Consider the following 144,179-nt stretch of genomic DNA (forward strand, 5'->3'; position numbering starts at 1 on the left):
CAAGGACACCTCCCACTAGGTCAGGTTGCTCAAATCCTAATCCAACCTGGCCTTGAACACTTCCAGGGATGGGGCAGCCACAACTTCTCTGGGCAACCTGTTCCACTGCCTCACCACCCTCAGAGCAAATTTCTTCCTTAGATCTAATCTAATACTCCCCTCTTTTAGTTTAAAGCCATTGCCCCTTGTCCTATCACTACACGACCTTGTAGAAAGCTCCTCTCCAGCTTTCTTGTAGCCCCTTTAGGTACTGGAAGGTTGCTAGAAGGTCTCTCCAGAGCCTTCTCTTCTCCAGACTGAACAGCCTCAACTTTCTCAGCCTGTTTTCATAGAAGAGGTGCTCCAGCCCTCAGATCATCTTCATGGCCCTCCTCTGGACTCGATGCATCTTGAGATCCATTGTGTGTGTGTGGCTGTCAACACAAAAGCTGTCTGCTTATGCTCTCAGCTGTGGACAGCCCTAGCTGTGCATATGATGGTTCGTCAAAGCCATGAAGACCTTCGGTGTGACCCTGGCCAGTGCTCTAAGGATTACTCTGTCTTCCCTAGAGGACTCTTTGGCAATGTCCACCTTCACTTCTAAAGGGAAGACCTGATTCTTACCAAAACCTATTAATTCACATCAGTTTGCACAGAACTCACCAGTCCCCGTCCTGCAGTGAGAGGGGGGATGTGTCACAGGAGACACCAGCATGGTTTGCCAACCTTGGAGGCCATGTTTTAAACGATCACTGCTTTTAAAATGGAGGAGCAGAATAAATTATTAGAAGAAGCAGAAGTAACTTCTGAAAGTACCCTTCTTTGATAATGGTATACTTTGGAGAGGATGAGAGAGAGTCACATGAATAACGTGTATGTGCCCCTGATGAAGAGATGGGCTTTCTGATGTGGGGTTACCCAACTCCCCAGCAGCTGCTGAGCACCCCTGTGCTAGCTGACGTGAAGACGCTCCATCTGAAGTTTGTCACTTCACAAGCAAGATGATTGTTAAGATTTCGGGTGGGGATTTTTTCCTAGCAGATGTTTTTCTTCACTTACCATTTGTTTTAATTATTCCTGATGTTTTTGCCTATCAAATTGCAGACTTCTTCAAAGGAAAAGGAGTAAGCAGTTGTCATAACAACAAAGCTCTTCATTACCACAGGAACCTTTGACAGCTTTATTTAAAACATTAAAAAAAAAAAATTAAAAGAAAAATCCAACCAATTATTTTTATCAGTCTGATTCATGTTCCTCTTAAACAGATTACGGTGTGTTCTCTAGCAGTTACACTGTGAGGGGAGTATGGCATGAATATTTATTGTAACGTAAACTTTGGGAAAAAATTAAAAAGTGAGTTTGTTGTCTTTATGAGCTTCCTGTGGCAATAGCTGGCCTTGACTTTTAGTTAGAGTATACGATGTGAAGTTTAAAGGTGGAATTTTTCTTTTTTTCTCACCCGCGTGAAGCAAGACGACCGTAGTACGACATAAAAATATCGAGTCAGTCATTCATGTGCTCTAGACAATTATATCTTCCATTTTTCAAGCCAAAAAAAAAAAAGGATATTAGTGTCCTGAAGATAGCAGGGCTTTGTTTGCTGAGAGATTGAGGCCCTTTGCGAAGTTTGAAACTGACTCTTGATTTTAATTTTCAGTTCTCTGAAGCTGGAGGGAGGGAAGAGATGATCCACTATTGCTGTGCCACCCCTCGGAAGAGAAAGTTGCAGGGGGGTGTTGCTTTCTGCTCCCCCACTCCCAAGAAGTAACTGGTCAACTGGGAGGTACGACCTGCCAGGGTAGGAGGAGGAGGAGGAGGAGGCTGATGGGCAGGCAGAGCACTGCCTGGCCAAAGGAGAGTGGGAGACAAAGCTTCCTCATATTTTTTCCGCACAAGAGAGGTAAATAGCTCCCGCTGTCTCCTGTTTAACTCGCCCGCTCAAATCTGAACCCTGCTTTTCTTGATTTCACATTCTAATTTTTAGTATGAAATAAAGGCTAAATGCCTTTCATCTGTTCAAGGCATTTATAGTATCCTTAGCGAAAGGATTTTTTTTACAGCAAAGTGAAGGATAATACTGGAATTGCTAAACTCGTTTCCCTTAAAATAAGTTACATTTGTCCCCAGTTTGAACAGAGATGTTTCTTGCTGGGCGTAATCAACAACTTAATTCTCTCCCTAAGCCGAGGAAAGAATGAATATCTGCAGAGACCTATCATTCTGCCTTCCATCCATAAAGGAACATAAAAAGCAGCTGTTGCATTTATCTTAAGAAGACGATAGCTGTAAATTGCCTTGTCTCACAGGCACTTCTCCTGCAGATGTCCATAATTCCTCTGTCACGACGATGACCGTGAAAAAGCAGGGAAAATCCCAAATACATAAGGCCAGGCTCTATTCCCACAAGACTGGATTACTTAACCTCAGGGATGGGGATAGATTACGTAACCTCAGAGATGTGTTGGGACCCTACTATCTGACAGTTTTTGGAGCAGGATGTTTTAATTTACTTTTTTAAAAGGACGAGCCACATACAGAAGAACTGGTTTTATTCCAGAGAGGAGGTGATGGGGTGCTTTGTGTATTAGTTTCCTTATAGCCTACTTCATCTGCCCGCAAGCTGGGTTTGACGGCTTCACTCTGATGGGAAATATGGCTGTGGTTCTGCTGTTACATGAGATGGTGTAGGGAGTTATTATTTAATTATGACAACTACACACATACAAGACATTGCATTAGGAAACACACATACACCATCTGCTAGATACCATGATTTAGCTGTAGGCGTACAAGAGCAGAGTCTTATGAGCATTAACTTTATTCTAGGAGACTATAAATGTGGGTCTCCTTGCGCAGCACTGCCGAGGGAGGCATTCAGGGGAAGAACATTCCTCGATGATATAGTCATTACTGTTTCAGCAAGACGTTAATTTTTACAATAAATAAGCTTAATCCTTTTATGCAGATCGTTTTAGAAAATAAACAGGCCATTTTTATGAGCTACTTAGAACTGGGGCTGGGATGGGATTTGTGGTAAGATCCTGTATACGCTACAAATTGTAAGCAATTTTTAATTCCTGGGGAACTATTGCAGATCATTATTTGCTGTTGTTTTTTAAATAACTTATAAATGCAACATTTTTTGTGTGTTTGAAAGCATTTAGGAAGCAGAAACTTCGCCTGGTGGAACTAAATGGCTGATTACTAAAGAAGATGACTGTAATCCATGCACTGAGCTTGTAGTTTTAACGGACCACCTTTCTTCGATTGCTTCTGGAGAACTTGTATGGAACACAGGACATGTGGGAGCTGGCAAGGGTGAGCCTGACCACTGGCCTTGGAAACGTGAACCCCCCTGGGCTTCAGTCTGGTCTCCTTTGCTAGCCACCTTTGTAACTCCCACAGAGGTTAGCAAACAGCAGGCAATTCAATTCTGGTATCTTTAACCACTGACCTCACTTGTAGAAAGAAAGTAATAATGCAATTTTGGACTCCTGAGAATATGACTATCCTGCCTTACATGGGCTGTGAATAGTAATGTGCAATGAATGTATGATTGCGATGTGAACTGTCGATTAATGTTTGCTGGAGAAATAATGTGGCTGTTATCTTGAGGATAACAGAGATGATGTCTTTTTGATGAAGTATTAAAGAAAGAAACAATATTACTAGCCATAGTTATTTAAAGTCTCATAAGCGAATCTTGAGAGGGTACTGATTTTGCCTTCTGGCCAGCCCTGAGATGAATGCATTTACACGACTGTCTCTGTTTTGACACTGGATATGATATCACATCCTGGCTAGGCGGTTTCACAGGTTTGGTGAGATTCTGCGAGGGAGCTGAACCGTTCCAGGACAAACCAGTGTGGCTTTCAGAAGAGAAATATGGCCTGTGGTTTGGGCTGCTACTGTTGACCTTATGCGACATGGGCTTAGTTCACTGATTTGCCATGTGTGAGCCTGGACAAAGCTGTGTAGCCTGAGCCTTTGTTCCTCTCTCATAAACAACATTTCATCTTTAACTGCAAAAACGATGCTCAGGCACTGTGGAAAACGGGATCAGTTAGCTATGTTAGTTTTGGCTGGATACAGCCACGCAGTTGTGTCAATCCATCCCAGGAGCATCCTCATTTTCAACAGCTACAATTTTATGTAGAATACTTCCATTCCCCATGGCACAAAAGTTTCAGTGGGATCGTATTCCTCTTCTCGCTATCCACTGAGTCAAGCAGTTGTGTCTCACAATTACAAAAAAAAAAAAAAGTTATAATATGAAGTCTGGCTTTATTAGTGGCTTCTGACCCCCACCTCTCCCCTCCAGCTGCTGATACTCCTTCCACAGGATATGGGATCCCAGGTTACATCAGACAGCGGTCCTGGTTTGCCTGTGTAGCTCTAGATAACACCACCACCTAACACAAACGTCAGCTAAGGAGCTGTGTTAACAACCCGTCAGACCCTTGGGCAGAGTCAGCCTGGCTTCTTTAAACTGTGCAATTGTCCAAAATGCTTATTTTAAAACATTTGATTTCAAACAAATCAAATTCTAGGCAAAAGAACAAGCACATGAAAACATCGGTAGTTTTGTTTGGTAAAATAGGTAGAGGGGTTTTGTGTTTGTTTGGTTTTTTTTTAAAAAAAAAGCGTGTTTTATAATGTAAATATAACCTGGATGAGAAAGAGAAAAATGTTTTCATCTCAAGAGCGATTGTAATTCCCAATTAAACAATGCCTAATAAATGTTGGTATTGTTCAGTTGCCGTGGAGGCCACTGCTAACCTCGCACAGTGTGCAGGGCCCCAAAGCTCTTGTTTGTTTCTAAAGCGATCAGGTCACACCACTCAGCTCCCCCCAATTTATTTAAATCTGTTACTTTATTTCAAGTGCTAATTATCTCTCACAACAAACAGAGCCTTGTCAGCTGCAATTACTGGCATTACAATAGATTATCAACAGAAAAGTGTGTCTTGAAGCAAGAAGTGTTGCCTTGGTTACCAACCCAAAATGCTCCTGGATTGCATCTGTAACCACGATTTCCTGATTGTACCTGAAATATTTCATGAGCGAGGCCTCTCTTTTCCTCCTAAATTAGTACAGGGCATCATAAGCCAAATTTTACCCTATGGAATTGTGATTTAAACCAGCGGACAGTGCAAGTTTGGAGCTGGCGGTTGCTTATCCCAAAGGCGAAAGAAAGGGTTTACATTTTGCGTGACTAGAGAGGGATGGGTTTTGCTCTTGGAGTTGGCGTACGAAGGAATAACTCCTCTGTCTTCGCAAGTGTTGTGCCTGACTCGTAAATGGGAGTAGGCTCTTGTCCAGTAAACCGAAGCAGGTGTGTTTCATAAGGCCGTTCTCCTTCCTACCGAACACTCTGATGCGTGCGAAGAGCTGGCAACCTGCTGGGGAGCCTTGGAGTGGTTGTAAACGTATTTTTCAGGGTAGTTGTGAGACAGGGTTTTGATTTGCCTTGGCAGAAGGAGAAATGTCAGCCGTGAAGGAAGCGTGAGTTCGGGCGAGAAGTTGGGAGGTTGGGTACGTCTCTCTTCCCGTGTCACACAGCCAAAAGTTAAATGCCTCTGATTGCCTCGGAAGTGTGTGCCTGTCTTTCATTCCACTTACAGTTCCTTAAAATAGGAGGGAATCGAAGCCAGTGGAGATACAGTGCCGAAACTTTGTGACCTTGTCAGTTGAACAACGTTTTGGGACTGCTCAGGGAGGTGTATCAGCCTCTAAAAGTGAAGACAGAAAAAGAACCGAGATGCTGAAGTGGTACTGCCATTAAAAGTAGACACGTATGTCCTAAGCTGCTGTCCTGCAAAGCACCATTTATTTGGACCCCCCCAGCTTGTGATCTGTAATCTTTTACAGGCAGTTTTCTCCTTATAGGCTTTCCAAAAACCTCACAATCGACTTTAATGCACAGAGAGCAGCTTCCTAGTCTTGAAATGGCTGCACAGCTTGTTGCCTATCTTCATGTCTAAGTCTGATCAAGATCTTCAAACAGTTACAGTTGCTTCTTCCGGAGGAGCCTGAAATTTTTGGGAATGCCTACCAGATTGGGTGAAATGTGGTGGAAGCCTCTGCTTTCATTTCAGTCCTGTCTTAAACTGGAGCTTTTCTGATCCTGTGCAGTGGCTCGGTGTTAGGACATTTGACCAGAATGGAGGAGCCCTGAGTGGGTTATCTCCCCTGCCTGAACCCTTCCCTCTCAGCCCATATTGCCAGGATGGGGGCTGCATTTTTCAGCCTCCCTGCAGGAGATGGGCCCCGGCACTGGAAAGGCTCAGCAATGATTTGGGCCAGAGGGAGAGAGGGAGACCGTACCAACCTGGGCAGCTATGGTCTTTTGTTTAAAAGAGGAAGTCCCGAGTTCCAGTTCCAGCTCTTTCTGTATTTTATCTGTGTAAAATCCATGCAGTGTAAAATAGATCACTTTCTAGGAGTGTGCACTGGGGCCAAAGACTCTCGCTCTCAGAGGAAAGCTCACAATAAAAATCTGAAGGTCATCATCCCTCTTATCATAGAGTCGTAGAATGGTTTGGGTTGGAAGGGACCTTAAAGATCATCCAGTTCCAACTCCTCTGCCATGAGCAGGGACACCTGCCACTAGGTCAGGTTGCTCAAAGCCCCATCCAACCTGGCCTTGAACACTGCCAGGGATGGGGCAGCCACAACTTCTCTGGGCAACCTGTTCCAGTGCCTCACCACCCTCTGAGCGAAAAATTTCTTCCTTAGATCTAATCTAAATCTGCCCTCTTTCAGTTTAAATCCATTGCCCCTTGTCCTATCACTACACGCCCTTACAAAAAGCTCCTCTCCAGCTTTCCTGTAGCCCCTTCAGGCACTGGAGGCCTTCTCTTCTCCAGGCTGAACAGCTCCAACTCTCTTGCTTATGCACACTCTTTCTCCTCTCTCCCCGGCCCAATTAGCACTGAAGCTCTTTGGCTTTCCAGAAGAGGACTCAAGTGCAGGCACTTGCCTTTGCCCACAGCTGTGTTGTGGCACACAGGCGTGCACCCGCACATCCACGTAGGCACGGGGTCGCTACCAGGCTGTTACCCAGTGGGTAGGATAGGACGTGTGGATCTGAGTCTCCTTAAGGTGAGAAAAGACTCACGCCTGGATGTGCCGGATCTCAGTTAAGCACTGTAACACTGCAAAACCCTACGGAGGGTGGTGGCAAGCAAGGATGAGTGCAATTTGCCTCTTTGAGGCACGAAGCGGAGTTAGAAGAGCCCAGCTGTCTGCTGCACAGTGGGCAGTGCTCCCCTGTATTGCTGGACCTCTGTCACCTAGCTCTTGGTTGGCTGCTCATCCAGGGCGCTGCTGTTTTTTTGTGGATGGTGCTCTGGTGCCTGTCACCCCTCTGGTCATCTTACGGGGAGGATGGGCACATAAGTGCCAGGCTGGTGGGGATCTGAGCTACGCAGCCTGCGGGATGCTGCGTGCAACTTCTTGCTTCAGCGACGGCCACGCAAGCCGGAGAAATTAGTACTGTTTTGCTTAAATCCATTTTTGCTTATGAACCCTAAATTCTTAATGCTGGCACTGTCTTACGTAGCTGATTTATTCTGTTTGTAAGAAAGGTCTCACCTGCTGCAACGGGTGTTGAAAAATAACCCTCCGTGCCTGTACTCCACTTAGAACCGCAGCGCCAACGAGAGTGAGCGTCGTTCAGCTCCCCTCCGCGTGCCAGCGGCAGAAGGAATTCAGGATGCTCCAAGCGTTGTTGTTGCGCTCGGATGACAGGATTGCGCAGCTGTCACCAGGAGCCGGGGTGGCTGACGGGGATCTGGTGGTCACACAAGTACCTGAGACTGGGACTGGGAAGGTAAAGCTCAGCTGCAGGTCCAAGCCATCATTGGGAGGCTCTGGCTGATGTTACAGATTCATGCTATCTGGCAATTCCTTTGGTAATAACAGTAGAAATCAGAGGTAAGGGTATACAACTTCACAAGGGCATCTGAGTCTCTTTTCTCAAACCCCACAGGTTTGGGGGATGTCCTGGTTTCAGCTGGGACAGAGTTGGTTTCTCTGCTGGGTCAGACAAAGGGTGTGATTTCTCAGGAGGGGTGGATGAGTGGGACTGCTTAGAATAGTAAATCATCACTGGTGGAAACATCACCTTTGAACCAATCAAAACCTGCTTTGAGTAATATGTTTTTATTTCAGCTTTGGAATCTCTAGCTAGGAATAAATAACTGGCTTTGGGGGGGTTCTGCAGATCACTGGGGAACATACTCCAGAGTCCCCTCTGTTTTTCATCCCCTCGATTTTTACAGCATGAGCACTGATCTGTACTCATGGTGTGAGTAACTGGTTTCTGTTTATCCAAACCCAAACGTAAATATTTCCATAAAGATAAAATTTTAATGTAGGGCTTTATGACAAAGGCTGTTATTTCCAGGCTGCCATTAAGAAATCCATGCTGCTGCGGTTTAAATGGAAAATTTTAGAGCTGATTATAAAATGTAGAAATCAGACACAGCTATGAAGACTTAATAATACCTGAACTGGAGAGAGAAGGTCCTGGCAGGGATAAAAAAAGCAGAGTGAAGGACTGGAAGCCAAATACAAACATGCACAGCCAGCGTCCATCGTGGCAGCACCCTGAGAAGAACATCATTATTGGTAGTGTAATAAGGTTCTCCCCCACTGTACGTTTCTTTGGGTTGGCCCAGGACACGAATGGTGCTGTAACACAGCTCCTTCCCAGGTACGTTGTGGCTCCTTCGAAAATTAATTCATAAATTCTCAATAAACAGAAGTTTATCTAAAAATAGGCTGCTTTAAGAGGAAGTAATGAGGGTGGAGGAGGAGTGCTGGGGAGGAACACTAGCACAGAGAAAAATCTGGGTGTCCAGAGAGGGACAGGTTTAAGGTCAGTCCATTACGCTCTTGCTAAAACGAGATTCTTCCCATTTTTTCCTTACTTGGGCTTTTGAATTGTTTTTGATAACACTCCCTCTGATATCCCTCTGATATTCCCCATGAATACATGCTTGGGAAGTAATACAGATTAATTTCTACCAGCCCTTGATGTTTTCTGTGCCTGGCAGCGCTCCGCACCACGGAAAAGGAGGAGAGCTGACCTCTGCGTGTGGTTTACAGGGCTGCTCGCGGACGAAGTGAGCGTCAGCAGGTTTGTGTGATTGTTTAGATGCCGTATTTGAGTGGCCTCTAATGCATTTTGTCTGCATGGAGCCAGCCCTGGAATATGTCTAAAAGGCTCCCCTACTAGAGTGCAACAGGTTTTGACAACCACCAGTGCTCGAAGGAAGAGCAAATGTGTGATTTAGACCATTGTTAGGGACGTCTTTTTTCCCCAAAGAAAGTTGTCACACTGCAAAATGGTGAAGATGCACGTAATAGGATGCAGACTGCAAAATAGGTTACAGTCGTGCTCTCCTGTTATTTAACAGCGGAACCACGACTATTTACCAATCCTAGATTGCCAAACCACAGAGGAGCAAAACTACATGAAAAACTTGGCAAGTCTAAAACAAAAATTTGTTCTGTCTGAGGCTACGTTATTATACTTTAGAATTGTATTAAGAAATAAATTTACTGTGCGTTGTTTGCCTTAGAGGTGAGCGGTTCTGGAACTCTATTTCTTGTTTCCATGTAACCATGCTTCAGTGAATTTTGAAGTTTTAACAAGAGTGAGGGGTCAGCTTCCTTAGGCAAGTTGAATAAATGACTTCTGACTATTTAGTCAGCAGTGGCGGTGTGGTCTTCCTGTAGCAACGCACCGAGCACCTCGAATGAGCCGGGGAAATTAATCTGTGGCACCCTTTAAAATAAATGGGTAAATAAACCAAATGAAAAGAAAACCACAATTTTAGACTGCTTCTAGAACTGCTTTTGTTTTCTGACAACAACAGAGTTTTAAATAAAGAAGAGAGAGACACACACACACCCCAGAAAAGTAAAAATAACCGTTTTCTAATGGATGCTTTTCTTGTCATAGGACAAAATTAACAACATGGAACTGTTCAAGCATGGAACAAAGGGAGCTCCTCTGCCCAAAGCCTTTACAATAAGAAAAATGCAATTAAAAAATGCAGCCAGGTCCCTTAATTTTTTCATTTTACTGCCCTTCTCTGAATGTCCTTTATTAGCAATGCTTGCTTCTACGTTCCTCACAGACCCCACATTCCTCAGTTCCAGGACTCGGGGGCAGATGAGAGCTTTTGGATCAGGCCTTTGCTCTATTTCCTATGGAATATGCTCCCCTCTCAGATGGGGAGCGACTCTAGAATAGAAATAACTAATGATAGTGTGACTACTTGAAAGCCACATGGAGGGAGGGAGGAAAGAGATGCTATTCACTTCGGCAGTACAAATAAAGCGAGAGCTTGCTTTCTACAGGCGCGTGTGGGAAGGGCAACAACAGAGCAATTACATGGTGGGTGGGAAAGGGGATTTTGTCACTTTGGCAGCGCCGACAGACAGAAATAAACTGCTTCTAGGGGGATAGCAGGGTAAGAACTTGCACATCAAGAGCATAAGCAGAATTAAAATGGACCCTTAAGGGGATTTATTGAGAGCTGGTTTTTTGTTGTTGTTTTTTTTTTTTAAGTGCCTAAGGCCCCTACTATTTCATTGTGTGCAAGCCAAGAATCAGAAACGGGGTGCGGGGAGAGGGAGAGAGTTGCATCCAAACTAGTAAGAAACAGTTCTGACTGCAAGGAGATGATTGCAATCCTTATGCAGCTGTTACAGATGTGGGGGAATGGCACGTTCGGCATGTAAGGGCGGAGAGAGAAGGAGGTCAAGAAGGTAGCATAGAAGAAAGCCTCTCCCCTCTTCTCAGCTTAATAAAGAAAAAAGACACTGAAAACTTTTCAAACCAATAACGGAGCCCTTTTCCTCTTTTTTTTTTGTAGGTAAAACCAAGGCCGTGTATTGGCCATGGTGTCCAGAGAGGTAATAATACTGCCAGGATGAAGCAGTAAATGATTTGAAGTAGTCTGAATTTAGATGCATGGGCATTTGAATTCCCTCTGTCTGTGACCGACTTTTTCAGCGGGTGCAATTGTGCTACTCTTACTTTTTCTCAGTTTCCCTGGAATTCCAGATTACTCATATGAGGGCAGAAGGCAAAGTCTGCTCCAGTTCACCTGGAAGAGGGGAACGAAGCACAGCTGTTCTGCACCCACATCTGCAGGGTGCTGTTGGTCTCCTGAGGGGTATTACTAACATAGGGAACAGTAACACGTTGTTTTCATGGAGATGGTTTTGCTTCTTTTTCATGTTTTTTCTCTCAAAAAGAAAACAAGCAGTGATGTCCACGAACGTAGATTGACACGGACAGTTGCAATGCAATCACTCTGAATTGGAAACAGCAGGTTGCTCCAAAAGAAATGTAAGGAATATGATATATGGAATACACAGGGATATATCGATGCACCACAGGCTCATTCCACCCTTATGCCCATCTCTGGGGCAGTCCTCTGATACAGCAAATCCAGTAACTTCCCTCTCCTTTCCAGAAGAAGTGGTGGAGGGGATGTCAACCTTCTCTTCCAGTGCAGAGTGTGGCCAAGGGCTGAGTGGTGGAGTTTCCCTTCACACATAAAACGTGTGCTGCTATTTCACAGCCCTTAGGTTTCACCCGAGATGCCACCAACCAAATGTGAGTGCTCATGGTTTAGCGGTGCCCAGACTGGGCAACTCATTCCATCATTTGGTGCAATGTTGCTTGTGAGAGCAGGCTGTGCTACAGCTTAAAGAGAATAAACCTGCCTTCAGCGAGACAGCCTAGAGATTTTTTAGATGGCAGATGATTGGTGATGTCACATAAAATTGACAGCTCTTCAGACAAAAGGAAGAAGCTTGACTTAATGAGTGCTATGGGTGGGTGTATAAGCAAAGACTTTTCTAAGAATTATCATTACCTGGGAAAGGCAATTTTCAGCTGAATTGACATTCCAGTAATTAAGGGCCAATGTAGAAAATCTTGGTCATTATAACTATTTAAATTTCCAAATTGCTTAGTTTAGAATTGCTTATGGTTGAACTGCTACTGACAGCTCCATCACTTTCTATTCTCAGCCAGCTTGACTGGCAAATTGACGAGGTCTGTACCGCGCAGCCACGGTTCCATCTTGGTGCCAAAAATCACTACCTGGAGCAGAACGACAAGTAGCAGCTATGGTCAAATCAAATCACAACGAATCCAAGTTTTACGTTCACTTCTTGATAGCGTATACACATGTTAAAGGGGTCACTGGGTGGCAGATTTTGGAAAGCCACGGTGTAGGATGTCATTGTGTTTTAGTTACTTAAACTTACTTTGTCTGTATATGCCTTCTATCAACCTAGTTGGAATCCACATTGCTGGGCTGATACGAAACTTAATTTTTTTCTGGCTTTTTTCCTTTGCTTTGACATCCTTGGGTGGAAAATGCTTTTTAAATGAAAAATGCTATTTGTGGGTCGTAGGAACTTTTTTCAGAGAGATGGGTAAAAGAAATATCTGGACCTTCTGAGGATGTCGCGTTATGTCTTGAAGTAACTTTCCTAATTTTGAAAGTGAACTATTACATGTTCTATCTGCCAGTTGTTTTAATTCTCTTGTCATACCAAAGTTAAAGAGACTGGGAGAGAGAAAACGTATTTTTATTCTAACAATTTAGAAGACTTTGTGCATTATTCTGCAAGAATGAAGGCACTGGATCTCTTTTAGCTTTAGCGTGTTGGCCTCCTTTCCTGCCCTCTGTAAAAATGTATTAACTTATCATTACTTTGTTCTACTGACTTAGAGAGAGAATTTTTTTTTTTAGTCCCTCTTCCTCTATACTGTCACTTTTGATTCACAGTTGCTAAGCGTTGCAAGAGCTCACCAGAGGGACACTCTCATAGTGTGATTTGCAAACTTTGAAATAACACCCACCAGCAGAAGCACCATATGCTACGAAGTTGCACGGTAAACTGACAGCAGTATTTCATTTATAATTTGAATTTCCAAAAATGTCAGCATTTTTCACATCAACAAATGCCTCTCAGCTTGCAGTGCATGACTCTTTCCTCTGAGTGGACATTACATTATGCTAATTCTGCTTAAATTTCTGCAGACTTTATTAATGACAGCCACATTAAAATCAATTAATTTTGATTGTGGCAACTTGTGGTATTGAGACAAAATAAATCTGTGAATTTTCTGAATGTGAAGCTAAGTCATTGAGCTCATGTACTATACCAACGCGTGTGTAGTTTACAGCATGTGGACTTTGTGGCTCTCTGTAACATCGATAATCCAGTGCACCCTTTTTGATAATAAAATAAAGTACCAAGGAATATTTTTTTAATCAATCAAAGGCAAACTTCACATAAAACACAAGCTGTTCCCTTTGTGGTTAATTTTCATCCAGCTGCACTTAAGTACAACAGAGCCAGCAAACTACTTGGCAACACTTCCTAATTAGGGGACGTTAATTACAGCTAAATACTATACAATTTCTATGTTACAAGAGTTCATCTAAATCAATGTTATTATGGTACTAAAGGAATTAATAATGATTTCATACTTAGAAGCTGTTGCCAAACTACCCATTAGTTCAGAGTTTAAGACGGATTTACAATGAAATCTCTACATCGGCATTACATAAAACACTGGAGCGTTCACAGACAATCACACGTGGCACTTCCATTGTGCATTAATAACTGTGCCTGATGGCATCCTGTTTGCATGTTGGCGGGTTGACGGGGTGGGCGACAGAGAGAGGGAGGAAAAGGCCCCACGAGACAAGGCGCGCATCCTTACAAACTGCGAAAGATCTCTCTCTGAGAACGGAGATCGCTCTGCAGTGGGATTCGATGCGGATTTCTGGGGGTTGGGAGACGCAGGCAGACTCACTAACCAAACCACAGAGACAGGAGCAGTTCACATCCCAATGCCCAAACACCAAACTGGGGGTGTGTAGGGTTGTGTGGTGGCATCGCAGCCCCTTGGTTCGTTGAGGAACACGGCTGGCTCCCAGGCCAACGTTTTGGCCATGCCCCTCCGCTTAGGATGGAGGAGAACTCGTGATGGAGCTGATGATCTGTGCCAAAATAGCCTTCACTGCATCTACTTGTATTCTTGGTTTAAATACAATGCAATGATTAAATCACTTTTTGCTGCATCTTGCGTTTCTAGCGGCATCTGCCTTGTTAAAATTATGCCTTGGCGTTTCAATCCAAATTAGAAAAAAAAAAAGGGAGGAACGTTAACCTACTATGCAGATGGAGAATTTCTCTCAGGTTCTCTCTTGTTAAATAGAGAGCCACAGGTGCCTATCACTGTCATAGCAGCCTCGTCGGGAAAATCTGGAGAGAGATCAGGACCAGACGAGCAGCGCAGAGCAGACTAACACCTGGTCCATACAGAGGCGGGGAAGCTACTGAGCTATGAGTCTGCTGTGCCTCAGCACAGGCTTCCCAGGGAGACAGCCTAAAGCCCCCTTTGTTCTCACTTCATCTGAGACAACTCCAGTCCCTCCCATTTCCCTCGGCACGGTTTGTGAAACTTAGAGCACCCTCCCTGTGTTGCAAGAGCTCGTTGGTCTTCCACCCCCCATGCAGAATTATTGCTACCCTGGAAAACACTTAGCTGTACCCTTCATATCCAGTGCCACGAGGAACTTCTCCCGTAGCGTCCAGCTCCCTTTTATCTCATTCTGCTGCTTTTGTTCAGCGTGGTGCATGTGCAAAGAGATACCCCCCTTCACGGGGGGCTGCTTTACCACTTCATTCATTTATTTCTGAAAAACAGACAGAGAAAGATCAGTGTTGTTGCAGGAAAAAGCTGCTCAATTCATGTGAATTAAAGCAAATCAGAATCAAAGCAGATTATTGATTTATTAATGACATGTAATTAACTGGCAATTGGGGAATTATACCTCCAGGGTCAATATCAGCAGCACAACAGATAAACCACAGTGCAAGATGCTTACAAAATGTAAATAAACACCTGCAAATTCAAGAAAGGCCTTCCATAAGTAAACCCCAAAAGTTTTAACCCCACTCCCACCCCACACGAGGGTGAGGAGGGACCCCCACAAGGTCACATATGCCCACCTGCGGTGCAGGTCCCCACACGTTGTGCCCCGTACACTCACGCCGCTCACGGCATCCCCAGGGAGGAGGCACAGCCCAGCCTTGATGGAGGTGGGGATGTGAGCAGCTCTGAGTGTGGCTCCCCCAAAAAAATGAGGAAAGAACCTTGCAGGAGTTTAAAGCCCAGCAAAGGAAAAGTCAAGTTTGGCAAACACACGCGGAGTTTTGTAAGGCAGCTCCTGAGCTGCTGGCTTTGAAGAGCCGATCTCCAACCAAGTTATAAAAGTTATTTTGCTGCGCTGCCCCAGGACAGGAACATCAGAAGAATCAGTAGATTGATACAAAAATTAACCCTTTCTAAGAAGTCAGCTGCGGGAACACGTGGAGGAAATATTTTTGGATCAATACAGGTACCCATCATTACCTAAAGAAGACAGGCAACACTGGGAGATGTGTAAGCCTTTAACTGAAAGAATCACCCACGCTGACTATGTTTTTCAAAGTTTTGTTCCAGCTGTGGACAGAAGCAGGACTGCTCAGACAGGCTTCCTAACCCGAACGTATCCGAACCAGCCGGGTACATGCGCATGGCACTGTGAGGGACACCACAGTGCCATCCCAGAGGAACAAGAGGCACAAGGCCAAACGCTGAAGGCATGGCCAAAGGGGAAAGCAGGAAGGCCTTACTGGGGATCCCTGGCTTGCAGCAGGATGAACCATCCTGCCCATATCTTGGATATACAAGATATCCTGGCTTTCCCTCACAGCGTCACTGCTATTCTTTGGACAGGCAACAGAGGACTCTGCCTGCAAACCACAGTCTTTTGCCTTTCAGTTTACAGTGAAAGCACTTTTTCTTTAAGAAAACATATCTATATTAGTGCTAAAATTGTCTTTTAGTGAAACATGTAGTAATATTTACGCTAGAAGTACACTAACAGATAGTGCTGCATCTTTTACGTATGGAGCAAAGGGCTGACTTGCAACAGACTGCTATTTTGATAAGAATACCTTCTGCTTAGGAGCTATTCTTGAGTTTATTTTTCAACTGTTATTCCAAATCCATGTTATAAAATGTTTATACGTGCTCTTAGGAGCACGGTTATGGTATAGCTCTAAAAGAAAAAAAAACAATCACCCCACAACTGGTGTCTTTTTGCATACTTAAAATGTCAGAAGCGATTTGCAGTTCTCCCACACTCGGGCCCTGGAAAGCTGACCCTCACAGCAGTGGGGTGCTGCCCACATGCCCACCACCACCCAGCGCGTTCCCGGGGCCAGCCTTGTCACGGGGTAGCCCACAAAATCCAGAGGGAAGCAGAGTGGGTCTGTCACCTTAAGGATGTGAAAGGAGATGTTCCCGTGACAATAAAAGCACTCCTAAGTGCACCTCCAATCATAAATCATTTTCAAAATCGCTCCTGGCTTTTTAATTTCTTCCATTGGGAGAATTTATAGCGTGCTGACGTGCCAGAATGTTTATTCCATGGGCTGCCCATCACGTGGTGCCCCATTGGCAAGGTACCAGGCTCCGGTCCACGTTAATCTAAACCTCTGCAATGATCATCTGTGGTTTCTAATAAATGACTGATAACTCCGTGTGAGACTCTTGCAGTGATTAAAGTTAACATCAGTACAGAGTGCAGGCTGTTTCAGCCTTTCTTGACGGCTATTTGCCATTCTTCCTTTTTAGTATTGCCATCACCGAAACAAAAAGCTTCTTGTTTGAAAATAATTTATGGAGTGTTGCAGAGCTTTATAAGATTTTCATAGACCACTCTGTGAGCTGGTTTCCTTTTGGATTTGAGTGTGCTCTCGATTTCAGTCCATGCATGAGAACGACTTGATTTCTTTTCATAGTTTGCAGCTCCAGAAATGTCCATGAATATGTATTGTGTCTTTTGACACTCCTTTGTGTCAGCTTTTGGGGAAGGCCGTGCAGAATCAGAGAAGATAGAGACGGAGTGGACCCATTAGACCTCCCCACACGGGCTTGTGCTTTCTGAACGAAGCTGTCTCAGATTCGGTCAGGTCCCAGCTGAGGGGCTTCTGCTGCTTCCCTGGTGAGGTGCCAGTCTTGCCTAACTACTTACAGGAAGATTCGTTGGTACCCTAAATTTTCCACTTATTATTTTTGCCTGGTGCACCTGATATAATCCTGGTATTTTGCACTGGACCATTCTCCTCCATTGCAGCAATTCACACTTACCTCCACCAACACGCTATTGCCAGTTTGTGCCAGTGGCACGTAAGGGCACTAACCAGGAACCACAACACTTCACAGCAAACGCTGTGCAAAAACGCCACAAAAAAAAATCAACCTCTGCCTCAACGAGTTAATTGCTCAGATGAATTAAATTTACAACACGGATGACAAGAAACACGTAATAAACACCAAGGTCTGGAGGGCGAAGCATTTCCAAATTACAAAACACTTAGTACTAAGGTTGCCTGTGCCATCAGATCTCAACCTTTGGAAATCATAGAATCATAGAATGGGTTGGGTTGGAAGGGACTTCAAAGACCATCTAGTTCCAAATCCCCTGCCATGGGCAGGGAAACCCTCCACTACACCAGGCTGCCCAAAGCCTCATCCAACCTGGCCTTGAACACTTCCAGGGATGGGGCATCCACAGCTTCTCTGGGCAACCTGTTCCAGTGCTTCGCCACCTTCAGAGTGAAAAATTTCTTCCTTATATCCAATCTAAATCTCCTCTCTTTCAGTTTAAAGCCATTTAAAAAATTGGTGCCCAAACCCGGGACGGAAAAATTGGTGCTGAAACCCAAAATGCCTCTTTCAGTGACAATGCTGTTCCCTTGTCCACCTGTCTGTCTCCCAGCCATTCCCGAAATCAAATTCACGGATGGGAGATTAGATCTGTGAACCATTTTCTTTTGGTCTCAGCGTTCCTCCTCTCCTGACGAGGCACTGTATTTCTGGCAGGTTCACTCCCACTCTTCTCGCCCGCATCACCCTGCTCTTGCTGTTCAGCTGCCAGTTCTGGTTTCTCATCTTCTGAGGCATCTTCCCTCCAACGCTGTTCCTTCTGCTTTCCCAGCTCACGCTGGTGCTCCCTGTTTCCTTTATTTCTCTAACCCGTGCCAGTGTCTTTCTCTCCCTCTGATCTACTGACACGGCTTCCACACCACACCGCTCCTGCCGGCACCACGCGCCGTACCAACCCCATGAAAGGCGGATGCCGAGGATCGGGGCTGTCCTCCCCCTTCGCCCCAGGTTCATGCTCTGAAATGTGGGAATTTCACAGAGCTCAATTGCCAAAGTTTCCAAGTGTGGGCTGAAAACCCCCAGCCCACTCCATATTTTTATTCAGCTTTGTTTTCCAACTCTTTTAGAAGAAAGTTCAGCCGAGGAAGACGTCTACCTAGAAAATTTCAGTAAAAGCAATTAGCTCGCCAACGCCACAATTGGAGCACAATGGAGAATATAACGTTTATGACTCTTGTAAAAGTGTTAGAGACTCTAACTTCTGCCTAGAATAAGCGTAGTTTCTAAGAAAGCATTTAAAGCTCTGCTTGCGCTTTGCTCATGCACTTCACTCCTCTTCTCTGGAAACATACCCTATTGACCAATTACGTTGTGTTCAAACACACAAGCAGCAATTAACTTACTCATCTGCCTCACCTGTCACACACGTATTTAAAATTCTGTCTTAGCGGCTCGGCGTTCCTTAATCTCATCAGCGAAACCCAAAGCACTGATGTATTCCGAGGCGCTGCACATTTTTTTTTTTTTTTTTCCTCTCTCTGTGCTTTGCACCGGTTTTACACCCCATTGCGTTCAGGAGAGCGACACAGCAGGAAATTAGGCCCAAAGTACATATACAGGTTTAAATCCGTTTCTAAAAACACTATAACACACTACTCTGCAGCCCTCTAATGGAGAAAATGGCAGACGTGCTCAGCAAAACGAAACGGAATTAACGCTTAACAAAGAAATTTCCCCTAGAGGAGGCAGCTCTGAAAACACATACCCAGTTAAGAGAAGGTAGATCTTTTCCTGCATCTGAAATGACTTTCGAAGTGACTTTTGTTTATGTGTTTACCTGTTTATTTGGAGCAGAAGGTCATGAGTTTTCTCTGTAGTGAGAAGCAGGGGTGGGGGGTGAATGAGACCAGTGGGAAGAGTGCGGGTGAAACCTCCTGCGGACCTCAGCCTCCCCACCTTGGCTGGGGAAGACGCTGCTGCTGGGGACATCCCTGCTTCTCTGCCATGTCTCTGGGAGGCAGCCCGTGGGCAGAGGTAGGGTGCGTCCAGCAAGTGGCCGATACCTCGTGATTTTCTCCAAAAACGTTCTAGGTGGCTCCTACCATCTCGTTTGACTGTAGTCTGACACAGCACATACCTGTTTCACCCTGACCAGCAGCGCGGAGTTGCTTCAGGCTATGTCTGCTCCTTCCTCTCCAGCAAATCCTAAGCCAGCGTAACTTCACGAGGCTCCTGCTCGTCTGCAGTTCTCATTAGGAGGACTCTGCGTTGGGATCTTACCTGGCATCTTCAGGACAAACTTAAGGAAAGTATCAGAAATTGTGAACCAGCTTTGCCCTTGGTCTGCTGGAGATACATTTTGGGATGTCTTTTACTTCTGTCGCTGCTGACTCCTCCTTAGCTTAAGTGTCTGAAAGAAACAAGAGTTGTGGGAATTCGCTCAAAATAATGGTAGGGAAAAGTAATGATGTTTTTCTCAAACACTGTAGGAACATGCCAGCTTTGGACCCCATCGAGTTGTTTGAGTATGTTGGACGTTCATGTTGTAGCGCTAGCTAAAGGTACCTGTCATTTGTGACTCTTCCTGAGCCAGCTGAGACATTAGTCACAGATAGCCGTGCCTTTTTTTTTAAACCTCTATCCCATACTCAGGAATAAAGGAGGAAACCATATAAAGACTATTCTCATTCAACCAGCTAATCTGAACAAGCCAAACAACCCATGCTAGCTCTCCAAGAAAAGCAGTGGTTCCCAGTCCAGCCTCACTACGTCTTCAAGGTATTTATTTAAAGCTCCTTGTGCTTTAAATGGGTGCAGAGGAGGTCATTTTTCAGACCACGAATTTCAAGGAGCCATTCTGAAGCACGTCTAGCAGAAGAGACCCGCGATGACGCCATTTTACACAGCGGCACCGGTATTTTTGTGAGTACTTGCCATCTCCAAGGACAGGTGTGGTCTGGCTGCCACGTGGGGAAAAATACGTGTTTGCGTAGATGTTCCCCACTCTGCTGTCATCAAACACTGAAATAGCCTGTTTTACAGTGCTGAAGAAACTAGAACAGAGTCGCTGGTGCCTAGATCTATAGTTAGAGGGGCATTACCAGATGACGTGATCCTCCCAGATTGCAGGGTTGGGTTTTTTTTACAACATTAGAGGACTCGTCAACCCCAAAGGGACGAAGGGAGGGAGGACGGAGAGGATGAAACCACCTGGATGTGCAGCATTGCAGGTTTAAAGCTCCAAGTCCCAGAGCTTGGAGCACACAGTGCATCTGTTTAACATCCTTGCTGCTTCTGGGCTTCACCCTGAGAACTGCACCAGCACCACGTGCCGCAGAGCATCCCCCTGCGCTCGCATTAGGCTTCTCTTAACGTTCAGAGGGAAACAACAAAAGTTCCTCGTTTCCTTTACAGCTCTTTCCCTTTCTGCCTAATGAAGGTAGAATATAAAATGTTGAAGGAAAACGCAGTTTTTTCCCCTACAGTAGAATTTCCTTTTCAGTTATTTTTAATCTGACATCTGTTTTAACATGCACTCACACACTACATTTATTTTAATTTTTTTCCCTCCCTTGTGTTTTATTATTTACCTCCTGTTCCAAGGAGATCACAAAAGATTACGCTTCTGTGAAGCGATAACAGTGGTGGCGATGATCTCTCTTACTTCTCACAACTTCTCTTTTTACGCCTCTGTTTTTTCCTTTATCTACATCTTCCTATCACTGCCCTCCCAGAGGCCTCGTTACAGTCGCTATCAGATGGGGTGATGGCATTCATGGGTTTTTTTGGAATCGGACAGATGTGTGCTAACTAGAACACAAAGAACTTCTTGTTCAGAGCCAGGATAGTCGTTCTTTGCTCTGGTTCAATTCAGGCCTGTAAATAAGTTAGAGCAAGAAATCACGCTCTGGGTCAGCCGGTGCCTGTACTCTGAAGAAAGCCCAAGACTCTGCTGAAGGCAGCAGAAAGCAGCCAACGCTGAGACGTGCCAGCCTTCAGCCAGCCTTCTGACATGATGCCAGCTGAATGTTTCATTTCCCCTGGAAATGAAGATAACATCCTTAATCAACTTACATGTAATTAAATTAAATCACGGAGAATACGCGTTCTCCAGCCTCTCCTCAGAAGCTGGTTGCTCAGGTCTGAGCATTAGGGTGGAAAAAAGTAGTTCTCCATGGAACGGTAACCACTGCAGACAGTTTTAGCACCTTCCACCCCCAGGGCAAAACCTCTTGGGCAGCAAGAGCGCCAGTGGTTCATGCAGCCGTCAGGCATGCTGGCAAACCTTGGCAGGCTCCTCCAGCAGCCCACCTGATCTCCAGGTTGGGACAGTGGTGGGGACCCCTAACCCACGGCGTTACCAGTCCAGCCTTGTCACTGGCCTCAGAAGTAATCCAGTTGGCTGGTTTGCTTGTTCACTTGTTTGTTAGGACTAGTAAATAGGTGAGAACTCATGCAAGTCTTTGAATAAAAACAGAGCTCGTGCTGTTATTGAAATGGAAAAATCAGCTTACAAAGCTTTCCCTTGTTTTTCTGGGCAAACCATCATCTATTCTGGGGTCTGGTTTTACATGACACTGTATTGTACAGAGACTACTAATCTCCACCAGCTGAGCCTGCAAAGCTCCTTCCTCTACTCCTCCCGTAGAGAAGGCAAGACTTGAAAAACCAAGTGTAGTCAATTCCAGTTTGGCTTCCTCAGTTTGTTAACATTCTTGAAAAATGTTTTGTTTTCATCTCAGCTAAGGAAGCAATTCTAAATTGATACTTTTACAATTCAGTGTTTTCAAACATTCCCTGTGATCTCAGAGATCTGAAACTGTGATGCCTCAAGAAAGCTTTGCTTCCAGAAGACCAAGTTTTTTGCAATTTCCAAGAATTAGCAATCCACAAGATGTCCCCAGTGCTCAAAGCGGAGCCACCTGAAATCACTAGACTCATTAGGAATGGCTAGAGTGTCTTGTTGGCACTCCTTCATTGCATCAATGTTAAATTTCATTACGGGATATTAAAAGAACTTTGCCACTTGGTAAGTGGTACGTGGTTACTTGCTAAGTGGTTACTGCAGGTCCTCACAGGAGGGGCAGGATCTACAAATTGTCTAGAACAGAGGAAAGGTCTCTACAATATAGCTGGTTGGGACCCGACAGTCACCCATCTCTTGCCTGCTCTTGCTTTGAGGGAGTGCAAGGGCTGCAACCTTTCTTGATGCTGCTTTCTTTCTAAGTCTTACCACCTCTTAATTTAGCATAGTTGTCTTTCTGAGATTTTAATAAAAATGATCAATCAGTAATTTTACCTATGGTGTCTTTGCATATTAAGAATACTCTTATCCTTGGTTGCCCTATTAAATAAGGACTGACCAGATGGACAAATCTCTGTCTTTCTCTCCTGGGCAGGTCACATCTAATTAAAAGCAGTTCCCTCCTACTCCTGCTGCACACTATATGTATCACCCAGATGTCAGCACTGGTAATTTCAGCAAAAGCTCACCAAGATTTGGATAAAACTTGCTGTTGTTATTTTGTGGTTTTACCCCCCCAAGGAGAGGCAGGAAGCCAAAGTTCCAACTGAGCAAAATAAAAGCAGATCAGTTTTTTCTGTCTCAGTAGCATGTGGTATGGTATATAATGTATGTTCCGTGCTTCACAAAGGAAATGAAAGAAGGAACTTACACGACTGATGAAATAAAGATATCAAAGTATTACTTGCCCCAGCTGATATGTACACTTCACATATAATTACTATTTCATATCTTTGTTTTCTCCAAACCAGGAAAAAAGCTTACCTTCTCTCCCAATTCCCTCTTCTTGTAAATAAGCTGATACAGAATCTTCTAGATTTGCAGTTTCTACTTGACTTTCTTCTTGAATTTATTCTCTTCTTTGCAAAGTAATGTGGTCTACAAAATGAAGCTATTTAAAATCCTAAATGAATAAGTGTTATAAAAATAATAAATTAGTACACAAGACCAAAACATATGTTATACTCTGAAATACATTTAGACGGGAGCGCATAATTGCCTGTTCCTTTTCTAATGGCCTGAAGCACAGCGCTAAGTCTGAACTTCTCCCAAAGCCTATGCAGCGAGGGAGGGCCACCCCCTCCCTGCTTCCCGACCCGGTTCAGGTCCCCATCGCCTTTCTGCAGGAGTGACAACCAGCTGCAGCAGCCTCAACAAACCCCAACTGCCCCAACCACGGGAACTAAACAGCAGCAAACGGCCATCAGCGATGGAGAAGATGGAAGAGAGGGTAGTGGAAGTGGCCGTCAGGGCAACAAGCCTAGGAGAACACACCATGAGCACTTCCAGCTCCCCATGGGCAAGGGGGGAGGTCCTGCCACCCCAAACTCCGACCTGAGCTCAAAATGTCCCTGTATCCCCTGTGTTTGGCTCTCTCACAGGATCAGTACCGGAATAAGCTGGCCTTGCCCAGCCTCCAGGATGGACCTCGGACCTGTGCTGTTGGTGGTGTCTCCTGGATGGGTCCCTTGGACATGCCTTGTCATATGTCTCCAGACCGGCCCCCTGCTGCTCCTGGTGGGATCTCTGGCCCAGGATCATCCCTTGCATTGCCTAGGGCTGTCAACAGACCAATACCTGGCTGGTACCAGAAGCTTCTGCAGGAGAGGTGAGAGACAAGGCTTTGGGTCACACTGGTGGTCCACAATCACAGACAATATGAATGCAACTCACTCGCATCACAGAGAAGTTAACAAGGACAACCTGTCACCCTGTAACACCAAGCCTTCTGCTTATTCCTCGGAAAAAAAAAAACCCACACCCAAAACCAGAATCATCTTTATTTGAATGTGTTTACAGGTTACTGTTTTACAGTTTTTCTTTTTTTTACCCCAAAATTACAGGTTTCGAAAGAAAAAATGTTTAAATTACTTTCCAAAACAGCTTCTCCCAAAACACTGGTTGACTTGGAGTTGCAGGGTATCTCACGTCAGTGTGTTCGTAATGTTCATGGAAAAGGGAAACGGCTACCTTCGACTTTCCAGGGAGCTGAACCTCTCCCTCCACCAATGGAGCCTGTTCCCTCTGAAGTGGAGTAACCAGCAGTGGCCCATGTGAACAACAAAACGAAGCAGGGCCGTCGACGGAAATATAAACAATTCCTCCTGGGAAGTTCATGAATTGACATGTAGCTCCCGTGGAAACAGTGAGGGTGTTCTCTGAGGTACTCACATTAGGTGCCAAAGTTGGACCCTCATCAATTTCAAGGAGTCCTTCAGCTAGAAACCAAAGTATCTCCAAAAAAAAGCTTCTGTCTTCGCCCTAAACGGTCAAAAGACGATCAACGCCAACCAAGTGCACTTTGCAAGCGAGGTGGATCTTTCTGTTATGAAAGTATCGAAATACACTCCAACATTCATTCGGCGAGAGCTCAACAGCAGCAAAATCCAGTGTGAGGTTACTGGGAGGGCACGGCAGAGGGTCCACCTGGCAAGCACCTGCTGGGAGCTGACTTCACCTAACGGGCTCTGTATTTCTGAAAGCTCAGCAGCAGAGTTTTCCTCTAAATGTGTAAACAAGCACTGGATTTTTCCTTCAAGAAACTACCAAGTGAAATCAGAAGGAAAACCCGTAGCGAAAAAGGCCACTTTCCAGGAAAACAACCGTGTGAAAACGCAGTCACAGCTCGGCCTCATTTCCTGTGCCGAGACCTGAACCAGAAAAAGGCTGAGAGCCTTGGATGAGCTACTTCCTGGGAAATTAAGGCCTATTTTTAGTACTGAGCACTGCACATAGGATTTGGCTTTCTGTATATGTTGTTTCTCTGATTTTTTTTTTCCCCTATTCAGCTTTCCTATCTGTCCGAGGTGTTTTGTAGAGCACTAGTGACTCAGGTGGTACAACCAGATAAATAACTGAGTTGTTCTCTTTATGAAGCACAGATCTCTTTGTAATAAATGTACCTCGTAGCTTGATTTACAGCAAAATCCTCCTCCTCTTACTTCCCTGATGAGACCTACTTAAGTCAGTGAGACTAGTCATGATGATAAGATAATTAAGTTTTTAGTACAACTCTGGTTTGTGAGCAGAATGCAGTCCTGAAATAATGAATCTACGAGCTCCAGCCTGATACCCAAAAGGTGTTGATGATTTTGGGATTATTCTTAGTGTGCCCTGAGAAAAATAATTTCACATTAAAGCTGCAAACCCCATGTAGGACACAATTCAAATCACCTTTTAAATGGAAGAATTACTTTTAGAATGGCAAAGCCGAAGTTCAGCCAGCATAGCCGTGACACCGGCAAACTGACAGTCAACCCCCCCTACATTAAAATGGAAAGATTTGCATGAATGTGTTCTAAAATGACAGGAGACAGGAATGGGAGCTTCTAAGCAAGTTAGCCTAAAATTTTAAGAGTGAAATGCCTAAAAATAGGCCCCTGAATACATAGTTAGGCACCTATATAGAGGCTGCTTGATTTTCAGTTGTTCTGATCACGCAGAGCTCCCATTAACTTCAGGAACAACTGTGGATACTCAGCTGTTCTAGAAATCAAGCCACCTTTATTCAAGGGTCTAAATATGGATGTCTGTGCCCAAGTTTGGGGGGAAAAATAAAAAAAAAAAATGGTTTTTTGCTATAGAGACATTTTATAAAAGAAAGTAATAGCCAAGTTTCATTTTCTCGGGTTACAACGCTTGAAACTGAATCAACATAACAATTAATAGTGCAACACATCTATGGCAGAAGATTTTGTCTGAGGTAATGGAAAGCTATTCCAAGATCAGTAGCTCTTAATTAGCAATCTGAAACATTCCATACATATTTCATATTCTGTGACTGCAAAGTGTTACCAGGCCACCTAAATCTTTTTCATAGTATTTCAATGTTGCCATTAATAAGCTTCTCAGGCTGGTCTGAGGAAGACTTTGCAAGATTAACTTTGCAAATCTGTAAGTATTAACTATTTAACTATTTCAGAATTACCATTTTTTTTTCCACTTTTGGGTCAAGTACAAGCAGCAGACTTGAGCATATTTTTACATACTATAAAATATGAAAAGAGAGAATTAGGCTTTTAATTCTATCATATGCATTTGGTTGTCAGAAGATTTCTAAATGCTGTTTGCTTAAAGACCTTGTTTGTAAAAGTAATCCTGGGTTGATTTCGTGTCTAAGCCATTGCCAGGTCATGCTGAAGTGCATAAGAGCCAGTCACATGATAGAAAATCTGCAAGAAAAAAGAAAATTTACGATGGAATTATATATGACCATAAATCTGAAAGTGTCAAGGAAGTAACAAATTAAAGGCATGCCAGATGAAGATGATGGATATTTGTTTGTGTGTGTGTGTGTGTGTGCATGAAATATGATGTAATATACCTTTATATACTTGTTTATAGGATCTGAACTAAGGGCTCTTGCTGCTTTGCTTGGAAAAAAGAAAAAAGCAAAGACTCTTGTTGCTTTTAACTAAGCTTTCAAAAAGAGCCAGCTAGAAGACAATGCTCTACTTTCACTGTAACCTGATTTTGATGATTTCAGTATTATTTTGTGATATTCACAGTATCCAAAACTGCTTATGCTTTTATATGGCTCATTTCAAACTATTCTTTTAACTGCACTGCCTTGGCGGTGCAGGAGTGTTCTCCCCATTTTCTATATTTGTCTGTTTTTTTTAAATACCTGTTTGTTTAATTGAATAAGAAGATTGGGATGTTTTATCGTACACGTTTTTAGATGGCACAGTAAAGCAGAGCTTTGGTCATGACTGGGGCATTTGTGCAATCCCTGGCAGATAGAAGGAATAACCCTTAAGAAATCAGAACAAATCGTGCGACACAATCACTGACTGTTGCAAGCCTCAGCAGCGATGGCAGTGGCAACACGAAGCTTCATGCTGCTCTGCCATAACCAGGGACATGATTTTAGGTCAAGAGTGAGGCAGAGGCAGCCTGGCAATGAAGCAAGCCAATACTACTCTCATTGCAGGAATGAGCCAGGGGTTTTCAACAGTCATGAGCATTTACCTGACATCTCTCAGCTGTTCTGTATTTCTTAAGACATGCCAGTATTTCAGTTGCAAGGAAAGGTGGGGCTATCTTATTGCAGACTTCCAGTACTTAAAGGGGGCCTACAGGAAAGCTGGAGAGGGACTTTTTCCAAGGGTATGTAGTGATAAGACAAGGGGTAATGGCTTTAAACTGAAAGAGGGGAGATTTAGATTAGATATAAGGAAGAAATTCTTCAGTCTGAGGGTGGTGAGGCACTGGAACAGGTTGCCCTGAGAAGTTGTAGATGCCCCATCCCTGGAAGTGTTCAAGGCCAGGTTGGATGAGGCTTTGAGCAACCTGGTGTAGTGGAAGGTGTCCCTGCCCATGGCAGGGGGGTTGGAACTAGATGATCTTTAAGCTCCCTTCATGATTCTATGAAAGGGAACATACTGATGCTTTTTTTTCTCCCTCAAATTCCCCATATCTCATGTTCTCCCACCAGCAGCAAGGAGAGATTGCTCAAATTTTTTTCTTGGTTAAAGCTAATATCACCTCATCTCCTGGGCTTAATGAACACGAGAATAAAGTTCAGTAGCCCTAACAGTTTAGTGGTTCCTGTGACACTACGCTGTTCTCAACCATGCTGTACCCTTTGGGGTTGATACCCTGTGCCAGTGAGGTCAGTTGTGGGTAGATAGGTCAGAACCCTTCTTCCCACTGGGAACTACACATTGTCACTGCACCTCATACACTACTTGTTTGCTAGGAAACATAGCGACCAGCCTGCAATAAAAGCAATTAGAAAAATGAGGCTTTGTAGGAGGCAAATGCTTTTTTAACCCAGGAAATAATCAATATGTAAAAACTTCTCTATCAGCAGTACCAGAGGTAGGATGAGACGTGACTTTCTGCACAGCACGAAAATATATTGTCAACAGTTGCAGCACAGTGACACAAAGGGTCTGTGAGATATTTTGAGGGTCAGCTGAACCGGTGACAGCTAGGAGTGCAAGGCAGTGCACTACCATGCCTTTGCGAAAGACTTCATATATGTACAAACTGAGCCTCTTTGCTCACTGGATTGCAAACCTGGCCCAGACAATTGCCAGCTGCTGGAATATCAGAGTCCCAGATGTCTGCAATGACACGCCAAATTTAAAGAAATACTGGGCTGCAAGTGAAGCTGTCATTAATAATGAATTAGATGTATGTTCCATTATCTTTTAAACAGCACCAAAAAGCATATTCTGCTAAAACAGTAAGCCAGCACATTTAGAAAGACAACTTTTTCTCTCTGCCAAGCTGAAAACTGTTAACAACTAACCTGTTTCTCAATGTCTCCCAGCAAACTACTGGCACCCAGGCGAAAGAGCTCTGGCGTTAGCCATTCCACTCCCAGTTCCTCCTTCACCAGCATAAGCCAAGTAATAGCTTCTTTTGCCGTCCGGATGCCCCCGGCAGGTTTAAATCCCACCTTTACATGGAAAAAAAAGAAGTGCAATACACATTTTCACTCATCAGCAACCCTAGAAGAGCAATCAGCACTCGTACACCTGCAGTCTCAAAGTGCCTGCAGTGTACGTAGCGACTCGGCTCGGTACGCACCCGACTGCAAACAATTCAAGCTCTGGACTAGTGCTGAGAGCTCTCAAACCTCAGCCATCGCTGTGAAAGAGAATGTTTTCATCCTGAGGGACAGCAACGGAGGGAGTGATGCTTTTGACTTCAGTGCACTTTCTCAGGAGCTGCGTTCGAGGTCTAATGGGGGTTCTTTGCCCGTAGCACGTATTAGGCCAAGGGATTTAGGGAGGACCTGGGATTTCTGCATATCACCTCCTGCCCATCTCCCAATCTTATTCAAATATATACTTATACAAATATACATGCAGTAACATAACACTAAAGATGCTGAAATAAAGCAGGTGAAGCAGCTGACTCTCGTGGAGAGAGCATTGAGAGATGGCTGTACTTTATAAAAAGCCTGTGCACTGCAATTATACATGATCAGGCTGTACATTCTAACCTATCAAAGGTTTAATTTCCACTAAAATTTTCCAAATGGGAATTAAATTAGGTCTGTCTTTACCAAAAATTGAAAGTTTTGTGCTTTGCAAGAACTGCAAAACTTCTCTCCCAACACATGCTGGATATCCTCTCAGTTACTTGATGTGAGATACAGGTCATATTTGGTCAGGTGAACTGCTGTTTACGTAGAGGCACACACACCGAGAAAAACTTGTATTTGAGGTAAAGGATGTCCTGAATCCCATGATCAGCCTGCTGTGCAGAGCCAGCACTGAGGTGACCTGGCACGCACCCCAATGCCAGTTTTTTGGTTACGTGCCATTTAAACGCATCTCATTCTGAGACAGAGCCTGTGACACGCAGCTAGCGAACCCCTTGTCAAAAATCTTGTCACCTGCATTAACCAAAACGTTGGCCTGCAGCAGCTTACTAAACCTTGAAAAACAAGGAGATTTAGGAAAAACTGTTTCTGCATAAAAACAAACAAAAAAAGTATCTGAGCAATCTGTACAGCAGCACACAGTGATTCCTTCTACGTTTCCCTCTGCCATAAACCTTTATCTTGGGTACTCCTTCCCATCAGCCTCCTTCTCAAAGAATTATCATTCTGGTTTCTGTATATACGTTCCTGAAACTTCACTGCATTGAGGATTTCTTTGTACCTTATGGATATAATAGCAGAATCAAAAAGTATCTGATTCTGAATGTGTTTGGTAATTTTTTTTTTATAGTGATTTCAGGACAAACAAACACAGAATAAAGCCTTCTCTCACACTGAAGCATTGTGATAGCAGCGTATTTCCAATAAGATTATGAAGAACAATAACAGGAAAAGCTTGGTAAATCCAAAACACATAGACTGTGTTTTTGTGGATGGATGGATGGATGGATGGATGGATGGATGGATGGATGGATGGGTGTACGCATACATCTGTTAACATCAGCTTTCCTACAGGAATTTAAACCACAGCAACTGGAAAAGCATCTTCTAGACAATAAATTAAAATAGCAAGAGTGTGTTTTCCCTCAGGAAGAGAAATTCTAATGAAATACAAATTTAGATTTCTTCCTAGAAATATTACAGCTCTTTGAGATAATCTGTGGCAAAACCAAGTAAAATAGAGTCAATAAGAGAATTAAAAACAGCATGCAGAATTCCTTCCCCTTTTAGCAAATTCTGAAAGCTCTTTTCTTTGCAAAAAAGCTGACAAAGACAAGCTTGTCCTCTCCTCCATTTACCAGCTTTCCAAACGGCACATCTGACTGCCATAAAAAGGCAAAAAGGAAGGGGGGGTTGGAATTTAATTCAAGAGCAGTACAAAGTCCAGCTACCACTTTCCTGCTGTTTCACAGCATTTCATTATTTTGCTTAATAAGTTCATCTCTTCAAGAATTTTCTCTTCACCTTATATTATTAAAAGTAATAAGTTTTTCTGGATTGGGGGTTTTCCCAACAGAAAAACCAATTTATGTATGTCCTTCAATAATGACAGGAAAAGATTATTTCCCATTATATTGCACACTTTTCATATCACCACCACAGGTTATCATTCAATAAATGTTACTCTGCAACTTGTTCCTTTCCTCCAAGAAGTTTAATTTCTGCATTAACCTGTTTTTTCCAGCCAATGCCTTGCTAGAAAGCATCACTACAGCAGCAAAATTAGTTTGTTAAAGAAGCCATTTAGAAATCTCCTGTCACTGATAATATTGTCTTCAGTTAATAAAAGCACATACAGTCAGCCTACATCTAATTCACTGACACACACACACGCACACAGCACTCCTCCTTATGAACACGTTTTATACCATGAATGCATGTTTTTCAAGCAAAAGGTGAATTCCAACATTTATATCCAACTGGTGGTACGAAGCTGTGTAAATGCAGCAGAGCCCAACCTCACAGCTCGGGTCAGCAGCTCCGGTGCCAAGGCGAGTCACCCGGCCCCAGGGATCTGCCTCAGGTTGGCAGCACTGAGGATGCTCCCACAGAAGCAAGACTATGGGAGCTGCTCCAGTTGTTGTGTGGCAGAGAGAGATGCAGGCTGGGGAAGGGATGAGTGAGGACAACCCAAGGATCCACGCTGGCCTCATCTAGACGACTACAGAGAGCAGATGGACACACGTCTAACCTGCTGCCATGTGCTCCTCAAGCTCCAACAGCCACCTCAGCCCCTATCCCACCGCTCATCTCATGTCTTAACATCATACCTTGAAAGGCCACCTACAGAAGGGACACAAAGGTGAGCTGGAGAGGATGGAAGGGTGACTCAGAAATGGGGAGAGGGTCTTATCTAGAAATATGGTTTCCTTCCCTGAGGCTGCAGGTGAGGACAAAGCCCACTGCTGAACACCAGCACCAGATCTAACTGGCAGCCCCATCTTGCCTGTGGATAAAGGAGGTGAGAGGTGGTTTAAGCCTTCCTGGATAACCTCCTCCTTTCTCCCTGCCTCAGCACAACGATGGATGCACAGATAGCTCATCACTGGCTCTGCTGTATGCTCCCCCTGCTCCTTGCCTCCACTGTCCTTGCTTAACAGTGACCTGACGGATAAATGCTGTGTACCAGGACATAGTGTTCTTCCAGCCCCTGCCCCTCCCTCCCTCCATCCCAGCAACAGGATCCAACTGGATCTGCCTTCTTATCCCCTTGGAAAGACTCTCTGGCAAGGGAGGAAAGAGCAGAATTTATCCCTTGGGTTGCCAGAACAAAGTCAGAAAATACATTTGTGTACACTGGACTGACTCTTGATGGCTATAAATTTGTACAGCTCCTCGGAGGTTTATGGGAGTATGCCAATCGCTGTCAGCTTCAGACTGCCCTGTTATTAACAGAGATGACCATTTAAATACCTTAAATGGTGAAACAAAACTCAAACCTAAAGGCAGCAGGGGATGCATCTTCACTCTGAGAGTGGTGAAGCGCTGGACCAGATTGCCCAGAGAAGTTGTGGATGTCCCATCCCTGGAGGTGTTCGAGGCCAGGATGGATGAGGCTTTGAGCCACCTGATCTAGTCCAGGTGACCCTGCCCATGGCAGGGGGGTTGGAACTAGATGATCTTTAAGCTCCCTTCCAACCCTAACCATTCTATGATTCTATGATTCTATGATTTCATGCGATTTTAAGGAATGAAGTGACAGTTATTCAAAGGAGGAAAGCCAAACGTGCCTTTTTTTTTTAAAGTGCACAAATATTAGCAAATCAAATGAGGTATACAAGAGAGAAGTCCCATTATCTACTGCTCATATAGCCACAGAAACTAATGTATGTAGATTTATATGTTCTGCATTTTTAAACTATTACAGTCTTATTTCCTTCTGAGTCAGACTGGTTAATTTTTATAAAGGCAGTGAGAATTACCTTGTTGCCAGTTTGCCAGTAGAATTCTTGAATGGCTCGCATCATGACTACTCCAACTGGAAAGGTCGCGTTTTCCACCTCCTTTCCTGTAGATGTCTTTATAAAATCAGAACCTTAAAGGAAGTAAAAAAGCTTTATGGTAATTTTAGGACAAAAGCCACTCTGCACACACATAGTTCACACCCTCCAAAGATGTCCTCATGCTTCTCAACAGTAGGAAGCATTCCTTCACATGTACGTCCCTGTGGTGTCGATGCTGGCTTTGCTCTGGTCAAGGCCAGAGCAGCAGGAGGATGACACCCATCTGGTTTTGGAGCACGTCATACATCCCAGCAGTGAAGTGAACATCTCAGCACTTAATTCTTTGCTCTAGCTATCAGACCAACAACCTCTTCAGGTCAGTCCAATATAATATATATTCCTGTAGGGACACTCAATATATGTCTATATATACACTAACAGGAATGTGTTTGACTAACCAAAACAATGGAAATTATTTCCTCTGAACAGATTTTGCGTATAAATTAACATTTTCGTATTTCCACAAGGATCTTTCTGAACAGAAACAATTTTCACCATTTTTTTTAATTTAACCTTGCATCCATTTAGTCTCACATTTGACAGTCTAGTATTGTATCTCCCGCAGCTGTTTAAAGTGAAAGGAAAGAAATCCCTTGTGTATTTATGAAACCAGCTGTGCGATACTGTAAACAGGTGAAAAACTTTCTTCTTATGCATTTTGCAATTGTAACATTGCATATTACTATACTTAAAGCCACAGTCTCACATAATGCAGTAACAAGGTCAAACCATCTGTGTTATTTAAAGAAGGAGAGTTAGTCTTGGCTTATTTTTTCCTGGTTTTTCTCTTGTGAAAATATCCCCCACTGCCTGTCCTGAACACTTGTGTAGTGTTCTTGTGTGTTCTTGCTGTTCTGGGTTGGCTTAAAACGAATCCTGCAGCACAAATATGACAAAAAGCTAAGAAACTAACCGAAAAATTTGCCTTGCGCTGTATGATCCTGCATTGACACAATACAAGGACAAAACTTCTTTAATTGCATTAGGGCACACTTCATCCCTGGGAACCTACTTCTTAGAGAAGGTGTACTGCGGGATCATTAATTATCAAAAGTAATCGGGAGAAGAAGAGGGATAATTCAAACACCGTGTAGTAGTGCATCATCCACTTAAGTCAATTGGAACTGCATCTGCTTCCACTTCAGATTTGGCTTAGGGTCCATTTTGTCTCTTATTTGAATGATGATGCCTCTACAACATCCCCTAGAGTAAGCAAGGCAAGTTTCCCCACTGGCTCAAACTGAAGAGTTGCCTAGACTACGTTTCGACGGTGTGCTGCGGCACATGCCAGAGATCCGTCCTCCTGATGACGTGGTTGATGGGCACACAGCGAGGTCTCAGCCTGATGGGAAGTTAAGACAAAGCCAGGCATGTTTCTGCATCCTGTGATTTAAACGCAATCGAACGGCATCTTGTGTCTTGTAAGACCAATGTTTTCTCTGTAGGCTTCCTGTCTCGGCACCAACAGCCCATTGGTGATTAAATTGCACCCTCCCATGACAATCTCCATTCTAAAGAGAAACAGTCATTTGCAAAAAAAGTTCTAACTCCAGAGAAAGTGCAATGTGCAAAAGAGGCAATTAATATTTGATTGAGCTTTGCAAAGAACAGAGCACAAGGGAGAGACAACTGAGTTACACGTTTCAGAGCTACTCCCTTCCAGGGAGACACCACGGACGTCTGACAGTCACCTTAAAACAAGTAACAGTGCAAGTGAAACTTCAACAGTGCCAAATTGTATTTCTAATTTCCCTTTCAAAATGTAGCACTTAAAGTCCTTCAGTGCAATACTTTTCATTTTTTTCTAGTATAAGGTAAGTCAAAGCTTTTATAAGTCTTATAATTACAAGTCTCTACGGTACAGTTTCATTAAAAACTTTCATTAAACAACAGCTGCCCTTGTATATGGTCTTCTAATCAATTTGGTCAAACAGAATGACTTCTAATCAGCTGTTGATAAAAATAGAAGATGAAATTTTAATTCTAATAGATTAACCACAAACTCAAGATAGTCTTCAAAATCCATCTAGCTCTATTCTCCAGTGGATTTAACGACTATTCAGCAACTCATTACTAAATAGAACAAGATGAACATTTTCCAGTTCATTAAAGAAATGTACTATGTATTTTTGCATTGTCCTCATGATTCGTTACAGGGAGTCTTAATTACAAGATAATGGATAATGGTTATTAAATGCAGACTCCAGTAATGAAGCTCTATTCATTTGCGAGCCTCAGAGACCGCAAAGAGGGGAAAATAAAATTACTAGCTTCAAAAGATTAACGGATCAAATTATTATTCAATTTTGAAAATCTCATTCAGACTTCATAGAAACAAGAAGAGATTAAAAACTAGTATTAGTACAAAAGTAGTGCATTTATATATTTATTTTTAAATAATATCTTAAGGCTGTTACCAGAATAATCAGCTTTAGATGTGATTATTAGACAAACATACAGCCAATTTAGTAGCATCCTCTAACAATGAAAACAATACATTTTTATTTCCTGAACAAATTCTATTTGTGACACAAGAGCTTGCAAGCAGGATTGCATGCAGCCTCTTGCAGAAGACAGAAGATGCACGCTAGCAGAGCGCCACAATGGAAGGTGCTGTTAACGTTTAGATTTCAGGAATGAAAAGGAGGATTTAAAAATCAAACACTGCCCTGAAAGGCACCCCAATAAGTAGACTTTATGCCCATCTTGTTATAATAAGGGAGTTTCACCAAGCCTGTTTCTTATTCAAGTTTTCAAAACCAAGCATAAGGAATGAAGTTCAGCAGGAGTTTCATCTGGAAATTTAGGTGATGATTTAGAAACTGAGTTTTATCATCCACCTTCTCATCTTCCCATGAATGTATACACTCAAAAAATCAAGGCTAATGTCAAAATACATACTGGATGGCTTTCCCCTTCCCTAGAGTAGGCTCCACGATTCAGTGAAACATTAAATCAAGGACTTAAAAAAATGAGTTCATTCTCTGCCCAGCCAGCCTGGAAGAGGCCACACTTTCTACTCTTTTCCAGTGTGTAACCACAACAGTACATCGCCCTTCCAGGCAGCCAGTCCTGTAAGACTCATTGAATCAGTAAAGAGCGGAGACATCAAAGCCTTATTGAAACACAGCAGCATTAGACTCCTGCTTCAGGTGGGCTTGCTGCCAGCCTAGTGACCCACCTGCGTGTGATACACCACAGCCTGGCAAGCTCAAACTGCATCGTCTTACTTGAACCAGAGGTGGAAATCTGAATAAACCAAGCAACCAAGCTCTGAGCACTGCTGGGGGCCAGACCACTTGGCCTTCACTCACACATCTTGTGAAATTAGGCAGAGTATTTTAAGATACTAAATCACCTCTTCCCTTGCGTTCTCACCTCCCATACAAACACAACCCTCAGCCACTGCACTCCACCAAGGACCATTCAAAATAAGCCAGCTGGATGTGCACATGCTAAAAAGAAAAGCAGTGTCTTCAGAGCGTGTTGCATGAGTCCGTACCTATAGGTTAAGATGAAGTCCACTAAATTACTTCTATTCTAGATACTCACACTCCCTTATTTACTGGGGCACCTGAGCAGAGGCGTAGAGCTGAGGTACACAGAAGCTGAGTGACTTTTGTGGATGCCCCATCCCTGGAAGTGTTCAAGGCCAGGTTGGATGAGGCTTTGGGCAACATGGTGTAGTGGAGGGTTTCCCTGCCCATGGCAGGGGAGTTGGAACTAGATGATCTTTAAGGTCCCTTCCAACCCAAACCATTCTATGATTCTATGATTCTATGACTTGCCTAAGGGCTCTCTGTAAGCATTTGGCAGGGCAGGGATTGAACGCCTTGGTCTCCTGAAGGCCAGGAGAGTTGCCGTGACTGGCCCATCCTACTGATATTCCCTACATCGCCGCGATATGCTACAAAGCTTCTCAGTCCATGTAACACTGAAGCAGAGCACAAGAACTGGAGAATTTTATTTAGGTGACAGCATCCAGGAAACACATTCTGGTTCCATAATTAAGCAATAAGGAATAATAAGCAGCATAGTGATCGTGGAGTAATCACAACCTTTTGGTTGTGAAGTGCCTCAAATGCCCTTGGGGAATGATTATCTCCTGATAACTACAGACTCTGCGTTGTTGCCTTACTCTTAATAAAGAACAAAGATGCGTCTGGCAGTTTTAAACAATAGTTTAGAGAGAGATGCTTGCAGAGGGACAATTATGCCATGCTACTTTGTAAGTACTTGCAATGAGCACAAATATACATTGGTTGCTGCAGCTCAGATACAACAATATGTGGTGACTTCTTTCCTTCACTCTGAGGGTGGTGAGGCACTGGAACAGGTTGCCCAGAGAAATTATGGATGCCCCATCCCTGGAAGTGTTCAAGGCCAGGTTGGATGGGGCTTTGAGCAGCCTGGTGTAGTGGAGGGTGTCCCTGCCCATGGTGGGGGGAGGTAGAACTGGATGATCTTTAAGGTCCCTTCCAACTCAAACCACGCTATGATTCTATGACATAGGGTGAACACATTCCCTCACAAGACTTTCAGGACTGGTGGCAAAAAGAGGCATGCCGTTGAGGGGACCCATAAATGCCCCTGTTGTTTGTGTTGACAAGGTAGCAATGACAAAATAGTGTATTCAAACGTGCATAAAGTTCCATGAGCAAGTCATCTTTCTATTTTATGAGGACCTAAAATAAGGGTCTTAAGGTTCACACACAATTAGCCTGACTAGAGGCTACCAGGTTATCAACTCTCTGAAAATAAGAGGCAGGGCAAGATATAAAAGGCTAACATAGCCGCTTATTCTTGTCAGTTAGGTCTTTGTAATTGTTCACTTACATGTTCTTATCCTGCTCCAGTTGCAAGATAAAATACATTTCCTGCTAGCTTGACTTTGCCATTTAGGAGAAGGGAATACGCAGCTGCGACAACTCACTTGCAAAGTGAGCAGTAGCTCACTGAGTAGCTTTAACTCCATCCTACACGGCTGTGCTACCAGACCACTTCGTTAGGTGCCTGTGCACGTTTTCACACATCTGTGTCTAAGCTACTATTCTGAAAAACACTAGCTTGTAACTTTGTGTTTTGTGAACTGCCGATTTTTTGCAATTCTTTTCAGCAAAGTGCCTGCATGGAGGAAAAAAAATATTACATCGTAAGGCTCCACATTTGATGTCTATTTACAAATAAGACAACCTTTCTAATGACCCATCCTATCATCTCAGCTTGGTTTTCAAGACTCAAAAGGGGTGCTTCCTCTCTCATATGCTATCTCCAGTAAGAGGTGTTCTGCAGACCAAATGATGCCCTTAGGAACACTTATGCATGCACTTGAAGGGACAAATTATTAAGTCCATACTTAGGCAAACTTCCCCGCAGATGATGTTTGAAAGAATTCAGCATTGCTGGATTATGCTCGCTAATGCACTATTATAGTGTTTAACACAGGTCTCCACAGGATACTATTACTTAATTAGTATTAGTTTCTTGTGTGTTCATTTAAAACGTGTTTCTTTAGAAGGTTCAACAGAAAGATCCATACCACCTGCTGTTGCTCTGCTATATAGCTATTTTTAGATCATTCCTTCCAACCCCTATTTGGTATGATGGTGAAACAGAAGATAAATAATTTACATGTGCTCCAGGCTCAAAGGCCACAGCTGGAATCCCTGTCAATGGTGGCTCTTTGGGCTTCAAACCACACTAAAGCACAGGAGGAAATGCTCCCGGTCCCCTCCCGTATTGCCAGGCAGAAGCAGTGTTGGGACATGCACGGATGCAGGAGCAGTGGAGGCAACTATGTGCTGCTGGAAGAGCCATTCCTCTTCCTCTCTAACGAGGAAGCAGCAGGATACCTTCCAAGAACGACTAGAGGGATGACAAGGAAGCTTAAGGAATCCCTGTATTGTTATCTGCTTGTTAAATGTCATGTTTCTTTACCGAGATTTCATTTTTCTTCTTTAAAACTGTGTACCATGTATTACACTCGAGGGCTTTGCAGTGTGTGACCTATATTAACCTTATTTCATTTTGCAGATGGCATTACTGGAACTGGCTAAGCAGTTTGCCTAATGACACATGACGAGCCAAAGGGAGAAAGAAGAAATAAATCAATGCATCCCCAACACCGAATCCTAACCTCTCTACAATCACTGAGAAAAAAATACACCTTTCCTCTCCGCTTATCCACACTCACAATGCTGTTTTCTTCTAAAGATTATTCCGTGGGTTATTTCCTGCCACTCCCCTCCTGACTGAGCAAGACACAAAACACAAGAGCCACCAGTGCCAATGTCCCCTCTACTCTAGCGTGAGCTGAGCGCTGCCCAGTGCAGCCAGGGCAGGATGCCACGCTGATGGCACAGCTCTGGCCCCAGATGCCCGAACCCACGGCCTCCTCTGGCACGATACTCATGACAAAACAGAAGCAGGCAGCTGTGGTGCGTTTTATCCAGCGGAGTGAAGAGTGAACAGAGTAAAAGGAGCAGCAGAAGTGGTAAGTGGAGACAGAAGCATGTCGGTTACCATCAGCTTTAAGATGTGGCTGTTCTGTCAGCTACCAAAATACCTGAAGAGTAAGGGGGAAGGGGGTAGAAGAACCACAAACAACTGAAAAAATCATGGATAGTGTGCTAGAGGTGAAAGTAGCCACAGCACCTGCGTAAAATGGAGTGGACACGCTTGGCAGCGTGCACGGAGGCACAGCGCAGCAGACCGGTCCCCTCTCATTGCCACCACCACCATCATCGCCACAATTACACAGCACCTACCTAGAAAGAAAGGCAGTCATTTCTTTCAACACCTTGTTCCCACTCTTTGCTGCAAAAACAGTGATGGCTGAATTCTGCAGATTGCCCTAATGTCCAAAAGTCATCACTTGCATTTAAAAAGCTAAAGGTTGTAACATAACTCATTATCTCCGTACAGGGATATGGATGTGGCCAGGGGCTAAGAGGGGGATGGTGACTTTCCCTGCTTTGGCAGAGTGTTAGTGTCCCATGTGCAGCAGCTAAAGGCACGCTGGGTGTTTGTGAAGGAACCACAACATTCATTCTTATCGCTTTACCACTAACACACAGGTGGCTGCAAAAACCATCGAGGAGCAACATAAAGGTTGGCCTCTCCTTTCAGATTGGATGCAGGCACTCAGGCTCCCTGCACTGAGCCATGTGCTCCTGCTGCGCTGGGTGAAAAAGCAAAATGCTGTGGGAGAAACTAGACTTGATTTGAAAAGTTCACCCATGAAGCCTCCTTTACAAACGCTGAATTGCATTGCATCATTTACTTGTTCACACTTAAACTAATCTAAATAATGATATAATTAAAACAGCACTGATCTAGGTCAGGCTTTTTCCCTCTTGGCATTCCTGGGTTTGGATCAATACATCTCAGTCTCTCAAAATGTTGTCCAGTACATGATGTATTACAGACTGAGCTAAAACCCTTATATATCTACCAGTAATAGCACTGCAATTTGGAAGAAAATAATAAAGAGGCATGACTGCTTAGAATCACAGCACTACATGGCATGCTGCATACCATATTTTAGCAACCAAATTTTGCTTTGTGCTTTTTAATGTCGATAGCAACTTTGAAACAAATACGCTAACATTAAAACTCAGGTATGCTTACGTGTTGTCTATTAGCTTGCAACAAAATTACTCAAATTGAAGAAATTGCTGTTTAAAATCCATTTGGAAATACTCCACGTTGAACAAAGCAAGTAGAAAATCAGTCTACTTTATCAAGAAAGTGCTATGAATTTTAAAGATTTTAAAAAAACCCACATACATAATACAACCAAAATCATGACACTTCAATGTCATTTTGAGTGTTTTTTCAACACCTCATGATAAAAGCATTTTAAGATTCTGTTCTGACTCTAACCCAGAGAAAGGCAGCATTGATTTTTGAGATGTAAAAGTCATGTCTTAACACTACAGTCAGAGTCTGTCCGGCATCCAGCCTCTTTGCCATGCAGAGGACAAACAGCATCAGCCTCTCTTCCCTACACGTAAAAAGGCAGCTGGCACAGGTGGAGGGGGATTTCCAGTATCAAAAGCATTTCCCAAGACTTTGTGGCCTATGTCAAGCTTTTGGCTTTGCCTGAAAAAAAAAAAAAAAAAAGAAGTGCCAGATCTCACCAGACTCATCTGTGATGTGTTTGTTCCCTCCTGGCTTTTACAAATCAGGCAGAACAGGTTACTTAGAGGCTCACGTAGAGGGCTGAATATTCTATTTCTAGTAATCATATGATTACTAGCAAAATGTTAGCCACTTGGTTTAATTTTTATGATACTTAAAAGTCTTCAATACAATCAACTTACAAACATGTAAATTCTATCACAGACTTGCTGGGAGCAGGTGTTAAGGCATTCTCCTGACACAACAAATACCCAAACGGTAACATCCTGGAAGGACTCACCTACACGTAAGAAAGCATAATAAAATGGCAAGCTATGGTTGTTTTTAAAAGGTACTGATCTTACTCACAAGTCCTGCTTTCCAGAAGTTTTTGCCCCTTGGAGTGTTTCCTTGTTCTTTCCCTACCTTGATAATTTGACATCCGGCAGAACTGCAAAGCCCATGTGTATAGGCTGCGATGTGGGTGAGAACTTCCAGCTACTGACAGATGTTTTCACCACTGTCAGTTGGGTTTTTTCACAAGGTTTGTAGCTCTTCAGGTAGCCTGAATACCAAAAAGCCTGCCAGTCCCATTCAATAAAAAAAACAACGAAAACCCCTGACTGGCAGCCACACTCCAAGGAGGAGGCACCTCTCTGCTGGGCATCACAGAAAGACACATTTCTGGTTTTTTAAGAAATCTTTTTTTCCCTTCTCTGTATTATTAATGATGCTTACACAGCAAAACTAACAATTTTATTTCAAAGGGATGCTTTTTGAAGGCATGTTGCTGGTAAATTCAGTCAGACTTTTCTGGCACAATAATCTACTGATTACTACTTTAAAAAATTAAGGAAATCAAAGAGACCCTTAAGTGCCGTCAGAAATAGGCAGCAGCTCATAAAAAGGTATTTAATATGCTGGGGCATTGTTTCTCCACCTCCATTTGTCAACAGCCTGTGTGCTGAGCTGGTCACAGACTGCAATCACGGCGAGCATCTCAAACCAAAAGCACCAACCATCAGATTAAACAACTGCCTGCGTTTTGGTTAAAAATAACTGAAACTGATATAGAAATGCACATTTTGTTAGTCCACTGGCAAAATGAAGACGATATTTCAGTCTTCAAATCTACATTCTATATATAGGTTTTATATCTTTAAAAACCTACGCTGAATATACATTATCATTTTGTACTTTGGCATTTCACTCTTTTTACTGAAATACTGTGAATGAAAGAAATCGAGTACCAAACTCCCTTTGTGCAAGATGTATACATATCCTCATAGGTATTCAGTGGTGAGTTATTAAATGTCACTATTCATTGAGACAGCACATTTTATGTCTTTCTTACAGAATCCATCTAAAGCTTGTAGCTTGGCATGGCAATATTTCAGAGCCTCCCTTTGGTATCAATGGCTTCTTCATTCATGACCAAGGACAACCCGGGAAACTACAGACCAGTCAGCCTTACCTCTGTGCCAGGTAAAATCATGGAACAGATTCTCCTGGTAGCTGTACTAAAGCACATAAAAAATAACCAAGTGGGTGGTGACAGCCAACATGGCTTCACTAGGGGCAAGTCGTGCCTGACTAATTTAGTGGCCTTCTACGACAAAGCTACAGCGCTGGTTGACGTGGGTAAAGCAACAGATGTCATTTTCCTGGACTTGTGCAAGGCATTTGACACTGTCCCACATGACATCCTTGTCTCTAAAATGGAGACACATGGATTTGACAGATGGACCACTCGGTGGATAAAGAACTGGCTGGATGGTCGCACTCCAAGAGTTGTGGTCAATGGTGCGATGTCTACATGGAGACCAGTGTCAAGCGGTGTCCCTCAGGGGTCTGTTCTGGGTCCAGTGCTGTTCAACATCTTTGTCAGCAACATGGATGACAGCATTGAGTGCACCCTCAGTAAGTTTGCCGATGACACCAAGCTGTGTGGTGCCATGGACTCACTTGAGGGAAGAGATGCCATCCAGAGGGACCTTGATAGGCTTGAGAATTGGGCCAGTGCTAACTGCATGAGCTTCAACAAGTCCAAATGCAAGGTCCTTCACCTGGGTTGGGCCAATCCTAGGCACAAATACAAACTGGGGACAGAGTGGGTTGACAGTAGCCCTGAAGAGAAGGATTTGGGGGTGTTTATAGATGAGAAGCTCAACATGAGCCGGCAGTGCGCTCATGCGGCCCAGAAGGCCAACCGCATCCTGGGATCTATCAAGAGAAGTGTGGTCAGCAGGCCAAGAGAGGTGATTCTCCCCCTTTACTTTGCTCTTGTGAGACCCCACCTCAAATACTGTGTCCACTTCTGGTGTCCCCACCATAAGAGAGACATAGATTTGTTGGAGCGTGTTCAGAGGAGGGCCACAAAGATGATCCAGGGGCTGGAGCACCTCTGCTACGAGGACAGGTTGCGGGAGCTGGGATTGCTCAGCCTTGAAAAGAGAAGACTTCGGGGGGACCTAATAGCTGCCTTCCAATACCTGAAGAGACCCTACAGGAAGGCTGGGGAGGGACTTTTTACAAGAGTGTCCACTGATAGGACAAGGGGAAATGGGTTTAAGTTGAAGGAGAACAGATTTAGATTAGATCTTAGGAAGAAATTCTTCAGTACGAGGGTAGTAAGACTTTGGAATGAATTGCCCAGAGAAGTTGTGGATGCCCCCTCCCTGGAGGTGCTCAAGGCCAGGTTGGACGGAGCCTTGAGTAGCCTGATCTAGTTGAGAGGCGTCCCTGCCCATGACAGGGAGGTTGGATTAGATGATCTCTGAGGTCCCTTCCAGCCTATGCCATTCTATGATTCTATGATTCATCCACACTTGCACGTTCAGAAACAGAAGTGCTCAAGTAAAACATTGCCTGTTTTACCGAGCTGCCATTTACAAAACCACAGTGGTAGTGATGGTGTCACCATCACACCAGGAAGCATGATCACCTCTACACCTTTCTTTCTGTAATCCTAAGCTTCTGACATAAACAGCAAAAATTTGCAGTACTGTCTCTCCATTTGAGCTTGGTCCTAAGCGTGCTCTGTTTAGGTCATACAGAGCATCACACTGAACAAAGCTACCCAAGGCTGCACCTCAAAGAAAGAGATATTTGATGTGAGCAGACAGACCCTAACCTGATAAAAGTAAAGCCTTGCAAGATCCACACTTTTAACTATGACTTCTAACAATACCTAAACTGGTATTAGTATTTTCTGTAGTGACTCCAATTATTCAGTGGGATCATGAGACATAATCTGAAAGAAAACTGAAAGTTTAAACACGATCTGTGGGGTTTTTGTTTTTAATAGCAGTCGCTTTTAATTAAGTAGATCTTGATCATGCCACGAGACTAAAAATCAGGAAGTCTAAAAACCTGTCACTTGGCTCTTCTTCCCCCCATCCTGACAGAGATGCACATATTTCAGCGAAGCAGCTGTCTTCCACAAATACTGAATCACAGCTGAAGTCACGAGGAATTACGTGTTCAGCATTTTTCTACATCAAATTACATACATAGGTATCTAATAATTATTTACACTGGAAAACACAGGTCTGAAGGTGAGTACAGCAGTGTTGCATATCCCTTATCCATCGGCCAAGCACAGTATTCACTTTGCTAGCCATCTTCTGTAGAGTGTTTTAAGGTCGCCAGATGTCAGCCCAAAGCAAAATCTCATTGTCTCCATCTAATTACCTATTTCTTCAGACTTACAATGATCGAAATGACTGAGTTACACAAAATGGTTACTAGTAACAGAAGACTGTTGTTAACCAGCAAGATACGGTGGGTATATGTGTGTCATGTTCAGAAGAAAAAGACACTGCTGTATGCTGCTTGCTTTTCCCATGTGAATTTAGAAAGGGGAGTTAAAGCGTAACATCAAGTGAATTAGCAAGAATCACGAGGGCTGAAAACCCAGGAACCAATGAAGTCATAGGGAAATGGAAAATGGGTTCAGCCCTAAAAAGATAAAATTATTTAACAACTTATTAAAACAGTTCATCATCGTAATTAAAATCCGAGTGCCTAGAAAAAAGTGGCACAAGAAAGGTAATTATTCATGAAGAGACTTCAAAAAGCCATTTATTGTGAATTTGGGAGAGAATCAGCCTGAAAGAGTTGGTAGCAAAAATAAATTGTTTGTTTATTCATAAAACTTATTTTGGTCTAGCATACCACTAAGAATCCCCAACATCTGCTCAAGGCAGCTGTAAGTAACATTAGGAACACTCAGCCAATTTATATCTTTCCTTTTTATTAAAAAATAAACAGGTCTTTTTAAATTATTCACCAGTAAATTAACATAAAAATCAGTGCTGTAGCAACTCACATTTTGTGGAAAGGCATCTGAAAGCTTTGTATGATCATGATGATCTAAACCTTTCTACGTTCCACTGACTACTTTGCTCTTTATGTGATGTCCCATCTAATTTAACAAATGAAAACGTAGAAAACCTACAAGCCATACTGGAGTCATGGCTGTGAATAATACAGAATGCATCACTGATACCTCAAATGCCATTTTAGTTGTTTCCTTCCAACTTGAATGGATTCTGTTCTTGCCTTCCTTTTGCCTTCCGCCACTTAAAAATTCCACTCAAATAATCTGAGCTCCTCTCTTGCTTCTGTCTTTCATGAACCAGATACTGGACAATAACCTCAACCGGCAGAACCCTTCTCTGAGTTATTTCTGAGTAACGAAATGCAGTGGTGTTAGTAATTAATAATTATTTGTTCTCATCTGCAGTATTTTCATGGGTTGCAAAGTGCTCTGCATGTTCCTGTGTTACACTCAAAAACTGTGTTCTTAAGACAGTAAAAAAGGCACAGGAGCTCTTCAAACCTAAAGGCTCTATTAATCCGTCACTTACACTTTTATTTTACCTAATTCCTTGAACATTTCAGTAGAAAAATATATTACTTTCTTCCTAGGTTTCTCCCCTGCTTTCAGTTTGTATTTCCTAATTCAAGCACATCCCTGCAAAAGCACCTTGCCAAGAAGCTGTTCAAAAGCACAGAGTAGCTCTGGTTTTTTTTACTAGGATTTTTTTCAGTTTTACTTCTAAACAACAAACCAGCATTTCTGCAGTACACTCTGGAGACAGTTAGTTTAAAGCTAAGTGAGCTGTAATTCCAACCCAGGTGCTGGAAATTGCTGGAAATGGCATCGCTACAACAGCACAGGGTGCATCCAGCTGAAGTTCCTGGAAGAGCCTGCCTTGAAGCTACAACTGGCAACCAGGCAAACTGCTGTGAAGCTAAATTTGCTTACCTCCAGAGAAGATGCCAACGCCGTACCTGACTGCAACTTCAATGTAACCAGTTAGCTATCAACAGCATGTATACGCTATCTCGTTATCACAGCACCACCTGAAAACGCTACCCCTCCTCTTACTGGGGACCAGAAGTCGTGAGAAACGCGGCACCCCCTTCCATCACATCCCACCGAGTTGCTTTCTCATCCTGGCACTTGGATTCATTTCAGAACTCCATTTCTGTGTAAGGCTTTGTGTTTCCTTTGAGCTCTCTACACATCCATTTTCCAGGACCAGTGGGAAGAAGGCCTGTGAAGATATATGATTCATAATTTTGCATTGCATAATTAAAGTTTCATGTGCTGCACAGAATATGGAACACAGTCATCTCTTTCCTTTTTGGTCCATGAGAGATGAATCAACAAATCTTTGCAATAAACTTCAAGATTTCCCCTCTGCTATGTTTGGGATGAGCTGGTAAGTTGGACATTGGATCGGCAGCGTAACTGCAAAGGTGACCGAAGGAAGACTTTTTGTCTACAAAAAAGTCCTGGCATCATCAAGGAGGAAGTTTTTCTACATCTTAGATTCAGGGAAAACTCTACTTGAGAAATGAGCTGCAGTTGTACACTGCAGGGAAATCACTTCATAGCACAAATGCTAGAGGGGAAGAAACATCAGAAGTGCACATGACAATCAGATGTCAGATCCCTGTTGACTTGCCATGCAGAAGACTATGGACTTTGCTGTCATATTTGTCTTTGAAAAAAATCCTCTCAAAAGCAGGACTATTACAGGGAGCTCTGGGAAACCTATTGTCTCCGGTAACTATAAAGTAAGCATGGTCAGAAACTAGAAATTGTCGTATCTGAGAGATGTTGAAATTAATTTCAGAAAAGGAATTAAAAATTATATCCATCAGGATTATTTCCCACGGGTTGAAATTCCAAAGTATAGTATCAAAGAAGGGAATATCTTCTATTCTTTTCAACATCTTCCCAAGATGGTTTGCACTTTGGCAACACGAATCAAAGGAGCGCAGAAAGCCTGGGAGACGAGTTCCAAGTAACCCAGGTACCTACCAAGGAACTTCAAGTCCCTCGTGCAACTCACCAAGCAAGCAACCACAGAGGCAAGCTGGAAAAAGCCACGGAACTCTCCTTCCGAAAACCACTGAAACGAGCATGTTCCTGAAGAACATTGCTGTATCCTACGGTAATATTCGGACAGAAATATCTTCCTTTGAGAAAAGACTGAAGTCTATGAAGACGACCTTTTACGTTCCCGTTAAAAACTTACATTTATAAGGAAGGAAAAATGTTAGACACAAGCTTAAATGTTTGCATTTGAGGAGTCAGTCCGGTTTAGCTCCGTGAGGAATGTGTTTGTAGCATCAAGAACCCAAGTTAGCTTGGGTATCCAGCCTGCTTCTCTACAATTAATGACATAATACTTTGAAATACAGCGTCAGCACCATTAGGATATGAGCTGTTAAAAGCTAGTGGACATCTTTATATCGATCTCAGTGTGTTTTAAGATTCAGTTTATTGGTAAGAAAACTATCCATAACCTCCTTATGACTAACTTCTTGCTTCATACGACTGATTTTTGTCCCACTTTTACGTCTCAGTATGCATTTCACCTATGTTCCTGTCCATCTCTTGTTATGCTGCTTTGCTTTCCACTGCATTCCTTATTATTAAATGGGTTTATTTAAATAAGTGTCCATAGTGTTTTAAAATAACCTATTGATGTCCAAGATCACATATTCTAGTAGATTTTTCCATTCAATATCTTCCTCTTTCAAAGTCTAATTTCACATTTCTGCTGTCATGAGCATATACCTTCAAATCAGATAGGCATGATCACTAGGCTTTACCACCCTAAAAAAATCCCAGGATCTACAACCCTAAAATCATGCTTAGTTTATTTCCACATCTATATTAAGTTTCTGTTAAGGGATTGGATTTTCTAAGTAGTGTTCCTGCTTGCAATCTCTTAAAAGATACTTTAATATTTCATAAGGCAATTTTGTATAATTGATAGATACAGTAAATTAAATATTTATTTCTATTTTTCACTAGTTTAGTAGAATTTAACACCTGCTGCTAACACAATAAAAAACCAACCTAAAATATCAGAGAAATAAATACTACTCTGTACATCTATTGATTTTACATAATATTTCCATGTTTTAAAATTGCATTCTCTCAAACCATTACCTTCAATACCAGAGCCTCACAGCTGCAAAGTTTTTTGCTAGGAAGCCGTGTTATTTTGATGGCATGTTTGACTAGAACTATTCACTGTGCAACGATTTCCGAGTCTGAGGTGGTATGAAACTTCAGAAGTTTTAACTGAAATTCTAACAAATTATTTAACATAGAAACAAGGTTTCATCCATGGGGAAAATTAACGCAACAGGGGTGCTTTCTCACCTCTCTGCATCAGTTGTTATAAATTGAAAGTATACCATTTAGGCATTCCTTAATTAACATGCTTTGCAAAGATCTTGAATATCAGTGAAAGAAAAATGCTCTTCCGTATTTGGCAGTACCGGTCCATCACGCAGTGCACGATATCATCAGCCAAGAGCACCACAGCAAGCTGTGCCAGCTTCCACCCCCGCTGGTGCTCCCTGGATTGGCTGGACTAGTAAATCAGAGTCAGCAGCTCCCATCAGAAAATTTCCAAACGTTCTCTTGCTCCGTTTCCCAGTTTCAGTTGTGGCCGAGGGTATTCCATCTTCACGCACAGGCACGGAAAACTTCTGACTTCTAACAAAAAGAACACATTTCCGCTTACACCTTAATTTACTACACCTCACAGATGTCCTATAAAACGTGCAATGTTAATTTTACATACGGAAAAACAGAGAAGCTCACAGAGTTGTCAAAGGTGATGACAAGTTAGGAGCCGTTCTGCTACCTCAAACAATCCTACCCATCTTGTGGCTTCCTGACTCAACTTGGTTTTCTTCTGCTGAGAAGAGCTGTTTCTGTTAGTAAATGAGGATGATGGAGGGAGAAAGTCAAGTGGTGGTGTGGATAACACAAAATCAAACAAACAGGTGCAGAGCTGACAAATGTCATCTGGTTTACACCGGTATTTCTTCTTCCACTCAAGTAGCGGGTGTATATTGCTATTTTCTGATTACATTCATAGAACAGACCTTTTGCAAAATTAGCAAACCGAGTTGCCAGGAATCCTGGTATGACAAATATGAACGGCCCCAGATAACTATCTCCCCTCAGATACGGCTGCACAGGCAGTGCACAGTTCAGTAAGCACATAAATAAATGCATAACAAAACGTGGCATCACAGGCACGTCTGGGTTTCTTGCTTAACAAACTGCAAACAAATGAGGGTTTTTCTGTACACACACTAACTCTGTTCTCCCTTCACAGACTCCTCATCTTTCCCCCTCCTCGCAACATCTCTATTTCTCTTACGTATTAATTCTGTCCTCTACTTACCCATACAGGGTTCTGTTGCTCTTTTGACTCTACTGAAAAGATTTTTCATTAGACCCTGCCCTAGTGTTCCTCAACCACTTTCTGTTCCTTCACTTTTGATGCCCCATACATACATTACTGAGTTCCAGACAGATTTTTAAGTCTCATTTCGCATTCCTTCAAGGTCTGCTTTACTCAAGCCCAACATTTTTTTTGTGTTACTGTGCTTTGTATGGACTCTCATCAGTAATTCAAACCTGAGGACATTGAGATTGCATTGTTAGAACTTTTCAACTGCAAGCTTATCTATCACGCCTACATTATTTCTAGTGATTAGCTGCAGTATCACTGTTAAGCTTGTAGGCAATTACATCATTTAAGGGAGCAGCCTTGTACTGCCTTACTGAACATGCAGCTATCTGTATTTTTATATCACCGGCTTTTTTATTTCCCCTCACTCTGTACCAGAATAAATGAAGTCCCTTGTTCCTGTAGAGACCTCTTTTAGATCGATTGTATTTAAAGACCATCCATCTTTTGATCTAACTCCTAATTCAAAAACTTTTTTAGTTCATAATATCATTCAAAATTTTGAGACAGACTGTGTCACTCTGACCTGCTCTGTATCTTGGTTTTCCACAGCACGTTTTGTGCTCATTCCTTGCACTAAACTTTAAGTGATGTTAACCAGAGCTCTGAACATGGAGAACAACCGCAGACTATGCAGAATGCAGGACATCTGCTGCAGCAAACAGACAGGAAAGTTATCAACTGCTAATATAATTCCATAGAGTTAATTACTGTCCTGATGAGCCTCTTACAGCAGCCAACTGCAACCACTTCTACATATTCAATGCAGTAACCAAGGCTACATTCCTAAAATGACATACAACACTGCATCTGCATGATGCAAAGTGCTGAAGTAGTACAAACTCTGCAAGTTCAAATTTATCTAAAAATTCTGAGGGAATGGGCAGATCTTTGGACAAATGAGGTATTGTCTGCATGCACGCAGACAGAAGAGAGCTGACATAAACATCATTTTATGCGCTTTCAGTAAACTGACAGAAATTCAGAAACGCGCTCATGCCCACGCTGGATCTAATCTGTACTGCCAGAAGATCACAGCCAAAGAAAATTGGGATTATTCTCTACCATTTGACAACACAGGTGGGAGAACTCTCTCTCCGCACCGCCCTTTGTTCTCTCAAGACAAGCAGTCAGATGCAAGAATACGCCGTGTTTCAACATCTACCTTCCTCTGCCAGTGAGCGCAGCTCAGTCAAGCTGGAACAGCAAGCAACTCCCATCACACTTCCGACTCGCTTTGACTCCCGCAGGGTTGGAGGGAAAGAGGAAATGGCCACCAGACTGCGTGGCTGAGAAAGCCTTAGTCACCAGTCAGGCAGTAAGTCCTCCTCCTACACGTTCAGAAGAGTAAGGACTTAGTAGTTTGTCCCCAGCCTTACACTGGACCTACAGACCAGAGCTTAACATCATCTGTCACCCTGGAAAGCACTCACAGACAGCTCACATCTGTAGAAAGGAGCTGCCAGTTTTGATCCAGTCTGCTTTTATAAGATGACAGCCACACGTTGCCCCTGATTTCTGATGGATCTTCTAAAGGGTGAAGTGTACCCTTTACAGATAAACCGTAAACTCAATACAGTTGGGTTTATTTCAGATGCGTAAAACAAGACACAAATTGAAATCTTGTTTAGTATTTGTTACCAAGCCTCCTCCCTTGGTTTGCCTTTCCTCTGGAAATGCTCTAGGCTCTAATAACTGACTGACTTAGTATCAAATTACAGCTGAAGTTGCAGACACAGAGCTAAATCAAACTTTTCTTTAAACATAATACGACTCACGCTACTGAGGGGACTCTCAACTTTGGGGATATAAAGCCAGGAACTCACAAGTGATCTCAGCTTGACTTTTGACTTGTTTGTTATTATCTTTGTCACTTCACAGGGCGATTGTAAAATTTATTCTGCTAATGCTTCGAAGACATAAAGTGCTATCTAAGTGCCAAGTATTATTACTTATTCAGTAATCTTGTTTCTTACATTAATTGCAATTGCACAAAGCATGTCTGTCTTTTCAGTGAAATTTTGCTACTTTGGTTTCCTTTCTTCTTTTTCATTTTTCATGAAACATTTGCCTGGTAGAAGTTTTGGATCATGGTGGTCCACATCCAGCAGTAGGAAAGTCATCCCTTGCACCTAGACAGCTGCTAGCACGTTTGCAGCCATGCCACCTAACCCCGCTCAGGAAAAATCTTTGCAAGACAGTGCTCAAAACAACAACAGCTATTGGTACCTTAGAATTTGTCTTCTCATCATTCATACTAAAAAAGGATCTGCACCAATATTAATGACAGTATAAAAATCTTATTTAGAGCTGGGGTGAAAGCTTTGTGTAGCCTGCGATGCAGGGGGGTTTTGTGCTAGAGACTTTAGAAGTTAGTTTGTTTTAGCACTAACCCATTCCCTTTCTAAATTCAATTTTTACATTACTCAATATCTCAACTTAAAATTTATTTGACTAACTGCTTAATGACCTATGGAAAAAAATGGTTTAAATCTAGACATTTAGTAGAGCTGTAGAAGACCATCACTCCTTCCTCATCTTTCCACAGGTACTTGTTTAGAGAGAGAGAGAGAATGAAAACAAGTATCTTTCACATCACTGCTGTGTTTCCCTCAGCTTTCCAAAGAGTGATGTAAAAGGAGTTACACTATCAAAACCAGCTTTCACGGTCAAAATGACATAGATTAAGTTTTCACTTTTAAAGTGCATGTACTTAATCACTTTCTCCACCTCTCCCCCAGTCTGCATATCTTAATCCATATGAATTTTTACGCAGAACAATAAAGATTTTGTAACTAGGTAATATCGTGAAAATGTGATTTTCCAAAATAAAAACCTGACATATGACTGAAATATGCAATTAAGTCATTCACACCTTTACAAAGTGTTCCTTTCCCACCGCAAGTTCATCATCTTTCCCTCCCTTGTCTGGCTTCCTTAGCAGTTTCTGATGTTTGTGTCAAAAAATAAAAGTTAAAAAAAGCCTACCTCTCATAAGAGAACTGTGTACAAGATCTGGGTTTTTTTTGAAGATATCATGATGGAGAAACATAGAATAGTTTCCACTAGTATGAGGAAGTCAGGCACTCCATTTGTGTTCCTTAGGACTGTTTATTCCAAGAGGCTAGGAAGACACAGACTTGAGTGTCTCCTGTAGAAATGGATGTGACTCACACAAGTATACACTCACCAGTGGAAACCACTGATTAGTTTGCTCTACTCATTGTCTGGAAGCTGTCTGGTAGAGGCAAAGATGCAGTCAGTGTCCCTTGAGAAGCTCATGTACTCCATCCACCATCAAGACTTCAAGAAGCTCAAGAAATGGCAGTGGATGTAATAACCCACTGACCAAAATTTCCCTGAATGGATGCTGAGATTTTCTCTCAGCCAGCTTTCTGAAAACAATGTGCTCCTCGGGTAGTGACACAGAGCCACTGATGTGCAATCCCACCTACCATTACATCCTCCTTAGCACTGCAAGGATTATTCTTGCCAGGTGAGTCACTGTCCTTAGAGGGCTGTCAGCCTCTTTCACTCAGAAATAGGTTCTTAAATATTCCAGAAGAATTTATCGCATGTCAGTCAAGTCTGTAAAGGCACAGATAAAAGAATTGAAGAGAACTGAGTGCCTGCTCCCATTCTGATGCCTTTCTCCTTACGTACTGTGCTAGAGAAGACAGAAAAAGTAGTCATGGTACTTTGGAGATACGATTTTGGACACAGCAGGAGCCAAGAGCCACTGTTTCAAATAGAGGCAAATTATTCTCACACCTCACTGCGAGGCAACGCTTTTTTTTTGTGCAAAGCAGAACAACTTCATCAGGAGGGACTGAGATCCTTACCAGCAAATACACTGTAAAATTGACCTCTGCGTGGGAAAAGAATCTCAGTCAGAGAGACCAAGTCCCAGACATCCCAGGTAAGCTTTTTAACCACGAAGCTACGGATAAATCAGCATTGTGTTACTCTCTCAGCCTTCTGAGTCTCACAAATGAGACACATGGGAAATACATACGTTTTATAGACACCTTGCAACACATCTAGTGCCTTTGTGCTTCAGGACCTAGGTGAATTTGTGCATGCTCAGCAAGGGCAACACAAACATCTGCAAGTCTAGGATTTTGTGCTCCCTACATGACAGGCTTACATGATGCAAAGTGAAGTGGAAACAGCTTAAGGGCTGCACACCATGTCCTCAGTTGCACTGATGCAATCGTGTGCAAGCCAAGGCTGTTGAGCCTGTGACCATTAAAAAAACCCCAAATATTACCAACCAATCCCAAAGAACCACGCAGCAAACTAGTTAACCGGTTTCTGGAGTAATTTTCAGCTATATTACTTTGAAAACTCAGCTTGCAATGCAGCATGACAAGAACTTCCACAGCTGAAGGAGCAGCAAATTTTGGTGTAAAGGACAAGGGCAACTGGCCAGGAGCAGCGAAAATTTCTAAAGCCAGTTTTGCAGTTGAATCCACTATAGTGTCTAACTACTTTCCTCATATAAAACTAATTACTAGGGTCAAGTTTATCAGAGTTGTTGCGTTTTTATCTTCAGATAAAAGTTGCCAAGGCCTGCTGTATCCACAAGATCATCTGCTTTTTTTCTTTCTTTCTTTTAAATCATGGCACCAGTTGAAAAAAATATAGGAATACTAAAACTAAAATTTAAAACTACTGAGCCAAATTACTTTCTCCCCAAAATGCTACAAATATACAAATCAAACAAAATTCAACTGGAATTTGAGGTTCTCAGCAGTTCTGACCAGTCAGAGTCTGAAAATCTGGACCTCGATATATGTACATAAGGCACCAATAAATTCTTATTTTTACACCTACCCACAGAGAAGCAAGAGACTGAAATAAGGAAATTACTGCATATATTCAGATGGATAAGTATCTTGTAAAATGAATAACTATGCAAGGAAAATCATTAACAATAGAGCCATCTACTGTATTTCAAAAAAATTACACCAGCAAAAAATCTGAAAATATTAAAATGCTTTACCACCTAAATTTTTCACTACTCCATGTTACAAAAGTGATTATAATGATTAGTAAATGAGTTTAAATGACAGGAAATGTGTATTTCATACGCCTCTTCTAATTAGAAGCAATATTTACTGGTATAATACTGATCTGTATCTAATGATACTAATTGACATTGTAGCTGAGCATGTAAAAATCCTGAAATGCTTCCCATTCCATTTGAAGTAGATAAGCACAGTGTAGTGTAAGGAGACAATGAGGTCAGCAGCAAGTTGGGTGTTTATTTAAATACTGATAAGACCCTTGGATGATTTTTTCTTGCTCTAAAATAAGAAGAATTCCAGGTCTGAAGAGCTTACAGGTTGAAAAAAAAAAAAAAAAACCACACACAAAAATGAGGGAAAGTTTAGAAGACAGACTAATCCAAGTGGTTCTTAGTATATCTTTACACTTCTATCAATATACTTGAAGAGCCCTCTTTCAAGCAGGGTGAAAGAAGCAGGTGTCTAGAACAGAGTTGAAAGAACATAGCCTTATCAGCCAATTCCTGGTTCCGCATCTTAAAGATGACATTAAAATACAGTCCTAAAATCCTGCTTAAGCTAGGGAAAATTGTACCAGCACAGATCCAAAGCTGCAGAGTGAATACAGTGCTGCAAATGTGGGCTCAAACGGGTGCTTCGCTACGTTCAGTCTGCAATGGCTATAGCTATGCAGAAAAGTAATACCTACAAACTATATGTAGCCCCAAAAAACTCTATCCTGCTCATGGGAATGTGGTTCTTAGCTGAAAAGTTCAGAATAAAAGACAGACAGACTCTTAAACACCAGGTCAGATGTAGTCGAGTTTTCAAAGACAGTGAAGACCGAACACCTTTTGAAGTGCCACTTAATTGCCAGTAGTGAGCACCACTGCTTTTGAGTGTGCCAATTAAAACCAGTTACGCTCGAGCCCATCGTAGTGCCTGCTGGAGCGTGCAGCATTCTTCCCCTCGCTGCATTTCCAGTACAGTTGGGTTCCTCCATCGCACTCTCACAGAGCTGGTTAGAAGTGATCACAAACCAGAAACGAGAGCTGTCAGCATGAATCTTCACAGGGAAGTTCCTCCTGCGTTTAACATAAGCTTACGAGCCATCGTCCTACACCACATCTGCAGCTCACCACAACTGCCCGGATAATATGCCTATCTGCCCCAAATGTACGTGTCCTCATTAAACATACCAAGGATCAGAAGTCTGACAACAAGGCTATCAAGGACTTGAACCATCCCCTACCACGACCTCAGATGGCCACAGGAAGGGTGGAGGAAGCATGACAGCAGGAGGGTCAGTGGGACAACATCTGCCCAGCGTGCTGTGGAGTTACAGTTCCCAAACCTGAACTCAGGTTCCAAGTCTGCCAGCCTTTCAGATTGCTGCTCTTCCCCTGCTGCTTTATACCCTAGATTGGTCTTCTGATGGTGGACAACCAAGGACAGAGCTGGACCCTGCTTTTCATGCCCACACTCACCAAAGAAGCCAGCTGGAGTTCGGGAAGGACCTTCAACCTGCTGGCCACAGGCTACAGCTGGGGAGGAGCAGGGACAGGGAGGACAAGCCAGCATTTGGCTGCTCACAGATGTTGCTCAGAGCATTAAACATACCAAGGATCAGAAGTCTGACAACAAATATTTGTTCTGACAAATGTTGTCATTTAGCAGTTTTAAGTGTTACTTAACACTTCATGCAGTTTTTGTAGGTTACACAAAAAAAGAGACACTTCACTACTACACCTGCAACTTCAGTAATTGCTGCATAATATTTTTTGCCTACTATTGGCAAAACCAAACTTCAGCGACCTGAATTTTGTAAGCTTCATAAATAACACGGCAAAACCATTCTTAGCTTAAAGAGAAAACCACATATATTTACCTGCCATCATAGCTATCATGCTGGCTTTGTAGACGTTAGCAAGGGACCCCAGTTCACCCGTTGCCAAGATTGTTTTCATACGAGCTTCTCCACAGGCCTCACGGCACTGACGGATCTCCTCGTAGAGACCTGGGGATAAAAGCATGTGAAAATGATCAAAGTTGCCTGAGCGACGTTTTCAAGGATGGCTGTAATTTCCACTTCTGGATTAATTTCCAATCTTGTAATTAGTCATAGCACTCAAGAACTTAAGTTTTGTAAGTTCAATAAATTACATGACTGGAGGTAATTAACAATGCCACACAGTTTCAGACTTCACTTAATGGCTATTAATGTCGGTTCTCTCAAAACTAAGAATGTGCACAGTATGCCAAACACTCATGAATACATCAGGAGTAAAAAATGCTATGGTAGTCAAGATTGATTTTAAAACAGCTTTTTCAGCAATGAATATGGTAGTGAATTATTGAATCAGTACTTGGGGACAGTTATGTTTTCCTATACATGTCGTGTCACCACTCTCCCTGTCCCCTTCAGCCCTGTTTGCCAAAGGGTTCACCTTAAAAGACACCAAAGCTGTGAACAAGTTGTCAAACAAACCAGCTCAAGTGGCTGCATTGCCCATAAGGCTATCAAGGACTTGAACCATCCCCTACCACGACCTCAGATGGCCACAGGAAGGGTGGAGGAAGCATGACAGCAGGAGGGTCAGTGGGACAACATCTGCCCAGCGTGCTGTGGAGTTACAGTTCTCAAACCTGAACTCAGGTCCCAAGTCTGCCAGCCTTTCAGATTGCTGCTCTTCCCCTGCTGCTTTATACCCTAGATTGGTCTTCTGATGGTGGACAACCAAGGACCTAGATTGGTCTTCTGATGGTGGACAACCAAGGACAGAGCTGGACCCTGCTTTTCATGCCCACACTCACCAAAGAAGCCAGCTGGAGTTCGGGAAGGACCTTCAACCTGCTGGCCACAGGCTACAGCTGGGGAGGAGCAGGGACAGGGAGGACAAGCCAGCATTTGGCTGCTCACGGATGTTGCTCAGAGCACATAAGCCCCTCATAAGCTCCTGCAGTGTCGTGGCCGGAGGCACGCTTAACTTTCTAACAGTTTAATATTTTCACAGGCTCAGTAAGGACTGGAATAAATGTGGACTTAACCAACTTCATTTTTTAAAACAGACTACAACTTGCAGACCTGGTCAGGTAACTCAACACTGAGCACAGGGAAACCCCCCTACCCTTTTTTTTTTTTGTAAAATTCAGCAGTGCTCCCCTAAAACTTTAAACATAGGGAGAGATTAAAAGAGCTAGAAATTACCAAAGCATAGCTGTTAGAAACTGGCCACTTGGGGATGATTAGGACTCATCTAGTGTCAATGGTGGGGAGAAAAGCAGCTCTTTCAGCGTATTGTCACCATTTCTGGGATTTGAATTAAAAAAAAAAATAAAGACATAAAGTAAGCAAACAGGATCCTTTGCAAGACAGTCCTTTTCACAAATGGTATTTGATCTTTAAACACAGAATTGAAAAGTTTGTTTATAAACTAAATAAAACTAAAACACAGCTTTTAACAAATCTTTCTTGCTAAAAAAGTCCAGGATATGGCTATGAAGATTAATTTTTTCAGGAATACTAGCCTTCTTTTCTCCTCAGTCCTGAAGCAAGACCTGGAAACATACAGCAGGGTTTGCCAGCTGCTGTACAGCTGGACCTCCCTTCCACCTGCAACACTGCTGCATCCTATTGATGCCACCGGCACACCAGGCAGCTGGAGATGGGATCACTGGGGTGGTCCTCTGAGACATACTACACACATTAGTAGACCACTGGCTAATGCACTTAGCAAGTCCCTTTATAGACACCAGGCTTCACCTTGTTTCTTACTGTGTACCAAAGGTGTGAATTAATCAGGACTAGCATGCAGTCTAACATGTTTTATTGATCAATTGATGATACTCCAGAAACCTACATCAAATTGAGACTCAAAAAGGAAACACAAAGAACCTGTGCTATTTGCTTCTGCATTTGATAACACTGTTCATGTCAGATCATGGAGTGACTCTTTCCTGAAGCTTTTGGAAAGTCAGAGAAAGGAGCTTTCATGTTCTTCTAGTTTCAGTAACAAGAAGAAAAGACTCAAGTTTTCTCTACCTTTAAGATACACCGCCAAAAATGTCAAAATAAAGTCAACAAAACGTACATTTAGGTTGGATTCCATGAAAAGAAATTGTATCCTCATATCCTCATAGCTGTTGTTCACTGGAGTTAGTACAGCAGCTCCAGCATCCTCCCTCTTGTTGGAAGGTACTTTTATATGCAATTAGTGCCAAGATAATTTGAAGTGTCTCACTATCTGACAGCACGTATCAACCCACGGACAGGAACACCTGAGGATCTTCAGTCATCCGTGTCTATCAGGTTAGCTGAGGTGGTGGAAAAGTGGGCATACTTTAATGGGGCAGGTGTGTAGGTAATAAATACTGCTCTTTATTCAGAGTTCAATTATTGCAGACAATAGCTGGCATTCATAGGACATTCTCAACCCCACAGTAAAAGCACAAATAGAAATGCAACTACCTCTGGGAAAGAGAAAATTAACCAGAGCACCCCAATCCCAGCGCAAGCACGAACTGCTTTGATACAGAACAAGCGTGAAAACTCCTACTCCTTTCAAAAATAAAAAAGAAGTTTCAGTACTCAGTCAGATTCAAATCAAGGCACAAATAACTTTATTATCCTGAAACTTCTTGGCAAATGTCTAAAGTATGGGTGGAGGTAATCACACTTGAAAATGCACTCAGTGTTTCAAGGGGTCCTAGGTTGCTTTTGGAACAGTCTGTGCTGCCAAAAAGTCCATCACTTAACTACTTAGTTCCATCAAGTGGATCAGTAGTAGGAGCAGAACTGGACGCTGCAGTTCCAGGAATATCTGCAACCTGTGCAGAACATCAGGAACTGACACAGCGGACTGAGTTTCTCTGGTCAGCAGTAATGGCACAAAGATTTTGTGAAAAACCTGTATCACATAAAACCCTGCAGGCGTATTTTCAACTGTGAGCTAAGACCACCACAAAGAGGCTGAAAGAGATTCTCCTCCTGACTGCTAAAAGCAAGGTAAAGAAAATCAAGAGCTCTCAAAGCAAATGGTCAGTACAGAGTAGCATCTTGAACACAGCATCAACTAAGTCTTAAGCCAGGCGATAAAAATTAAAAAAAAAAAAAAGAACTCAAAAAAACATCCAAAGTAAGCCAATATATATAGAATACATCTGGAGCCAGATGCTCACTGATGTAGTAGCTCCACTGACTTAGCTGTCAAAATGGATGTCACATGAGAATTCTTCTACTTAGTACCCACTTACTTAAGATAACTTACTGCTTTCATGAACTTTAGATCTGCTTTTATTGGATGCATTTATAGAAGAAGAAAAAATCAGATTTTATACAGAAAAAAAAAATACTTTCGTAGCTGTGGTTTTAATTTCCCTGTTATAAAAGACAAGTGTTGGAAGGTACCTTTTTTGTTGCTTTCCTAAAATTCTAACTATTCAGTACCTTATATTGATTTTCAGCAGCTATTAAATACACCAAAGAAAACGTTCCTCCCCTTACACATTTCTCAAGCAAACGCCCCTGACAATTACTGCTGGCTATAATCTGCCTTAGATTGTCTAGATGGTCTTTTACTTTGGTCTAATACATTTCTCCTAAAAATCACAAAATAAAGGGGATAATCCGTATCTCCTACACAGGACATGAAAACATAAAGAGGAAAAAATTACAGCTTAAATTTTTATGAAACAGCTCTTCTCCAAAAATGTGGTGATAAAATGACTTTTTTTTTTCTTTTTTTTTTCTTCTTATCTATTCAGTCACATTGACTGATGTTAAGGGTAGAAACTGAGACCAGGAGGAAAGATGTTTCGATTTCTGCTAGACCAAAAGATCAAGGTAATCATGATGGGAAACTGGAAAATAAGCCGAAATGCCTTCTGTCTTGCACGTTAATGGCAGGTTTGTTAACAAAATGACAAGCACAAGGCTATCGGCACAACACGACTCTTTCAATTCTGCTCTCAGCCACATATGTGCAACTCCAGGCTCCAGTGATTCGTGCGAAACTGAAAACAGAGCTTGGCTTCAGGAGTCTGAGCTGCTGCTGACAACGTTAAGACAAAAATTCTGCAACTAGACGTCAAGATCTCAAGCCAGCTTGCACATCTAGAAAACAGTAAATCCAACTGTAATATTTCTGAACAACATGTGGAGTCTTTTCCAAGTCTCTGGAGCAGGGAGAGTATTTTCTCTGCATTGTTTATAAAGGATGTAGCACAAAAGGGGGCCCCAGTCCCTGAACAAAGCCTCTCAACTCACCATTGAACAATTATTAACAGAATTGAAAGGCAGCTTTCATGATGAGCTTATACCTAATGTACTTCATGGATGCAGCCACATTCAAACTTCTTAGAGTATACTAAGTTTTTCCCCTTTTCTTGAAGGAAAATTCAACTGACACAGAGAAAATGATGGGTCAACAATACTTCTGAAACCACTGACAGTGTTGGAGAGGGACTTTTTACAAGGGCATGTAGTGATAGGACAAGGCGCAATGGATTTAAACTGAAGGAGGGGAGATTTAGATTGGATATAAGGAAGAAATTTTTCACTCAGAGGGTGGTGAGGTACTGGAACAGGTTGCCCAGAGAAGATGTAGATGCCCCATCCCTGGAAGTGTTCAAGGCCAGGTTGTATGAGGCTTTGGGCAAGCTGGTCTAGTAGAGGGTGTCTCTGCCCATGGCAGGGGGGTTGGAACTAGATGATCTTTGAGGTCCCTTCCAATCCAACCCATTCTATGATTCTATGATTCTATGTCCAGGTGTTTGCTAAAAGCTGTGGAACTAAAAGCAACATTACAGCATCCCAGACAGCTTCAGAAGGTACAGTAACTCCAACATATTAATTGATAACAGGGGAAAAAAAAAAAAGATCCCATTTCTTTCAACAATTTGTTGGTCAACTTCATGAATCTTTACATACAGGCTCCAAATTCTGTGTCTAAAACAGTATCTAAATTGTGATTTTTAAGCTTCATCCATACTTTGTCAAGTGATACAAGGCAATGGTTGAGTAAACTACTGTAAAGGAGTATTGTTTCAAGAGCTAACAGGTTGTAAAAGGTATATACGTCCATAAACTTAAATCTCATTTAATGTTATTTTCCAACATAAATTTGCTGTCCAATAAAGCTGCTTTCACGTTCAGCACTACTAAAAAGATCTTAACAATTACTTTGTAAAGATCTAGAAAATATATTATCAGTGCCACAAAGAGCTCCAGCAATATTTAAGAACTGCTTTAAAATAACTTGACATAATTGGACATACACTAAAATATTTCATAACCAAACGAGCCTTTGAAACAAATCACAAAGCAACACTATTCGATCACGGTGACCCTAATGATTGCACGAGCCAGAAGAAAAGCTAAAAATATATGAGCAGTTAGACAAAGCACTCTACCACACACGTATTTTTGTTGATAACTCCTGAAGTTGTGAAGACAGGCAGCACGAGAAAATAACAATAAAAACATATCAGCGTTATAAGCATAAGCAGAGGTTCTGTCATTATGGCAAGGCAGCTCTAGTTGATGAAGCACCTTGAACACAGGCATAGTTACTGCACCAGACTTTTCAATTGTACGTAACACAGGGATCCATCCTAAAAAAGATCTCTTCATCCCTTCTTCTAGCTTTCTTAAACGTACTTTATACGTTGTTGTGTATCATATCTAATCACTGGATAGAGGTGGAAAATTGCATGTTCACACAGGTAACATACATCTGTTGAAAGCTAAAGAAGAAGTCAGAACACCAGATTTTCACCAAAATACACAGATCACCTACTGAAGTAATTTTTTTGGACGGGCAAGTTAAATATCATAATTTTTCACCCTGCTGCATCTTTATATGGATGGAAAGTAAATTGTGTTCCTGAGATAGCTTTTTTCAACACCGTGTAAATATGTGCCATACACACACTCATGTTCATGAATAACCTTTTGGAAAACATTTGGAAACAATTTCAATTCTGCCCTCAGTAAAAAAAAAAAAAGTAAACTAACCATTGCCAAAAAAAGGATGGCTTTCAACCTTGCCATGACTTCAGCTCTGGATAAAAGAATATGCATACCAAATCAAAAGTCATCCCAAATTTACTCATTTAGTAATTTTAGGCCATACCTGAACTTAAAATAGCCACTCTGAAAGAAACAAATCTCTGCCGACAATGCTCTTCCTCAAGATGTCAAATATTTGTAAAGCTGCATATATTTATAAGCAAAAGGATGGAGACGGTAAATACTACAAATGAGGTCGAGATGTTACAGCAAGTGGAAACCAGAACATCAGTCCTGAAGACACAGAGGGAGAAACGTGTGGGTTTTTTGGTTCAATTCTAACTGCTAATGGAAGGAAGACCAAAAGGAGAAAATATGATCTGTTACCATGATGATTGTATTTTCTTAACCAAACTCAGGTACCAGGGGTCCTTTATGAAGCCTTCCAAGCAAACAGGCTATTAAGATGCTGCCTTATGCAACTAAATGGAAAATTCATTTCAAGACAATGATGTGTTTACCTTCACATGGAGATTAGTTACAGAAGCATTGTCAGCACTTAAGGCAAACCATTCACAGTACATTAAGGAGGCAATTAGAGCAAAAACCATCTTCAGCGTTATTGTTCTTACTAATTAGTAGTAGTCTACAGACACAAGAACATCAATAATAATAGGAACAGTCAATTTGTACCCTCAACTTTCAGGAAAAAGAAAACAACTAAAATACTTATTTTTGTCAAGAGCTGAAACATGTATATTTAACAAGGTATCATCTACATTAGCAACCCCTTGGGGGGTTTAACAAAACTGTTCAAATAATTAGGCATTCACTTCCATTTCACTTGCTATTTTTTTAATCCTGTACACAAAATCCTCTAAAGGCATAGAAGGAATAGACCTGAATTTTCAAAACACAACGTCATTCTGCATGCCCAGCCTGACAGGACTTGTAACTGCATTTTTTTCAAAAAATGCAACCGTTGGTCATAAATTAGTTAAATAGTTTTTATTTAGTTCAGTGTCCCGGATTATCAGTCCCTTCCAAAATTCTTCAAGGACTGATGTGGAGACTTGGGGAAGGGACAAAGAAAGATCTTGCACGTGCGTATACAGAGTTTTAGGTTCCTTGCCAAAGGGTAGGTACTTACCTTCCCACTGGCCAGTCAGCACCAGACTCCTGCTAATGACAATGTCAATCTCTCTGGCACCATATTCCACAGCTAGTTTTATTTCAGCCAGTTTAGTTTCTAGAGGAGTTTGTCCGGATGGAAATCCAGCAGCCACTAGCAAGAAGGGAGATGCAGGTAGAGGGAAGAAAATGTTTTATAAATTGACCATCAAATTGCATATACCTCTAACACATCAAAGAGTTTGAAAGTTATTCTTTTTTTGTCCCTACCATGATTCAAAAAACCTAAAGGCACCTCATCCTACCCTCTCTTCATCCACAAGAAGCGTTACGTTTTCCCTCAAGAACCAATGTCCAGCAAGATACCAAGTGCATCTTGTGAAAAGGTCTCTTTCACATGCCTTAAACTTCTGCAAGCAGCCTACAGAAGAAAGCACAATACATATTGCTTCCAGCAAGATTGGGCAAACAAAGAGTGAACTCATATATGAAGCAATGCATACATTTTTTAATTCTCCTAAATTCTTTTAAGTAGTATTTCAAGTTAAATCCTAATAATATGTTCAACACAATATAGCAGAAATTTACTTCAATGAGGACTACTTAAGATTATGCTTATGATGTTTAAGTACAAAACTCAAAGGTAACTTTGGAAATGGAAAAAATAATGGCTTTGTCAGAGATCTTCTTTCTCTCTGACATATAAATGCATTTAGTATGTATTTTTCCCCTACATAACAATGAAACCACAACAACGACAAAAAAAAAAAACCACCAGAAAACATGGGTCTTAGCATTGAACACCTGATCTAACTTCAAAGTTGGCCCCTGCTTTGAGCAGAAGGTTGGACCAGATGACATCCAGAGCTCCCTTCCAACCTGCATAATTCTTTGATTCTACTTCTTGCTTATTGTAGATTCAGGACTTGTCTCTCGTGTGTGGTGACTGGAGAAGAGCTGGCGCTATTAGATTTGTAAGTACAAGTCCTGAAGCTGTGGGCTGCTCAGCAGGCAATAACCCTTGCCTCTGCACACAGCTTCATTGAATTCAGCTTGCAGGATTATACTTAAAAGCCAAACAACTCCTAGGGAAAAAAATTCCTTGTATTAGAACTCCTGAAGCTCATATTGCATCATCATCATCATTATTATTATTGTTGTTGTTGTTGTTGCTATTATTATTATTATTATTATTATTATTATTATTATTATTATTATTATTATTATTATTATTATTATTATTATTTCCTTAGTGTCTACTGATAGCGCGCTGGACAAATTATCTCAATGTCTTCTATTCAGATGAGGAAAACACTGATATATCTTAAGAACCTCTTTGAAGAGCTTTCAGCAAAACAGACTTGGCATTCCTGATAAGCTTGAAGTTGAAAGAAAACAAAAGATTCTACCAGAAGCAAATCCTCCCTTCCATTCCCTTCCTTCCACCTGCTATCTTTTCACCCGACTCTCTGAAACAAAAGCAAGTCCAAGCTTCTGGATTTTTCTCCATATTTTATAGCATCAAAACATTTAATTGGGTATTTTTTAATAAAGCTTACCTGAAGCTACTGGTATGTTACAACCAGCAGCCTTTAGGGCATTAACAGCATCGGTGACTCTCGCGGGATATACACACACTGCTCCAACAGTAATACCTGCAAAAGCCACAGTTCACTTTTCCATACATAGATTTTCATCTTCTCGAGCACAATCCACGTTCCGAGCACGTGTGCACTGTTCTCACCTCCCACTTCTGCATTCTCACAAGGATCTTAAGCACCCACTCTAGGGATGTCTGTTATATTGCTCAAAGGATCCAGGTAATTCTCCGTGTTGTTACCTCCCTCGTGTTCCTTCACCTGGCCCTGGGAGCAAGTTTGCATTAGCAGGAGTTAAAATGCCAAGATTTTTACGGACAGATTCACTGGTTAATGCCAACACGTACAGTCAGTACATGCTTAGTCAGCAAATGAGTGCAAGAGACACCGCAGTGCCAAGCTCTCTTTACTTGTTGAGCCAGACTGAGCCCAGCAGCAACTGAGCAGTCTTTATGTTAATGCAGTCTTACTGCATTTCTAGTTAAAATGCTGCTCTCTCCAAGTCTCAGATAATTGACCTCATATTTAATACTTCAACTGTCTGAAGAGTCCATAAATCTAAGTTTTAAGAAAGACTAATCTTTGATATTTTATGTGTATGCCTTAAAACCAGAGGCTTGATTACCCTTTGGTTCTACATCATATGACTTCAACTCATCGACCAACGCCTGCGCAAAACGGAAATATTTCAATAGGAAAAGCATGCCCTCAACATCGCAGGGATTTTCTTTTTTTTAGATCATCATAAGGCCAACCTGACAGGACAAAAGTCAAACTGTATTCACTGACACACCAGTGATTACATCTGGAAAAATTCAGAAACGCTGCTCGGATATAAAGAGGGTTTATTGACAGCTATATTGACAGTCCAAATTTGCTCTGAAGTTGTATTGTGTTCAGTTGAGTGCAACACTGGGACTTCAGATGGAGTCTGCTTGAGTAATGTCAATGAAAGGTTTATCACCAGTTCTTAAAGGCTGTTTTCAGCCCCTTCTTCACCTCCGTTGACTTAGCTGGGAACTCTGTGTGTGCATATGTGCACGCACGACACGCACACAACCGCGTACGCTCGCTACAGGATTGACTCCGTAAAGCAGACGAGGCTGCAAAGATGTCTCCTATCCTAACTACCTAAAAAAGCAGGTAACAGATGATGTTTTCTGAAGGAAAAATAACATGCTTAGGACTGCGGAATGCATCTTTTCTGACAGGCAAAGCGGCAGGCTCGGGAGTTACCTACAGAAACAGCAGCTAAGCAGGAAATCCAAAGGAGTCGCATGAACACCACCCCCTTCTCCCATTTACTAAGGACATCAGCAGATTAACAGAATACTCAATTAATCTCACCTTAGTGCACTGTTATTAAAAAACATACGCTCAGGTTACACTCTTGTGGCTTCCACATCAAATTTGCTCATTAGGTACCACAGCTTACAGCTTCGCCCTGAGTCCATGCTTCACTTTGGCTGCCAAATCCAGAATGGATTCTCTTCTCCTTGCATTCTTATATTAACTCAAAGGAATAGATGTTTTGGAGTTAGAATTTAAGACAGTTGCTTTGAGTAAGACCATACAGGACCTAGTTTGTCCTCTCAGGACTATTAGTTCTGCAGTGCTGCCTGCCATAACTGCTTCTGTTAAAGGAAGAAGAGGCCATTTTTACACCTTTCTGAAAACTGAAAAAATAAAGAGGAAACGCAGACATTTTCCCTACAAAATACACACAACAAAATCTAGCATACCTTTATCATGCATGTCCAAGGCTTTCAGCAGATCCTCTCTGATGGGATGCTTTGCTTTAAAACACAGCCTGTGAACATTTGAAGGAGTATCATCGCCTGAAAGAGTGGTAAGATCGATGCAGGTGACAGCTTTCAGCAGCCAGGCAGCCTAAAAACGGAATGCAGCAAGGAATATTGTGTTTCAGTTTACGTTTCCAAAGCCAAACTGACTTAGAAGATGCAGGAATCAGAAGCCTAGCTCACACTCTAAGAATCAGGAAATATATGGGATATAACACACGGAGGATATGTAAAGAATGGTTTAGGACAGACAAGGTTGGCAGATATTTGTTCATCTCTTGAGCAGCATCTAATGGCACAGAAAGGATCTGGAATCAAAGTCAGAATCAAAGGATCAATTCTCAATTTTTGGTGCAAAAGCTAACTAACTACCAAACGGGACTCTGGAAGAATCAGACAAATATTTTCACGTGGACAAAAAGCTCCTTGTTTCAAATTTAATTCTGTAAGACAAAGACAAAAGAACCTCACTGTTACAATAGGCTCCATTCTATACAGTATGTGCGTATCTTTAAGGCTTGTATGCATGAGAAATTATACACGTGGTTCAAGAGGAGCACAGGCTTGCAATTGCCAGTAACCAGATGAGTCTACACATCAGAAATTTGCATACTTGCATGTTTGCATGCTTCTGCTGTGAAACATAGAATCACTGAGGAGTAAGAACTCAGACTTCTTAAAAATTAGGGTCTAGACTCCAGATGTTTCCACTTTTTTGTGTGTGAATCAGGAATAAAAAATATCTGTAATTATTTGGTGAAAAAAAAAACAAAAGTAAGAGCTAAGTGACAAGGCTAAAGCACTTTTTAGGTGAAAATGCTAGAGAATTTTAAAAGACTTATTAATCAGAGAAAAGAAGAGAAGCACAACTAAAAATTTTTTCAGCTTTTTTGCAGAACAAAAATTGAGCTTAAGATACTATTTTGAAATATTTGTTGAAGGTCTTCCAGCAGATGCTTATTTACAGTGATGGCTTCACTAAAAGCTGACATCTCTTAGTGGGCACTTGTTCGACAAAGGAAGAGTTTGCAATGGCAAAGTCCACTTGAGTCCATAAAGTCTGAATTTCTGACTGCTCTGCGACACGATTTGTCAGTACAGGCAGCAAAATTTGCTGTTTCTGCATGGAGGTACTACTCTGCAAATCTTAAGTGGCTGGCTGGCCTAAAACCTTTCACACTTGGCTGATGGGAGTCTCCTTTCTGAACCTGTAGTAAACATTACACTGAAAGGTGCTCCGGGGTGACTCAATGGAGTAACGAACTGTTACTGACCTCTGTTAGCCTAAGCCTGAGTGCCTGTTTCTAACCAATTTCGACTTTCACCCTATCGTACTTCAAAAGGGTTTTTCACTTTAAATGGCTTTAAAGTTTCTTTTACTTGGATTTTTTTTATCCTTCATTTGAAGGAATTTTTGTCTCGTCTCTTATGACATGAATCATAAAGTCATCAAGACAGATGTAGTCAGGGAGTTCCAAGAACTGGTAGGAACTTTTTTTTTTTTTTTAAAGCGTTTTTCAAATGCGTATTTTGTAATTGGGCTTCAAAATTTGAGTCTGTGGTGCTAGTCACATTCAAACATGTAAACATTCAAAATAATCTCTGTGAAATAAACAGCACATGACTATCCTGCAAGAAGAGTGTTCGAATTCAGGAGAGACGCTTCTGGCATTCTTCAAAGTAAAACCTTACTCGAGTAGCTCAGTACCAGTGTTACTACACAGCAGAGTGGAGAAGTATTAATAATGATTAAACGTTTGTCCTACAGCCATGTTGAGGGAGTGACACGAAATCCCCTTTTTCCCAATGATCCTTGTAATCAAAGCCTGTGGCTCTCTATGTCTTAGTTCTCTGTATAGTAACTTCAGTCAAATCAGAAGACTGACTTTTTACATTACTGCACCTGCAGTATCTGAAATAGCCAAGGTTATGGAATACCCTCTGGATTTTCTCACTATTTCCCAACCCAGAGCCACTAGACTGCTAAACCTGGTATTGAGTGACTTTTTATGCCTAAAAAACTCTTGAGAAATGCTGAGCTGGAGTCTAACTTCCTCCAGTTTATGTCCATTTTTTATTGAATCATAACATTCAAAGCACAAACTTTCCAGTTCTTGTAACAGGCAGGAAGATTTTTTTCTATCACCTTCCAGCAGGATCTTACAGCTAAGTCAAATTATCCACAAACTGTCGTCCGCAAGATCTGTGCTCATTGGGAACGCAGCTTCAGCCACCCCAGAACGGTTGCCCAACATGCTAAGCTACGGATGCCAACTACTTTGAATAGCTTTTTTAAGAATTAAGTACAATTAAATGATTCTTGCTTTGTTCTACTACGTTGCACTGTTAAAACTGATCCTTCACTGCCTCCTTCCTCCTGCTTCCAGGTTTTCAGTTACTGCTGCAATAAATGACTTGTTCAGGGTGCAGAGGGAAGGAATCACATGCATTTGCTTGCAGAACAGCTGTTTGGTGAATGAAGAATCAGTTTGTCCTTTGGACACCAGTTACAGTCCCATGGCTGAGAGCTCACTGGGAGCTTCCAGGTTTGCTGCACAGCATTTCTCAGATCTTGCCCATGGCTGAATGCTGCCAAAGCTCTTGTGGCAACCTGTAGCCAGCGCTGCTTGCCGTTCCCCTCTCAGTGCTTCCCGTCCTGCTGCCGAGGCAGCGGCCAAGCCTCACTGCTCTGCTTTGCAGAACGCAGTAGCTCACGTTGCTGATCTGATGACTTTGCGCTACGATTCTCATGTGCAAACTGGAGAAACCAAAACGCACGTCATAGAATCATAGAATGGTTAGAGCTGGAAGGGATCTCAAAGATCATCTAGTTCCAAACCCCCTGCCATGGGCAGGGACACCCTCCACTAAACCAGGTTGCTCAAAGCCTCACCCAACCTGGCCTTGAACACTTCCAGGGATGGGGCATCCACAACCTCTCTAGGCAACCTGTTCCAGTGCCTCACCACCCTCTGAGTGAAGAACTTCCTTATATCCAATCTAAATCTCCCCTCTTTCAGTTTAAAGCCATTGCCCCTTGTCCTATCATTACACACCCTTGTAAAAAGTCCCTCTCCAGCTTTCCTGTAGGCCCCCTTTAAGTACTGGAAGGCTGCTATAAGATCACCCCAGAGCCTTCTCTTCTCCAGGCTGAACAGCCCCAACTCTCTCAGCCTGTCTCCATAGCAGAGGTGCTCCAGCCCTCAGATCATCTTCGTGGCCTCCTCTGGACCCGCTCCACCCGCTCACATGAGGCCAGTATCTGTCGATTCTGCCAGAAGGGCAGTAAGAGCAGAGGCTGAGGGTAACTGCTAAGACACTCGAAACATGTTCAATACTACAAGCCAGCCTTAAAGAAAAGCTCATTTGCACCACTGGCTTTATGTCAACCTATTTTATACCAAGACGGACAATAACCATCATTTACCTTATCTCAGGAGTTGAGAAATCAGTCCCCTTAACATTAGAGGACTTTTTTTTTTTTCCTGCTTTTTATTTTTCCTTTCTGCCACCCAGCACCATAGCCAGTCAGGATTTTTGAGTTATAGGTAAGAAGTAGTTAAGCAAAGAAATCACACGCATTGGGGATATTTAAGTAAAGAAAAATCATCCAGGTAGGTCAAACTTGACAGGGACCATGATCATATCTTACAGCTTTAAAATTAAAAAATAAGAAGGCAGCATGCAGAGAAGTCTGTCTGGGAAACAGAATAAATGTGGTGGGATAGTAATATACAATTTAATCCACTCATGAATAAAGATGACTTAAATTCATTTGCGGTTTTGCCACTTATGAGTTATAAGGTTTTTAACTTGTTTGGATAAATGCGTCACCTTATTCCATCCCATCATCATCAAATAAAAATTATTAAAATAAGACATGGACAAGCACATCTTTTAAGTTTACATGTTTCTTGAAAAAAATTCAATATTGCAGCCTGGAGAGGGAGAGTGACTGCTTTAAAAATACAGGAACAGAATGCATAAAATGAGCACTTACTTGCCAATTACCTTTCACAGTTCTCCATTTTTTAATTTGTTCTGCATGCCTCACAACTGCAGGTCGATTCACATGCACTTTTGAGATCCAGCCAAGTTCTGGGATGAGAAAAGGAAAAAAAAAGTCTCATCTATTTCTGTGTTCTTTTAATATATGGTGCGGGACTTCAGAAGAAAGTTGTAGCTTGGTTTGGAACCTCTGAAGAGCATGTTGTGCTTTCATGTGCTTTTAAAGGCTTGCATACGTATCATCAGTCCAAAATATCATATAGCATTAACTTCCGTTAGGGTATCATCTGTGAACTGGATGTTTCACACAGCATGTTTTGTTTGCCATTACAAATGAATTAACTTAGTGCTGATGAGAAATACTATTTTGCCAGTCCAGGACTATGAAGTTTATTATACATGTAGCATACAAAAACCCCCACAAAACAGCCTTCTGCCATTGCTTGCTGATTCCCTTCTTGATTCCAGAATACGGTGACATTCATTCAGTCCTTTGCTTGACTCAAAGAGATGCAGATACTCAACGTTTACTAAAATAATGACACTGTCTAAAAACAGAAGCACCAAAAATTGGACACTGCTTAACAAAGGGTAACTGAGGATTCAGGCTCTTGAATCTTGACATTTCTGCTTAGTACGGTAAACCAAAAGTTTAATTTTGAATGTTAATAAACACAAACTGCTCACGGAAGTACACAGGAAAAAGAAATCAGAGTATCTTAAAAATCTCTCATATCCCAAAACATAAATAATTCTTCTAAATACTAATCAGATAAGCAACCCATGAAAATACTCTGAAAACAACATCAACAATCATTAACCACCAGTCATCAGTAAATCACCACCATCAATCATCAAACACCATCATCTCTAAAGGTCAGTATATGAACACGGGCTTAGATATTAAGACATAATAATACTGGGTAACTTAGTTTATTAAGAGCTTCTCATCTCTCTGAGTCTTCTTCACTACTGTAGTAAACTTGCATTTTCCTCAAGCACATTGATTAAAAAAGATTTAAAATCTTAAAAAAAAGGCGATAGCCAAAATCACTAATTTTGTACAGAAATCTTATCCTCAATTTTTTTTTCTTCCTACTTCACAATTTTAATAGCCAAAAAAAAGTGCAGAAAAAATACACTAGCTAAAGTATATGTAAATACAAGCTTGTTTATCTAATTAGACTTACAAAAAGCTCTGGAGAAACCAATTTAGGGTAAGGATGACTCAGTGGAAATGCAGGACAAAGGCATGAAATGCAGCCACACAAAATCTTGTTCTGAGCATAGTAAGCCACCCTGATACCATTTTCCTATTACCACATAGAAGTACTTAAATGACCAGTATCTACAAGGTCAAAATGTTGGCCAAATGCAGAAAAAGTAAACCAAAGCAGGAATTTCAAAAGAATCCTAAAGAATTTAAGGATTTTTCTAAGAATTTAGCATCAGTCCCACTGTATGGCGACAAAGAAAAGGAGTTTGCAAAGTTGCAAACCAGTCACACCACAAACTCTCATTACTTCTCTCCGCTTTCAAAGCCACAGCCTTACTCCTTCTGCCCCAAAAGCTCAAGAAGCTCAACTGGCACGTAGAAAGCAGGTGAGAAAAGCTATTGCTCCAAAATCTATGGCTAGAACTTTCCTTCTTTTTGAATATTGATAAATGCAAACCATACACACACAGACAGCTGAAATACAAGCTAGTGAAACCTCTACATCCCCTGCAGTTTCTTTAAGGTCGAGGCTCCTACGTGATCAGCAAAGAGCATACATCACTTCCCATGGGGCCAGTACAAGCAATGTTTGACAAAGACCATGGGAGAGGAAAAGAATTAAATAAATAAAGGAAGGAAACACAATCACTGTGTTGTGAGCCTCCTACTGTGTGCCAAGTGCTCAGGTAGAATCATTTAATCATAATCTAATTTATCAAGGTAACTTTTGTACCCTACTGGGTGCACGGTGACCTTTAAGACCCTTTGGAAAACGTGATGAAATCAAAGAAAATAGTTTAGGTGAGGAACTCGGCTTCTTGCTCTTTAATAAGGATCCTTTCAGTTACTCTACTCTAACCTATTCTTCCCACATTACAAAAGACAACCAAAATTTCCAACTAAATAATTAATTTATAAAAAAATACAGCTTTCTATATAAGAGTTTGGAAGAATATAAAGACAGTGTCCACTCTGTTAGATATGGGAAATTCAGGTTTCAGATGAAAATTTAAGTGAAAGAATAGAAATTTCCCCCATGAGTAGGTTAACTCTTCGTTACTCATTATATGGAGAGGATTCAGTCTGATTCATCTTGTGCTGGACTATCAGAAACCCACATACAGCTGTTGTATCGGCCCCTATCTGACTTTTGAGCATAGCTTCCCAGTAGGTCTGTGCAATCTTTTCTGGAAATAGAGCACTGCACACTAGATTAGCTTAAAGGAAATAATCGAGTATAACACCATTTGAAGAAAGAAAGAAAAAAAAAAAAAGTAAATTCTTAACCAATGGGAGAAACGATGGGAAAGAACAGTGGAAGTGAAATACGCTGCTACTTTTGCTTTGCCCAAAGTCACCTGTGGCAGTTACCATACACCAGCTGATTAGTAATAGCTGATTGCATGTTCTTTGCAAATATGCTGAAATTCCTTGGCTTAAGCCCTTTTCACTGTGTAACACATTTTACCTGCTGTTTTCAGTAACTCAAGACCAGTCACGAAGGTATCTGACACACGGCAATTCAGTAAGGTGTAATATCTACTTTTTTTGTGCCTGATACACAAGTTTCCTTGAAAGACCACAAAATCTGGATCTCTGAGTACTTTTTCGAATGTGGGATACCAAACCACTGTGCACAGCACAAGCAGAAAACTTAAAAAAAATTAAAATAATTTTTTAAAAAAATCAGAACTCCATCCTGTCTGTATATCTTAATGTGAGACATTATGCAGCTTACTAAAGGAAATAAAATGGTTTAATAAAAAAAACGCTCGGTGAGGAAGGACAAAGGTTCGGGTAACACACAGTAGCAGATGGAGACTTCTATCTAGCACAGACCTTTTTATTCAAGCCCACTTCTCCATTAATTAAAGCAGTGGGCATTGGAAAACAAATATGTCTCAGCATAATTGTCTCTAAATAGACTTCCAAAGTTTGCCACGTGAGGTCTCACAAACTCTTTCAATGTAAGTATCTTTATCCAGAAAAATCACTCACAATTCCAGCTTTTCTTTTTCTTTTTTTGCAATAAAAATCAGAATAAACTCATTATTTGAAATAGAACTGACTGCCTTTGGATTCTTCCCCTCCCTGTCTCCCCTAAGCTTCATGATTTAGTATCTGGCTAAGGAAAACTATATTTAATTAGGCTCATTAACCTTGCAGTGTGAACACGTCTTTTTTTTTTTTTTTAAATAAGTCATCTGCTAGTCATCTGCACAGTCATGTGGCTTCAGGGATAAAAGTAATTAAAGCAGTTACACTATAGCTAATTAGCCAATATTCTGTAATCACTCTTCAAGTTTACTTTTTTCTCTGAAGACATTTGAAAAAATCATATTCAAAATCTTAACAGGAAATTCATCTCCTCTCTCTGAAGAACATGAATCCAAAAATACCAAGCATTTCCTCGGAAAACAATAAATAAAACCACTTCATTAGTATAATTACATAAATATCTAAGACACCTAACACATTCCTCATAACACAGACTAAGCTTTTCAGAAGCCTTAAAAAAAAAAACCGCGTAGATGGCATCCCTTCAGATGGTGAAACAGAAAGCTCAAGAATGCCCGAGGCTGTGGTTTCACAAGTATTTTAAGGCAGCACTGTCCCCAAAAGAAGCTGGCCCCCCAACTGGTTATCTCCTCCTCTGTGCCAGAAACAGCATGTGCGCTCCTGCTCTTACCACGAACACATGACAAAACGGGTGAGGGAAGTGATGAAAGCTGTTATTTCTGGAGACACCAGTGAAACTGTGCCCTGAACATTTCGAGGAGAAAAGAGGTACCCAGCTGGCCACAGGCTGACCCCACCTGGCCATGCACGGGAGAGAGAAGAGGCTTCAGGATCAGGTCTTGTTACAGTTATCACACCACGTAAGCTGCTCAGAGGTTTGGGGGCTGTTCAGTTTCTCAGAGACAGAAGCTGTAGTTATTTTCTCATAGTGGCTCTTGCTATGCCCCTATTTTATTTTCAGATGGGCTCCTCCTTATACGAGAGAAGTTCAGTCTCCAAGCCATCAGCATTCGGATGCTCAGAGCAGGACACCAAGGCATGAGCCCTAAACTAGAGATCAGCTCCGCTGTCTTGTGACATTAGTGGAATCACACGACGTTGACCGTGCATCCCATGAAACGGATCACGGAATCCTCCAAAGCACTTTGAAAAACGCTGACAGGTCTTTTCCTCAGAAAGTGAGCTGCAGAACAAGAGGAGCTTGGTTTCCTGCACTCCCAAGTCCTCTGCTGTTCCTTCTCCTCTTCCCTGGCTCCAGAGACCTCTCCTCACCCCAGTAACCCAGCTGTCCTGTTATGGTCCTTATGACCATGGAGTAAACCAGGACGTTGTTACTTGCATAAAGCCCCACAAAAAAGATGTAACAAAAAGTCATGTAATTGCTGAGCTGCGCCTGCCTTACCCTCAAGAGAGGGGCTAATTTGGTCACCCCACCCAGTGACTTACTTATTTCCGAGAAATCCATCTTTCCTTCAAATTCTATTAAAGTTATTGAGCAGATTGAAAAGGTGTTAGAAAGGAACAGTGAAGAAACAGAACCACAGCGCAGGCTACAACCAGCTATTAATATATTAGAACAGAACTATGCTGTCTTGAAAAGGGATGCAACACTTCATTATCTAAATGCCACTTACCAACAGGCTAGCTCTCACATGTAAATGGCTCAGAAATACCAACTATAATTAAAAATATCAATTGAAACATAATGAATGTATTTCTGGCCCTTCAACTAGAGGGGCTGAGCTACACAGATTTCTTTTTTTTAGAATCCAAGAACATACTTTGCAAAACAACTGTAACTAATTAATCATTACTCAGAATACGTACATATATATATAGACACACACATACATAGACACACACACAGATAAAAAAAATATCATCATAGAACAATTTTGGTTGAAGATTTCTGGAGGTCATTTGTCCAACTTCCTGTGCAAAGCAGGGTCAGGTCTGAGCTCAGACCAGGCTGCTGAGGACTTTATTCAGTTGGGTTTTGACAATCCCCAAGGATGGAGACTACACAGCCTCTCTGGGCAACCTGCCCCATCACCTGACTGCCCTGCACGAAGACAAAACTGGACACAGTCTTCCTGATACGGTCTAACAAGTGCGGAGCAGAGGGGATGGTCTCTCCCTTCCCGTGAGCTCCTGGCTGTGTCCCCATCGGTACAGCCCAGGAGGCTGCTGGCCACCTCTGCTGCAGAGGCACGGCTGGCTCGTGCCCAGCTGGCTGCCCACCCGGGTCAGGGCTCTGCCTTCGGCCCTGCTGAACGTCACTGGGCTCCTGTTGCCCCATTTCCCCAGTCAGTCTATGTCCCTCTGACCTGGCTAATCTAGTGTCATCTGCAAACTTTGTGAGCAAGCAGACCATCACCTCCTCCAGGTCAATGAAAATCACTGTTAAACAGGCTGGGTGGAAAGCTAGACCCCTGCATTGCTCTACTTGGTCCCAGCCTCAAAGTGGAGTATTATCAACTGTGTGATCTGCTGGGCTTTAAACATCCTGCTTGCCGTCTTCTGGGTCCACCCAAGGTTACTGAATGCCTGTCTTTCTCCATGACTTCTGAAGTTATGGCGTCAACATTCCACCTGCAGGGAGAAGAAACCCCGTGTGGCAGATGTCTGCATCCCCACAGCTGAACCAAAGGAGTATGCTACTAGCTTGCACCACAAAACAGAGGCTCACTGATGCGTTTCACCATTTTGCTATGAAGCGGCATCTGATGCTTTTCTGAAAAGCAACAAAACACAAAGCACTTGGTCCATTATACTCCAGCATCCTTGGGAGAGGAGCAGGAAAGGCAGACTCCTTTCAGCCCTGCAGTCATTGTGGCGAATCTGAGTACCCACAAATAACCCTGCGAACAGTCCCTATGGAATGACTAACTTGTAAAAATCCTTATCTACCTTCTTTATGCGACTCTCTGATGGCAAATGGATCAGCCCATTAGGCTAGTGACAATCTGACTAGTTCATGCAAATCAGTGTCTTTTTATCTGTGTTACATGTACCCGTTTATTCCAAGTGAACACCCTGTGCTTCTACTAAGGAATAGTGATAAGAAGAAAGAAAAAAGAAAGGATGAATTAAGGGCTTTCAGGAAAATGTTATTTATTTTATTTAAAAAAAAAAAAATCACTTGGGAAAGCATTATATGCCCTGATTCGAAAAGAGTTTAGCTTGTCATTGATAAACAAATAGATGCTCTCTAATGGCAGCATCAGAAACTTACTGCTTAAACGATGACATTAGGTAGCAAGCACAGAAATAGCAGACACAGAGAAAAGGACTCAAAATATTTTTAAGATATTTTACCACTAGGTGTCCCTGTTAGAAAACTGTAATCCTACAGAACGTTCTATGAGATCAGGAGCAAATCATCTGAATTACTGTTAAAGCTGCTAGCACAAACTGGCAAAACCTCCAAAAGCCCAAGTGCCCAAGTCACGGGAGCAGTGTGTAATCTTAGCACCAGGAAAGATAAAGGCAAGGGTTTAACAGGTCACTTTTGAGTACTGCTACCCGCTAAGATACAGCACTTTAAGTAAGATACAGTAACTTACTTAAACATAGCACTTAAATATTTCAGATGTGCTTTTAGTGGGAGAGGGAATGGCAGGGAGATTCAGTTCTCCCTTTAAAGCAGCCAGGACAAGGCGGAAGGGATGGAAACAAGTACCTGCAGAGAGATCACTGGGAAGGGATGGCAACTAGGACCTGCAGAGAGATCACTGGGAAGGGATGGCAAAAAGGACCTGCAGAGAAATCACTGGGAAGAGATGGCAACAAGGACTTGCAGAGAAGCTGAGGGCAGTGGCCTTTCCAGGTGAATCAGTTGCAGCTGGAAGAGGCCACATGGTGCAGCCCTGAAGACATCCATCCCTCTGTGCTCCCTGGTAATACTCTTGAGCATTTGTTGACTCTGCCTTTTGGGCAGGGGAGGACTACTTATGGGAGGAGAAACAGTTATAGAAGATATCTGGAATATACTCAAAGATTGTTTTACTGGGTGCAAAAAAAAATGATTATGTTGTGCTGGTCACCTGTATATTGAACGCTTTTCCCTTGACTACGGTTGTACAGCAAGATCCGGCCAAATATTACTGAGGTCACCTGTCTCTCTTCCAATAATTTCCCACTTGGCAGCTTCCTTACACGTAAGCCCGTCTGTCAGAGGATGACTGTTTGATAGGAAGTGAACTGACTTCACATTCAAGTTTCTGGACTCCCCACACATACCAACAATTAATTACAAGATCGAATTTACAACAAGAAAAACCGCAACATGCACCTAGTTCCAAGTAACTGGAGCGCATTTGCAAACTTCCGTGCTAGCTTTTTTCCTAACAGACACCGACGTTTTGCCACTATATTATTAACATGTTTGTTTCAGCAAAAAAGATGCTGTCCAGAAGGCTACAGCTGAAACTCGCTGGTCCCTGCAAGCAGCCCACGGGTAAGCACACCAGAGCATAACTCAGCAGCTCGCTCTGGAAGCTACAGCACGTCATTTTGGAGAATGAGAAGAGAGTCGGCTTTCAGTTGTCTGCAGGCTGATCGTTTCAGCTCCACATCTGCTCCGTAAAAACGCCCATGCTTGTGCCAGAGATAGGAGCACGGCCCCGTGACACCGCACAGTGGGGCCTCCTCAGCTCTGCTGATGCTGAATTTGAGATCTCCCTGTTCCACACCAGCTGTCCTTTGCTTCCCACCTTCCATGACACCACCGCTGCACCTCCTCAGCTCTGCTGATGCTGAATTTGAGATCTCCCTGTTCCACACCAGCTGTCCTTTGCTTCCCACCTTCCATGACACCACCACTGCACCTCCTCCACTTAAATGTCTATTCGTATTGACCGAATTATGGCACCTTAGAGGCAGACCATAGGAAGGCTGATCACTTCAATTCATTCCACCGCCCCAGCTGGGGTTTGCTGGGTGGAGAAGTGAGAAAGCTGCAGACATTTCTCCTTCCCCGCTCCCAGCAACCAGCGGAAGAGGAGCTCCAGCTGGGAAACGGCGGAGAAACCCTTTCGGGCAGCTCTCTGCCTCACCCGAGGCACAGCCACCCTTCGGGCCTGGAGAGCACCTGCAAAACCCGTACTGGTCCTCAGAGAGCAAGCCAGGAGGAGAACGGGAGTAAAGTCTCGAGTACATAAATCGGAATCCGACTGCTAAGAAGTGTTTGGAACCTTTTTGGGGGGGTTACCCAGCCAGCACCACCAAGGTGCAGGCAGAGGCGAGCGGGCGCAGCCTTGTTTTGCCATCCCGGCAGCTGCCGCCCCGCTCGGAGCCTCCCGAGCCGCGGCCACACGCCACGGGCAAACTCCAGCTCCTGGAGCTGGGAGCTCCTGCAGCTCCTGACCTGCAGCACCACCGGGAAAACGCGGGAGGTTTTCCGGGTCCGCCGCGGGGGCGGAGAGGCGCTGGCCCGGCAGGCGGAACGCCGGCCCCGCCGCCGGGAGCGCCCTGCTCCCGCTCCCCGGCGCTCCCCGGGCAGACAGCCCTGCCCGAGCGGCGCTCCCCGGTTCGCCGCCTCGGAGAACCCTCTCGCCGGAGGTGCCCCGGCCCTCCCCGCGGGCGGCCGCCTCTTACCCAGGTCGGTGCCCGGGTTCCGCCCCGCCATGGCCCCGCTGCCGGCTGCTCTCCGCCCCCCGGCGGGAAGGGCAGGCCCCGGCCCTGCCGGTCCCGCCCCGCGCGGGCAGGAAGCGCCGGGGCGGCGGGCGGGTCTGCGCCGGCCTCCCCCGCCTCCATGGCGGTGGTACCGAGCGCGCCGCGCCGCAGCCGGCGCTACCGGCGAGCCCCAGGCGGGCCCCCGCCCCTCCGCTGGGCGAGGCCGCAGTCGCCTTGGGACGGGAATTACTGGAATATTCCGTTCTTTAGGGATAACCAGCACCCGAGTTGCTGTCCTGGTAACGAGGCCAGGCAACTTCCGATTTCTTCCAGTTGCATCTTGAAGTGGAAACCAGTGTCACACGTACACAACGGGCTCCAGAAGCTTCCCAGCCGTGTAACTTCCTAGTAACACTTGGGAAACGGACACCTGGTAACAAAGCTACGGGCAACTTCACGGCCTTGGCTTTTTTTCCATCCTGCATCACGTAAAGCAGCAAAGGGGCACAGCTCTGAAATCCAAGGACGCCATTCCAGACGTCTCTGTGGAGCACTACACAGCCTACTTGAAGTACGGGACGAACACCACAGCCTGCAAGAAGTTTTTGAGTTTCTTGTTGAAAACACCCCCTTCAGCTTGAGAAATGAACAGCACTAGATTTGGAGATCTCACAAACCTTAACAGATTTAATAAGGCTGAAACAATTAGCTGGAAATCAGAGGGTTGCAAGTCACTGGGGTTTAGAGTAAAGTTCAAGCAGATAACTGCAAAACTAATTTTGGGATAAAGTCTGTGAAATACATATCCTAAGACTATTATTGCACTAAGAAACCATAATTGATGGTATCATTCTTTGTCTTCCTTCTTACTCCCCCACCCCCAACAGGTAAAGCTGGAAGGGACCTCTGTCAGCCACCCAATTCCAACCACCTGGCTGAAGCAGGCCCAGCTACAGAAGGTTCCTCAGGGCCGCATCCAGTTGGGTTTTAAACATCTTCACAAACAGAAACTTTACGGTCCCTCCAGCTGACCTGTTCCAGCGTTTGACTGCCCTTCACAACAGAAAAGTATTTTCTTATGTTCAGACAATTGCCCATGTTTCAATTCATACCCATTTTCAAATGTTAAGCTTCAGTTTTCTAAGATGATAGCACTACTGTAGTCCTGGGAAAAAATCCAAAAGAACAGTAAGGACAAGTGTGAATAGGAAAAAATGAAAATGTGTATGAATAAATACACCTTTGTGTAACTTTCCTCCTTTCCATACAGAGTGCATTATGTAAACCTTTCAGCATAACATTGAAGGAAGTGACAAGTGAAAGGATGGCAATATTTCCTTTAATGAAGAAAATACGATTTTTAACCTTGAAAGAGTAACTTTTTTATCCAGTCTGGAGGACTAAACCCAAGCTTTGTACAGATTCATAGCCAACCTCTGAGATTTTCACGTGCACCCAAATATTTCAGGCAGCATGTTTAATTTAGTTTTCACTGGTTTTGACTTGAGACACTCAACGTTTACATTCCAACTTTAAAGAATGAAAAGATACAAAGCTTACAGATCAAAGAACTTGCCACCTTCCGTACCAACACTAAGACATTCCTAATGCTTTCCCTCTGCACAGCACGAAACAAAGATCCTAGAAAGGATTACGTAATTAACTTGGTGACTTTTCCATTCCACGAACCCAAGGCTCACCAGGAAGATATGAGTTTTGAGAGGCATTTTATTTAGACAACTGAAAACAGTTAAACTTTCAGGAGCAGCGTACAATGAAACAAAACCCGAACCAAACACATTTAGTACATAATCCTTTCTTTTCAACTGAAGCCGAATTTTCCAACATTCAAGAAAAAAAAAAAAAGAGTAAAAGCCATTGTATCTCTTCTCCGTAATAAAGAAAACACTACAATGAGTCTAACAAATTGCAGAGACTGGATCTTGGCTTGCACACTTCTTTCAAAAGACAGTAGGCAGTTATGCTGAAGAGACAGCAAAACTCTACTACGTGTCTTTTTTTTTTTTTTTTAGGATACTCAGTTCTCTCACAGACAACACCTAGCCAGTTCCACCGCATCCTCACCAATTACTGCCCACCGTTGCCTTACGCAGAGCGTGCACTCTGGGAGGCTGCTGTTCATCACCGTTCACTTGATTCAGTCTCGTGTGTCCACGTGCTGCCTAACAGTTGCAATAATCAGGCCTTAACTTCAGGAGTTGAGCTGTACACTGAATCCGAGTTTTCAGGGGCAAGATCTTCTGCAATGAAATAAAAAAAGAGTATTGTTTAACTTCACCTTAGATAAATAAACCAAAGAAATGTTGCAGGGATTGCTTAAAGACCAGTTCAGTTCGTTTTCCCATTTAATCCGATCTAACTGTTCAATGCCATCTGTTTGGTCTGCACAGCTCTAGTCACTAGTCTGACACTTACCACGTGGTCATCTTCAGGAAAACGCATTCAAAGATCTTTGGAGAAGAGTGAAAAATGCCAGAAGGTACTCCAGGGGAAAACTTCCCCTTCCATACTAAAGAATGCAAAGAATGCTACCATCTCAACTGATCTTTTACCACTTAGCTGAGATGCAAGACCAGGTTGAATGAGGCTTTGGGCAACCTGGTGGAGGGTTTCCCTGCCCATGGCAGGGGATTGGAACTAGATGATCTTTGAGGTCCCTTCCAACCCAAACCATTCTATGACTCTATGCAGCTGGCAGTTCAGTGCATTACCTATTTCCTCCTCTGCAGTTCCTGGAAGGGTGGTCCTTGCTTTTGCTGCTTCTGCGTTCTCCTCTTCTGTAGAGAGGAAGAAGAAAAAACTGTCAATACCTTTAGCTCCCACCACCCACCTTAAGAGAAAAAAAAAAAATTTTCCACTGAAGAGAAAGAGTTGAGTAAGCAATTCCATTAATGGACATTGCTTCCCCCCTCCTCCCCAGATTTACAGAACCAAAGTACAATATAAAATAAATCTGTCATTCACACTTCTTTCTAGAGATTCTTATATAAAAGTAGTAACACTTATTTCTTAAGACAAAAATACATCAGGCTATTTGCTTAACTATCCACAAAGGGTCTCTATTCAATAAGCTTACGGGTTTGAAGTTAATTGCTTAAATGACAGCTACAAAAGTAAATCCTTAAATTTAAAAAAATTAGGTGGATATAGAGACTGTCAGGAGACAGCACAGTTACTGTTCAGGTGATGCCTCCCACTTATGGCAGATATTCCTTAACAAGTGCACATGAAGCAGTCAAGTTCCACCAGGAACAAGCACAAACTTACCAGGAACGACACACTTCCAAAGACCATAGGTTTTCCCTACTGTTGTCTGCCACAGCCTCAGCGTACCGTCCTCGGAGCCACTTGCATATAACTCTCCATCAGGGCTAAACCTCACACAGTGAATTGGACCGAAGTGTCCTTTGTAAGATTCTACAGAAGAACACATCGAGACCATTTAATTTCAAGTTTCAGTCAACAACTGAAATTAGTAAAAACTGATCAGAAGATGACAAAAGTACTGATGGGCAGCACTTTCTCAGTATTTAACTTCTGGTGCGAAACAAAGCTGCTATTAGTATCTCAGTGATCTCAAATTTAGGTAACATATTGAAGTTTTATTAACTGAAAAAAAAAAATGCTTATTTATTCAGGACAAAACAACAAAGCAAGCCAGTAGCATGGAGCACACACGCTCTGTTCCTTCAACCACCCACACCACATAAATGCAATTTTAAACAAGGACAGGATCAACAGATAAACTTTGAAATATACTTTTTTTTAACATCTATTTGGCCAACATTAACAAGAACACAAACATACCACATTTTTCATAAAAACAAAGAGCTGCAACTCATTAGACATTATCTAATGAATGCTACAGTATGACATTCAAGTAAACATACAGCTTGCTATTGCAGCAATACAAATTTTTTTTAAAAATAGGTGCAAAGCACTGTTTAATGAAGGCTTTAATTAGTTTTAGAAGATTAACTGATATACTGAGACAGGAAAAAATGCTTAACTGATAACACACCTCTTCATCCTCTTGCACAGCATGCTATGCTAAGACCTTATTTGAGTACAACAGTTTCATTTAGTAGTCATTATTTCATTAATCTAATACCCATTTCAGAGCTCATTTTTGATTACAGAAGACAAACATACCTAATTCTTCTCCTGTATTATAGTCATATTTATAGAGTTTAAAATCTTCACCACCTGCAACCAAACATTCTTTCGCGGGGTGAAGTGATGCAGAGTTGATTGTAGCAGGTGCTTCAAATGATTTAATCTGCTCTAGACTGAGGAGGAAAAGTTTGTTAAAGAAGTTCATTTAGAAAAAAAAAACCCACTCAGAGCAAAGAAACTGTGATTCTACTAATCCCAACTGCTTTTAAGAAAAACAGAAGACACCCACACACGGTTTCTGAAACAAGTTTTAATACTTGCTCATCGAATTAGAAACGAGTTTGGAATAAGCAAGACGAAAGGCTCGCGTTCAGAACTACTTTCTGGAATATGTTCAAGTGCATGACTTGCTTTCTTAAAAGACCATGGGGATGTATAAATAATCGTTTCTCTGAAAAGCACTGAAGTGAAACCTGGCTGAAACTTATTAAACCACAATCACAATTAGCGTGATATATGAAAACGGCACCAAACCTTTACAGTCTGGCATCTTGTGCACAGTGAGGGCTCCCTATTTTAGAAAAGGGCAACAGCTTCACACTCTACCTCTGACAAGATGTCCTCTAATGCCAGTTCTGACCACCTGGTGATTTTGGCCATGTGACAGACAGTTTTCGCCCACAACCAAGCCCGTGACTCAACCTGTGGAAATCCCGTGGTTTGAACTCACGTTTCTGCACTATGGAAGGCAATTGTCTTCCCGTAGGTTATCACGAGGATCTGTCCTTCTGGAACATACTCCATGCTGCTGACTGACATCGCAACGTTTAGCGCCTTCACTTCCGTCATGGTACTCCGGTCCCAGAGGCTTAAGAGGAAACAAAAAGGGAAAAAAAGACTCTCAGATTACTTCAGCAAATCAAACAATTTTCGCCTCCCATCCGTGGCAAGATTTGGATCAAAAGAGCCACCTAACAAAGAACATGGTTTGATTCCACAGGTACTTGGGATTGTCAGTGGCATCCTTATCTTAAAACTTTGCCTAGGTGAGAACGAAGACACGCTCACTTTAAAATACTGCTACTTTTGAAGCACAATGCAACAACATTAAATGGTACACGTAATATTTAACTACTCAAGAATCTTCTTAGAGATTAAAATCCTTGTTAAAAGTCTTCTGAACAGAGCTTTCTAGAAGCAAGGCTTGAAGATTCCATTCTACCTTTTTACCTCACAAGGCAGAGAAATACTAATGCCAATTTATACAAAGAACAGAGATTCATTTAAGATAACAGTTTTCTATCTAGGGGTGCAAGAGCTATCTAAAGAGAAAAGAAATGAAACTGTTTTGCTATGACAAGAATCTTTGTTCATCAGCTGACTGCTGCATTTCCATTTCTACAATTCAGTGAAAAACGTTTATACAAGACTGGGCTCCTGCCTATCTTCAGCACCAAAAGCGATAAGAACTGGGGCTGAAACGGAGACTACAGGGAAATGGCACCAATGAATTCACCATCCCATCCCTTCCACAAAGCAGAAAGGACAACTCTGTTTCTCTCTTTGTGCCATAAACGTAAGAATGGTGAAACAGCTAGGCATGAGATGACACCAGTGGTCATATCAGCCAGCAAGCTGAGGAAGCAGAGAGGCACACCGCCCATCTTTTCTGGACAGCTTAGTATGAGGAAGGACCTTTGTCAATTCACCTCCCCAGCAGCCAGGTTTGTCTCACTTTCAGCACATCTCCTACCAGCTGGGCATAAAGTAAACAAAACACCTGACTGTAACTGGATGAGCTGTCTTATGAAGTTCAACAAGGCCAAGTGCAAGGTCCTGCACGTCGGTCGGGGCAATCCCAAGCACAAATAAGGCTGGGTGGAGAATGGATTGAGAGCAGCCCTGAGGAAAAGAACTTGAGGGTGTTGGTCGATGAGAAGCTCAACATGAACCAGTGATGTGCGCTGGCAGCCCAGAAAGCCAACCGTGTCCTGGGCTGCATCCAAAGCAGCGTGGCCAGCAGGTCGAGGGAAGTGATTCTGCCCCTCTACTCCGCTCTCGTGAGACCCCACCTGGAATACTGTGTTCAGCTCTGGGGCCCCAATACAAGGACATGGAGCTGCTGGAGCGGGTCCAGAGGAGGGCCACGAAGATGATCCGAGGGCTGGAGCACCTCTGCTATGAAGACAGGCTGAGAGAGTTGGGACTGTTCAGCCTGGAGAAGAGAAGGCTCCGGCGAGACCTTCTAGCAGCCTTCCAGTACCTAAAGGGGGCCTACAGGAAAGCCGGAGAGGGACTTCTTACAAGAGTATGTAGTGATAGGACAAGGGGCAATGGCTTTAATTGAAAGAGGGCAGATTTAGATTAGATATAAGGACTAAGTTCTTTACTATGAGGGAGGTGAGGCACTGGAATAAGTTGCCCAGAGAAGTTCTGGATGCCCCATCCCTGGAAGTGTTCAAGGCCAGGCTGGACGAGGCTTTGAGCAACCTGGTCTGGTGGAGGGTGTCCCTGCCCATGGCAGGGGAGTTGGAACTAGATGATCTTTAAGGTCACTTCCAACGCAAACCATTCCATGATTTTATGATCTTATAAACACACTGAAGCCTACTCAAGTTATCAGCATGGCAGAGAAAGAGGGCTACGTCTAGTGACAGTGTACTCTTTCCACACACTCTTCCGAGTCTTTTATCCCAGTCCCTGGCTAGTCCATGCCTTGCTCATCTTTCAAGGGTGGACTGCAGAAAGCAAGGCAGCAATACCTCAGCACAATGTGTGTTCACAAGGCCTCGTCCATAAATTCATCTTCTCTAGGATTATGAAAGGCATAAATCTATTCTACTATGCAGTTCTCAAAGACCACCTCTTCTTATCCGAGAGGACACATTTATGGGTTAAATCAGAATTATTGCAGAAGTTATGTCTGAGCTGAAGAGAACTGCATTAGGCATGCAACTCTAACAATCTAGGATCAAATATCCCGTGTTACCTTACGTCGTTTACACAACTATCTTCTCACACAGATTATGACAACAAATACAAGCAAGCTTCTCAGAAACCCGAAAGTTACTTTTTCTTACCGGACAGTTTTATCATCAGCTGACAGGATCTGTTTGTCATCACTGCTCCATAAAGCCTTTTTAATGCCAGAAGTATGTCCACTGATAACGTCGGGTTCTTAAAATAAAGCCAGATATTTTAATACACGTAAGGAAATTAAATGATGTCACGCAGCAGTCTGGGAGCTTTCTTTAGCTATATGGATTTCCATTTACTAGAAACTGTAAAATTACTCCAAGCACTTATGACTTCATTTCTAGATCTTATTCCAGGAACAGGATAAATGTAAACTGGGTATCTGGCTGTCTAAATTTAAAAAGCTTTTCTAGTTTAACATCGAGGTTCTCTAGCTTCGTATCAATCAAAAGTAGTTAAGTAGCTACATGAATTTAAACACACTTAAATAGGTGGAGTCTTTTTCAAATGACTAAATTTTAATTAGACCTATTCCTAATGAGTCTGTGTTGAACTGAAACATGCTATCCTTTAAGTCCACTATAGGTAAACTTTAATTCACTTGTAAAAGCATAAACTTAAACTATACAAATTATCTTACTATAGCAAAAGGTTATAGAATCTTTTGTGATTCATAAACAAAAGTCCTGAAATTAAGAGATTTTGTTAACCTTCTGTTAACTCCAAAAAGCCAGAATCAGTTGTAAAAGCAGACTCACCTGCTTCTGGCTTGCTCAAGTCGTAGATACGCAACAGTTTATCTTGTCCACCTGTTAACAGATAATTGCTATCCTGAAACAGAAGTTATAAAGGGTCAACTCTATTTCGAATCAAAATACCAGCCTGCATCTGTGAGTCTTAAAATAACAGTTCTTTCTCTCAGACAGCCTCTAACACACTTAGTACATTTAAGTTATCATCCTAAAAACCAGAAGTGGTATGCTCAATTATTTGCCTAGGATACACACGTAAAAAGTAGAAAAGTAACTAACAGCAAAACAGACTCAAGAGCTTACTTCCCTGGCGAATAAAGTATAAACGTTTTTCCTACCTGTGTAAAATCCACACTTTTGACAATGTGTTTGTGAGCCAATGTGATTAGTTCGTCGCCTGACACAGCATCCCACACTTTGCTAAACAGCAAGAGAAAACATTTGTATTTTAGTAGCACCAGGACAAATTAACTTGAGCAGTCAGATAAGCTTGTAAGCAATCTTTTCTGACAATAACACAACATTTTATCGTAAATGCTACATTCTTGTAGGTTATAACCCAGATAGTCAATGAGAATACTCTATGTGCTTTAACTGAAACTTTTTTTTTTTTGCTATCCCACCATTTTCCTTTATTCTTTTCTTCAAGTTAATGGAGACCAAATAGCATTTTAGTTTTAAGACAAAGGCCGTCGTTCTCTGCAATTTAATAGAGGTTGCCCTCTACCAACTGGATTCAACTTGGCAATATATGCCGCTAACAGCACGAATAAACAACAAGAAACATCAAAGAAATAACTCATTAGAATTTTCACAAGAGTTTTCTTGTAATAAAAAGAGGCTACCTGGAGAAAGCAAAATAAAAATCACTCTTTCAACTCTGCTGTAACTACAGTGCCAGAGATTAGAGCTGCACAGAATTGTTATTCTAGCAGAACAGTAAGGTAATTAAGTGTATTTATCGAGAAGTAATCATAGTTGTTCATCATATGGAATTAACTGTACCTGCTTTCAAGAACTTAAAAATCTAGGTTTTAATTTGGCTAGCCATAAATAAGCTAACAACTACCTAAGAGAAACAAACGAATCAGTAATTTACTACAGCTATATGTCACCAAGGAGCACTACAGAATAAAGCCAAAACACAGACTTCAAAGGCAGTTAATCACTTACGCTGTAAAATCTGCTGCTGCTGTAGCTGCTTTAGTGGCATCTGTGTTCAAAGTGGCACCCCAAACAGCACCTTTATGACCCAGAAACGTGCCAATCCAGTCTCCTGTGTCGCCCTGACGCAGCATAGGCTTACCATCTTTGCAAAAACAAAACCAACACTCAGGTAATGTGATAAAAAAAATGAAGCTGTTTCAAAAAAAAGATTCCCTTGCACCAGCGTGTGGAAATACCACACACTTTATGAAGTTATTCTTTGTAAGAGAGTTTAGCTGAAGAGCTTAGATATGCAGCTGTACTTGCTGCACGCATCTAAAACTGTATAGACATCAAAACACCACTCCAAATGAGATAAAAGTTTTCTTTAGGTTTGTGTTAAGGCAGAAGGGAGACAGAAAGGAACATTTCATTTAGGTTTTCTTTTTACTCAAGTTTTCTTCAGGCAGGACAGGTTTGGTTTTTTACTTTGGAACAATACTTTCAGACTAGCAGTACTCAGAAACAAGTCTGGTGTTTGCAAACAGGTACGTTTCAAGCGTATACAGAGATGTTGTAAAAACAAAATAGAAAGCTCTTCTTGTGATTATTTTTCGTGGCAAGCTACCAAAAAGTTTTTCACACGAGAAGACGCAGAGCTGAACTGGAAGCACTCCAAAGCAGAAAGCGATGCCCTTTTAAACTCGTGAACATACACATGTACGAAGGGGAAACGCTATTCACACAACGAGAGTTCTCATGGGAAAGCAGGAGGACACCCTCATTCCACGTCCAGCAGGGCAGCTGGTGAAACGGGAGCTCCCTTGGAAACCCACAGCCTCCGTGCACAGGCGGAGGAACGGGCGGCTTTAGAAACGAACCTTCCCGAGGCTGCCCCCCCCCCCCCCCCCCCCCCGGCCTGGCTGCGAACCACGCACCACCTTTGTCACTCCCGACAATTCACCGCCGCCAAAGCCAGCCGGCAGCTCCTAATTCCACCCGGGAGCACCCCGAACCTCCCTCCCCGCCTCGGGACCGCGACGCGCGGCCTACGGGGCGGAGGCGCGGCGCGGCCCGGCCCTCACCACCGGCCGCCCCGGGGACGAGCCGTGCCCCCCGGGCGGACTCAAACGAGGGGCCCCGCTCACCCTTGCAGGCGCTGATGAGGAAGTAGCCGTAGGGGGTGACGCCGCTGAAGGCCAAGTCCACCACGGGCCGCGTGTGCCCGGAGCACGTCAGCGGCGTCTGCCTCATGGCCATGGCGGCGGCTGCGGGCGCGGCGGCGGCGGGTGAGGGCGGAGGGGGCGCGGGGCGGCAGCGGGGCGCGCGGAGCTGGGGAACGGACACGAGTGTGTCCCGCACCCCCTCCTCCTCCTCCTCTTCCTCAGCCGGGCAGGAAACACGGACGGCGGCGGCGAGGGAGGAAGCGGCGGCACGGCAGCGCGCCGAGGCGGAATCACGTCAGGCGGCGGGCGGAAGCGCTGCCAGGCGCGGGATAATGGCGCCCTCTTCCCTCATCCCGGCGGCCGGAGAGGGAGCGCTCTGCTGATCCCGGGATGGCGTCCGGGCCTCCGTCGTTGTGCCGAGGGGCTCTGCCGCAGCGGTCCCGAACGCCCGAGCCTGGCACTTGCCTTTCGGGAAAAGCGCCGCGCCCGCCCCGCCATCCCGTCTCCTTCCCGGTTCGCTCCCTGTGCCGCCGCCCGCCGTGCCCTGCGCTGTTGGGGCTCCTAAACCAGCACCGCGTTAACCCTGCGGAAAGGACGCGGGTGTTTTCCTGCAGGCCTAGCTCGCGGCTCGCCGCAGGAGCCAAATTCCAGATGGGAATGCGGCGGGAGCACAGGCTGAAGGGCACGCAGGGATTTCGGGACGCTAGCGGCACCCACCCGGGTTTGCATGGAAGACGAGGGAGCCGGGCTGATGGTGGTGTCCAGGCTTCCCCTCAGAAGCGTCCAAAGATGGCTTTTGAAGGTGTCAGCAGCTTCACTTAAAAATTAGGAAAGGGGAGTTTCTCCACTTTCAGCAGGCTAAAAAATCAGGACGATTGGCAGTTCCTCATCTACTTTTTCAAGTCTTGCCACTTGGAAAAGCATTTAAATCAATAACAGAGAGCTGAAGTTAAACTTCAGGCTTCCACAGCTTCTCTTCAAAGCATAGGCACTGTATTTCAGTTTCCAACCTTCTCGTATTTCCTTTATCATCCCAGAGTTCCCAAAAGTTGCCCCCAATGATTTTGTAGTTTCATTTTCACGCATACTACTGCTGTAACTGACATTTCCAGTTTTTCTACGCACAGCCACAGACTACCACAGAGGCCTTTTCAGTATCTTTGAGGTTTTCGGGACTTTTTTCCAAGCAGTGGTACCAGCCTCTCCCTGTGCTTTGGCAGCCTGCAGCTGAATCTATCGAGTCTCAAACTACACATTATAATCGTGGCGAATTCCAATGCATCTCTGAAAGCTTTTAAATTAGCATTAAAAGTAGTATTTAAATAAAATTCCCTAAATGTGTGTTTCTCTTGATAAAACTGTGACTGAGGAATTTTCTGTATTTTATTCTATCCTTAGGAATACTTGGAGAGCTTAATGTATAAAATATTTTTATTCAGTAGAGTGGTAAAAGTTCAGAGTGCAAAAGTCAAATGCAATTTTATTATACTTTATATTATAGCAGTGTTTCCAAAATGTCATGGTGTGTTAGTTTTCTAAACCTTATGTGTATGTTCTCTGTTTGTCCTATTCCTTGTCATTTTTTCCCTTCATTCCTACCTGTGTATCTGTTTTGATTCTCAGTAGAGGCATTGCACATCAAAAAGTACATTTACAGGGAATGGAGCAGAAACTAGAGGGAAAGGTAGATAGAGGTCCGTTATCTAAGCTTTTATTTAAAACAAGACTAAACAAAATACTTATTACTTTTACATTTACATTTTTCAAAACCTAATGTAAACGTAGGATTGTGTCTAGAAATGCTGCTTGGGTTTACATTGTTAAAAACTGTTCTGGTAACTGATGTTATCAACTTTTTGAGTAGAAAAAAAAAACCTAAGTGTCACTAAAAAATAAAAATTTTATATTGAATTTAAATTACCTACTTAAAATTCAGTATTGAGGAAGGGAAAGAAAGGGAGTATTGTGTTTAAGGATGTCTATTTTTAATGATTTCATAGCTTTGATTGATTTTATCTTCTGTTAAATTGGAGCGTGATTTTTCCACCTGCACAAAGCAGCAATATGACATCCACTTAGGAAGACACAAAATCTGTAACAGGCAGGCAAAGGCAAAAGTATTTCCAATTTTCCAGTAAATAGCTGAAAATCAGAAGAGGAGAAAAAAACATGGAGATGTAAAACCTATGAAGTCTAATGTTAAAAATCCCACTAGGCTCAGCAAAATTATAGTGTATGTTACGAATTAAGTTTTTCCTACACTGCAGGAACACAAAAATTCCAGTGAGGAACGTGATGGGTGTCACTAAAGCCAGATCCTTAAAAGGGGACTTTGATACCTACTGCGGGAGCTAAGCAGACTTTAGGCATCATGCTGCTAGCTACTGTGTTTCATCCCGAGGAAAATAATTGTACTGGGTAGAAACCTGTGGATTGACTGTTACCAGCTGCTGCCCAGTTTTATAAAAATCACAACTCTGCTGGTAGATGGACTTAGTGTAAGCATGTAGATGATTGCACGAGCACTGATCCTGCGCGGCACCCGTATCCACTTCCAGCAGTAAGGATTTGATTGATTCCCAGTTAGAAGTTGGTGCTTCCCCGCTGGCTCCCCTGCTCTGTACCACACAGTGGCTTCCAGAAACTAACTTATTTTTGCCTTCTGCACTGAGGATGCTTTGATTCCAGTGCACAGTAATGGTACAGCCACTTGGCTGGACAAGAAGTGTAGGAATTCAGCCCTTAGAATCTGGATTGAGCAGTGATGCAGAGGATATGACTTCTGAAAGTGCAATTCGGCCAAGCAGGGGGGACCTTATTATCTTTGGGAAACGCGACTAAGGACGTGTAGAAATAATACGGAAAATAAAGCTATCTACATTTTTTAAACCTTTCATACCAAGACATTGTAATCGAAAGTCTTCCAAGTTTGTCTTGGGCCTCACTCAGGATAACTCAGTCAGCCGATTTGTTCAGCAGTGGTCTCAGATGTTTTTCCTGCTGCATTCCAGGGTACGTTCTGCGCCTCAAGTCCCGCTCCAACTAGAAATTTCTAATGCAGCATTTCTTATACTGAGCCTGGGGAGGAGAAATACTACCATGAAGCATGTTCGTGGTTGGGGAAGGAGAAACACTTTGCCGTGGAGCAAGTGGAAGGAGAAGTGCACTCAGGAAGAAGCGTTTCAAAGAGAAGCAAGAGCAAGGATGAGAAGAGAAGTGGCCAAATAGACACAGAACAGGAGCAAAACGGGATGCTGAACCGATCCAGCATTGTCAGGGAGTTCTTGCTGAGGAGCAACGTCCTGATGTGGTCATTTCTATTGGATGCGCTTCCTCTGCTCGTGTTCAGTGTTGCTCTTTTCCTCTGTTGGAGCCTGAGAGCCCTTGGCCCTGGCTGCAATTCCTCTGGCGTTTTCCCTGCCGGTGCCCTTCTTTTAGCTCCCTAGTAGCATCTCCATTTAAATATGTTTATTCCCCACAGTTTGAGAATGTCCGATTTCCACTAATTCAATGCCCGCAGGCTAGACTACTTTTAATACAGAGATTGTTAGAGAAGCTAGGAACTGTGAAACAGGCCTGTTTTTCAGGGAAGTCTAGAGAAGGTACAAGAAAAAGGAGAGATGAAAAAAGTAGTTACTTGCAAATGAAAGCCTAGCAAGCTTAAAATAAAAATATTGAGTTAATACTGAGTTTTACTGGTTCAGTCAAGGTGATTATGTATCAGATTCCAATAATGTTACAAAGAAAAGAAATGTCATTAATTTTTTTTTATTCAAAGTTTCATATTTGTCTATTTATTGTCCAAATAACTGTCTTGTAGTGTTAAATAAATATTCTTCAAACCCAACTTGTGAGGAAGTAATCAGAGCCTTGTAATGATACGGAGTAATTCATCCCATTACTGCACAGAATAAGAAGTATGCCAGTCATAGGTTATAAAGCATCTGGGCAAGACTTTCTTCTATTTAACATTTCTTCTATTTAGCAGAGAGAGTTGGGGCCATTCAGCCTGGAGAAGAGAAGGCTCGAGGGTGATCTTATTGCAGCCTTCCAGTACTTAAAGGGGCTACAGGAAAGATGGAGAGGGGCTTTTTATGAGGGCATGTAGAGATAGGACAAGGGGCAATGGCTTTAAATTGAAAGAGGGGAGATTTAGATTAGATATAAGGAAAAAATTTTTCACTATGAGGGTGGTGAGGTACTGGAACAGGTTGTCCAGAGAAGTCATGGATCCCCCATCCCTGGAAGTGTTCAAGGCCAGGTTGGATGAGGCTTTGGGCAACCTGGTGTAGTGGAGGGTGTCCCTGCCCATGGCAGGGGGGTTGGAGCTAGATGATCTTTGAGGTCACTTCCAACCCAAACCATTCTTCTATGATTCTATGATTCTGATTCAGAGTGTCTGCTTGATTAAAGAACATCTTTCCGCAGCCAGTGGTTGAATTTTCTCAGAAATGTTGCTGACGATGAATAAAGCTATCCCAGTGAAAGGTCCTGATTCTAGAGCTTTGATTAAAACAAATCACGCAGAGACTGAATTAAGTAGAGGGTGTTCAGTATACAGATTTACATTTCCAAAGACTCCTTTCTTCTCGTGTTATATTGGATGTCATAGTTGGAAATACATGCTCTTGCCACTGAGTGGAGCTCCTTTCATACTTATTAGTACATTAATGCTCTTAACTGAGCGCTTCTGCTCTCTCAGAGGTGACTTTACTGACAGTTATTTCAGCTGGTACCTGGCAGCTTTGTGGACATGGCTCTCAAGAAGTTCCTAGATGCTTAATTCTCTAAAACGAATTGGCCAGATAGGTAAATTAAAACCTCTGTGTGCCACAAGGGATGCAGCAGGGCAGCCACTTTGTTAGCAGACCTTGAGGACGAGTTATTTTAGTGTCTTGTGAAACATTCAGTGTAACCTGTAGGCACATTGATGCTCTCTAACTCTTATTTTTCTTTGGAGAAATGTTCCCTACTAATTTGTAAAGCTAATTTAGGAAAATATAAACAAAAGCCACAAAAGGAATAGAAAAACAAAACAAAACAAAACAAAACAAAAAAAAAAACAGAAACCACAAAAGGAATAGCTGTTTGCTGAAGGCTGATGTGTTATGATGTGTTACAGATGCTACGTGCAGATACGTGAGAGCGTGTTGCTGTGTTTTCACCGGGGAAATAATTACAACTGAGTGCCAGCCTTGAGCAGTCAGTTGTCACTGAGTAACAAGACGAAAGATGTAATCATATTTCACAAATAACAGACCAGTGTGCTTCAAGTCAAGGAGTCCTTTCTAGATCAGCCTTTCACAGCAAGTGACCATATTTTTTCTAATTCCATGCAACTTCTTGTGACGTAGATCTAGGGAACGTGAGTGCTGGACCACGGACACACTCTTCTGTTGGTTGTGCATGGTAGTAGAGTTCGTGTGTGTGACTAGAGGCCAAGGGCATTAGACAGGGAAATGGGCTGTAGAGGAATTGGGAAGAGTATGAAGAGGAGTTTGAGCCGGCAGCGAGGAAGAGAAATGGTTTGGTAGGAGAAATGTAACACATGAAAGCTGGATTATAGACGAAATAGGAGGTTTGCCTCAGAGTTCAACTGTGCCTCAGTGTGGGATTTGTACCTTTTTTCCTCTGTCTCTTCAGGTGAGGTCAGATGTAAGATCACTTCTTTAATCATCACCTTAGCGTTAAGATCGCAAAACAATTTGGTCTTCTGAGAATCATGTTGTTCCTAACATTTTCTGCTTTCAAGTTAGACCATCAGGAGCCTTTCCACCTGACTGGAGGGCAGGGATAAGGCACATTCAGAGCATGCACCAACCATAGGGTGATGAAACCAATGAGGAATATTAAAAATAGTTTTATCTCTGCTACAATTGCTTCTCTGTTTCTCAGTCTTCAGGTCTCATTCTGTCTTTTGAAAGGGAGAAGTTGGCAATGCTGCCCAGATAGAGAGGAGAGCTGCAAGAAAAAGAAATGACAAACTTTAAGTAGCCAGTGTTTTCACTGAAAAGCTGAGCCATGGCAAAAGATGTGATTAAAACAAAAACAAATCCAAGAAAAGGGAGTGCTTCCCCAAACTCTAGTGAAATGTTCTCAGAATACAGAATTGCTAAAGTTAACCCTCAGAAAATAAAGGAATGTAAAGTAAATGTATACATATTCAGAGTTTAGGCTGGAAGTGCTGAGTTCTGGGTGAAATAAGCCATTTCTGCAGTTTCTATCTCAGTCAGCAGCTTTGCTCTCCAGACCATTCAAAGCATGACTGCACTGTAAAGGAGAAAGCGTAGAAGTAACATAATATTCCTTTTGCACCTCTTTTCGAGCCTCACATTGGAACCACTTGATAATTCAGGCTAGCTAAATAGGTGTTTACCTCTGCAAAAAGAATTTCAATTCATAATAAAAATGAATCAGATTGTAAAATCTTTGCTAAAGGACAATTGAAATTGTCTGGCAGTTCACTTGCTTTCCAGGAAACAGTTCAGCAAAATCCTTTTTCTCCAAGTATCATCACATCTGTAATACCTCTCTCTGAGCTTACTGTACTGTAAGAAGTAGTAATACAAATTTTCAGGAACAAACTTTAGCTGAGTTAATTCACAATCGTCTGCTGTTTTGATGTTTTCACTTGGAAGGTTTTCTTCACAGTGCAAGATGTTTATACTGACTGTTCTAAAAGGCTAAAGTAATTAAAACATCAGTCTCTGAAAATCAACCATAGCAGATATCCTTAGTCTTACTGGTTGGGCATTTACAAGTCCATGGGACCAGACAGAACCCTTCCAAGAGCACCAAGGGAGCAAGCTAAAGCTGTTGCACGGCTGCTCTCTATCACCTTTAGAGGTCATGGAGATCAGGGGAGGTTCTTCATGACTGGAAAAAGGTAAATGCACCCATCTTCAAGAAGGACAAGAGAAGGATCCTGGGAACTGCAGGCCAGTCAGCCTCATTATGTGTTCCTGGGAAGGTTGAAGAGCTGTTTCCAGACTAAGAACGAATTATACCTGACCAATCGTATTGGATGATGGGATAGAGTGCACTTTCAGCGAGTTTGAAGATGATCCCAAAGGAGGGATCCCAAGGGGGAGAGCAGGGCTGTCGAAGGCTGGAGAAATGGGATGAAGGGAACCTCATGAAGATAACAGCAATGATGCAGCCTTCCAGTACTTAAAGGGGGCCTACAGGAAAGCTGGAGAGGGACTTTTTACAAGGGCATGTAGTGATAGTACAAGGCGCAATGGATTTAAACTGCAGATGCCCCATCCCTGGAAGTGTTCAAGGCCAGGTTGGATGAGGCTTTGGGCAACCTGGTGTAGTGGGAGGGGTTGGAACTAGATGATCTTTGAGGTCCCTTCCAACCCTAACCATTCTATGATTCTATAAGTTGGAATATGGGATATTCCATGTAAATGTAAGAAGGAAAAAAAAAAAAAGAATCCACCACAATCAAAGGCTGGAAGAAGTGCCCAGACAGTTGATGGAATCTCCTGTCTTGGAGATACTCAAAACTTGACTGTACACATAGTCCCTGCGCAACCTAATCTACGTTGTCCCTCCTTTGAGTAGAAGGTTGGATGAGGTTAACTCTAGAATTTCCTTGCAGCCTATATGATTTTATTTCCTTTCCTCTTTTCTCTGAATGATGATTTCTTATGCCTTCACTACACTTATTTGCCCTCAGCCTTTGAATATGAGTCAGAATAGCTTCCAAAAATGTCATCTTGTTTATGGCAAAACATTACGTCTTAAAGGACTGACAGTAGTCACCTATACATACTTTATAGTCAAGCATTGACCTGATTCCTCAGAAGCACATCCTGTTCCACTGCTAAATTTTACAAGTCCTTCACCTTCTTGCACAGAATGTCATCTAACATATGCTTCTTATGCATTATTGAGCCTACATATCAGAGACACAATGCTGACTGATGCAGGATTGCTATAACTCAGTATCAAATTGGATCATTCCAGAGACACATACATCTGCTTCCTTTAGTCACACAACCAGACATGGCAGGGAGATCAGTGACACTCCTTAAGTGACCTCCTTACATTGCAATAATGCCAAGCTACTGCAGCAAATGCTTCCAGCAATGAAAAGAGCTAGACCAAATGCAAAGAACACAGTGAAATTTATTTATGTAATCCAGGGCAGCTATCAAGACCTCTACAGGTCTTGATACAGAATTAAATTTATGTTGGCATGTACTGTATTTTTTTTTCTTTTTTTCAGAGGTATAAACTTTGCTGAATGCAATGGTTTGAAAAAAAAAAAGAAGCTAAACTGGGTAACGTCAGTCAGACCTGTTGATAAACCTTTTCTAATCACTTTTTGAACGATCACGCCGATTTTCTTTAGATTCCATTTTTTAGCAGTCACTTATGGTCCAGTTGTTATACCAGTAATATTGGTGGTACAGGGCCAGGATGTAAAATGCTCCAACCTCTGATAAATAAAGCTTAGCGTGGAACTTGACTGTAAGCCTCTCTTAACCAGGCTTAACATGACATTTACTGGTTTATCAGAGCAAGTTGTGCATTACAGAGAACTAGACCACAGCAATGTTGTTCTGCTACGACTTGTATAGTAAATTATATTTGAAAAAGTATAACTTTTTCTTTTTTTTTTTAATGGAAAATACTGTGTATTAGACTATCTTTGCCTTTTAGGACACACCAGAAAAGGAGGGGAACTTGAACATAGAGCATAGAAAGAAAAAGATACCAGGAACTACTCATATGCAGCACGTATTTTTGTTATTTAGAAAGATTACTAGATACTATTTCTTTGCATAGACAGCAATCACATACGATTATCTCTGCCCTAAGAGTATAAACCCCCCCAACTTTAAACAAAGATTATTGCTGTTTGGAGATTTGAAAGCATGTTCCATTTCAAAACAACTTCAAGCTACATTTGTCTCTGGACTGAATCCACGTATGTCATCAGCATTAGATCATGGATTAGTTTGGCTCATGGAGTGAGCTTGTACTTACTCATGCTTGGAGTAAGTACAGTTGTGGAGTTTGGGTTTTTTGCCAGGATCAAACTTTGAAATAAATTAATAGCACTCATGGTAGAAGACAGTGACAGTGCTTTTACAAGTGTGAGACATGACAGAGAGATGATTTGCAAAAGTTGCCATTTAATTGAGATTTGAGGGAACAGAGATTATTGTCCAAGATGTATAATGATTGTATAACTCCAAGGAACTGAAAACATGTAACAGTGGAGTGAGTCAAAAAGATAGGAAGTACCATCATTATTCTTGAGTAAAACTGCTCCTGAGGCTTAAACTAATATTTGGAAATTCATTAATGCAATGAAGATACTTGCCAGTTGGGTTTCTTGCGAGAGACTTGCACATTTGGTGCTGTACATCATATAATTGTGCCGTGCAAAATACAGACTAGGATTCCAAAAAGTGTGATTATTATTTCTTTCTTTTTGTTTCTTGATGGTGACACAGGAACAGCTTGACAAGCTAGAGGGAGGCATTAGTTCATCTCACAGTCACGTCCAAGCAAGGCTGTACTAGTAACGGATCGTCTGCAATCACTACAGGGCGCTAGAAACAAGAATCATACTTTCATGTGGATGTTGGTGTGACCCAGGTTTTATGTAACACTCAGTGTGGATGTATGAATAGCTTTATATGGAAGAGCAGTTTAGATTTAGGCTAGAAGTGGCTGGCTGCCAGACTGCATAAAAACAGAAAGCAGAAATAACCTTTAGACACTCGTACCACTCGATTCCAGGTGAAGCCATCATCTCTGCTCACACAGTTGCAAGTTCATCAGCTGACTGAGCATGAACCAGGAAGAAATCCCAAATTCCCAAGATAGCCAGATCCCATCAGGAGCCTTTGAAGTTTAACAACAAAGCCTAACTCCACGGGAATAAATAGAGGACCCTGTAAGGAAAAATCATTAAGTAGTTAACCTTAGGTCTTATCTGGCGAGTACTCTGTCTCTATGGAAACTGAGTACTTGGCTCCGAAGGCCTGAGCATATCACAGGAACTCATTGTAGGAGTATTGGAGCAAACAAAGGCATCCGGCTATGTGTCAGCTAGAATAGCATTCTCTAGTTGTTCTACTTGACAATGTTCCCCCTAATCCTTTACCTCACTTTTTGTCCTTGTATTTTACACACTGGGATTGCCTCATCTTTGCGGGGGCAGTAAATCCGAGGGGAGCAGTGTGTTCAGGCATCTCAGAGACATTCCCCGGGGTAGTTGAGGCACTCTTCCTTTGCTGAAGTACAGAGGACCAGTGTGGGAATATTACCAAGTGCAGGCTTTTTGGGAAGGAATTTTTCTGGCAGACAAAAAAAGTCATTTTCCAGAACTCGTAACACTCTACAGCTCCTGCAAATCCCTTGAACATCGTGACCACCAAAGAGCTGACAGCTGCAACCAGATTACAGGCAAAACCCTGTATCACACTGGGGACTTCAGCTAGTCTAGTTCCATGAATAATGAAACAACACTAAAAATAATGCATGTGAAAATAGTATTATAACCAATAATAGGTATCTAGTATCTCACCTACTCAAGGCACTGAACAAATAACCATGTGTGAAGTAAGAAATGCGAGCAGAATTTGGAAACTAATAACTGGTAACCTACAGGAACAATATGAGTAATTTAACTTATCAAGTTACATTGTAGTGTGTCAGCCAAAAAAAAAACCCAAAAGACAAAAAACAAAAACAAAACAAAAAGCAAATTCCATTAAAAATCTGCCCAGCACCTGGGAATGGGCTGTTGCTACAGTTGGCAAGAGCTACACAGATTTCCATCTGTGGATCGTTAATCAAATCTGTGACTTTGAAAGACCAAAACCTGCTATCAGTTAGCCTGTCATCTTAAAAAAAAAAAAAAAAAAGAAGTATCAGAAAGCCCTCTTGTTGACAGCATCACTTGGGAGACCAAAGACAGTTTAATCCTTTCATCTGAACAGCTTTCCTTCTTCTTGTGAGACTTCAAATGCATTGGTGGACAAGTATGAAGTTATGTATTAGTGCCTTCATTTAATTCTACTGAGAAATGGATTTATTCGACTACTCCCTTGAACAACTGTCAGATCAGCATCTTATCTGTCAGATCACCAGCACTCATGGGCTAATGCTGACTGTAGCTTAGTGTGAATTGGTCGCCTGCAAGTGAAATATTTTGTTCACTGTGGTAAATGAAGTAACCCTTACCTCTCTGAAGGCCTTAGGGCTTCTGCCCTGTGGCTCCTAACCAGGCTTTGATACCTCTCTCTGCTTTTTCTCTTACCTGTCTCTTCTGCCACTTGTCAGCTCCCCCATTAAAGCCACAGCTAGTTTGGTGGACGTTCTCATCCTTATTTCCTCACAGAAGTTTTGCTAACTAAATTGATGGATTCCCTTCACCTGTTTTCCCCTGCAGAACCTGATGGCAATGCAGAAGACTCCAGATGAAAGCTACTTTTGCGGCTTTCTGTGCAAACTTTCAGTTCACTGCGGGTGAGTCTCTCGGTCTCAGGAGTGCCAGCTGCTGCTTCGATTCCATTTGCGAAACTCGGAATTGAAGTACTTGAAGGGAGGTGAGTTCGAGTTACTGGATGTTTGTTCAGAGCTGTAATGGGAATGAGTAGACAAAAACAAATGCACTGCTTTCATATGCTCTTGATCTGACTGCGAGTACCGTGGAAAAGAGTGGTAGGAAGCACAAAGGTTTCGAGAACAAAACTTATATTAATGCCTTTGCTGAGAATCCTTATACGTCTAGGAAAAAAGCAATGCTATGCCTTTACCTCAATAGATGTCACTGAAAATAGCTCAAAATTCTACATCCAAATACCACATGACTTGGCATTAAACTTGTAGTTACAATATCTTTCACAAGTAGGTCCCTACTTGTGTAATGCCTTAAACCAAAAGCCAAACTGCCAACCCTAGACTTTCAAGCCTATATAAGGATTGTTTTCATAGAACAAGTTAATTGAGTCTAAATTACTTTCTAAATATTTTCCAGAAAACTAAATTTAGCTTTTAAAAACCATCTTCACTGGAAAAAGTAGATAAAATATTTTTGCTTTGAGATCTGGGTTCATTGAACTCTCCCCAAGTCCTAACACATGCGTGAGCCAAAAAAACCCACGAAACAACGGTTCACACAAACTCCTGAGAACCAAATCAGCTGACTCTGGCACAGCACAAATGTTTTTAAACTCACTTCATCTTCTTTTATGAAGATAATCCAAGCAGTACCAACTTGCTCATTCCACAAGCATCTTTTCTGCTTCTCCCAGGACAAAATGATAACAGGAGTGAAAGGCTTGCAGCATCCCAGAGTCGTGGCCTAGATTTTTTTACTGTAGTAACAGATCTGCCTGAGAGCAAACATTTGTTTTATAATATAGAAAAGGATGTTGGAAAATAACAGAAATCATCAGATTTTTTAACTAGCCACAGTATTTTAGAGAAGCCTGGAATGCCCTGTCTCTAATGGAATTGTACAGTACTCCATTTAACATACTACTTTTATTTATTTTGTCTTAGTAATCAGCTGCTGCCTTTGAGAGGATAATAAAATTCGTTTTTATTCGCTCACACAAACACGCACATACAATGTAATGTATTGTGACCAATTTACTTTTTTTAGAGACACTGAAAAAGGAGGAATACACAAGAGCATCCTTGTTTGAATAAATAGTGGGCTGTCTGTATGGAATAACAATTATATGCTGAAGCTTGAGCAGATGTATGGGTGTGAATCACATAAGGGTAGGTTGGGGAATTATAATCAGCCACGCAGACCTAGGAATCAATCAGCCGTGGAAATTGTTCTGTGGTCAAATGATGGATTTTTCTGTTGTGGGGCAAGACAGGGAAAGTGATTTTCAGCCCATATTTTGCTGCAAGTCTAGTGTAGAAGTTCCCAAAGCGTAGGACATGCATTTGTGGTACAGAAATGCAAAATTAAATGAGAGCTGGCACTGCCGTTGGCAGCCACCAGTAGGACTGCTGGAGAAATGCTTGTAGACCCCTTATTTAGTGCTCTGCAAGAACAGCAACTCTGTAGTTAAGACTAGAGACATGAATGCTATTTTTGCAGGTTTTACCATATGCTCTGACCTGGGTCAGATTTGGCCTTATTTGCACCACCACTGGGTATCCAGCTGTTACTGTAGTCAGTAGGAGGAGTCAATAAAAGTCACCTTCTTTAAAGGATGAGGTCAGCTTCTGCATTACAAGTCATGCAATATAACGATATGTCTTCATCGACATTTGTGATGTTCCTTTGATACTTTCATGTACAGAGTAGTTGCAAAGCACTGTTTAAAACAAATGTCCTTCACCTACTTTTCTTCATCATTTCACCATTATCATACAAAAAATTTCCTTCAATGAGGTCATTCATGCTCTCAATGGATTGAGAGCAGCCCTGAGGAAAAGGACTTGGGAGTGCTGGTGGATGAGAAGCTCAACATGAGCTGGCAATGTGCGCTGGCAGCCCAGAAAGCCAACCATATCCTGGGCTGTATCAAAAAGAGCGTGGCCAGCAGGTCGAGGGAAGTGATTCTGCCCCTCTGCTCTGCTCTCGTGAGACCCCACCTGGAATACTGTGTTCAGCTCTGGAGTCCCCAACACAAGAAGGACATGGAGCTACTGGAGCGAGTCCAGAGGAGGCCACGAAGATGATCAGAGGGCTGTAGCACCTCTGCTATGAAGACAGGCTGAGAGAGTTGGGGCTGTTCAGCCTGGAGAAGAGAAGGCTCCAGGGTGATCTTATAGCAGCTTTCCAGTACCTAAAGGCGGCCTACAGGAAAGCTGGAGAGGGACTTTTTACAAGGGTGTGTAGTGATTGGACAAGGGGCAATGGATTTAAACTGAAAGAGGGGAGATTTAGGTTAGATATAAGAAAGAAATTTTTCACTCTGAGAGTGGTGAGGCAGTGGAAGAGGTTGCCCAGAGAAGTTGTGGGATGCCCCATCCCTGGAAGTGTTCAAGGCCAGGTTGGACGAGGCTTTGGGCAACCTGGTGTAGTGGAGGGTGTCCCTGCCCATGGCAGGGGGGTTGGAACTAGATGATCTTTAAGGTCCCTTCCAACCCAAACCATTCTATGATTCTATGATTCAGTGTCTTTCCTAGTAGCATGTTTATTACCCACTTACTCTCTCATTTAGAAAACAGCTTTACCTGAACCATCAACATGGGCATGCTCACAAAGAGAGCTAACCAGGAAAAGTCATGCTGCAAATTTTGTCTTCTGTCGAGTCCTTTCTTCTCTCCTGTTTGTTTTGCATGTCACATGGTGTCATGTATCTTGCATTAGAGTGTTAGAAATGAACAAAGGCATCTATCAACTAGAGGTTTTTAAAGCATCCTCCAAAAACCTGCCAGAAGCATCTTCCATCGAGTTCAAGTAGTAAACAAATGGTCTTGTTAACTTCATTCTTTGTTGTCAGCCGAAGGTACACCGTGGTCTAGGAGGGCTGAGAACAATGGGCAATTAGTAGTGATTACACATTACCATTTGACTGCTGGGTGGCATTTATTTAGTGAGTCAGCGGGGTTTTTTGCCAACCTCCCGAAGATGCCTGCTGATTAAGAAAAGTAATTTTAGCTGGGTGCTTTGTGGGCAGTCTCAGCTGAGAGTTAAGTCATAAAGGCAAAGGAACAGAACCAAAGTCATTGCTAGGGCCCTGTGGGGAAATACAGTGTCTTGCAGTCATTGCTTTTGCTGCTGTCACAACTGCTCTGGGTGGAGAGATGACAGTCATGCTTGGCATTTCATCTCAAATGCATTCATCTACCAAAGGTAAAGAGCTTATATTGTACTATACTATACTCAGGTCAGAACTGAAGGAAGTTTCTCCACTATTATCCCGTTTACAGAAATTTCATGTGTGTTAGCTGCTTTCCAAAAAATGCATAGCTGGTCCTGGCAGTTAAGTGTTTTCTAGCTGCTGCATTAAAATAATTCAAAATAATTTGGAAAACATATGATGTTCCAGATTTTTAAACAACTTATAAAAGAAATATGAGTATTTATTTTCCAGTAAACTTGGATATGGTTATGGAACCAGTGACCAGAAAAATGAAGCCTTTCTATTTGTAGTGATAACTGAAATGCGTCCAGACTTGTCTCCAGTCAAGCCAGTGGGCGTTTGTACAATGATTTTAGTGAGAGTAGATCGGGTGCTTCATTCTTTTTCCACAATCTTTATTAAACACTATGTAAAACTGAGTTAACTGAAGAAAAGCCAACCTACTGATTTATCATTTTGCTTCAAGATGTAAGAAGATTGCCTGCCTAAATATGCCTGAAGTTTGGTTTCAGTTTTGTGGTTTTTTTTTTTTTTGCGATTGCAAGAAGCCACCATCAGAATATTTAACATCTGTCTCTCGACCATTTTTTTTCAGAAACTAGGGGTCTTTTCTTCCAGAAGCCTGAGAAACTCATCTGGTAAATATATACGTATGGAAATAATTACAAAGTGGCACAGTAGCACTCTAGGGAGGAGATGCGTGGTAGTTGAGTCGATAGTTGTTGCACAGAGCATTAAGACAACTGAAGAAATTATAGTGGATTTATACAACCATGGAGTGCGTTTTCAGTTTGTGCCCGGCTTTCCTTCTTTTGCTAGGAGGAATGGAAGACACACAGTGCCTGTGTTTCAAATACCACTTTTTGCAAACTAGGTCACCTAGTGCCACTTCTTGCTTAAGCAGATCTCTCAGCTTTTTATCCTGTTGTACCAACCATGTGATCCAACCTCAGCAGTGATATCTGGGATGGCTATCTAGCCTATTTTACAGGCAATATCAGCCAAGGAGGAGTGGCACTGACTGGGGATCCCCACCTCTCCAAGTTGGTTTTAGACACGCATGAAGCTCTCACGTTTGGGCTCCAAAACTTGACAACCTGCAAAACTAGCCTAGCATGTTTTCTGACTGCCAAAGAATCGTCTATTTATTAAGGGAAATCATGGGCTTCAGAGAAAGAAGACTACTGTGAATTTCATGAAAGCAGTAGGAGCATCAGGATAACAGTGGATACTGGTAGCCTCTCCATTTATCACTCTATTTCATGCTCCTATTTTTAGGCAAAAATCATTGTCCGTAAGTAGTAAGGCTTGCAAATATTCCTGCTGCTGGATTAACTGGATATCAGCAAGATACACAGAGGGTAAAACTGATGCAAAGAAAGAGCAAGACTTTCTTGTGGCACTGGATAGAAACTGTATGTGAACATTGAATGTTTTGATGGCATTTTGATGGCATGTCAAACCATCGATGCAGAAAACCCCTTTACATCACAACGTGGAACTGGAAAAACGTGTGACTTGGCCACTCAGTATTACAGTATTCTATTACTCAGTGTTACAGTCAGTCATTCCCTATCAACAGCGTTGTGAGGTCGGTAAGGAGCAAGAAGTCGTTTTCTGCCAAGTTGTCCTAGACAGAAGTCCTGCTTCAATAGATGTACGATACCACTTGGGAAAATAGAGTGATATCAGCCATACATCAGGTATAATTGTTTGGCTATATAGTTTTCCACAGAAGAGTTCAGCATCAAAAATTCCACAGTATTTAATGCTTGAATGAGGAACCAGTTACTCAGATTAATGGTGTGCCATGCCAAAATAACAGTAGCTGCCTCCCAGAGCTGACCTACATAGCTAGAATATATTTTCTTCCTTCCATCCAGATGTTAATGTGATCAGAAGCATCAGCCTATTCATTAGCTCATTGGCAGTGTGGCAAAAACTCATCCTTAAACTTGATCCCATTTCCCTGTATCCTGACAGAAGAGATCCTGACTGCAGTAGCCCATCAGTTACAGAGGTTGTCCAAAGGTAAAGAGAACACCAGGGCTTCTGCTGCTGAAGAATGCAACCGTCTGATTTCCAGGGGGATTAAGAGCTGCAGCTATTCTACTCTGCACTGATCTTTGTCAGCTTCAGGTCTGCTCCGGCTGCCAGTTTGAGGGTTAGATCCTAATCTTCAAAGCCACCATCAAGTTTTAATATATTCCTGTTGGCAGAGCACCTCTACAGAGCTGTATCCTTCTCAAAAAAGCAGCTCAGAGTCCAGGACGAAGTATGCTGAAGCTGAAGACAGATATTTTTGACAGAGGGTCTTCACTACTGAGTAACCTCCTCAAGAAGATCAAACACTCAGCAGTCCTGAACCACAAAACCACTCCTCATATCCATTCCAAAGTTACCTGTCTTCCCTGTGGAATGTTCCCCTTATTTTTAGGGTACAAAATCATTTCTTTTATATCAGAAATGTGGAACTGTAAACTAAGATCACTGAGATTTATTTACAATCTCGAGTGAACAAACCCACAATCATTTAAAAGTTACTTGCACAACAACAAAAAAAAAAAAACCAAAAAAAACACCTGCTGTTCATTTTGGGGCCCTTCTGGCATTCCGGACTGCAACTTTAGAGTTTGTGAAATGGAAAAAGATGCTGTTAGTTTCTGGATTTGAGTGATTTTAGATACACCTCTGGCCCTTTCTTGCAAAAGACTTCTTTCCTCTAGTACTGAGTTGATTCAAATTATAAAGTAAATCTTTCCTCACAGAGAAGGATTTATGTTACATGTTCAACTCCCTTCAGAAACAGCCTCTTCTGCCTTTCCACGTATCCTGACGGAGATAATCCCCTGCAGCTGCTGATTCATGCCGAGATTGCTCAAGCAAGGGTTTTATGCAAGATTTACATTTGCAATGGAGCGCCTGTGGTTGTGTGAAGGGACTCTTGCAGAAAACTAGATTTATCTTTCCTTTACAAGCGATCAGCTGTGTTCCAGGTGGTGAGGCAATGCTAGGGATCAGGTAGCAGCTTAAAGATCACCTGATCTATACAACAGCCTACAATTTGCTCCATTTTATTAGTGAGTAGGAGGAAAAAAAGGGGAAGTATTAAGCAAAAACAACTGACAATCAACCCCACAACTCTTGATTCATTTATTTTCCTTTTATTTTTCTGCCTTGTAGTACAAAAAGCAAAAAGGGGGCTCTTCCTGTTGGTGTTTGTATGATAGTTTAAGAGAGAAAACAAAGACTGCCTTTTTTTGTCCTGTTGGTGCTTGCTTTCATACTCCCTCTCCTATTTGGCTAGCAACAGTGAAATAACACTACTGGTTGCTGCAGCTTCATTTTCAAACTTTCAGTATTTCATGTTTTTACTTGATACCTCAGAGCTTGAACAAGCTCAAACTTTACTTTTATAAAGTTACTAGGTCTCATGGAGGAAAAAAAAAAACAAACAACCGAACCTGAGTGCACCTTAAGGGCTCAAAGTTAAAGGCAAACTAAGAATATCTTCATTTCATATTTCACAGCTAGACTGCATAATTTGTGATGTTTATAACTAGCAATTTTGCCAAAATTCTGTTCTAGAGATTATATTTTTCTGGGGTAGTTTTTTATAATTTAGATATAAAAAGGTCTACTCTCAAAGACATTTCAAAGATTCCAGTTTTGTGATTCACTTGTGAAGAGAGTTACTTTCAATCTTTCCCATGATCTCAGTGTCATGGGATTTTTATTCTCTGGGAGCTACGATGACACGAATAACTAACAATAACAAACACATTATCCATTTTGGATTTATGATAAAAAAGAAACTCATGACTTCTGGTAATTGGGTAGAGGGCAGCAGCTTTTGTTACCTGCTACCAGTACAAACCTGTCTGTCCTCAGATGTGGAGGGCTGCATAGGCTTGACTAGATGTGAGCAAAACTGTGGTTTATTTTCACCTTTTTCTTGGGTTTTCTGTGCAACTTGTCTAATCACATACTCTCTCTTCCTCATACAGCATCTGTAAAGTGGGATTCTTCTTCTTTTAGAAGGGTTTTCTTCTATTTGACTATAAACACCTTGTTAACAGTGATTCTGTTGTCTTTGCTCTTGTAGCAGAACACTTCTCAAAGGAAAATAAGAGGAGTGAGAATCCATATTGAGTGGTCATCAGAAGGGGAGCCTGATTTTGAAGCCTGTAGGTGTATTAATTTATCTTCATATTATGAATAAAGTTATTAATAAAGTGATAAAACTTTCAAATGGCGTGGAGGCTGCAAGTTCTAGACGATGCTGGACAGTCTGCTTAGCATACTAGCTGGTAGTTTGTGAACGATTCAATGCATAAAGAAAGAAATCCCTACCCCTTCGGCACGTTTCCCTCACTTCAGGCAGACACTGTGTCCATTCTGTTTCTATTCTGTGGCTAAGTTCGGGACATCAGTTTCTCGGAGCATCCCGTACTAAACTGATAGGGTAAAATAAAAAACATTTGAAGAGAACTGCAAGGGCACTACCAGTGTGCCTACAAACCTCTGGCCTCCTGCACCGTTGTTCTGCAGTGCTGACCTAAAGGTCACGTTGAACTTCCAGCTCCTTATTCTGCAACTAAAAATACTATTTTTTGTGTACAGGCTTGTGTTTCAATGTTATCTCTTTGGAATTCAGTATCAAATGCCTCTGCCTGTTCCAGAGCACACACTGTGTTTGGGAACCACCAGCTTGTGCCGGTGGATTAAGTTCCTGCTGTGTCTGGTGAATGGCTGTCCTATGTTGAAAGAGGAACAACTATGAAAATGTAGCCATGTATATTGATACTTGTACTGTGTGTTTTGTCAAAGGATGTTGCGAATTAATAGTGCAATTTAACCCCAAAATTTGACGCAGTATCTACCTGAAATGTAGACACCAGACCAGATAATGAATTCTGCATATGGTCTTTTTATTTAGTTTTATAATGGGAATAAATATTTAAGGGATGTGTGATACCTGTCTTTCTGTTTCCTACTAGGGAATGGGACAGACAATTGCTGTCTGTTTCATTAAGTTTCAAGTGTAGTTTAATGATATTTGTAAAGCACTGTGAGGTATTGTGTGAGAACAAAATAGGATTGGTTTAAATTTAAAACCAAAATATTTTAATCTACATTTATTGCAAATCAATTTGATTTTTGTCTAGCCAAGAGAACACGGTCCTACCTTGCCAATATAAGCTATTTTTGTAATTTTGTAACATTTTTTCTTGTTTCAAAATGTGTCCAAATGCAGTTATCATAGGCTTGATGAGATCCTTGTTTTTTCAGAAACTTTTTAGACTCTAAACAATTCAGTTTAAATAACATGATGGAGTTATCTCCAGATCGAATATTTTGGAGACTGTTCTGGTTTACACTCAACATGGTCCAGGATAATAAATCCTGTTGCAAAAATGTGTGAAAACTCTGATATTGATAAGGATATATATCTACACATTTATTTCAAGAGGAGTCGTCTCCAAATCCTTGCAAATGAAGAGGAAAAGGACAGCTCTCTCCTAACATTGTTTTGTTTTTGTTTTAATTCTTGCAGAAATTGGATGCAAAACTGATATCGTCTCTGGGGCATCTGTTGCTTTGCTGCCAAGGTCAGTTCTGCAAGATAACTTCATATTTTTCATGTGGCTGTTTTGTGCTTCAGCTATTTCTCTGGTGTATTAAAAACAAACAGGGTCTTCTCCAGCGTCAAATGATCATGTCCTATTTACTCCTCTGCCTCCTTTTTAACCCTTACAAGTCTTTAAGCCCCAGGAAGATGCCCTCACCCCACCCTGTCCTTAAGCTCCCTGTGCTCCAGCTGCCCAACTGCTGTACTGAGCCAGAGCTGAAGGTCTGTCTGGGGAGACAGGGATTAGGCTGTATTAAATAGAAACCACTGATAAGGTGCAACTGTTATCAATCTCAAAGTGGCAATGACTAAGGTCAAGGATGCATAAAGATTTGTTCCTCTGAGCAGCCATTTGGTTCCAGAATTGGTTAGAAGACAGTGATGGCAGTTGTCGTAGGAGAGTACTGGGTTTTGTTTTGTCCTGGACCTACAGTGGCCTGTCTGTCCTTTTGCAGCTACTGTAGTTTTTTTTTTTTCCCTGTCTTGGCTGTAGGACCCAAATATTGTATACATTAGGAGGTTTTCAGAATGAATTGGGAAATTGTGATGTACCAGATAATTGCAAAATGTAAAGTTTCTGAGCTCACTAGTTAAGTCTTTGCTATTTTGGCTCGGTGCTGTGAGTATTATGGCCAGGGCAGTGGTCATGAGTGAGCTTTGGTTTAGGCGTTTTCATCTTGGAGAAACTGATCTAGTGATCGATATCTACGTACTGATAACCACTGATAGTTAACATAGAGTTTTTCTCTCATGCATATCAAGTTCTGTAAAGAACCAGCTGGAAAGAGCGCTATCGCTGAAATATGGGAAAATAAATCTTGACTTGTGAGTGCATAACACTAGTGCCTGCGTTCCGTGCTTCGGTACCGTATTCTCAGGGCTCTGTACTGCATCAGGTAGCGTTTAAGCAGTCAGGCAAACTTGCTGATGCTGAAAGGTGCTGCTCTCACTCTGATCCCCTTGTTTAAAGAAGCCCAAAAAGTACTTAAAGAGGCTGGAAGAGAAATTTCCCTGTCCAGGAGCCGTAATGCTAATGTGGATAGATATGGAGAAGAGAAGGCTCCAGGGTGATCTTATTGCAGCCTTCCAGTACTTAAAGGGGGCCTACAGGAAAGCTGGAGAGAGACTTTTTACAAGGGCATGTAGTGATAGGACAAGGGGCAATGGCTTTAAACTGAAAGAAGGGAGATTTAGATTAGATCTAAGGAAGAAATTTTTTACATTGAGGGTGTTGAGGCACTGGAACAGGTTGCCCAGAGAAGTTGTGGATGCCCCATCCGTGGACGTGTTCAAGGCCAGGTTGGATGAGGCTTTGGGCAACCTGGTGTAGTGGAGGATTTCTCTGCCCATGGCAGGGGCGTTGGAACTAGATGATCTTTGAGGTCCCTTCCAATCTGAACCATTCTATGATTCTATGACAGGCAGCCTCACCATATAAACGACTATACAGTATCTATACAGTATTGGAAGTGAAGAAGGTAGCTTTGAAAAATGCAAAACAGCTGAGCTTCTGTATGTCCAAATTCCTCTATGCTGCACTGTTGTGTGCTTTTAATGCCCTAGAAGTACAGATGATATTTCAGTTTAGAAGCTCAATACTTTGTCTTTATGACTCTGTAAGCTAAATAAATCCTTTTCTGTTTTATATCTCTAACTTAATGACAAACTTTCTATTGTAATAAGTGCAGCTGTGACAACTTGGGCCTGGAATCTGCGGGATGCTAGAACAACCCTTGGGCAAACAGTGTTGGCTGTTGGTAGAAAGAAAAAGGTATCTGTGGGTCTTCATATGAGTCCAAAAGATGACTCAGTGGTAGAAAGGGCAATTCTAAATTACCCCCTGTTGTGACCTGTAAGAACATATGTGACAGCCAACTTTTTCTGTTTCCAAGTATCAATATGGGGCTCCAAAGAAAACAAAACAAACCCAAACCCAAGAATGAGCCTCAACGAAGTGACATAAAACGTACTAAAATTTAAGCAACTTAATGAGAATTCAAGTGCAATTTCTTTGGCATATTCCCACAATTTAAGTTAATGCAAACAGTAATACTATAAGTAGTTAGAGTTTATTTCTGTCCTCCTGGGACCCAGGAGGAGACCTGTACCTCATTTTTCTTACTATATGGTCAAAACTGTCTAGAAGTGAGAAATAATTTAAAATGCAGGTCATTAAAAATCACATTCCTCTAGTAAAAAATAATAAATCCTCTGAAGAGAAAGGTCTACTGCAATAACTCTAAAGATTTAATATCCTTAAATATCTTAAGGGTAGAAATTGATGACTAGAACAAGGATAAGGTCAATATAACATTGTAAACTCCATGAAATATGTCAATGGGTATGAAAAACGTATCAAATCACTTGCTGACAAATGATGATGGGAGGCTGTGAGCTATTTATTTCCAATGTATTGTGAGCTCCACAGTCTAAAACTTCAATCTTGCCATCACTTAATTGAATTCTGTCTCACTTTACTTCAACCCTTAGCCCATAGTCTTTTAATAGCAGCAATGAAATCTTCCACTTGGTGGATAAGGAATTGGCTGGATGGTCACACTCGAAGAGTTGTGGTCAATGGTTCAATGTCCAAGTGGAGGCCCGTGCCGAGTGGTGTTCCTCAGGGGTCAGTACTGGGGCCAGTGCTATTTAACATCTTCGTTGGTAACACGGACAGTGGGATCGAGTGCACCCTCAGCACGTTTGCAGATGACACCAAGTTGTGTGGTGTTGTGGACACGCTGGAGGGAAGGGATGCCATCCAGAGGGACCTTGACAGGCTGGAGACATGGGCCTGTGAGAACCTCATGAAGTTCAACAAGGCCAACTGCAAGGTCCTGCACGTGTGTCGGGGCAATCCCAAGCACAAGTACAGGCTGGGCGGAGAATGGATTGAGAGCAGCCCTGAGGAAAAGGACTTGGGAGTGCTGGTGGATGAGAAGCTCAACATGAGCCGGCAATGTGCGCTGGCAGCCCAGAAAGCCAACTGTATCCTGGGCTGTATCAAAAGGAGTGTGGCCAGCAGGTCGAGGGAAGTGATTCTGCCCCTCTACTCTGCTCTCGTGAGACCCCACCTGGAATACTGTGTTCAGCTCTGGAGTCCCCAACACAAGAAGGACATGGAGCTGCTGGAGCGAGTCCAGAGGAGGCCACAAAGATGATCCGAGGGCTGTAGCACCTCTGCTATGAAGACAGGCTGAGAGAGTTGGGGCTGTTCAGCCTGGAGAAGAGAAGGCTCCGGGGTGATCTTCTAGCAGCCTTCCAGTACTTAAAGGAGGCCTACAGGAAAGCTGGAGAGGGACTTTTTACAAGGGCATGTAGTGATAGGACAAGGGGCAATGGCTTTAAACTGAAAGAGTAGATTTAGATTAGATCTAAGGAAGAAATTTTTCACTATGAGGGTTGTGAGGCACTGGAAGAAGTTGCCCAGAGAAGTTGTGGATGCCCCATCCCTGGAGGTGTTCAAGGCCAGGTTGGATGAGGCTTTGATCGACCCGGTCTAGTGGCAGGTGTCCTTGTCCGTGGCAGAGAGGTTGGAACTAGATGATCTTTGAGGTCCCTTCCAACCCAAACCATTCTATGATTCTATGATTCCTAATACAAAAATAAAACTTTATGAAAAGACATTGATAAGAGGAACACCTTCCTGTTGAAAAACAGGCCTACTACTAAAGAGACCTTCATTCTGTTGTAGCTGTTACTCTTAAAAATGTTTTCACTAGGATAAACATGCTTTGAACTATACTCTGTTCCTGTGTCTGGCAGCAAAAGAATTTTATTCTCACCCAGAGAATCAAGTTCATTTTAAACCATGCAATTAATTCCTTCATATTCCATAAAAAGACAGTAACACTACCATGCCTCTGCACAGTCCTGCATTACAGTTCTGTACTCCTGTAACATACCCCAACTTGTTGACATAAACTTTTTTGTTGAGCAGGAATGTATGGTAAGCCAGATTTCGTAGCCAGCAGAGTTCAAAAAGCTGGTGATCTGAAAACGATAAGAGCTTTCAAGCCTTGGGATTTATTTCTGAACTACAAAAGAAGGTTTCAGTCATAAAGCTGTTGGGATATGAGGAGAGAGAAGTCTGGTGGGAATGGTCAAAGAGAAGGCCCCTCAGCTCAGTGTTGGTGGTCTTAAAAAGCAGCTTATGGATGAAGGAGAGAAAGGTTGGACATGAAAGTGAATGCACCATATTTGCATTTTATGACAATATGTTAACTATGTCTTGGATGTGCGTTTTAAACAAAGGAGACAGAAGAGCTGGAAGAGTTATAGTTAAGTGGATGCAATAGTCAGTGAAAGCCAAGTCCAAAACAGCTTACACTGATATGAATCCTTTTAGCTCCCAAAGATTTATATGAATTGGTTTCTTACACTTTTGGGTTCTTTATTAGGATTATAGGGTTATTATAATAATAATAGACTGCATAAGCAATAATCATAATGTATTATTAACAAGAATATTTCATGTATTGTCTTTTCCTTGTTATTTTTCTCTTATTCACTCCCAGATTTTGCAAACATTACCATATTATCACTACTTTTATTTTGTAGAACAGTAATGCTTGAAAGCTCTCAAACCAGGATTACGCATCAACTAGACTGAAGCAATGGACACACATTGACCTCACTCCAGGTTGCTTAAAATCAAATGCAAAATGCAAAACATCAGGTGAATTTAATGTACAAATGCTTGGAAAATATGACAAAACATGAAACAGCTCTAGGGCTATAGAGCTGGGGACAAAGCTGGGGACTGACTGAGCCAGGGAGCAGCTTTGCCGTGAAGGACTTGGGGGTCCAGGTAGACAGCCAGGTTTGAGCATGCATCAGCAGTGTGCCCCAGGGAAATGGAGGCTGAGCACATACTAGGTGGTACTAACAAGAGTTAGCTGTAGACCACAAGAAGTGATTCTGCTTCTCCAGTAATGCTTGTGAAGCCATGTCTAAAACAGTGTGTCTGGTTTTGGGCCCCTGAATACAGAAGAAATATGGACAAACTGAAGTGAATGTAGTGAAAGGTCATTACGATGATTTATTTGGGTGATATGATGTACAAAGAGAGTCCGAGAAAGCTGGGTTTCTTCAGCCTTAAGAAGAGAAAGTTTAGGAGAGATCTTATTGCTCTCTGTAACTGCCTAACAAAAGCCTGCAGAAGAGACAGGGTCAGACACAGCTCAGAGGTGCACAAGGGAAGGATGAGAAGTGATGGACACAGGTTGGAACATAGGAAATTCCAAGTAGGTGGAAGGAAAAAAAAAAAAAAATCACCATGAAGCTGGTCAACACGGGGACATGGATACAGGTAGGTCGTGGAATTTTGATTTCTTGGACATGCTCAAAACTTGACTGTATGAGTCTCTGAGCAGCCTGAGCTAAGTTAGAAGTTAGCCTGGCTTTGAGCTGCAGGTTGTACTAGATGTCCTCTAGAGGTCCCTTCCAAACTGAATTATTATCTGAATCTGTAATTTTCTGGTTTTCATTTATATTAAAGCCCCTTTTACCCCAATTCTTGCGGTGTTACAGGGCTTTCAAGTAAGTGCAAATAAATAAATAAAATATTTGTAAAAGTAAATGAAATGGTTAAACTACAGTGCTGCAGCAGAGCAAACAAGAATCGGGTCCATTGAATCTCAGATTTGGCCATGAGTGGCCGTCAGCCAGAGTCACTGCACTGGGCAAACTGCTGTCTGGAGAAAACGGCCCACCCTTTCAACTGGAGAAGTTCGTGCCTGCTTGAAATGGGAAAATTCACTCATCCCACATGCTGGAGTATACGCCAGTGCTGGTTACATCAGTGTCCAATGGGACTAAGCCCCATATCAAGAAAATCCACTCATAAACACGACATTTTTTTTAAAACCTTCCTCTTTCTTGGCCAGTAGCTCCTCGAGGGAACTGCACAGGGAGTTGTATGAAAACTCCCGCGTCCCGGTTAGGACAACCTGACCTATTGTGTGTGTTGTGTTGGGAGTGAAGGGAGAGGGCTGACAAGAGCAGGTGACATAATGTACATGTCTGTCTCTCCACTAAAGAAATAAGCTGTCACACCACCTCTCCCTGCCCTTCCTGGGAGAAGCGCTTTGAGCACACGAGAGAATTCTTCATTTACCGCCAAGCTTTTGCGTTCCTTCAAAACTGCTCTAGCATCTACCTCGTAAATGAGGGAAGTTAATTGAAAACTGCTCTCCGCACGCAGAGCCTGACACTGGGGGAGTATTGTCTCTCCGTGCTGTAGTGATTTGATTGGGGCTGCTGTCAGATGTTATATATGTTATGTTCAACTCGGCGCCGAAAAACAGCCTTTGCCATTTGCCCTGTTTTCGCAGACAGGGAAGCTCAGGCCATTGTTCCTGATTTGTTTTCAGTTGCTGCAGTCTTCGTGCTGATAATTTAACAGCCTATAACTTAGATGAGGATAACAAGAATATCTCTTTGGAATAATACAGAGCAAAGGCACACGAAAGGATAATTAATTCTAGTTTCATAGTACGGTGTGCATCCTGATTTATCTGTTGCAACAGCCATTTACTCTGTAAAGTTCAGTAGTAATTTTGCAGTATGTATGGGCTTGCTCCAGTGTCCCATAAATTGAAAATATCCTTTTGGCTTCAGCAGACTTTGGGTTCAGTTTTGTCACAATTCTCATCTCGGGATCTCAGAGTGTTTTGTAATTACACCTGAATAAATCCTCGCCGTGTGTCACTCGCTGTCCTCCACGTAACTATTCGTTTTCTCCAGAGGGCAAGGTAGAATTTGGAGGCAGAGAAGGAGAGAGAAATGCAAAGCTGGCCGTAGCTCCGTGCTAGGGAAGAGCAGCCTTTCCTGCGAGCCCGTGGGCAAAACCAGCGCCTGCCTACTCGCACGCCCTGGTCCCCGATGGACCTGCACTTTCTTTCAGGACTATAAAAGTCTGCATTGATTTAAAAAGAAGAGAAATCTGAGATATGCTTATTCTTACCCTTATTCCATTTGGCTGTGGCGTGTGTGTAACACGACTTAGAAAGAGAGCTACTTTTTTTTAATGCAGATACAGCACCGTTTTAAGGTGTCGTGGAGCCTCTGTTTTGAGGGAACGTTAGGAGCAGTGTTACTACAAAGTTATTGCCATTTCCTGCAGCTTGTACAATGTGTGAATATGCTTAAAAAGAAGGGAGCAAAATAATTGGTACAAGTGTTATCAAAACAAACTAGGAATAAGTTTCACTTTGCAATAAAGACAAAGAGCAAAGGACCAGAAGGTTAAAGAAATAAGAGCACTTCAACATTTTTATTTTCAAAAGAGATATGGGCTCTTTGGGTGGAAATCGTGTCAACTATCTCATTTGTGTTGGCTTTGCTTTTGTTTTCAGACTGAGAAGGGGAGATGTTCCAGACATCGAAGATTCACTTTCTTCTTCTACATTGAAAAAATTACATCCCCCAAGTTTTAAATACAAGGAAAAAACAGTCATAAACCTGCTAGGGTTGTTTTTTTTTTCAGATCCTACAAATCCACAAATATTTTGAGGGTTACAAATCCTTGAAATAGGTTTCTGTTAGGCCAGGTAGGCTAGCAGTGCCTTGCTGTGCACATTTCTGGCATGTATTGCTGTCTTATGGTTGTGAATCTGAAAGCTCTTACGGTCCCTCCAGGGAGTCTCCCAGATTATCCGTTCAGTTATTTCCAGTAACTGTTTGTTTGTTTATTTTACTTTAGGATTAACTCAGTTCCTTCTCTTCCTATTTTTCTTATAGTCCAGAAATATCCGTATTCATTAGCGTGTTCCCAATCCTTGGTTTGTTCCTTTTAGGGGTTAAGTCACCCGTGTCATGTTATAAGAGTTTCAGTCCTTCTCAGTTTTCCCCTTTGTCTCCATACAGCTGCACCAGCCACAAGCATCGCCTGATCGAGACCATTCAACCCTCCTTGTTTAAATTCAACAGCAGTCCGGGTGCCTCTGCCCTTTGGAGCGGTGAATCCTGCTGGCTGACACCACTCCAGAGGAAGAAGAAATTTTCCTCTTGGCCAAGTGCTCTCTTATTCTTTTAACGTAGGGTCGTGTAAAGAGGAAAGACTGACATGAGTTTTGTTATTATTCTGCCCGCTTGGGTAGGATACAGAGTCCCTTCTCAGCGCGGAGCCCTGGCTGTGCTAGGCACTGTATACATATATATGTGAGGACAAGTCCCAGCCTTGAAAATCTCACCCTTTTTGAAACTCAAAACCACAAAAGATGTGGGAAAATGTTTCTGTAAACAAATAGGGTGATTATCATTGCGTGTAAACTCGATTTCTTCCTTCAGCTCGATGAAAGCCAGCCCTGTGAAGGGTCAGGAGGGAAGGCAGCTCAGATTTCTCCCGCTTGTGGAGGTGGGGATGGACCATGATGCTAAGCTGTTGCATGAAAGCCTTTCTGCTGTTGTGCCTGTCACCTGCAGCCTGGCACGATGGTGTTCCTCCCACCCCCCCCACCCTGTACCCCTTCCCCTCGCCCTCCCTTGTGTCTCTTCTACAGGGTCACAAAGGGATGGAGGGGCCTCGGTGCTGCCTGGTTGCACAGTGGGATGGAGGGGGTCAGCTCTGCCAGTCTCACGTTCATGGGCACATCGAGGCCAGGGTCTGTTGTTCTCGAAGAACCCTCCTCTGGTTTTTGGCCCTTTGGCACCAGAGGGATCAACTGCCTGGCATCTTACTGCTGCTAGAAGGGCCAAAAATGCTTTTGGCCCATCGATGGGGTCAGTGCGTGTTGATGAGCCCACTTATTTGTAAAGCGGTGGGCAGAGCGGTGGGGTATCACGCAGAAAGGAGTGGAAGAAAAAGAGGAAAGGGGGGAGGACTGATGGAGAGGGCATTATGTACCAAGTTTGTTATTGGCAAAGGGGGAACACACAAGACAAGAATTTTTTTTTTTTTTTTCTAATTAAAATCTTAACAGGCTAACGAATGCCCAACACACAGTTAGTAGTAGTACAAGTCCAATACACAACTATTCCCAGTTCACATTATGGACCTCCAGCCTGTGCCCACATCCCAGCCTGTCCTTGTCCCCATGGCCCTGCCTCGCCCGGGGCTATGTCTGACCCCAGTTTGTTCACTGCAGGTGAACGGTTTATCACCCTGAAGTCTCTGGTGTCCTCCTGTGCCTGTGCTTCTCTGGGCTGCATCCCATGTCCCCACTTCGGAGGCTTCTGCTGTCCTCCTGTGTAACTATGCTGGGTTATAAATGTGCCATAATATGCAGACTATCAGCTCATTAGTGTTAGCTATAAAAAAACGATCGTGCCATATGGTTATGTCATACGATTCCGCCACCTGATTTTGCTCAGTTCTAGAGCTAAGCAAAAGTTGAGCAAATTAGGTAATAGCCACCTGGACATTAAGAAATTGCTGTCATGGGTAAACAAGATAAAACATCATTCCAGGTGGGCCAAAACAAGTCTGACATGCCCTGAGGTGTTGCTGGGTTAGTACAAAGCCTGCAGATTGTCCCTGGCCACAGCACGGTGCTTCCTGGGCTAGGAGGCTACGGGTCGGGAGCACAGGGCTGGAGGGGAGAGAGGGACACTTCTGGGAGAGCAGAGGGAGAAGGGAGGTTTGGCAAAGAGCCACCCAGTGAAAGCAAAACATCCCTTGCCTGAAGGCAACCCTGTGCCCAAGGGACGCAGGGCTGGAGCATACGGTGGGATCCTGGTGTCTCTTCTCCAGTTACAGCTGAAAAGAGCTGAACAAGCTGGTGGTAGGATGGCTGTTAGAGGGATGGTGCTCTCAAAGACTCCTCCACCATCCAGGCCTGGTGAGAAGTGGTGGCCTCCAGCCAGGAGTTTTCCTGAGTACTTTTTCCATGCCCCAGCTATTTCTGTTCAGTAGTTCCCGAGATGTGTGTCACACGGCTGGCGATGCTGCCTCCCAATTGCTGCATCGATGAGAGAGAGGGTGCCAAACACGATGAACTTTCATAAGCCCTTGTGTTAAAAACCACATCTTTGCCCTATTTCTCCCTGGAAAAATATGCATATGGTGGATGTCCTCTCCAGAGGACATCTCTGGAGAGAGATGTCTTTCATCCCCTCTTTACCAGACAGGATTATTTTGGAGTACCAAAGGTCTTTCAGACCTCTGGAAGGACATCCTTCAGTACTGTCTGAAAACCACATACCAAACTTTTGCTTCTTTATCTAGTAAAAGGGGAAAATATTTGTTTCTGAATAGATACATCGTCAGTCAACTCCAAGGTGAGGAACCCTGAGAGATTTTAACAAGCTGGTGGTGCAAAATAGCAATTAGAATTAATTTAAAATTAAAAACTCTTCACATGGTGGAGGAAGGAGAATGGCATACAGGAGCATGCTGTAAACTGTACAAGATTCTGCCCACTTTGTAGATATATACACAGTATGTTCCATAGTTTTGGGGATATTTTAGTGAGTTAAGAGTGTGGAGTCACTGTCCTCCTTCAATTTACCTAAAGCTGTCTGAGAAGAAGAAATATCTCACGAGAGGTTCATAGGTCTTTGAGAGGGAATCCTAAACGAAGGTGGTGAAATCAGGAATGAGCCATGGGATAACTAACTGTGTGAGGCAATTAAAATAGAAAATTATCCCAGGCATCCATAATATAGGTTTCAAAATTGCTTTAGAAGCGTGTGTTGAGTGGCACGTCATTTGTATTCAGTTCTCTCAATATCTCACCTGTTTCTCTGCACGAAGTTTGGGCAAAATTCAACCCAAGTAATTGAACCCTTTGTTTCTAAAGCATGTTTTTGTTTGGTTGTGTTTATGTTCACACTTTGCCTTACACTATTGTGTAGTGTGCTAGTAAAATGTTAAAAAGCCATTGCAGTCCACCTGCTGAGCTTTGTGGCGTTAATTGCTTTTTCTAGGCAAACTTTTATTCAATATCTGACAGTAGCTGTTAGACCCCTTTCTCAGTGCCAGACTGCATCAGAGGGCCTTCAGCCTGTTTCTGTGTCCTCCAGGAGGGCTGCATGAGATCTCCTATGGCAGGTGGCTTCTCCTTGCACCAGCACATCTGAGCAAACAGTTCTGACTGCCCCCGTGTGAAATCCACCACTGGCTGACTAATGATCATAATAAAGGTAGGATTTTGCCTCCTTTTTAATTATTATTAGCCTTCCTGACTTTACTTGTTATAAGCTCAGGGGAGGTTCTCTTTGATTTGGTAGTAAGTGTGCTTCAAATGCTGGTATTACCACAGGGTTTGGGTGCCTTAAGGCAAAATCACAGCTCCAAGTAATGCAGCTGTAGATCTGCCACATCTCTCGTGGCCTTACGCAATTATGAACTTGGACATGACATATGTTGATCTGAAAACTGTGGAAATTAAACCATCTCATGGGCACCTTTCTCAGGAAAGAAAAAGCTTGTTGAGTCTAGTTGCATTTATGACTACATACATAGCCTTTCGATCGTGTCTGACCCCCTCCAGTCGTAACTCCCAGAACTGCACAGGTGGCTCTGTTTGGGATCAAATTCAGAGACATTGTCCCATTTTTGGATAAGGCACTGTACTGGTCAGAGCACTGCGCTGGCAGCTTGGGTTCCTGAGTCCTACCATAGCCCAACTTCCATGCACAATGGATGCAACTTCCCAGCGTTTCTGAGCCTCCTCAGCTTTGCCAACGCAGTGCGACCAGAAAAAACGACTCATGTTCTTGCACCCGAAACTCGTGAGATGCACCTAAAATGTATTTAAAACTATAGATGTATGCACACACATGGAGTTGTTTCATATGCATTTATTGTTATTTTAACTTCTGATCTCCCAGGATCAGATGGTACCATCTTTTTAATTCTATGATTTCAGGCTTTATTAAAAATACAATTTATCCAAGTTTCAGGATAAAACTGTGAGCCTTGGCTGCTCCTTCTGTACAATGACGTTTGTCTCTCCAGATTTATTAATGCTGGTAGATGATTTTGAGGTCTGTGGCAAGAGCTAAGTAACCAAAAATTGGCATCAGCATTATTAATTACTTCCCTCAGCTAATGAAATAATTATGCAATCAGAACTATGCAATTCTGTGCTGAAATTATGGGAATTTTCCCCCACATATCTAAATACAGAATTTCAGATGACCTGTACATTCTCTAAAGAGGTCAGACAGGTGAATCAGGCCCTTTGGTCCTTAAAAACTGGAAATACTATTTTCAAAATTAAAATTCAGCACGATTAACAATAAAAATACAGTTTACAAAGTAATTCTGGCCAATCTAGTGATTTTAGTATTGTGGTAATAATATTTGATATATTTCTTAGAAGCTTAATTTTCTGCAGTCTTGTGAATGCAACAAAACCTTGTCATTTGTTAGAAGAAGGCTTCTCCCTCTGACAGAAAGTATGAAATCTACAGACCCAAACCAAGTAAAAATGTCACCATCTTTTATATCAACGCTTCATGATAATTTAAGAAATGCCTTGATTTTAGACTCAACTCAAGAATTCCGAAGACTTGAGATAAGCCACATGGTTAAAATTGTTCCCCCTCCTCCACCAGAGAAGTATAGTTCAAAACCCTAGAAAGAAAAAGAAAAACCAGAAACTTCTATAAATTCTGGCAAAACAGATGAATTTTTTTTTTCAGTTATATATTTTTTTTTCTGCCTGCCCTCTTTCTTTTCTCATGAATATGAGACATAAGGAAAATGAAATATCTGCTGTTTAATGCTCTACCTCTCTCCCAATAAACATACAATTGTAATAAAAAACATCTGTCATGCTTCCCTATGAAGAGCAGAGCTTAGATATAAAAAGACTGATTGCCTGCATCTGATTTCATTTTCATAGGAATATGGAGACATCAAAAATGCTTCGTAACCTGCAATCTATTTGCTTAATTTCAATTAGAGCCTCATCCATCAAACACAGCGTAGCTCTTGAGAGGGGACAGATCAAAACCTGGTCATCACGAATGCGCTGAGCTTTGCCCACGTGATGTCAGTGGTTCCCACACGGCTTTTCTTATGCCTCAGGTTTCTTCCAGGACAGTGTCCCTGACTTCCAAATCCAAGCGTCAGCCAACCAGCTCTCAGTGCCCAGATTGAGTAATGTGCAAATTAAGGATTTGGATCTGATTCTATTCCTTCCGCAATAAATGGCAACGCTCCCCAGTTGGAGAAAGGTCCTCTACGTTACTTTACCAGCTGATTGTGATCCACGTAGGATTGCGCAGAAAGAATTGCCAGATAATTCGTAATGCCACAGAGCCCTTGTCTTACTGGAAGGCTTTTCATCGTCACGCATTCAACGTTAATCCTAGCCATAAATTTGCACGGCTTGTAATTGATGCATTAGTAACTGGAATGGCTGGGTGGCAAGTTTGTAAGTCATAAATGGTGGCAGCTTAAGGCTGAAGAGTTTCAGGCTCCGGCTAGACAGCTGGGTCATTCATCCTAGTCAGCTCACTCCAATAATCTCGCTCATGGATGTAACAATAATTAGGAACAAGGAACAGAATCATAGAATCATAGAATGGTTCGGGTTGCAAGGGACCTCAAAGATCTTCTAGTTCCAACCCCCCTGCCATGGGCAGGGAAAAATAAATCATCTGATAACTCCTGGCAGCTAGACTAAGGGACAAACAGAGAAGGTTTATATTTACTGAGGCAAGCTCCAAATTAAGCAAAACAGAGAACAGAACATCCAGGAGGTGTAACTCTGACTTGGGGATGCAGGCGCCACAAGGACCACGAGCGGATGATTGTGCCTTGCCTTTTTTTTAAGACTCCAGATTTTTTTGCAGTACAGAGTGGTCCCTCTTACAACCTGGGCAGAGTGATTCGTGCCAGCTCTTTGAGGCACTCTTATCTATCACGGTTGGTGGGACTCTCTTGTGGAGTTCGGCACGGTGACCGCACTCTGACAGACACCTTGTTCTCGCCTGATATATTCTCTGCCGTATCCTTGAGCTCTTCAAAAGAATCATTTCTCGGGTGGAAAAGAGGCTTCTGGGAATCCTTTGCGCTGCTTTGGCTCTGTGCTTGGGATAAAAAGTATGAGTCAGCCAGGAGCAGTCCAGACGTTTTCCCTCCGGCTCAGAACTGAGTCTGGAGTCCGGTTTCTGCGAGGAGAGGGTTACAGACACGCTGGGTTCCTCCTTCATTTTCAGGTTTAGGTAGTGAGTAGCTCTCTGGTCTGCTTTACTTTGTTTGCCTGAACCAACCTTCCCTAGAAAGGTTATTAAAGACAATGCAAGTACCTTCTGTAATTTCATATTAATCAATTAAGCATGAGCTGTCCAATAAAGGAATTGACTGCTTAAAGTTCCAAAGCCTATGGGGAGAGAGGAGGTTTTTAAATAATTTTATTTTATATTTCATGACGCGGTGGGGGGAGAAAAACAAAACCGAGCACATTGGAAGGTTTGCCCAAAACTCATGTTTTGATAGCAGCCCCTAGGTTCCTAATTCATTTAGAAGCTCACAGAATCTCCCCAATATGTTTAGACCAAATCTATCTCATCAGTTTTGCAGCCGTGATGTTGTTCATAGATTTACTACTCAAATATTAAACCTGACTTTAGAACAACTGCATTCACTTAGTATCTAATGTAAATGATATGAAAAAAAAAAAAACCAACACCTTTTATGGCACAAAGGACAAGACATTTAAGCAGAATATTTTAAAAACAGGCACACCCCAAAGAAACTCCCAATCAGACTACAAATGACATTGGGACCTGAAGAACCTCTATGCTTATTCTTCAGATCCTCCGGCCTGCATGGTCTTCTTGATAGGACTGTATTTAGCCTTTATGCAAAAAATTTTCTATAATTTTACTTAAGCAGCAAATAAATAGTTACCCCATTTGGGATTTCTTTTTTTTTTTTTTCTTTTTCATGCTTTTTCAGTAGCATAATGAATGGAGGAGCACGGACTGACAGCCAGTCTCTTTTGTTTCACTCATTTGCTGTGGATTCCTCTGAATGAACCTCACATTTTTATGATCCTAAGTCAGGAACAATTTGGCTGTTTCTCACTGTAGCCGCACGTGCCTTAAAATCAAGAGAAGAATCAGGCATGCTTTGTATATTTTTCTCCCGAAAACTCTATGGATACGGAGGTGTCTGTTTTCAATGAGAGTGGAAATTCCAGTATCAAGCAGTTTATCTTAAATCCCCGGCTCGCTGCAGCCAATACCGTACAAATTGAACACTCGCCCATCTATTTTTGATACAGCCTGAACAAAGGTGCTGCCCGTGAACCTGCAGGTTTGTTCCCTGCCCCGTGCCTTCCATTGCCCTTGCACCTGGAAAGGAGATTGCAAGTGGCCGGGGCCGCGGTGTTTGGCCAAATTCCATGCAGGATGTAGCGGGGGGGACATCAGCAAACAGACTCTGCTGGGTCTGCCGGGTGGTTGTGTAAAAGTCCTTCATTGTGAGTAAGTCATTCTGCAGGTTCCCAACACGGAAAGTATCTTTAGGCTATTCTACAACAGAAGGAAATTCCTTGGCGTATTGCATCTTTTCCTGAAAAACAAAAACATTGGTGGAATGCCTTCTTCATCCCCTGTGTTACAATGTCCTGATTTCCTATCTGCAGCGATATTAGCTTCATAATCATATAAAAATAATTTTATAAATGTCCATACCTACTGTCTACATCCTGAAGAAAAGTTGGTAAAGCACAGAAAGAATTTATTCTTCTCCAATTCTTTCTCACTCACGTTTATTCTTCTGGTTTCCCTTTTCTCGTCCTCACATCCCACTTTCTTTTCACTATTCTTTTTATTATCTCTGTTCCTTGAAAACATTTTCTTCCCAAATAAAAACAACAACAAAAAATCAACCCACAGTGGTCTTCTGCATTTATCTTCTGTCCTTTGTTAAAGGGAATTGGAGCAGGGGGTGGTCTTGGGCCGCTCTCCAGGAAAGAAGGGGGATGAGAGGCTCTGTCCTGCCAAGGACTGAAGCAGTCCCCAACCTTCTCTTTAACAGCACCTATCATATTCCTTTCCACCTCTCAAGGAGTAAGCACTTTTATAGATAAATTACTCGTTATTTACCTAGGGAGTGTGTGTATGGCAACTGGCATGAACAGTTTGGAAATGTCAGTTTAGATGTCAGTGTTCCTGTACGTGTTCATTCACACGAATGACCTAGGTGACCTCCCCATGAGCTGATTCTTCAAGGTTTGAAGGTTTGTTGCAAACAAACTTCCTGTTAAACAAGGTAAGTGGATGGTATCTGCACATTCCATTGCTTGTTTAGGTACATCAAAGTGGATTCGACTCCCCTCCCCCCGTTATTTCACAAGACTTTCTTTTGCACTTTCCTGTTTCATGGAGGACCCTCCGGACCAGAAAAAGAAGCAGAGACAGAACCATGAGATGGAGATGCAGTGAGACAAGGGGCTTTGCCAGCTCAGAGCCAGGAAAGGGAAGCTGCCTAAAATGCTTTTCTTTTTCTCTTGGTTTGTTTTTTTTTGAATCAGGGTTAAGGTGAACTAAGTGATGGTGGAGTGAGGCCCCACCTTTCCCTGCCTGATCTCCAAGATCCAATTACTCTCTCCTTCGTGGTTCAGGGGAGCCCGCAGTGAGCCTCGTGCCTGCCTGCTGCCTTCAGCTATGAACCTGCCCAGGAGCCCAGCAAAACATCACAATCTGCAGAGCTCAGACCTTATTCTTGGGAAAGATTTGCTGGAAAACACCAGGTCAAGCGTGGACTAGCATCACTTCAGAAGAGATTCAGCGACCAAACCGCTGCAAAGAGTAGCTGAGCCAAGTCTTCCTTTCTTCTTTTTTAAAAAGTGTTTGGGAAAATCCGTGCCCTTGCTGGAGAAGCCATCAGGGGCACGACTCTGGCACTGATGGCTCTGACTTCACCTGCCTCTGCAAATGAGTCACGGAGCGTTATAAAAAGCAAGGACCTGCCAAGTCTCATTTCTTGGAACTGAGTGGAAATTTCAGCAAACAGCTGCTCTTTCGTTCGTTTATACTTTTGCTCTGCGGGTTTCTTGGAGAGGGCCTGGAATCACAGAAACTTCATAGCATAAAGGACCTGTTGCTTTGTTTAGAAAACTGGAGCTCAGCCCTGGAAATGGCTGTGTGTTTGGTCTAGATCTGATTTTGATCTTTGTGAGGAATCTTGGTGAAGCCTGGAAGGAGACTTGGGAACATAATTCAGCAGGTTTGTTAGTCTTTCAGGATTGGCAATTCAATCCTATCAAAAATCAGGATCGGAACCTCAAAAATCAGATTAGCTCTCCTCTGTACTACCTGAGGGGGGTGTGTGTGTGTGTTCTTTTCATCTCGCTGATGCTGTTGAAAGATTTATGTTTCCTAGCTTTTTTCTGGAGTCCTAAAAGACAAAAACTTACTTGAAAGTGAAATCAGTGGAAACTGAGATTCTCAGGGAACAGTCCCATTTTAGGAGTTGGTAGCTCGTTATAGAAGTCACGACCATGGCAACAGCGTAGCGCCAGGACTTTGGCTACCTGTAGGCACGCCAATAGATCCGTGCATGGGACTATTCCCTCGTGCCGCGTGAAAGCCAGGTGTGAGTTGTCAGGGTCGGGAGGAACGTGATGCCAGATGGAAACAACAGAAACAGCTGGGAGATTTCATCTGGGATTTCCAGTGAGGATGGGAGACTTATTCTTGTAGCCGAATTGTTCCTAAAGGTGGTTTAGATACACCTAATCGGGGAAGGATTTTGCTCTGGAGCATTGGTAGGTTTTGTGTGTGGCTTTTTTTTTTCTTTTTTTTTTTTTTCTTTTTTCTTTTTTTTCTTTATCTTTTTCTTTCCTTTTTCTTTTTTCTTTTCTTTTTTCTTTATCTTTTTTCTTTCCTTTTTCTTTTTTTTTCTTTTTTCTTTTTTCTTTTATCTTTTTTCTTTCCTTTTTCTTTTTTCTTTCTTTTTTCTTTTTTCTTTTATCTTTTTTCTTTCTTTTTCTTTTTTCTTTTTTTCTTTATTTTTTCTTTTTTCTTTTCCTTTTTTTTCATTCTTTTTCTTTTTTATTTTTTTTCCTTTTTTTTAAATTCTTTTTCTTTTTTCTTATTTTTTCTTTTCCTTTTTTTAAAGTTTGTTTTTTCTTTTTTTTTTTTTTCCGGGGAGCCACTTTTTTTTTCTTTTTTTTTCTTTTTTCTTTTTTTTTCTTTTTTTTTTTTCCGGGGAGCCGCTTTTTTTTCCTTTTTCTTTTTTTTTTCTTTTTTTTTTTTTTCGGGGAGCCGCTTTTTTTTCCTTTTTTTTTTTTTTCTTTTTTTTTTTTTTTTTTCCGGGGAGCCGCTTTTTTTCCTTTTTTTGTCTTTTTTTTTTTTCTTTTTTAGTTTTTTCTCTTTTTTTTTTCCTTTTTTTTTTTTTTTTTTTTTTTTCCCGGGGGTTCCGCGCTGCCCGGCCGCGGGCTGGGGCGGCGGGGCCGTGGCGGGGCGGCGGACCGGCAGAGGGAGCTCCGCTCCGCTCCGTTCCGCCCCGCTCCGCCGCCGCTCCCGCTGACCGGCGCCCTCCCCGCGCCGCTCCGGCACTTTTGTTGGCAGCGCGGTGCAGAGACCCCGCGCCCGCCCCTGCCCGGAGCACCACGACGGCGGCGGCGGCGGCGCTGGGCAGCCCGGACCGCCCCGCGCGGAGCATTGCGGCCGCCGCTCGCCGCCCCCACCGGTACCGGAGCTCCGCGGGAGGAGGACGCCCGGGAAGGTAAGGGGCTGGCGGGGAGGGATTTCCCCCCGTCGTCGAGCCCCGCTTTTGTTCCGCCTCCCTCAAAGCCGCCCGGGCAACCGCCCGGCTCCGAAACATGGCGAATCACGGGGCGTTCGCCCCAGCCTCCCGCCGGTCCCGCCGGCGCGGGCTGGGCGGGCGCTGCCGCCGTCCTCCGCTCGGGCAGGGGCCGCTGGAAAACTCCCTGCCGGGCTCCCCGGGCTGGGCACGGGTCGGCGCTGCCCTGCTCTGCCCTGCCGCGGCGGCTGGGCACGGCGCTCCCTGCTGCAGCCTTTGCCCGCCGCCGGGGCTTGATGGACGCGTAGCTCTCCGTGTGTGCTCGTGTGTACGTATAAGTGAACGTATATATATATTTTTTTTTTCTTCCTTTGCGGGAAGGCGAGCTGCCGCCGCCACACCTGCCCGCACCTTGCCCGCCGGGCTCCCACCGGCAGCGCGCCGCGGCCCCGGGCGAGGATCCCCGGAAAGGGCAACGTGTGTGTGGCTGTGCCCTCCTCCTCTTCCTCCTCCTCCTCCCATCTCACCTTTTACCAGGTGACTTGGCTTTCTGTCCTTATTGTGGTGTTTTTTCCCCGGCGGTTAAGCTGCCTTTTCCACAGGTGGCATGTGTTGTTGGTAGCCGGCGAAGGGCGGCTTTCAGGTGGGATAATCCTGTTGCATGCCCGCGTTTCTGTGGCTGTCTTCCTCCGCTGCTCAGTCCTTTCCCTCTAGCTGCCAACTTTCCCTTCCTCTTTCCGCCCCTCTCATCGCCATGACTGCGCTCCCCTGCGTGTCGCAGCGGTGCACGAAGGATGACCTGGGCATGCAGTGGAAAACAGGTTTGAGGCATTTTGTGGCATGATGTGAGGTGCTCCTGCCCCCTGTAACCTCAGTAGGGCTGTGCTGTATCCATGGAAAGCGAGACAGTGGCAGCTTCCACTAAACCCTAGTTTCAAGCCAGCTAGTAGCGGGGAAGAGAAGAAAGGTGGAACAAGTTTTTCTTAAGGATGTTGTTTGGGAATCAACCCTCCCACTCAAAAACCATGCTTTGCCTCAGCTCGTGGTTCTCGTACCCGCCGGAGTTGCAGACATGCAGCAGGATGATCTGTGGTGGAGTCTGCTTTGTTTACTTAAAGTGAAGTACTGAAGATAAAAGTATTGGTGCTCTGTGGTGTGTCTGCTGAAATATTAACCAAACGGTGGATCTCGTGTTTCTTTGCAGGGTAGATTATATTTTAATTGTGCTTCTCCTTTGTCATCAAAAATGTGGTCCTCCTCCCTTCCTATCAACCGTCTTTCTTCTCGTTTGTGATTGTGCAATGTCTATATGTCAGCTACAAAAAAAGCTTACGGAGAGAACATAAAAATGACAATTTTTCCATAAAAATGGAAATACTGAATCAGCATTGTGTGACCAGTCTCCTTTCCACGGAGTACCCATGGAGACGCTGCAACCCGTGCCCTCTGAGAAGTGGTCCTATCCTAGGTTGGGGCTGAAATGGATCCGTCGTTTCTTCTTGGTGAGCAGTGGGGACTGCAAAGAGCTTACAGGGTTTCCAAGGTGTAAGGGAGACACATTGTATCCCACCTTGATTCACAGTTCACAGCGAGTGTAGCGTTATTAGCATACAGGTAATGAGATACTGTGCTCAAGGCTCCACGTAAGCAGGTTGGGGCTGCTGCTGGCTTTTACTGGGCGGGGAAGGGGGGCTGTGGAAATGTAAGTGGCTTTGGATTTGTATCGTCCAGCTGGCTTGTGTTGTCACACACTCACACAACGGCTGCAGTATTGAGTGATGCTTTCTCACAGCTCAGAATGAACGTTTTTGATTGCCTGTAGTTTTGAAAGCAGCCAGAGCATCCTGTTAGATGTAATTGGAGGGAGGTAACACCCCACAAGCAAGAACACCCAATAGCAATTTGGTGCCAAGTTCCATATAGTGATAGTATAGAGTGCAAGATTGATCTAAAAATACTGACTTCTGCTGTGAAATGCACAGACGGAAAAAAATACAGAAGTTTTGTACTTGACGACAACTAAATTCATGAAATATGATTGATTTTCTTTCTGTCTGTAGTCTAGCTGTAAATGGCAAATCACTCACATTTACTACTGCATTTTTTCCCCCTGTGGTTGAAAGCTTATTAAAATCTAAACATCTGAAGTCGAATAATTGGTGCCCTGGGGGTCAAAATAGATTAAATATATAAGAACTTTTTTCTTCAGCTACTGCAGTGAAATAACAGAAGACTTCAAGTCCAAACAATGAAGACTACACTAATAAAGTACTTGCTACCTTTGATTTCAGTGTCTAGCACTTGCTTCTCTTACACCCCTAATTATGATTCCTGCGTCACCCTGTCTTCTTGAGTGGTGAATGACTGGTCAAAGGTACCAGTTTTTCTTGAAGATGCAGCTTTCAGCTGTGCCAGACAGAAAAGTAGACCCTTTCTTTGGTCAGTGACCCCTCCAAATTCTCTCTGCTCTGGGGCTGGTGGCCAGAGAGGATGGACATTTAACACCTCAGAGCTGGCTTGCTTATGAGACAGAGTGTGCAGCCCAATGCTGATAACTCCTTTCAAAGAGAAGTGGAAAAGTGCTTTGCTTGTGTCTGTGTTTTCTGCATGCGGGTAGTTTTGTTTCTCACGTTTCCCTTGAAACCAGGATTTCTTCTTGCTTTCTCACTTAACAGCATCTGGTTCTGTGTCCCCTTTGTCCATGTGGATTCAGAGTTTGTGTCGTTCTAGTCCTGAGCTGGTTCTCAAGGCTAATAGACAGCTCGTGACTAGATGGCTTGTAACTGATTCTGAAGCCTCAGTATTTTTGTGCTACAGAGAGCAGCATGATGCCTGGAATACCCTTTTCCTCATAGTAGGGCCATACTTACACAATAGCTGCTAAAACTGTAAGTCACTAAAAATACCATCTGTAACTAAACTAGCAGTGCAGTTATATATGTTGAATTATCACATTTGGGTAGAAAAAAAAGGACTGAGAGGTTAATTTCTTGTTCTTAGTGCCAGTTCTCTGTTTTTTCCAATATTAAATGCTTCGTGTTACCAGAAACCGGAATCCTTGCTTTCAGGGAGAGTTATAACTGCTGCCATTTCATCTCAACTCCGGAGTTAGACTCTGATTCATCCCTTTCATTTATTCATCCAACACACTGATATTCTCGTAGTTTCGTACAGATCTTGATACCCAGGGATTCCAGTTTCCCACCCTAGGTGAGATGATTGCTGTCATCTGAACTTTACGTTTTGCTGGGAACTTCAGCAGTTCCTTTAGTCCCGAGTGACTGCTGGGTTTCTCCGTGCTGTGCCTGTACCCGAAGTTGGGTACACAGTCACTTAAAGTTTTGTCTAAGCCAGTGAGACTACTTGGTGCACGTGTAGCAAAGCATTTGCACAACTGTTTACAAAGCAGAGCTCTTCCATCACTGAAACAAAAAGACAAGGTGTCTTGTAGAGCGTTTGAGACTTGGAGATCCTGCGCAATTCCGCTTGTTGCCTGGCGAGATTAGTCACAGCCTTCTTGGAAAGACCACGATGATGTGGGAAGAAGCAACCTTCGCATCTGTTTTGTGGGGATGTTTTTTTTTGTTTTTTTTTTTTTGTTTTTAATTGCGTGTCATGGACACTGAGGGGATAAAAAAATGAGTCAGTTTACTAATGGCAACATTAGCGTTAGCTTTTGAGGACCTGTTTTTGTTTGGAGATGTGACTATGAGCCCACAATCACTAACACATGCCTTTGATTTTATTCTGTAATGTCAGTTTTAGTAAATTGTTAAAATATTAGCCAGCTCAGGGCCTTGAATGCCACTGGTTGAACACTTCCAGTCCTTTCTTCCCTTGCTTCTCTGTGCCAGTGTCTGGGTAATTTAAGTTGCTCATGCTGTGAAGCTCCACAGGATTGAGATCTAAAGTGGAAATAGCTAATTAAAAATTACTTGCTTTGCATTTCTTACCTTTTTCTGAATAGACTCCAGCAACTTTATGCATTCTAGATAGAGTTAGCAGAGGTCTCTAGCTTCAATGATGCAGGGTTAGTATTTTCTGTGGAATTTGGACATCTCTCCTTAAGTTATCCACTTCTGTGGGGTTTTCTTTTGTGTAGTTTTCTGACACATAACAGGCATCTTCATTACTGATGGTGTGACAGGGGATTCTACTTGCATTTGTTCTTAAAGCTTCACTGGCATTTTGACCAACTATGGAAATTGTTATGTTCTCTATAAAACTGCAGAGAAAAAAAAAAAACCATAACCAACCCTACTATAAAACTCTGGGTTGCGAAATGATGAACTCATTGTCCTGTAATACTGTGAAACCTTTGAGTATTTCAACAGAATATTTAGAAAAAACTCACCGTTTTAATAGTGGTGTCTGTTGAGTGAGAGTAGGTGTTATGGATATTCAGTAATTTAAAGCAGGTTTTGTGCAGATAATGTTTTTTCCTTTTTCTTTTCAAGAGTGCATTGGTTTTACATGAGATAGGATTTATCTTTTAATAATCCAAAATGTTACCAGTTCTGGATTTTCTGGATTACCACTGCAGGTAAGGGAACATCTGACTTCTTTCAAGCCTTCCATGAGTGTGGAGGAGCTGTATTCAGGTGACTTAATTGTGAAGCTGCTGTAGCTGGTTCTTGAAACAGGGGGCTGGAATTTGCTGTAGCTGCTGGATGCTTCAGACTTAACCTACTGCAAGAGTATCACTGTGAGCCTTGATGTCTGTAACTCAGGAATGTTTGTAATTGGAAAATAAAGGGATGACTCACAGGGATCTGTGTGTATTACTTTGATTTCAGCTCCTGCGTTTAGAAGCGTTTTTAAAGATTCAACCAAGTAGAAAAGCAGGCACTGGGCTTGCTGCTTCTCCCATCAGTACTCCCTTCTCCTCCCCCTCACTTTCCAGAAATTGGCTCAAGTGCAAGGAGAAGCTGAAAGCGAGACCTTAGCAGTAGCTTTTTGCTGTTTGTTAGTGTAGGTCCAGACCCCTTAGGAAAGGGAAATTATTTAACATACCCCCCAGACCACCTGCGTAAAAATCTAAAAACCATGAGAAGTACATGAGGTCACAGAAGTCCGTTTGCTCTTCAGTACTTGCAGATGCCTGGTGAGATACAAGATTATGCCAATTTTATCCATGTTTTAACTTTAGGTAGAATTTGACGTTGCTGTGATTTGTTCGCTTAATGCTCCTAGTGATTTGTCTTTCACCCGAAACGTGGACTTTGGTTAATGAGTACTTTATTTCATTCTGGGGTGGTTGAGGGGGCTTAATTCAGCCTCTGAATGCTCCTCTCATGACGACTGAGGACTCTGCTCTTCCTTCTGGCACACGCTTCCTTCTTCCGATGCCACTGCTTTTTGCTTGCTTCCAGCGTGTGTCTGAAGTGGTGTCTTCTCTATTTCCTGAGTCAAAGATCTCTTTGTTTCCAGTGTAAAATATAATTTGGAGTAATTAGCCTTGAGAAAGCCAACTCCCTGAAACACCAAGTGGCAAATCCCTTCTGGATTAGAAAAAGAAAGCTATCTGGTCGATGAAGGGGTTTGTTAGGAGTTCAGTGCCAGTGAGAATCCCAGTGTACATCATAAAATATTTTGGAAGTGCAGTTCTGTTACTCACTCAGAGCATGTGAATGTGAGACCTTTGTCCAAAGAGTGAGACATAAGTCTTGCACTTTGAGTCCTCTACTGTGACTGAGTGCATATGACAATCGTACAGCAAGGACTCTGCGGTGGAACTGAGTTGCATCATGAGGAGTTTGTGATACCAAGTTGTCATAAAAATTCAGCTTGGTGATCTTCCGTGCCGTTTTAAAAATGGCATGGAAAAGTTAACCATTTATAGATGTGCCTCTAAAATTAACTTCCAGCTTTGCACAACATGTCTTGAGAAGCCAGTGAGTGCATTATACTGCCTTCAGTTTTAGATATAGATATACATCTATGTTTCATATTCAGAACTGGGTGGCAGGTTGGGTATTTAAATACACTTTTTTCTTCTTCTTTCACTTCAGTGTCATCTCAGGCTCTCTTTTCCCAAAGTGGCATTACTTATTCTCTTCTCCACTTCTAGCGTTATTTATTGCTTTGCAGTTCTTCCCATGCTCTCGCAGCCTTAGTGTAATGTTTCATCTCTTCTGTTTCCTTCTCTTCCTGTATTTAGGAATAAAGAATTGTCCAGGGATGAGGGCAGAGGGCTGGGAGGTAGGAGGGTGGAGTCTGTTCCTAATTTAGCTGCAAACTTCATTGTGGCTAATAAGTCTGGGCTAACTGGTAATTAGCCTCTTAGTGCTCTCTCACGTACAGAGGGCAGGACAGAGTGAGGAATCTGGGCTTGGTACCTTAGTGTCCATTAGATAAATCACCCCTGTGTGACAAATGTCCTACTGCTGCTGAGGAACAAACACAGCTTCTCCGTTGCAGTCACTGTTCCCTTCTCGTGGCAGCTCCTGTGCTAAGGCACTGCTGCGTTTTGGGCCTTACCTTCAGCTTTGGTCTCAGTTCTTCTCCCTGGCCCCTTCTTTCCTTCTCCACTTGCCCAAGCCATGTTTCTCCACCATCTCCCATATTCTGGTCCATCCCTCATGAGTCAGGATATCACTTTAGCCTTTTTTTTTTTTCCCCGTTTCTTTATTTATCCCCTAAGTTTTCCCTACCCTTTTTGTTTTTCTTCACTCTTCAGTTGCATATAGTGCTGTGTCCAGCTTTGCAGAACGCACTTCTCACCACTTCTTGCAGTGCAGCTTTTTCTTGCTCACAAACTCGCTCTTTCCCCCTTTTTTTTTGTTATTAGTCTTTGTTCCAGTGTCTCCTGAAATGTGTTTCAGATCCACTGGTCTCAATGGGACATATCATCTAGATACGTATGTAGATTGTATCTAGAGCCCCCAGACCCATCCCAGAGACCCCCATATCTCTCCAGACACATTCTGCACCCTCCCAGCTGTATCCGAGAGCCCCCAGAGTCTTTGTGGGATAGAGTTTTACAGTAAATGTCTTCTCTAAAGGTTTAATGCTGTATATTTTGTCTAGGCAATACTTTTAAGTTCACTTCAAGTAGTTCTAGAGCTCAAGACTTTAATAGGAGGTGTAGAGTGTGTGTAGGCAGTTGTTTTCCCTATGTGAGTGAGGTGTCTAATACACACACAAAAAGTCTGCTCTATCAATGTCTTACTGAAGATCAATGTAGGATGTTCTCAGAAGTGCCTTCAATACATGGTGGCATTTGTTTTTTTCTACTTTTCTATTTTAGAGCCCAATGCTGACATGCAAGACAAAGAATTGTCCCTATTTCTCAAACAGTGGTATGGTAGAATCCAGCCCTAGAGGAGAAGCAAGTTTCTGGTGAGCACCAGGACTGGTGGTGGCTGGTTGAAGTCCTGGTTTTGTGCAGCTTATCAGTGGTTTGGCTTCTTCTGAGGGGCTTGGACTTCCAGGCTGGGGGGTTGGCAGCTGGGGTGGTCCCCGTGGCCTGTGCAGTCCAGCGTTTTGTGCTCGGCGGTGGCTAGTGGCTCAGAGCAGCTGGCAGCAGTGAACCATGTCTTCCCAGGGAAAGTGGTTGCTGACTTTTTTTGGAGGGGGTGGATGCGCAGAGCATGAGAGTTTATGTCCCATTGGATTCTCTAAGTATTTTGAGCTGTACTTTTACAACTCTGAAAGTTCTTATTGTCCAAAGAGATCCCCGTTCCCTTTTTTAAAATCATCTGAAGATCTTGATTTTTGGAGACAGCTGTTTTTTTCTCTTTGCCTCAGTTTTCCTATTTATAAACAAAAAATGGATCTGGCTCTCAGGAGTTCTGTGAGGCTTAATTAGCAAATGTTTATGCAGCTTTTTGAAGATACGAAGCACCGTATAAATGCTAAGTAGTATTATTATTACCACCAGCTGCTTTGTAATTGCAGTAATAAAAGTTTCAGTGCTGGTGGCTCTATTATCGTTGTTCTAGACATAGTTCTTGTGAACACTGGAGACCTTGAGCGTGGTGGTAAAAGTGATTGTGCAGACCATACTGAGGTACGATATGTGGGAGGGCTGAGATGAGAGAAGCTGTGCTTCCAGCTACGAGATCTTTGTGAAAGACTTTTTTTTTGTTTTCTTTTTGAGTTAAAATCCATAACTGGGAAAGAATAAACACTGGCATACTGCAGAAGATGTTTTATAAGTCACAGGGCTACTCGAGGGGTGGTCTATGCTGTGCAGTGTCTCACCTGATTAGGAATGAGCTGGCATGTGTGACATTGACATGTAAAAGAAGGGATCTTTTAGAGATGATTGATAATTGGGAGTATAGGAGAAGAGACGTGGTATAAATCACAATTAGCCTTTAGGATTTTTTTTTTTTAGGTCTACTTTTGTAAAACATCTGTGACTTAATGCTGAGCTATTTTTATTAATGTTCTTGTGCTTATCTCGCATAACCAGCTTGTTAAAAGAGGATATGAACACTTTTTAAGCCTCTGACTTATAAATTGTGAGAAAGAGAAAAGAAGATTGATTCCTACAGGCTTGAAGGTAGATTCATTTCTCTTCCAGTTAGCAAAATGAGAGAGGGTGGAAAATTAAAGGAAAGACTTAGCAGGCCAATCAGTTTTAGCCAGGTAGAAAATGACTAGATATAGCTCTAATGTACAATGTAATTGTAAAACTTTAACCCAAAAGCAAATAAATGCAGAGCAATTCTGTTTGGTAAATTGGTGATAATATCTCCAAGTCATCTCTGCTTGAAGTAATATGGGTAAGAAAAAAATAAAGAAATAACAAAGGAACTCTGAGGGGGAGCAATTATTTGGCTAACGTCTCCTGAGGATCTGAGGGGGGTTACTCGGTCACATTGTAAGAAGAATATTGTGCTGCTGGAATGTTGGAGAGGGTGGATAATAATAGTGCTTTGAAGAAAACTTCTCTGTTCTTTTTACTGTAAACATCTGAGATAAGATGGAAAAGCTTGCGAGAAAGGCAACACCTTCTGAGAGTTCTTTCAGCATTGTTAATTGCTCGTTATGAGGTCTTGATTTGAATGTCGTTGTTAGATACTTCTGATGATTTTTAGGGATTTCTAGTTTACCAAGTCGGGCTGTCAAACTGCCTGTAACAAGTGATCTGTTTCTAATTGTGTCTTAATATCTAGTGTAATGCTTATTTTAATTGCTAGGGATCTTTCCTGATAGCTTGTGGATCAGTTCCAATTATGAAGACCTGAATCATTTAACGTGTTAGAGAGATGGCATGAATCTGGATCATGGGTGGCATGATTTCTGCAAGGACTTCTAAAACAGAAACGATGCAAAGCAGGGAACTGATTCAGTCCTTTATGATTATGTGTAAGCAAATTTTCAGACAACTTTGAACATCATTAAACAGCAAGAAGAAAAGGCATCAGCCTTTTTTTTTAATTTTCTAATTCTAAGGAAATCCTATTTTAAAAACAACCATAAAGTGTAAAACCACAAAGTCCTTCCGCGTGGAAATAGCAGCAGTTTAAACACGCAGAGGTAGGCAATATAATCCTGAGGTCCATATGGAGAGGTCCCAAATGCTGGATGCTAGGTTCTGAAAAAGTTGCTTTAACTGCTCAACATCTTTTCAGTAGCAAAGTGGAAGACAATTCATAGTGTTGTATTAAGGCTGTTCTCTGTTGTGTGAGACTGGTGACACCTCATTTTGAATAAAAGTGGGTTTTCTTGAGGACCGTAGGAAAGAGCAATTATTTTATGCTCCTTGCATACAGCGGTACAGCTATTTGATAGGAATTTCTTTTTCTGTTATCCTAGACTGTAGCATATAGTAGTATAATAGCTATCTTTTGAAGTACAGAAAACCCGCCTACAGGGCCATCATTTTAAAGTATAATATGAAATGCTGTTTTAATAAGGTTTGCTCCTTGCACGTTGTAAGTGCAAGGAAATGTGTGTGTTGAAACTTTGCTAATCCTTCATTTGCACAAAGTATTTGGCTCGTTCCCTAACTGTCAAGGGATTAATGGTGTGCTTCAATGAGATCTCGCATTGCTAGACTGTAATTATTTTTATAAGGGATTCTACACTGTGTTTGATGATGCTTTATGAATTATCATAATAAATAAAACGAAATTGCCGTTGTCAAAACATATGAGCGAAGTAATCTGATTCCTATTGTTTGTGTACTCACTGGCTGACGAAATTCAGTGATTTCCAGTGGGCTTCCAGGCTGTTCACACAAGTTGGTGAGGTCTGCTGTGTTGGATTGTTTTACTTGTGCTTGTGATGAGTTAAACAATGGTGTAGCTGAGAAGAAGGAACTCCATGGATGAGATGACAATACATCTCTCCTGTGCTCCCTCCTTTGGCCTTGTACTTGAAAAGGGAGCAAAAAGGCAACACATATGTTGGTTTGCTTAATGAATTTGGGTCCTCATCTGAACTGTGGTGGCATGACCTCTGGCAATTATTGTGTGGTGACAGGCTTTGAATTAAGTTATTCAGAGGAGTGTCTACAGCAGGGACGTCAGGGCAGTGCAGGCGTATCCAAGCTGGTTTTAATTGTGCTCTCCCAGTACCAGAAACAGACTACAGTTGCACGGGATGCGGTAGACTCCGTGCCTTTTGGATCTCTTGGATCCAGTACCCTGGGAATGGTGTCTGCACCGTAGGTGCATCCTCCGTCTGCACACTTTTCTGGAGATCTGCGCCTAGCTGTAGAAGACTGTGTAGAAGATAGTACATAGAGTCAGTGAGATAAAACTTCAATTTCAGAATATCTACCTAAGGTTTTCCCTTTGGTTTATTACAAGTGTTCATATGGTCATAGCTTCTCCGGATCTTAGCCAGTGACTGGAGGCTTGTTGTACTATGTGCTCAATTTCAAGAGAATTTTATTATTTAAACATTGTGTCTGTTTTTAAGTCAGATAATCTATAAAACCTGTTTAAAGCCACGAGGGATCGTTACATCATCTAATTTGACCTCCAGAGTGTATGAAGGAGGAGAGTTTCTGGCCTTCTATTTCTGGTAGAAAAATATAAACCAAGAGTTCTCGTCCTTCCTCTCTGTCCGTGATAGACACAATGATTTAAACTGCCTGCCTCTGGCAAACATTGGCATTTTTCACTAAGTTCGTTAGTGACTTTTTAGTGGTTCAGTGTTTGAATCGTGTGGCGCTACCCTCTAAATACTGTTGTTTATGTTTATGTCTATATTTTTGGCACATAGCGGATGCAGTACAGGTTTCCTCCTCTTGCCTAGAGACCTTTTCCCCCAAAACCTTGTAGGCTAAAAGCAGATAATCCTATAGTCTGTGCTCTCTCTGTGTGCTTCACTGTTTAAATTGTGTATACTCAGATCACTTTCTGAACCGCTATATGCTTCTCTGCATAATCATTTTTGGCTCACATGACAGACTGAGACACTGGGTTGCAGAACAATTTCTAAGAGGCTGTATTACCCTGGGGAAAAAATCCATGGAAGTGACAGGGAGGTTCTTGCATAGGTTCACCTTGACATTTGAGAGACTCAGGGCTTTCCTACCTCCTAGACCATGGAGATGGTGTTGTACAGTGAGTGGGATGTCCAGATGTGTGCTGTGCTGGTACTCCCAATGCTGCTTTTACTTCATGGCTGTGTTTCCCTTATGGCTGCTACTGAATAAGATTTGCAAATGTCACTTCAGGCAATTTTGTAAATTGAATCCCCAAGACTGCATGGGAATGTGTCACAAGTGATGTAAGTCCTCCTTGGTCTTAAAACCTCCCTCACAGAGCTTTAGTGCAGTGACTTCTTTAGGACGTAAAGAAAAGCACATAGTAATTTTACAGATGACCTTGCTCTTTATGTGCTGCCTGCATGCCTGCCCTACTTGGGACTCTTGCTTCCAGCAACAAGGAAATGTTCTGAGGCAGTGTTGTTGCCCTGTTCTTACCCTGTGATCGCTTCAGGGATCAACTGACCTTAAAAATAACTCAGATTCGGAGCTTGGGGTCATTTGTGTTGTACAGAAACTTTTTTTTTTTTTGTAGGCATTGGGGTGGTGATGTTGCACTGGCTGATTAGAAACCATATGTGATGAGCATTCTCAGTCTAAATGTGCACTCTCCACTCTGGATATGTATTCCCCCTAGAGCTTCTAGAAATGCACTGAGTCATTGCTCTGGCCAAAAAAAAAAAAGGCAAGGCTTTTGCTCTCTCTTGCTTTTTCTCATTTATGCCTTTAAGACAACATGTGTACGTATTCTGCAGAGATATTTTTTTTCAGTTTCTTTCCAGTTTGACAACAGCTCTGTATTTTGTTTTCATCTAGATCTAGTGTCCTGCCTAGGAAAACCACATCTGGTAATGTACATATATCTTCAGCAGTTGATACGTTCCAGACACCGATACGGTTCACGTACTGTGAATCTGATGGAGCGTAGGCTCTGGCCTACAGTAGTACTCCAACTTTTGTGGCTTAGCAAAAAGTCGTCTTCCCCCTTCACTGCATGCAGTGAACAGAAATCTTTGTTTCTAAACTTGCCAAGAATTGCCTGAGACCTACCTTGACCAGTTCGAAGCTATTCTTCAGCTCTGTTGGCAATGTTGGAAAAGCTTGGTAGTGGTGTTCGTGAAGGAGTTGCCCTCAACCGTGGGGGAGAGAGTTGGTTAAGGATCAAAATCTTGATCTATAAATACTTATTTGTTCCGCTGATAGTAATGGGACAACTGTTCTGCCTGCCTGTTGTTTGCTTTAAATATTTGTGACATTGAGGCCCAAAAATCTCAAAATCATGAAGGAACAACCCACAACAAAAATCCCAAAACATACCCCAAGAAAATTCCTGTGCTCGTTTTATTAATAGCAACTTCGATCATTTGGAAACAATTTAACGGAATTTGTCACCATTCTTGGTGGGGTTTTTGTGTGTATTCATCTTAGTATGAGACACATCTTTTGTTTGAAGTGTGTACTATTTTAAACGAGTGTTATGTTTTCATGAATACTCTGCTGGGCAATGTCTAACTCCAGACATAAAAGCAAATAAACCAAGAAAACGTCTCTGTTTATCTGAGATGAAAGTGCTTTTTTAAGAAAAAGGAGAGAGAGAGCATCTAAAGCTACCTAATGGTCTCCCTTGTCTCTCTTTAATGTTCCTTAATGTTCTTCTGCAGTCCTCAGGAATTACTCTATCTCATTGGTATGTCACTGGGGTATGAACTACAAAGAAGTCTTAAAATGCCAGCATCTTTAGACTAAGTGAAGAGAGGCTGAAAGTGCTGCCATACATTGTTTCATACAGATTGATTCTGATTTTACCCTGTTAAGCTGTACGTTTCAGATCAGAGGTAGAAATTCGGAGATTGATGTGAGTACTTAATGACAAATAATGCATTTTGGGCGCTTCCTGCACCCTGGTGAGGTAAACATGAGGATTAACATCTTGGGTTTGGGGCCTGTTCATTTTATAAATAGTTAAGATCTCTCATGTGAACGGCTGCCTGTTGAGAATTTCTGAAGGTAATGAGTGAAATACGACAGCTCGTCCTCGGTTTCACTATTCGATATTGCCTCCAACAAAATTAAGCAAGCTTTACTCTAAACTTGTCTAAGCTCTTCTCCATTGAGGTCACCACAATTTCCAGTTGCTTGCTGGGCTGAAGAATCAGCTGTCATGATTTTGGCATTGACACTGTGGAGGTAGGTGTACTACCGGTGGGAAGTGGTGCAGAGATGAAGAAGTGGGGCTGTTGCCGGGGGAATGAGCAGAACGGGCTGGTGGTAATGTGTGGGGAATCATTTCACCCCTCTAAAAACTTCGGTATGTGACTGTTGAGAGTTAGGAGAGCCTCCAGGGTCCTCTGACACGAGGCACCTCAGTGTGTTTTCACTCAATTCTTTCTCCATCTGGACCTAACCCCGTAAAGACTAACAGTTAAATGGGAAGCACACCACTAATTTGCTCACTTATGAACCCTGTGTTTTTCATAGCATCCACTGTATGGATGGAGCAAAAGAAACAGCTTTTGTTTCCATGTATTTTTACCGTCTCCAGATCTTTTGCACGGGCTGCAGGCCTGGATTGTTAGCTACCAGACGGTGAAAACCAAAATGACTGTCCCAACGACCCTGGAAAATTCAATCCCCAGCCCTGATATCAGCTGGGGCTATGACAGTGGTAGCTAACAGAGGTCTGGAGTGGGGAATGTCAGTGCTGCTGCTTGGGAAACCAGAGCTGGTAGCTTTTATCCCTCTTTTGCAAAGCCCTGGGATTCTTCTGTTATCTTGAGTTCAGTCTGCCGAGTCTTGTGAAACAATAAACTGGCTCACCTCCAGCACCGTCATTTTATCCTGAATTAATAATAAGTTGTCTTTTCTCACAAAGACAAGTACTTTTGTTTGAAACTAAAATTGCTTGAAAATTGAAACTAAAATCTTCTTGGGGATTCTATAATGTTAGCTAATATGTTAAATATGAGTGGTTTTTTTGCTAATAATTCATTTACTATCAGGCCCTTTGATCTGCCCTGGATTTTAATCAGTCATTTAAAAACAGATACCTATTTTGGCAGTTTGACTGTGCTGCTCTCCCTCAAATCAGTTACCATTTTGAGAGTGACATCTGAGTCTGCCTATGTTTCTGCATGACTGGAAACTGTCACTACTCGTTTAAACTTATTAGTGCTGGAAACGGATATGCTGGTTGGTCTAACAGGGATGAAACGTGAGGCACCAGCATTCAAATTCAAGTGCTGTTCCCAAGAGTAAAGGAGGAGGTGACTGTAGCCATGAGAGGTTGGACAATTAGGGGTGAAAGCTGCCTTGCAGCTCAAAGAGGTGTCAGCACTTTGCCTGCAGGTTGCTAAAAGCAGGTTGTGATGTTTTTGGACAATCTAAGAAAATACTTTGTTTTAAAATAAAAGCTTAATGGAAGGATACAGTGCTTCAGCTGTAGATTACGC

The 144,179-nt window shown here is 42.5% G+C and overlaps 2 protein-coding genes across 4 annotated transcripts; both read right to left on the minus strand.

Annotated features, from left to right (window-relative positions):
• Positions 1 to 26,333: 26,333 nt before the first annotated feature.
• DERA (deoxyribose-phosphate aldolase) lies at positions 26,334 to 80,020 on the minus strand. Of its 2 annotated transcripts, XM_086610598.1 has the most exons (9): positions 79,990 to 80,020; positions 71,149 to 71,246; positions 67,089 to 67,236; positions 65,308 to 65,403; positions 63,768 to 63,902; positions 56,498 to 56,626; positions 32,598 to 32,710; positions 28,534 to 28,683; positions 26,334 to 26,446 (listed from the first exon to the last, which is right to left on the minus strand). In XM_086610598.1, the coding sequence occupies exons 1-9, from the start codon at positions 80,018 to 80,020 to the stop codon at positions 26,390 to 26,392; spliced, it is 957 nt and encodes a 318-aa protein (XP_086466724.1). In that variant the 3' UTR covers positions 26,334 to 26,389. The 2 variants fall into 2 exon arrangements, with proteins under 2 accessions (XP_086466724.1, XP_086466725.1); XM_086610599.1 differs by lacking the exon at positions 56,498 to 56,626.
• A 1,697-nt stretch (positions 80,021 to 81,717) lies between these two features.
• STRAP (serine/threonine kinase receptor associated protein) lies at positions 81,718 to 90,278 on the minus strand. 2 transcript variants are annotated; one of them, XM_086610600.1, is made up of 10 exons: positions 90,167 to 90,278; positions 89,046 to 89,181; positions 88,211 to 88,292; positions 87,879 to 87,951; positions 87,225 to 87,321; positions 84,875 to 85,012; positions 84,181 to 84,317; positions 83,296 to 83,445; positions 82,740 to 82,805; positions 81,718 to 82,268 (listed from the first exon to the last, which is right to left on the minus strand). In XM_086610600.1, exons 1-10 carry the CDS (start codon positions 90,276 to 90,278, stop codon positions 82,207 to 82,209), a joined length of 1,053 nt encoding a protein of 350 aa, XP_086466726.1. In that variant the 3' UTR covers positions 81,718 to 82,206. The 2 variants fall into 2 exon arrangements, with proteins under 2 accessions (XP_086466726.1, XP_086466727.1); XM_086610601.1 differs by having other exon boundaries at positions 81,718 to 82,274.
• Positions 90,279 to 144,179: the final 53,901 nt, after the last annotated feature.

This window comes from Tauraco erythrolophus, chromosome 4 (assembly GCF_009769465.1).
Source record: "Tauraco erythrolophus isolate bTauEry1 chromosome 4, bTauEry1.pri, whole genome shotgun sequence".
Taxonomy (NCBI): Eukaryota; Metazoa; Chordata; class Aves; order Musophagiformes; family Musophagidae; genus Tauraco; species Tauraco erythrolophus.

What these genes read in the sequence shown, in the direction of transcription:
- STRAP (XM_086610601.1), bottom strand. Translation starts at nt 90,278, where the DNA reads ATGGCCATGAGGCAGACGCCGCTGACGTGCTCCGGGCACACGCGGCCC. An exon ending in AAAGTGTGGATTTTACACAG is followed by an intron (nt 87,952 to 88,210) that starts GTAGGAAAAACG and finishes CTTCTGTTTCAG; the next exon opens with GATAGCAATTATCTGTTAAC. An exon ending in TAATACAGGAGAAGAATTAG is followed by an intron (nt 83,446 to 84,180) that starts GTATGTTTGTCT and finishes GTTCTTCTGTAG; the next exon opens with AATCTTACAAAGGACACTTC.
- DERA (XM_086610598.1), bottom strand. Translation starts at nt 80,020, where the DNA reads ATGGCGGGGCGGAACCCGGGCACCGACCTGG. An exon ending in TAACATACCAGTAGCTTCAG is followed by an intron (nt 63,903 to 65,307) that starts GTAAGCTTTATT and finishes CCTTCTTGCTAG; the next exon opens with TGGCTGCTGGATTTCCATCC. An exon ending in CATGATAGCTATGATGGCAG is followed by an intron (nt 32,711 to 56,497) that starts GTAAATATATGT and finishes ACTTCCTTTAAG; the next exon opens with GTTCTGATTTTATAAAGACA.